Source organism: Pristiophorus japonicus, chromosome 23, assembly GCF_044704955.1.
Source record: "Pristiophorus japonicus isolate sPriJap1 chromosome 23, sPriJap1.hap1, whole genome shotgun sequence".
Lineage (NCBI taxonomy): Eukaryota > Metazoa > Chordata > Chondrichthyes > Pristiophoridae > Pristiophorus > Pristiophorus japonicus.
Window position 1 is genome coordinate 58,642,833 of NC_091999.1, and position 141,520 is coordinate 58,784,352.

General features: G+C 45.8%; 40 non-coding genes and 1 pseudogene across 40 annotated transcripts; 40 read left to right on the plus strand and 1 right to left on the minus strand.

Moving 5' to 3' along the window:
* Window positions 1–2,350: 2,350 nt before the first annotated feature.
* LOC139235565 (zinc finger protein 595-like) lies at window positions 2,351–118,330 on the minus strand (annotated as a pseudogene).
* Window positions 54,137–54,218, plus strand: trnas-aga (transfer RNA serine (anticodon AGA)). The gene has a single exon. It is a non-coding gene; the product is annotated as a tRNA-Ser (tRNA).
* Window positions 55,800–55,871, plus strand: trnad-guc (transfer RNA aspartic acid (anticodon GUC)). Its single transcript has one exon. It is a non-coding gene; the product is annotated as a tRNA-Asp (tRNA).
* trnas-aga (transfer RNA serine (anticodon AGA)) lies at window positions 56,088–56,169 on the plus strand. The gene has a single exon. It is a non-coding gene; the product is annotated as a tRNA-Ser (tRNA).
* On the plus strand, window positions 58,040–58,121 carry trnas-aga (transfer RNA serine (anticodon AGA)). Its single transcript has one exon. It is a non-coding gene; the product is annotated as a tRNA-Ser (tRNA).
* trnas-aga (transfer RNA serine (anticodon AGA)) lies at window positions 59,991–60,072 on the plus strand. Its single transcript has one exon. It is a non-coding gene; the product is annotated as a tRNA-Ser (tRNA).
* Window positions 61,653–61,724, plus strand: trnad-guc (transfer RNA aspartic acid (anticodon GUC)). The gene has a single exon. It is a non-coding gene; the product is annotated as a tRNA-Asp (tRNA).
* trnas-aga (transfer RNA serine (anticodon AGA)) lies at window positions 61,941–62,022 on the plus strand. The gene has a single exon. It is a non-coding gene; the product is annotated as a tRNA-Ser (tRNA).
* trnas-aga (transfer RNA serine (anticodon AGA)) lies at window positions 63,890–63,971 on the plus strand. The gene has a single exon. It is a non-coding gene; the product is annotated as a tRNA-Ser (tRNA).
* trnas-aga (transfer RNA serine (anticodon AGA)) lies at window positions 65,838–65,919 on the plus strand. The gene has a single exon. It is a non-coding gene; the product is annotated as a tRNA-Ser (tRNA).
* trnad-guc (transfer RNA aspartic acid (anticodon GUC)) lies at window positions 67,499–67,570 on the plus strand. Its single transcript has one exon. It is a non-coding gene; the product is annotated as a tRNA-Asp (tRNA).
* Window positions 67,787–67,868, plus strand: trnas-aga (transfer RNA serine (anticodon AGA)). The gene has a single exon. It is a non-coding gene; the product is annotated as a tRNA-Ser (tRNA).
* Window positions 69,449–69,520, plus strand: trnad-guc (transfer RNA aspartic acid (anticodon GUC)). Its single transcript has one exon. It is a non-coding gene; the product is annotated as a tRNA-Asp (tRNA).
* trnas-aga (transfer RNA serine (anticodon AGA)) lies at window positions 69,737–69,818 on the plus strand. The gene has a single exon. It is a non-coding gene; the product is annotated as a tRNA-Ser (tRNA).
* On the plus strand, window positions 71,399–71,470 carry trnad-guc (transfer RNA aspartic acid (anticodon GUC)). The gene has a single exon. It is a non-coding gene; the product is annotated as a tRNA-Asp (tRNA).
* trnas-aga (transfer RNA serine (anticodon AGA)) lies at window positions 71,687–71,768 on the plus strand. Its single transcript has one exon. It is a non-coding gene; the product is annotated as a tRNA-Ser (tRNA).
* On the plus strand, window positions 73,350–73,421 carry trnad-guc (transfer RNA aspartic acid (anticodon GUC)). The gene has a single exon. It is a non-coding gene; the product is annotated as a tRNA-Asp (tRNA).
* trnas-aga (transfer RNA serine (anticodon AGA)) lies at window positions 73,638–73,719 on the plus strand. Its single transcript has one exon. It is a non-coding gene; the product is annotated as a tRNA-Ser (tRNA).
* trnad-guc (transfer RNA aspartic acid (anticodon GUC)) lies at window positions 75,300–75,371 on the plus strand. Its single transcript has one exon. It is a non-coding gene; the product is annotated as a tRNA-Asp (tRNA).
* On the plus strand, window positions 75,588–75,669 carry trnas-aga (transfer RNA serine (anticodon AGA)). Its single transcript has one exon. It is a non-coding gene; the product is annotated as a tRNA-Ser (tRNA).
* trnad-guc (transfer RNA aspartic acid (anticodon GUC)) lies at window positions 77,249–77,320 on the plus strand. Its single transcript has one exon. It is a non-coding gene; the product is annotated as a tRNA-Asp (tRNA).
* trnas-aga (transfer RNA serine (anticodon AGA)) lies at window positions 77,536–77,617 on the plus strand. The gene has a single exon. It is a non-coding gene; the product is annotated as a tRNA-Ser (tRNA).
* Window positions 79,198–79,269, plus strand: trnad-guc (transfer RNA aspartic acid (anticodon GUC)). Its single transcript has one exon. It is a non-coding gene; the product is annotated as a tRNA-Asp (tRNA).
* trnas-aga (transfer RNA serine (anticodon AGA)) lies at window positions 79,486–79,567 on the plus strand. Its single transcript has one exon. It is a non-coding gene; the product is annotated as a tRNA-Ser (tRNA).
* On the plus strand, window positions 81,148–81,219 carry trnad-guc (transfer RNA aspartic acid (anticodon GUC)). Its single transcript has one exon. It is a non-coding gene; the product is annotated as a tRNA-Asp (tRNA).
* Window positions 81,436–81,517, plus strand: trnas-aga (transfer RNA serine (anticodon AGA)). The gene has a single exon. It is a non-coding gene; the product is annotated as a tRNA-Ser (tRNA).
* On the plus strand, window positions 83,098–83,169 carry trnad-guc (transfer RNA aspartic acid (anticodon GUC)). The gene has a single exon. It is a non-coding gene; the product is annotated as a tRNA-Asp (tRNA).
* On the plus strand, window positions 83,386–83,467 carry trnas-aga (transfer RNA serine (anticodon AGA)). Its single transcript has one exon. It is a non-coding gene; the product is annotated as a tRNA-Ser (tRNA).
* trnad-guc (transfer RNA aspartic acid (anticodon GUC)) lies at window positions 85,048–85,119 on the plus strand. The gene has a single exon. It is a non-coding gene; the product is annotated as a tRNA-Asp (tRNA).
* On the plus strand, window positions 85,336–85,417 carry trnas-aga (transfer RNA serine (anticodon AGA)). The gene has a single exon. It is a non-coding gene; the product is annotated as a tRNA-Ser (tRNA).
* On the plus strand, window positions 86,997–87,068 carry trnad-guc (transfer RNA aspartic acid (anticodon GUC)). The gene has a single exon. It is a non-coding gene; the product is annotated as a tRNA-Asp (tRNA).
* On the plus strand, window positions 87,285–87,366 carry trnas-aga (transfer RNA serine (anticodon AGA)). Its single transcript has one exon. It is a non-coding gene; the product is annotated as a tRNA-Ser (tRNA).
* trnad-guc (transfer RNA aspartic acid (anticodon GUC)) lies at window positions 88,947–89,018 on the plus strand. The gene has a single exon. It is a non-coding gene; the product is annotated as a tRNA-Asp (tRNA).
* trnas-aga (transfer RNA serine (anticodon AGA)) lies at window positions 89,235–89,316 on the plus strand. The gene has a single exon. It is a non-coding gene; the product is annotated as a tRNA-Ser (tRNA).
* trnad-guc (transfer RNA aspartic acid (anticodon GUC)) lies at window positions 90,896–90,967 on the plus strand. Its single transcript has one exon. It is a non-coding gene; the product is annotated as a tRNA-Asp (tRNA).
* trnas-aga (transfer RNA serine (anticodon AGA)) lies at window positions 91,184–91,265 on the plus strand. Its single transcript has one exon. It is a non-coding gene; the product is annotated as a tRNA-Ser (tRNA).
* Window positions 92,846–92,917, plus strand: trnad-guc (transfer RNA aspartic acid (anticodon GUC)). Its single transcript has one exon. It is a non-coding gene; the product is annotated as a tRNA-Asp (tRNA).
* trnas-aga (transfer RNA serine (anticodon AGA)) lies at window positions 93,134–93,215 on the plus strand. Its single transcript has one exon. It is a non-coding gene; the product is annotated as a tRNA-Ser (tRNA).
* trnad-guc (transfer RNA aspartic acid (anticodon GUC)) lies at window positions 96,763–96,834 on the plus strand. The gene has a single exon. It is a non-coding gene; the product is annotated as a tRNA-Asp (tRNA).
* On the plus strand, window positions 97,051–97,132 carry trnas-aga (transfer RNA serine (anticodon AGA)). The gene has a single exon. It is a non-coding gene; the product is annotated as a tRNA-Ser (tRNA).
* On the plus strand, window positions 102,943–103,023 carry trnas-cga (transfer RNA serine (anticodon CGA)). The gene has a single exon. It is a non-coding gene; the product is annotated as a tRNA-Ser (tRNA).
* Window positions 118,331–141,520: the final 23,190 nt, after the last annotated feature.

Below are 141,520 nucleotides of genomic sequence, written 5' to 3' on the forward strand. Positions count from 1 at the left end.
CGGGTTAGATACAGAGTGAACCCATCGGTCGCTCCCCCGCATAGATACTGAGGGACAGGGAGTGTCCGGGACACTGACATTTCTCACTCAATAAGGTATAAATTGATCCTGTACTTCTCCCCATTAATCCTGCGCTCCACACGGCTCGAATCCTGCTCCTGTTTCCTTCCTGTAACAGCACTGCGATCAACCCAGCCCATAATGAGCAGGGCTCAGGGAGGGTGGTTGCTCGGCGCTGCAGCGATGTCATAAAGCAGGGCCATTCAGGCCAGCTGGTCGTCTCCTTGCCCTTTAAAGGTGGAGAGCTGGGACATCCTGTCTCAACACACATCCCCCTGTTCATACTGAGAGTCCCCGGGGAAGGCCCAGGGCCCAGAGTATGGAACACAACCAAAGGGGAAAGAGGAGGAGAGAAGGGGAGGTAAATCAAGGAGTGAGGGCTGAGGGCCACCAAGCTTCAGTTTTAAAGCCTGGAGACTTGAGGAGGGATCAGTGAGTTCTGTAATTTCAGGATCCTATTTGTTTGCTGTGACCAGCTTTCCTTCTGTCACAAATAGCCTCCTGTAGCCCAGTGACACAAAGAGCCAATTAAACTCCAGCCAATGTCCTTTGGTCGGGTGAGGTCTCCCTTTGTGAAACACGGCTGTTGTTAAAGCTTCTCATTCTGACTCGCTCACAGTGAGACAGTATCCACTGTCCCTTTTATTCCATGGGCTTCATCTTTGCTGGTATTGGTAACACGCCCGGGATCACAAAACACAAAACCCAGTCTGTCAATCACTTTCAGCTACTGGACTTTGCGTGTGCCCCACAGCATCTCTCTCACCTTCGATGTGTGAATAGGGCATCACACCTGCAAAACTTGTTTAAGTTTGTATCCACGGAGCAAATTTATTTGAGAAAAGCCTGTTGGAAGATGAGACACATTTCAGGTGCCAATGTGCTGCTGGTTTGCCCGGCATTTTGCCTGCCATGAAAAATAACTGAACATTTCTCCCAGTGTAACCTTTGCTGTAATGAAATGTGTCTTTTAATAAGCCTCATGTCCTTGCTCATGTCTGCTGCTATTGTGTAGAAAGAGGATGTGTGAAGTGATGGTGTTTGTATGGAGATGTGAAACGAGGAAATGGTATCGGCGTTGACACAGCCTTGTGGTCACAGGCAGAACCATGCACCGATATTCTTGTCGTTATGGTTTGAGCAGGGTCAGTTCATGAATGCTCAAGCTAAGAGATGCCAGGGATCGGGAGCAGCGGCAGTAAATAAAATCTAAATGTAAATTCCATTGTAGTTTATCTTCATTTATTCCTTTATAATAGCTTTTGCTGAATGTGGCCCATGCCAAGTGCCAGGATATTGGATCAGGCCCACCATAGAAAATGAGTTTGACACCTTGAGGTAGACAATGTCAACCGGATTCCCCCATCCACCAACCGAACAACTTCTTCACAAACTCAAGCTAGTTTGTAAGATGTGACCATGTTTACCAAAATCCATGTTCAGTATCTGTAATGGCCCCTTCCCTTTCCCCATGATGGAAAACAACAGCTCTCAGGATCCCTTCTAGCACCTTCCTGGTGATCAAGGTCACGTTGATGGGCCTTCAGTTCCTGAGCTCTGACTTGTGGCCAATTTGGAAAATGGGAACTACATGTGCTACCTTCCAATCTCAGGGAACAACCCATGACTATACTGAGCTGTTGGAGATATGGGCAAGTGGCTGACTTGGCACCCGTCCCATCTCTTTAAACACCCTTGGGTGGATATCTTCCGCACCTTACACCGTCAAGATTAACCCGCACGGTGACTTTGCTGACAGTGAAGAGAGATGAGAAAGACGAAAGTGTATTTTGCCCCTCTCAGTGTGACCCTGAAGGACTGTGTCGAGGCTGAAGTTTTCCCCCATACGATCTTCCCCCAGATTGTCCTCTCTGAGCTCCAGCCAGGTGATGCTAAACACACGGGTGGGAAAGACAAAAATCTACAGCAATGTGTTGAAAGCAACACGAATTTATTTGTCTATATCCCAAATATTAAACTCCAGTCCAGTTACCAGAGTTATTAACATCAGCGGAAACAAACCCCAACTGTCAGAATGAACATGGTTCAGTCTGGATGTGATTAACAGCAGCAATAACAGCAGATACCAAATCCTGCAGTCACTTGTGAACTTGCTGGTGTATCAGTAGGCGCAATGACTGAATGAATCCCTTCCCACACTCAGAGCAGGTGAATGGCCTTTCCCCAATGTGTATTCGCTGGTGCCTCAACAGATGGGATAACCGAGTGAATCCCTTCCCACACTCAGAGCAGGTGAATGGCATCTCCCCAGTGTGTATTCGCCGGTGCCTCAACAGATAGGATGACCGAGTGAATCCCTTCCACACTCAGAGCAGCTGAACGACCTCTCCCCGGTGTGAACTCGCCGCGATGTTTCCAGCTGCGACGGGCAGTTGAAGCGTTTCCCACAGTCCACACATTTACACAATTTCTCCCCATTGTGTCTGCACTTGTGTCTCTCCAGGTTGGATGATAGGCTGAAGCATTGTCCACACACAGAGCACGTGTACAGTTTATCCCCGCTGTGAACAGTGCTTTTGGCTTCCATGGTCAAAGACCGATGATATTCTGTTCCCATGAATCGAGTGACTCCATCAGATCTGAATGTGCTGGTTGGTTTGAGCCTCCAGTCGACAAATCCTTCTCTTTTAATACCCTGCAAAGTGAATTTCAGACAGAAAAAATGGTGGGTGAGAGAGAATCCTGAAAAACACAAAGGCATGTTGAGAAATAGAGCTGAATGAACTTGTTCATTTGTGGGGCCAACACTAGAAATAGTAACCATGAAAGCTGCCAGTATGTGACAAAACCCAACTGGTTCATTAATGTCCTTCAGGGAAGGGAACCCACCTCCATTGACAGCCACACATGGGGAATTGTTGGTCCCACTGTGCCCAGAATTACTGGGGGTGAAACCCAGCAGCTTTTCCTCCATCTCCACTCCAGCTCAAACTGATGCAACAAACAGATCCACACAGGAGGCCAGGTATCCAAAGCATCTTTCTAACATTTGCAGCATGGTTGAGAGGCGATCTACTCTAAATTGCCACAGATTTGGAGATTTGAGAGTCTAGATTTTGCTTTGTACCGGAATCCAGGTCAGCGATTGGAGCATGGGCAGGACCATCGGAACGGCCCAGGTACAGCAGGCGATGCGGCAAGCAGCAGAGGAGTGGTGAGGTCCGGGTGGAGTAGCGGCGAGAGATCAGGGCTGAGAGATTGGGGCCCACAAGAGGCGTGAGTTTGGGGTGGAGAGATTGTGGCCTACGAGAGGCACGAATTCGGGGCCCGGAAGAGGCAAGGGCCCAGGGACAGCATGGGCCAGACCATACTGTGATCTATGGGCAGTAGGAGTATGTGCACCAGGTCTGTGCAGCAGAGCTTGGTCTCCAGTCGTCTTGTTTAACACTTGCCACTGGACCAAGACCTCGCTCTGTCCAGCCCGTGTGGTGGCTGGTGTACAACGGACACACACATTAAAAGAATGCATGCACAGGCATCTCCCACCCTTCAATATGTAGTTCGGGACCTGGAATATCAGATCTTACATTGAAACATCTGTGAACTCATCCCTTTTTGGTGTGGAAGTGGGTCATCTTCGATTCAAGGGACTGTCTAATACTATACTGCACAGGAGGCCAGGGATTGACTTCCGCATCCAGCACCCACCCTGATACAGAGCGGCTGGGAACTGCTGGGCCTGCTGTATAAATGCAACCAGTTGTTTTCATGGTTTGGGTGAGGTGCTGCCCCGGTATTTGCTGGGGCCGAGCCCTGTTCTCTGACTCCGGGCGGGGGAGGGGGCCACAGTCGGTGTTGCCCGGGGCCTGAGGGCCGCACTCGGTGCTGCCCGGGGCCTGAGAGCAGCACTCGGTGTTGCCTGCGGCCTGAGAGCCGCACTCGGTGTTGCCCGGGACCTGAGTGCCATACTCGGTGTTGCCCGGGGCCTGAGAGCCACACTCGCTGTTACCCGCGACCTGAGGGCCACACTCGGTGTTGCCCGGGGCCTGAGAGCCACTCTAACTGTTGCCCGCGACCTGCGGGCCACACTTGGTGTTGTCAGGGGCCTGAGAGCCGCACTCGGTGTTGCCCGGGGCCTGAGGGCCGCACTCGGTGTTGCCCTTTGCCGTGCTCGCTCCGCTCTGTCCCTGGGAGCCTCTCCGCACAGGGAGGTGCTCTCTGGGAACCAGTCCTTCACACGCGTTGCCTTCCTGCTGATGGAGATAGGGTGTATTCCCCCGGGCGGAGCACTCTGGGTACAATCATTCGATATTGTCAGGGAGTGGTACAGCACAGAAGGCCATGCGACCCATCGTGCCTGTGCCAGTTCTTCAGTGGAGCTGTTCAATGAGTCTCACTGCTCTCCTCTTTACCGATAGCTCGGTATATTCTTCCCGGCAAATATTTATCCAATTCCCTTTTAAAAGTTACGATTGAATCTGCTTCCACCACCCTTTCAGATAGTGCATTGTGGATCATAACAATTCGCTGGGTAACAAATGATCCCACATTTCACTTCTCGTTATTTTGCCAATCATCGGAAGTCTGACTCCTCTGGTTACCTTCCCTAATGCCGCTGGAAAGAATTTCCATATTTACTCTTTCTTCTAAATCATTCATAATTTTGTACATCTCTGTCAAATCTCCTTTTACCCTTTTTTGCTCTCTGGAGAAAACTTCACCAGGCTCTCCACATCACGGAATTCCCACATCCCTGGCACCGCTACTTCCGCACCTTCTCTAAAAGCTTGGCATCATTCCGAAAGTTTGGAGCCCAAACTTGAACACAATTCTCCAGCTGAAGCCGAACCAGTTTTTTTATAAAGGTTTGGCAAACTAAACATCAAATGCTGATATTTCTCTGATGGGGTTTAAAGGGCGAGGTCCATCCAGTCAGTTGGATGTGTCAATGAGACTGCGATCTGAAATAAGCGCATTTGGAGTGGAGAGCCAGGGACATGCTGTGTAACTGGGCGCAAACAGTCCTGCACTCCCCCAGCATCACTTGTTTCCCATTGGCATGAAAGGAACGTGATAGTTGCAACAATTCATTTGATTTGATTTCAAATAGTTTAGTATAGAAATTGAATTATGTTTCTATGATTTCTTTGCCCCAACTCAGGTTCAAGGCCTCAATTTTTCGCTTCGACTGTGTACTGTCACAGGATTCCAACTCTGCGACTGTACATTGCAATTCCAACCCTGGGACTGTATATTGGGATTCTAACCCTGGGAGTGTATGTGGGCATTCTAACCCTGGGGGAGAGTACATAGGGATTCTAACCCTGGCACTGTACATGGGGATTCTAAACCTGGGACTGCACATGGGGATTCTAACCCTGGGACTGTACATGGGGATTCTAACCCTGGGAGAGTACATGGGGATTCTAAAACTGGCACTGTACATGGGGATTCTACGTCTGGCCCTGTACATGGGGATTCTAAACCTGGCACTGTATATGCGGATTCAAAACCTGGCACTGTACACGGGGATTCTAACCATGGAACTGTATATTGTGTCCAGGCATTCGGGCCCCCTTTGGAGCCGACCAGGCCTCTACTTCCCCGCAGTGCTCCAGGTGTGGTCTAGCCAATGCTTTGTGCAGCTGCAGAAGGCTGGCAGTGCCCATGGAATAGTATCAAGGGAGATAGCTTAATCGTGACTTTCATTTTAAACTTTAAATCAACTTGGGAAACTTATAAATAACTTGGGAAAACTTTTTTAAACTCCAGAAGAAACATTTAAAACTTCTGAAAAAACTTTTAACCAACATTGAAGAACTTTCAGGAATTCTTTTCTTTAAACATGTTTTTTATTGAGGAATTGAATACAGTACCCCAATCTAACGACAAATAGTTTGGTGTGTTTTATTAGCATCATTTTCAGTCATTTGAAACCAGGTTACACACGAGGATGCCTGGCAAGCAGGTGTGCCTCCGACCAGGTGACCTGGACGTCAGCCTCCCGCCTCCCCCCAGAGGCGAGATTTCATCCCTCCATTTATGTATTTATTTGTCTATATCACAAATATTAAACTCCAGTCCAGTTGCAGGAGTTATCATCAGCAGAAACAAACTCCAATTGTCAGAATGAACATGGTTCAGTCAGGATGTGATTAATAGCAGATTCCAACCCCTGCAGTCAGTTGTGAACTCGCTGGTGTGCCAGCAGGGTGGATGAATGATTGAATCCCTTCCCACACTCAGAGCAGGTGAACGGCCTCTCTCCAGTGTGAACTCGCTGGTGTCACAGCAGGCTGGATGACCGAAAGAATCCTTTCCAACACTCAGAGCAGGTGAATGGCCTCTCCCTAGTGTGAATTCCCTGGTGTGCCAGTAGGTGCGATGGCTGAGTGAATCTCTTCCCACACACGGAGAAGGTGAACGGCCTCTCCCCAGTGTGAATTCGCTGGTGTGCCAGCAGGTCAGATGACTGAAAGAATCCCTTCCCACACGTAGAGCAGGTGAACGGTCTCTCCCGAGTATGAACTCGCTGGTGTGTCAGCAGGTAGGATGACTGAGTGAATCTCTTCTCACACACGGAGCAGGTGAATGGCCTCTCCCCAGTGTGAATGCGTCGATGAATTTCCAGTTCTGATGGCGACCTGAATCCCTTCCCACAGTCCCCACATTTCCACGGTTTCTCCATGGTGCGGGTATCCTTGTGACTCTCCATGGTTGGATGATCAGTTGAAGCCTCGCCCACACACACAACACGTTTACAGTTTCTCCGCGCTGTGAATGGTGCGATGTTTCTTCAAGCTGTGCAACTGGTTAAAGCTCTTTCCACAGGCAGTGCACTGGAACACTCACCTTGGTGTGTGTGTGTTTCGGTGCTTTTCCAGTCACACTGAAATTTACAATATTGTCCCACAGGCAGGACAGACAAATATTTCTCCTTCCGCTTTCAAAGGCCGATGATATTCAGGTCCTGATGAATCGATTGACTCCGTCAGATCTTGACGCGATGTTTGGTTTCTGTTTCCTGTCTGAAAATCTCCCCTTCTAATATGCTGTAAAAGGAGATAACAAAACTCATCACTGTCAGTGCAAGACACAAATTCAGGATAGACACATCTCGGGGCCAGGTTTCGACAGGAGTTGCTCCTATTGTTTTGGAGTAGCTAATAAATCACAATTCTCCACGTTTAGTTTGTTCCACTTTCAGTCAGTTAGTTCAGTTTCTTTTTCCAGCCACTTACGCCCGTTTTGGCCAGTTAAGCAAGTTTAGACAGCGAAAAGTTACTCAAAACTAACTTAGGCCTGAGTCAGTGCTCACTTTTGTACGCTCAGAAAAATCTTGTGGAGACTTTAGAAATCAGGCGCCGGTAGCCAGAGATGGCGGGTGGGGGAGGGGTTGTGGAGGGAAGGGAAGTCCGAGGATTTTCCAAAGCATTAAATACTTCACTTTTAAAAATAAAGAACCATCATCAATAATAAATGATCAATAACTCAATCAATAAATAACATTTAAAAATAAATTAAAAATCAATCAACAAATAAAAAATTAAAGGTTGCTACCTCACCGACTGCAGCACCTCTCCGTTCCGGAGCACTGCGAGCCCTCCAGCAGCACACACAGTCCTGCCTGCCACTTACATTTTCAAGGTTGAAGAGTTAAAGCGAGGCGCGCCACCGGGGAAGAGTTTGGGCAGGGCCCGCCGCCGGGGAAGAGTTTGGGTGCAGCCCGTCGGAGAGATGGTCAGACGGCCCCATCACGGAGCTGGTGTTTGAGCGGGCCGACAGGGAGGCCTTGAGGTAAGAGCAGTGGCAGTGATGCGAGGCCCGAGGACAGGCAGCGGCGAGGTGAGGGACGGTGAGGAAAGGCGAGGGGCGGCGAGGCGAGGCTCAGGCAGGCAGCCCACTCGGCCCGGGCTAGGGGCAGTGAACATCGCGTCGTTCGTTCGGCCAGGGATAGGGTCGCCCGGAGCCACGACACGCTGGGAGGGCCAGGAGCTACTGTGTACACACACTGACCCCACTGCACACACGCGCAGCTGCCGACACTCTGTTTGGTGCATGGCTGTAGCTCCGCCCCCCGCTGCTTCTCTTGTGCTCAGCCCAAAGCAGGCCAGATCACCGTGGAGAACCCCGAGGTAAGTATAAGGAACACTTTTCCTTCTGGAAAGTCGGCGGACCTCTCGGAGGTGCACCGTTCTATGGGTCAGTCGAAACTTGGTACCCTAGTTTCCATGGAACATTCTGTCCTCTCCTGTTCTTCCAAAGCTGTAAATCCCTGTCCCACACATTGTCCCTCCTGCTGTGCTGAAATCCAAATCAACACACAATACTAAACTGTTTCTCCTCCACTCCCAGTTTTCACCACCAATTCTGACTGGGTTCAGAAATACACTCACTGGTACACTTCCTTCTCCTATATGAGTGGCCTCTGGCTGGGTTCAATTGTACACTCACTGGTTCCCCTCCCATGTGTGTGTTGATTCCGGTTATTCTCAGTTTTACACTCACTGGTTCCCCTCCCTCTGCTCCCCTGAACGTGCTGACTCTGGCTTGGTTCAGTTCTACACTCACTGGTTCCCCTCCCTCTCCTCCCCTGAAGGTACTGACTCTGGCTGGGTTCAGATCCACACTCACTGACTCCCCTCCCTCTCCTCCCCTGAAGGTGCTGACTCTGGCAGGGTCCAGTTCTACACTCACTGATTCCCCTCCCTCTCCTCCCCTGAAGGTGCTGACTCTGGCTGGGTTCAGTTCTACACTCACTGGTTCCCCTCCCTCTCCTCCCCTGAAGGGACTGACTCTGGCTGGGTTCAGTTCTACACTCAAAGGTTTCTCTCCAATATGTGTCCCATGTGCCCGATCTCCATGTGTGAACCTTGACAGTGAGTTTCGACAGGCTATTCCACTGTCCTCACCTGAGGCCTCACACATGCATTATCCAGCAGGGTCACTGGACTCTCCTCACAATGGCTCAGTTTCTAAACAATAAGGTGATATGTCGTTATGGGGAGCGGGCAGGGAACAGAAGAACATAAGAAATAGGAGCAGGAGTAGGCTATAGGGCCCCTCGAGCCTGCTCCGCCATTCAATAAGATCATGACTGATCCGATCATGGACTCAGCTCCACTTACCGGCCTGCTCCCCATAACCTCTGATCGTTTAAGAAACTGTCGATTTCTGTCTTAAATTTATTCAATGTCCTAGCTTCCACAGCTCTCTGAGGCAGCAAATTCCACAGATTTACAACCGTCTGAGAGAAGAAATTTCTCCTCATCTCTGCTTTAAATGGCCGGCCCCATATTCTAAGATCATGCCCTCTAGTTCTAGTCTCACCTATCAGTAGAAACATCCTCTCTGCATCCACCTTGTCAAAACCCCTCATAATCTTATACGTTTCGATAAGATCACCTCTCATTCTTCTGAATTACAATGAGTAGACGCCCAACCCCCTCAACCTTTCTTCATAAGTCAACCCCCTCATCCCCGGAATCAATATAGCGAACATTCTCTGAACTGCCACCAAAGCAAGTATATCCTTTCGTAAATATGGAAACCAAAACTGCACGCAGTAGTCCAGCTGTGGCCTCACCAATACCTTATATATCTTCAGCAAGACTTCCCTGCTTTTATACTCCATCCACTTTGCAATAAAAGCCAAGATACCATTGGCGTTCCTGATCACTTGCTGTACCTGCATACTATCCCTTTGTGTTTCATGCACAAGTACCTCCAGGTCCCGCTGTACTGCAGCACTTCACAATCTTTCTCCATTTAAATAATAACTTGTTCTTTCATTTTTTTTTATGCCAAAGTACATGACCTCACACTTTCCAACATTATACTCCATCTGCCAAATTTTCCCCCACTCACTTAGCCTGTTTATGTCCTTTTGCAGATTTTTTGTGTGCTCACACATTGCTTTTCCTCCCATCTTTGTATCGTCAAAAACCTGGCTACGTTACATTCAGACCCTTCTTCCACGTCGTTAATATAGATTGTAAATAGTTGGGGTCCCAGCACTGATCCCTGCGGCACCCCACGAGTTAGTAGTTGCCAACCCGAGAATGAACCATTTATCCTGACTCTGTTTTCTGTCAGTTCGCCAATCCTCAATCCATGCTAATATATTGCCCCTAACCTCCTCAACATTTCCTCATTAGTCCACCCCCTCATCTCCAGAATCAACCTCGTAAACCTTCTCTGAACTGCCTCCCCTCTCTACCGCTGAAGATGCTGAATCTATCTGGTTTCAGTTCTGCACTCACTGGTTCCACTGCCCTGAATGTGCTAACTCTGGCTGGGATCCATTTTGCACTCACTGGTTCCCCTCCCTCCCATCTGCCACTCCCCTTAGGGTGCTGACTCTGGCTGGGTTCAGATATAGACTCTCTGGTTCCCCCCTCATTTCCTGAAGGTGTAGACTCTGGCTGCGATCAGTTCGACAATCACTCATTTCCCTCCCCCATCTCTCTCCTCCCCTGAAGGTACTGACTCTGGCTGGGTTCAATTCCACACTCACTGGTTCCTCTCCCCTGAAGGTACTGACTGTGGCTGGGTTAAGTTCTACACTCACTGGTTCCCCTCCCCTGAAGGTGCTGACTCGGGCTGGGTTCAGTTCTACACTCACCGGTTCCCCTCCCGTGAAGGTGCTGACTCTGGCTGGGATCAGTTCTACACTCGCCGGTTCCCCTCCCATGAAGATACTGACTGGCTGGGTTCAGTTCTACACTCATTGGTTCCCCTCCCCTGAAGGTCCTGACTCTGGCTGGGTTCAGTTCTACACTCACTGGTTCCCCTCCCTCCCGTGAAGGTACTGACTCTGGCTGGGTTCAGTTATATATTCACTGGTTCCCCTCCTCTGAAGGTGCTGACTCTGGCTGGGTTCAGTTCAACACTCACTGGTTCCCCTTCCCCGAAGGTGCTGACTCTGTCTGGGTTCAGTTCTACACTCACTGGTTCCCCTCCCTCCCCTGAAGGTGCTGACTCTGCCTGGGTTCAGTTGTATACTCAGTGGTTCCCCTCCCTCCCATCTGCCCCGTCCCTGAAGGCGCTAACTCTGGCTGTGTTCAATTCCACGCTCACTGTTTCCCCTCCCTCCCCTCTCCAGCAGGCAGAGTTTAGGGAATTAGGAGAGAGATTAAAAAGCAGGACCTAAAAGCTAGTAATCGCCAGATTCCTCCCGCTGTCACGAGCTAGTGACTACAGAAATAGGAGGATAAAGCAGATGAATACCTGTTTGGAGAGATGGTGCAGGCGGGAGGGCATTAGTTTCCTGAGGCACTGGGACCGCTACTGGGGGAGGTGGGACCTGCACAAACCAGACGGATTGCACCTCAACAGAGCCGGGACCAATATCCTCGCGGGGGGGCGGGGGTTGCTTGTGCTGTTGGGGATAGTTTAAACTAGCTTGGCAGGGGGATGGAAACCTGAAAATAGAGTCAGTAGGGAGGGGAGTAAAGCTGGAATTAGAAAGCAAAAAGAAATAAAGTGAGTTTGAAGCTGAGAGGAAACAAGCAGGAAAACAGTGTAAAAAAACAAACTTAAAGGCACTTTGTCTAAATGCACGTAGCATTTGAAACAAAATAGATGAGTTGACGGCACAAATAGATACAAATAGATATGATCTGATAGCCATTACAGAGACGTGGTTGCAAAGTGACCAGGTCTGGGAATTAAATATTCAGCGGTACTGGACAATTGGAAGGACAGACAGAAAGGAAAAGGAGGTGGAGTAGCTCTATTGATAAAGGATGGAATCACTGCAATAGTAAGAAACGATATTGGCTCAAATGATCAGGATGTTGAAATGGTTTGGGTGGAGATAAGGAACAATACGTCGAAAAAGTCACTGGTGGGTGTAGACTATAGGTCCCCTAACAAAAGCTACTCTGTTGTCAGCGCATAAACCAGGAAATAGTGGGGGCTTGTAAAAAGGGAACAGCAATAATCATGGGTGATTTTACCCTCCATTTTGATTGGACAAATCAAATTGGTCAGGGTCGCCTTGAGGAGGAGTTCATAGAGTGCATAAGGGATGGGTTCCTTCAGCAATATGTAACGGAACCAACGAGAGGACAGGCTATCTTAGATCTGGTCCTGTGTAAAGAGACAGGATTAATAAACAATCTCCAAGTAAAGGATCCCTTGGAATGAGTGATCATAGCATGATCTGAATGTGAAATTCAGATGGTCGGTGAGAAAGTTGGATCTCTAACCAGCGTACTAATCTTACATAATGGAGACTGTTGTAGGAATTAGGCATCTGCTGAATATATAAAACACTAGGCATTAGGCACCTGTTGAATATATCTAAACTCATATAAGTTTAAAGCGGCCACATATAAAATGGCTGCCCAAGCATGATGGGAACCGCGTTAGTCAAGTAATGAACTGGGACTGAGCGAGCAATGATCGAGCAATGACCCTGTGAGGCCCACTACCAGCAATGCCTGGGATATCAGATAAGCATAATGAACCAGTGATTTCCCGAGGAAGAGAGCGATAAGGAGAGAACTTGTCTCACATAACAAGGTCATTAATCAGCCCGAGCTGACAAAAACCGAACACTAATCAGCCCGAGCTGACAAAAAACGAACATGCAGTTCCTGAGGTATCAGGGGAATTCTATTGGGGTAAAAGAACCTATATGTAATCTATAATCGTTATGATTGGATTGTGTCCAGCCGTAGTGGGCTGAGTTACTGTAGTAAACTGTTGTGAAACATATAAAAATCCATGAAACCCTTTGTTCTGTGGAGAGAAGCCTGGATCCAGTCCTGAGACTTCCTCCCCGCTGAGCGTTAATAAAGGCCGCATTGGCGTTGGAACCGACTCTGAGTGTTGAGTGATTATTCTGAGAAAGCATTCACGCTAACAGTGACGTCACGAACAGGATTTCGGGGTCGCTGGATGCCCTTGGAAAAACCCGGATGAGTATAAAAAACGATTTTTAATTATAAAGTGTGTGGAAGGTGGATGCTGGTTGATCGACAAGAGGAGACAGTCTAATATCTCAAACGCCTAGCCTGAATTAAGAGGACTTTTGTCCCACGTGACGGCCAGCAACCAAATAGGCATAGGGAACACACTTCGACCGTGGGATCGTGATAACGAGAGACATCTTCCGGACCCAGTAGTGTAATTTGAGATATACCCCGGGGTAGAACCAAGCGGTGTACAGCGGCTAACGGAATCCAAACCGGTGAACAGGGACGGACCAACGGGCAGAGCGGTGGTAGGTGGTCGTTAAGGATACGTAGAGCACTGCGGGAATTGCTTAAACGCCTTTTAAGAATTGTATAAGTTTGTGCAACAGCAGAACTTGTGACCTGACAGTAGCCAGGAGATGGTCTACTCCAAGTTGCGCTAGGAAGAAAGCGGACCTCTGAGAGTAGATTCCTAACGGTACTAGTCCTACCCAGGAATGGCCATGAAAGCAAGTAACCTCGAGTGGGGATCAGAAGGGTCCATTAACCGCCATCTGGCGGAAAAGCAAAAGAAACCAACCGAAAAAATTATTAGAGCAGGATGGGATCCTCAGGAACTACTAGCAAAGCAAAAGGAATGGTGGGAGAAGGAAAAGAAAGACAAAGAGGAAAAGGCAGTAATTTTGATACTGCGAGCACATGTAAAGTTAACAGAGAAAGTTAACCAATATGTGCAAACAAAAAGAAAGCAAATAACTGTTGAAAACGGACACACAGTGTTGCCAGTCCTGACCATAAATAGCCCAAGTGCACTACCTAGTGAGGAAGATTGGGAATGCCTAGGGAATGAAACGGATAGTTGCGAATCGGTTAAAGGGGGAGTCTTACCACCCCCATATGCCACAATAAACCCGGCCCAGATCGCGCCGCTAAAGGTGGAATGCATACCCGAGATCCCAGCAGGAGCAAGATGTCATGGCAGTCCCGCCATACCCGCACAAACACGAATAACATACACATCGTTGTCCCCCAGGGACACGATGCAGTTGTTAGACAAACTGCCACCCCAATACCCCGCCATAGCAATGCAATCTTCTGGCAGAAGCTCAAGGAAATGACAATTTGCCACCAGCTCCATAATCAAGATATCGCTGGTATAGTTAGGATTAAAATGCCAGAAAACTACTGGGACAGACTACATAATGATAGAGCCGGCCAAAACAATAGGAAAGAAGAGAGACTTTTGTGAACGTCTGTTTTAAACGTTTTATGTTTTCATGTTCCAAAAGCCTGGTTGGAAGAGGAATGCAAGTGTCTGTTTATTTCAGAAACAGAGTGAAAGTCTTTTTTTTAACCCTTTGTAGTGTTGTCCTGTATGTGGGAAGTTTTAAGACATTTTAAGTTAGAAACGCAGGTGTGGATTTATTTGGATGATAAGTTACGGAGCTAGGAAATGTACAAAGGATAGGTTTGTTGAGTAAAACATAATAAATACATGGTCCTGGTGGTTAAAAAAAAGAATTTACTTGTCGAAAGAAAACGTGCAATGATTGATTACATTGGATTGAAAGACTTAAATTTAGTCTCGGAATGAGATAAAGAATGCCTTTTAAGAAAGCCTCTAGCTCAAAACAACAAAAAAAGGTTTTAAATAAAGATTGAAATTACAAAGTTTGAATTGGGATTTTGAGATATTCAGAGAAGGCACAGAAAATACTGAGGTGGATTCAAAAAAAAAAATTATTAAATTAAATCTGATCAGGTCAAAATCCTGGGCGAGTGGCGAGCTATCTTCGAAGGTGTAAAGGGACTTTTGAAAAATAACGAAAAGCAGCCCTCAAACCTGGACTCCATTCCAGTTATGGAGAAAAGAAAAAGATAAAGACGCCATTTTGAAAGTAAACAAATGATTTTAAATTAGCAACTTTATGAAGTTAAGGGCCCTCCGTGTAAAATACAAAACCTAATTTGAAGAAAGAAAAAAAAAAGATGTAACGGACTAAATAAGTGCTGAAAAAAAAATGTGTTTGTGATGGAAAAAATACATAACTTACTAAATGCTAGTTGATGTTTGCTGTGAAAAAAAAAAGATATTAGTTTAAGTAGAAAAAGAAAAAAAAAATTGGAAGAGGTAAAAAAACACTCAACATTGATAATGATTTTAAATTATGAGAAAGTATCAATGCAGTTTGAAAAGATTTCCAAAATGGACAGTGTTTATCAAGAAAAGTCGCGAACAGTATAAACAAGCAGGAGGGTTTTGAAGATAACGAGGAAAAAGAGAGAAATTAAAAAAAAAAAAAAATTGAATTTCAGTAAACAAAATTGCTATTGTATGTGTGGTCTCGTTTTAAATCAATTATTTTTTTTAATTCTTTGGCAAGTACTTGAATTAGAAGTTAATAAAACATTGGAGTTTACTCTAATGATTGATGCTGTTTAACAGATTCCTAATTTCTAAGCCAGTTTTGAAGGCACAAATACTTTTTATTTCAGATGATTACGTGAAGTCACGTAATGACATCAGGTCTTCTTACAAACCTGGAAAGGAGTTAATCCTTTCAATTGACAGCCATTTAAGGTACTGAACATTATTAGTTTGGATTTCTTACTAGAAAAAAAAAGACTCACCTAACAGAGGAAACAAAAATAAAAACAGATCTAGCTTATGTAATAATACTTGCCTGATACAATAAAGAAATAGATACTCAAACAAAACAAATTGAAGAGTTAAAAGCTAAGATAAACAGGCTGGAAGAGATAACGGGACTAGACGGATAGTGCAGTGCGGAGCCATAGCACCATCACCTATGGCAATGGAGCCAATGAACCCCACGGGGGGTAGGTGTAGTCCACAAACCCAACCTAACGGTAAAGCAGACAACGTTGTTCGGAGGAATAGCTTTGGCCTTGGTCATAATAGGAGTTTGGGTAATATTTAAGTGGGTAAAGAAACGGGGCGCACGCCCCACAGTTTCAACTCGAAATGGTTCGATTATAACCTTGTGCTTCTGATTTCGCAGGGTGACAGGGATACTCGTAGAGCAAAACCTAACCCATGGTGACGACCAGGCCGTCTGTGTAAAATTACAGATAATACCTACCAGAATGGGAATACGAACGGAACTCCTCGTAATATGGATAGCCCTGCGACAGGCACGTACCCTGGACGACACCGACGGATTGCAGCGCACTCAGGAAATAAACAACTACATGAACTATGCAGTCTTGTTTAATTTAACGGATGGAATGTGCATCCCAGCAGCCAAGGACTGGAGCAAGGACAGGACTTATTTTAATGCACGGTTACAAGTGAATCCTAATAAGAAACCTAATAAGAATAAGAGTATGTGTACAGTGCTCCACGGGTATAAGGAGCAGCTGCATTAAACGGAGGGATGTCAAAGGGCCTGATGAATGTACTTTCAGCATAATTTGCGTGCCTCCGGGACAATCCCAGCAATCGGTCATCCGCAAGAAGGGAATGGGGCTGTGTGGGTATTACGAGGAGGTGGGGGCAGCTGCAATATCATTGTATGTATGTTTCGCACCCCCTCCAACACCGCGCCCCATAAGAACCACTACATTGCCCGAGGAACTGCCTTGTCACATAACTACTAAGGGACCAGAGAATGGGATTGTAATGTACAACGAAGGGGAATTATTGTATGATAATGTTAAACATGAAATTGTGCCTGTCCTGATCAATATTTCAGGCATCCAGATGCCGGAATACTGTACAGAACAGTCAAGGAAGATGCACAATGTATTAAGTAAAGTTGTAATGCAGCAGGCTGCCGATGCAATGGGTGCCAGTAGATTCCGAGGACAGGGGTCAGCCCGAAGGATAAAGAGGGAAATAGTTAATGATATTGCCACCGTTTTCAATACAGGGACCTCCGTAGTAAACTCGTTAGATATACAAGGGTTAAATGAGAGGGTGGGACAGCTTAGAGGGGTGATGAAGGGGTTATTAGAGAGGCTGGAGCTAAACCAGGAAGACCAAGCCAACCTAGGAAAGGAGGGTGCCGAAATCCAGTTGGATGGCATCTCAGTCTTGGAGGCTCACGCCAAAACTATCAGCCACCTCATTGATAGAGAAAAAAAAGATCCGGGAAAGCAAAGACAGGGGCAACTCTGTCACGCTTATGGTCTGTGGATGGTGGGACAGATACACCACAATCTCGACCAGATCCAACGCGGGGAAGTACCCGATTGGATAGACAGTTCACATTTGGCTCAGTTGGCTAACCAGAGGGGGACACTGGATAATTGTACCCTGAAGGGACTGACTCGAGTATACCAAGCAATTCCAGATTGCCAGATGGGTAGGACTACTGGGATAGGGATAGTCCTGATGATCCCTATAGCAACGCCGGACTCAGGGCCGTTCCCCCTATACCAACTGGAGAATATCGGAGTAATACGGGAAAATGTCTCCATGCGTTACTACCTGACCACCAGCTCCGCCGTTTGTCGAGACAACATACTTACCGGGATTTCCCTAACAGATTGCAAGCAAAGGGGGGAGATCACAGTATGCCCTCACCCGGTAGGCCGAGGTGAGCTAGACGAGTGCGGGTTTAACCGAACCGACGGTTGTTTACTAGAAATAGTGCCCGCACACAGACACTTCGCGAGGGCAGGCTACGGAGGGAAGGGAAGATACTGCGTCTCTACCACAGAGCGTTCATTCCAGTATAATGTTCTGCAGTGCCCTATACCATGGCCAAACTTTTGCTTTACGCCACTACGACCTGTCACGATCGGGCAAGCGCATATCACCCAGGTTAGGCGCCGGAAGCCCGAAGTTATTGATGTAACCGATCAGCTCCATGATCATTTGTAAGATTATGACGAGCCAGATCAGGTCCCTATCCCACATCTAACCGAAGTATTACGAGAATTGAGGCTCAGGGTGGGTCAATCCGTAAAGCTCTGCAAACTAAAATCAAAGTACCAGAAGAAGATATCGATGTAGACTTACAAAGTCAGAATTGGTGGAGAAAGGTCTGGGACTGGGGACTGAATGTGAACATCCATCCTTGGATTCGAATAATTTCACACATACTGGTAGGGATACAATTGATCTTAGCGATAACATGGGGCATAATGGCCTGCCAGGCATGCAGGCACCACGCACAACGAAGAGGGACCAGTGACCGTTCCCCGGATACTAAACAAGTCTGTCTAATAAGGGGGCTGGAGGATTTGCCCTTTGTCAATTTGATTTAAGCAACCGGGACACCTGAAACCGCGTGATTGGCCAGCACGTTGAGGCAGGGAATACCGGGCCGTGCACAAAATCGAATAAAGGTAGGGCGGTCGGTTAAAAGGGGACTAGGACTAGTCCCTTTACCGAAAGGAGGGAATTGTTGTAGGAATTAGGCACCTGCTGAATATATAAAACACTAGGCATTAGGCACCTGTTGAATATATCTAAACTCATATAAGTTTAAAGCGGCCACATATAAACTGGCTGCCCAAGCATGATGGGAACCCCGTTAGTCAAGTAATGAACTGGGACTGACCGAGCAATGACCAAGCAATGACCCTGTGAGGCCCACTACCAGGAATGCCTTGGATACCAGATAAGCATAATGAACCAGTGATTTCTCAAGGAAGAGAGATAAGGAGAGAACCTGTCTCACATAACAAGGTCATTAATCAGCTCGAGCTGACAAAAAACGAACACTAATGAGCCTGAGCTGACAAAAACCGAACATGCAGTTCCTGAGGTATCAGGGTAATTCTATTGGGTTAAAAGATCCTATATGTAATCTATTATCGTTATGATTGTATTGTGTCCAGCCGTAATGGGCTGAGTAACTGTAGTAAACTGTTGTGAAACATATAAAAATCCATGAAACCCTTTGTTCTGTGGAGAGAAGCCTGGATCCAGTCCTGAGACTTCCTCCCCGCTGAGCCTTAATAAAGGCCGTATTGGCGTTGGAACCGACTCTGAGTGTTGAGTGATTCTTCTGAGAAAACATTCACACTAACAGAGACGATGTAGGTATGAGGGCAGAGTTGGGTAAAGTGGACAGGGAAAATAGATTAAAGTGAAGGACGGTTGATGAACAGTGATGTAAATTTAAGGAGATATTGCACAACTCTCAAGAAAAATATATTCCAGTGAGGAGGAAAGGGTGTAAAAGAAAAGATAGCCATCCGTGGCTAACTCAAGAAATAAAGGACGGTATCCAATTAAAAACAAGGGAATAGAAAGTGGCCGAAACTAGTGGGAGGACAGAAGACTGGGAAGCTTTTAAAAGCCAGCAAAGAATGACTAAAAACATGATTAAGAAAGGGAAGATAGACTATGAAAGTAAACTAGCACAAAATATAAATACAGATAGCAAGAGTTTCTATAGATATATAAAAAGGAAAAGAGTGGCTAAAGTAAATGTTGGTCCCTCAGAGGACGAGATCAGTGAATTAGTAATGGGGAACATGGAGATGGCAGAAACTCTGAACAAATATATTCTATCGGTCTTTACAGCCGAGGACACTAACAATATCCCAACAGTGGACAGTCAAGGGGCGACAGGGGGGAGGAACTTAACACAATCACGATGAAGGTGGTACTCAGTAAGATAATGGGACTAAAGGTGGATAAATCCCCTGGAGCTGATGGCTTGCTTCCTCGGGTCTTAAGAGAAGCAGCAGCAGGGACAGTGGATGCATTGGTTGTAATTTACCAAAATTCCCTGGATTCTGGGGAGGTCCCAGCGATTGGAAAACTGCAAATGTAACGTCCTTATTTAAAAAAGGAGGCAGAAAAAAAGCAGGAAACTATAGACCAGTTAGCCTAACTTCTGTGGTTGGGAAAATGTTGGAGTTCATTATTAAAGACGCAGTAGCAGGATATTTGGAAAAGCAAAATTCGGTCAGGCAGAGTCAGCATGGATTTATGAAGGGGAAGGCATGTTTGAAAAATTTGCTGGAATTCTTTGAGGATGTAACAAACAGGGTGGATAAAGGGGAACCAGTGATTGTGGTGTATTTGGATTTCCAGAATGCATTTGACAAGGTGCCACGTAAAAGGTTACTGCACAAGATAAAAGTTCACAGGGTTGGGGGTAATATAGCAGCAAGGATAGAGGATTGGCTAACTAACGAAAACAGAGAGTGGGATAAATGGTTCATTCTCTGGTTGGCAACCAGTATCTAGTGGGTTGCTGCAGGGATCAGTGCTGGGACCCCAACTATTTACATTCTATATTAAAGAACTTGGAAGAAGGAACTGAATGTAATGTTGCCAAGTTTGCTGGCGATACAAAGGATGGGAGGAAAAGCAATGTGTGAGTACGCATAAAATCTGCAAAAGGACATAGACTGGCTAAGTGAATGGGAAAAAATTTGGCAGATGGAGTATAATATTAAAAAGTGTGAGGTCATGCACTTTGGCAGAAAAAAAATCAAAGAGCAAGTTATTATTTAAATGGAGAAAGATTGCAAAGTGCTGCAGTACAGCGGGACCTGGGGGTACTTTTGCATGAAACACAAAAGAATAGTATGCAGGTACAGCAAGTGATCAGGAAAGCGAATAGAATCTTGGCCTTCCTGATCCATGTTTATGAAAGGATATACTTGCTTTGGAGGCAGTTCAGAGAAGGTTTCGGGGATGAGGGGGATGACTTATGAGGAAAGGTTGAGTAGTTTGGGCCTCTACCCATTGGGATTCAGAAGAATGAGAGGTGATCTTATCGAAACGTATAAGATTATGAGGGGGCGGGACAAGGTGGATGCAGAGAGGATGTTTCCACTGATGGGGGAGACTCGAACTAGAGGGCATAATCTTAGAATAACGGGCCACCCATTTAAAACTGAGATGAGGAGGAATGTCTTCTCTCAAAGGGTTATGAATCTGTGGAATTTGCTGCCTCAGAGAGCTGTGGAAGTTGGGTCATAGAAACATAGAAAATAGTTGCAGGAGTGGGCCATTCGGTGTTTTTGTGACTGGAAAGCTGTTTCCAGTGGGGTCCTGCAGGGCTCAGTGCTGGGCCCCTTGTTTTTTGTGGTATATATCAATGACTTGGACTTGAATGTTGGGGGTATGATTAAGAAGTTTGAAGGTGACACTAAAATAGGCTGCGTGGTTGAGAATTAAGAAGAAAACTGCGGACTGCAGGAAGATATCAACGTACTGGTCAGGGGGGCAGTAAAGTGGCAAATGGAATTTAATCCAGATAAGCGTGAGGTAATGCATTTGGGGAGGTCTAACAAGGCAAGGGATTACACATTATATGCTACAACACTGAAAATTGTAGAGGAACAAAGGGACCTTGGAGTGTAGGTCCACCGATCCCTGAAAGTGGCAGGCCAGGTAGATAAGGTGGTTAAGAAGGCATATGGAATACTTACCTTTATTAGTCGAGGCATGGAATACAAGAGCTAGGAGGTTATGCTTGAACTGGTTAGGCCGCAGTTGGAATACTGTGTGCAGTTCTGGTCACCACATTACAGGAAAGATGTGATTGTACTGGAAAGGGTACAGAGGAGATTTACAAGAATGTTGCCTGGACTGGAGAATTTTGGCTATGAGGAAAGATTGGAGATGCAGAGTCCATTTTCTTTGGATCAGAGGACACTGAGGGGAGACCTGATGAAAGTGTTTAAATTATGAGGGGCCTGGATAGAGTGGATAGGAAGGACCTGTTTCCCTTGGCAGAGTGGTTAATAACAAGGAGGCAGAGATTTAAAGTAATTGGTTCAGAGGAGATACGCAGGGAAATTTCTTCACCCAGAGGTTTGTGGGGGTCTGGAACTCACTGCCTGAAAGGATGGTAGAGGCAGAAAAACTCAGCACATTTGAAAAATACTTGGATGTGCACTTAAAGTGTCATCACCTGCAGGGCTACGGACCGAGAGCTGGAGAGTGGGATTAGGCTGGATTGCTGTTTGTCGGCCGGCACGGATACGGTGGGCTGAAATGGTCTCCTGCCATGCTGTAAATTTCGATGATTTTATGATCTGGATGAAGAGACTGAGTCTAATTTATCCAAATTTGCTGATGCTACAAAACTAGGTGGGACAGTAAGCTGTGAGAACACAAGAATCTGCAAGATATATATATATATATAGATAGACTATGTGAGTGGGCAGTAAGGTGGCAGATGGAGTATAATGTAGGGAAATGTGAGGTTATTCACTTTGGTAGGAACAACAGAAGAACAGAGTATCTTTTAAATGATGAGAAACTTTTAAACGTTGGTGTTTTGAGAGATTTGGGGTGTCCTTTTGCAAGACACACAGAAAGTGAGCATGCAGGTACGCAAGCAATAAGGAAGGTAAATGGTTTGTCCTTTATTGCAAGGGGTTACAGTATAAAAGTAAGGAGGTCTTGCTACAATTGTACAGGGCCTTGGTGAGACCACACCTAGAGTACTGGGCACACTTTGGTCTCCTTATCTAAGGACGGAAACACTTGCCTTGGAGACAGTGCAACAAAGGTTCACAAGATTGATTACTGGGCTGTCTTATGATGAGATAGTGTGTAGAATGGGCCTATACACTCTCGAGTTTAGAATAATGAGAGGTGATCTCATTGAAACATACAAGGTTCTGAAGGGGATTGACAGGTTAGATGCTAAGAGGTTGATTTGCCTGGCTGGACTGTCTAGAACTAGGGGGCACAGTCTTCGGATAAGTGGTAAGCCATTTAAGACAGAGATGAGGAGGAATTTCTTCATTCAGAGGGCTGTGAATCTTTGGCATTCTCTCCCCCAGAGGGCTGTGAATGCTCAGTCTATTCAAGGTTGAGATAGATAGATTTTTGTATATTAAGCGAATCAAGGGATATCGAGTTCAGGCGGGAAAGTGGAGTTGAGGGCGATGATCAGCCATGATCTCATTGAATGGCCGTGCAGGTTCGAGGGACCTTAAGGCCTCCTCCTGCCGCTATTTCTTATGTTGATATCCAGGGGGCTCTAGATTTATTAGTCCCACCCTTTTTCTTGAAGGTAATATACTTCCTCTGAACCCTCATTATCTCCTCATTGAATGCCTCCCACTGCTCTGAGACTGATTTAACTTCAACATAAGAACATAAGATTTCAGAGCAGGAGTATGCCATTCGGCCCCTCGACCTGCTCTGCCATTCAATGAGATCATGGTTGATCTTCCACCTCAACTCCACTTTCCTGCACTATTCCATATCCCTTGATTCCCTTAATTTACAAAAATCTATCGATCTCTGTCTTAAATATGCTCAAAGACAGAGCCTCCACAGCCCTCTGGGGTAGAGAATTACAAAGATTAAGAGTAAATAAATTTCTGCTCATCTCAGTCCTAAATGGCCAACCCCTTATTTTGAGACTGTGACCCCTGGTTCTAGACTCCTCAGGCAGAGGAAACATCCTCCCTGCATCTATCCTTTCACGCCTTGTAAGAATTTTGTATGTTTCAATGAGATCATCTCTCATTCTTCTAAACTCTAGAGAATACATGCCTAGTCTACTCAATCTCTCCTCATAGGAGAATCCTCCCATCCCAGGAATTCAGTTTGGTGAACCTTCGTTGCCATCCTCAACGGCAAGTACATCCTTCCTTTGGTAAGCAGCCAAAACTGTACACAATACTCCAGGTGTAGTCTCACCAGGGCCCTATATAATTGCAGTAAGACGTCTTTACTCCTGTACTCAAATACTCTTGTAATAAAGGCCAACATACCATTTGCTTTCTTCATTGCTTGCTGTACCTGCATATTAACTTTCAGTGATTCGTGTACAAGGACACCAAGGTCCCTCTGAACATCAAGGTTTCCCAATCTCTCACCATTTCAAATAGCTGTTTCGAGTTCACTTTGGCTAAACCACATCTCAGCTTCGTAAAATTGGCTTCTCCCCAATTGAGAACTTTTATTCATAGTCTATCTTTGTACTTTTCCATAACTACCCGAATTCTAACTGAATTATGATCACAAGCACCAATGCTCTCCCACTGATACCCCTTCCACCTGTCCAGCTTCAGTCCCTAATACTAAGTCCAGAATTTCCCCTTCTCTTGTTGGGCTTGCTACATACTGGCTAAAAAGTTCTGCTGGTTGCTGACCCCTCTGTTAAGGGAAATAGGTCCGTCCTATCCACTATATCTAGGCCCCTCATAATTTTATACACCTCATTAAATTCTCCCCTCAGCCTTCTTTGTTCCAAAGAAATCAAACTATTAAGAGGGTTGGTGGGCTGGAGGAGGTTACAGAGATAGCGAAGGGTGAGACCCTGGAGAGAGTTGAACAAGAGAATGCGTATTTTAAAGGCTGATGCCACCAGCCATCTCGCCCAGCACAGAATGTAACTCACCACTAACAGAAAGGATGTTACTTTAATACTACGAATGCATAATGCGGAGAAATCAATATCTGTCCCTTTAACTAACAGCGTCATGGAAAGAGGGAAATGAATGACCTTTAAACAACTGATTAACTTGGCATTGAAGTGTCAGAAACTCATAATTGGAACTCCAGGAAAACAAAATACTGAGCAATGTTACATTGCTTTTTCAACAAAAGAAATCTCGATTTAACTTTTAAAAGATAAATTGTTTAACAGGGGTTCACACAGACTCACCTGACAGGCCGACTCAGGATCCACCCCTCAAGCACCACGATTGGTTGCACAACTCGCTGCTCACTGGGCCCAACGTCCCCTGACCTCTTTCCTGTTGGTTCCCAGGGCAATCAATCATCACTCGCCAACATTATACTGCCAGATTAAGTTGAGGGGCTTGGAGAAAGAAATAAAACAAGACTGTGAACATGAGTGAAGAAATAAAATTAGAGAAGCATGATGAAATAAACGATGAGAGACAATATAAACTAAAGGGTACAATCCGAAAGGGGGTGCATGAACAGTGAGACCTGCGGTACATGTGCACAAATCACTGAAGGTGGCAGGACAGGTTGAGAAAGCAGTTAAAAAAGCTTACCGGTTTCTGGGCATCACAGAGTACAAAAGCAAGGAAGTTATGATGAACCTCTGTAAAACACTGGTTCGGTCTCAACTGGAGCATTGTGTCCAATTCTGGGCAGCGCACATTAGGATGTGAAGGCCTGAGAGGGTGCAGAAAAGATTGACAAGAATGATTCATGAGATGAGGGACTTCGGTTACGTGGATTGACTGGAGAAGCTGGGGTTGTTCCCCTTGGAGCAGAGAAGGTTGAGAGGAGAATTGATAGAAGTGTTCAAAATCATTAGGGGTCTGGAGAGAGTAGATAGAGAGATACTGTTCCCACTGGCAGAAGGGTAGAGAATCAGAGGAGATGGATTTGAGGTGAATGGCAAAAGAACCAAAGGTGACATCAGAAAATCTATTTTACGCAGCGAGTGATTAGGATCCGGAAAGCACGGCCTGAAAGGGTGGTGGAGACAGACTCAATCACAGCTATCTAAAAAAAAAGTTGGATAAGTATCTGAAAGAAAACATTTGCAGGACTGAGGGAAAGGGCAGGCAGTGGGACTAGCTGGGAGCAGGCAAGGGTTCGATGCGCCGAATGGCCTTCCGTGCTGTAACCATTCTCTGATTGTGTGAATAGAACCACTCTGTTCCCTGACTCAATCTAAAGCCTTCCTGATTGTGAGCACCTCTGTTAAACCTGCCCTGCACCTTCACTGCTCCAAGGAGAACCACCCCAGATGCTGCAGCCATCATCTTATTGAATGGCGGCAGGCTCGAAGGGCCAAAGGGCCGACTCATCTCCTATTTCTGATGTTCTTATGTGTTCATGTCACTGGTCCCCATCCTGCACCTGCACCCTGCAGTAAGATGGCCACCGCGCATGTTCCCTGCCCTGCAGCGGGACAATGGAAAGTATTGTGACATCGAGGAAGTCCCGCCCCCCGTGACGGGCGGACCTGTGCTGCCCAAAGATGGCGGCCAAACTCCCGGCAACTCCCGACAGTAACTAAGGCCTGTTCCCGGCCGAAGGTGCCCCACAAGCCGACTCAGCGGCAAATCTCACCGCCCGCACGTGTCCGTGAGTCTGTGAGTCCTCAGGGAGGCTGGGCGCACTGCCCGGGCTGCTCATCCATCCTCCGCGGGGGAGGCAATCCGCAGCTAATCTCCCACAATAGGCTGGCCCACGCCTGCGCACAACTCCGCCCCGCCTCACCTGGGCCCCGAGCTCAAAGGCTGCGAGCGGAGTCCACCAACAAACCCCCCAACCGCAACACTCAGCCCGCAGCCAATGGCGAGGCGGTGCGGGGCACCAGCTCAACCAGCGCGGTGCTCCGCACCAATCAGTGGCGGGGGGCGGGGCCGCGGCATCAATCAATCACTGGTCCATGAAGGTACTGACTCTGGCTGGGTTCAGATCTACACTCACTGGTTCCCATCCCCTGAAGGTACTGACTCTGGCTGGGTTCAGTTCTACACTCACTTGTTCCCCTCCCCTGAAGGTACTGACCCCTGCTGGGTTCAGTTCTACACTCACTGGTTCCCCTACCCTGAAGGTGCTGACTCTGGCTGGGTTCAGTTCTACACTCACTGGTTCCCCTCCCCTGAAGGTGCTGACTCTGGCTGGGTTCAGTTCTACACTCACTGGTTCCCCTCCCCTGAAGGTACTGACCCTGGCTGGGTTCAGTTCCACACTCACTGGTTCCCCTCCCCTGAAGGTACTGACTCTGGCTGGGTTCAGTTCCAGACACTGACATCATTCACTTTGTTCCTGCACAAATATGGCCGCGCATGCGCGCTGCTACTCTCTGAATCAAAATGGCGGAGCGCTGAACCTGCCTTCCTGCACGAAGATGGCCGCCGTCAGTCTGTGACCGGGAGAAAGCCCCGAAGCTGCAACCGCCGATATTTTGGTTATTATTACCGGCTTGCGGCGAGCACCGGTTGTTTATGAAGCCTCCACGACTACCTGCTGGTCCATTACTCCACTCCGCCCCGCCGAAATGGACACTTCTCAGGAACCTCTGAAAAACATGTCCCTCCGCCATTACATGCGCCGCGCATGCTCCAAACACTGTCTGGGCCCGCGCCTGCGCACTGAAATCCTGTAGTCTGGGTGCGGCAAATTCTCCCCCGCGGGGCATGCTGGGTACATAGCACCATGAGAAATCGGAGCAGGAGTGGGCAAGACACTGCACGGTAATATACAGAGTAAAGCTCCCTCGATGCTGTCCTAAAGAATCCTAGGGCAGGTACAGCACGAGTTCGTTACAATTTAAACCTTGCTGTACGCTGATTCATCAAACACTCCCAGGGCAGGTACAGCACATGTTAAATACTCAGCAAGGATCCATCTGCACTCTCCCACCAGGTATTCCCAGGGTATGCACAGCACAGGTTAGATACAGAATAAAACTCCCTCTGCACTGTCCCAAGAACCAATCCCAGGGCAGGTACATCACAACTATTTTGTTGTTGACCTGTAAATCAAATGCATCCTGATTAAAGGAGGGAGGGGAACTATAACCGACAAAATAAACCAAATAAACTTTGGACGGTAAACTTAAATCAAATTAAAATTTTGCTTGCTGGAGGTGATGATGCACTCCAGTCCCTCCGGTGCCGACCTCTTAAAGAAGGCGGCAAGCGTACTGGTGGCAGGTACAGCACATGTTAGATACAGAGTAAAGCTCCTTCTACAGTGACCTATCAAACACACCCAGGGCAGGTACAGCACGGGTTAGATAAAGAGTAAAGCTCCCTCTACACTGTCCCATCAAACACTGCCAGGGTAAGCTTGCAGGGAATGGAGTACGAGAAGAAGCTTGCAGGGAATGGACTGCGAGAAGAAGCTTGCAGGGAACATTAAGGCGGATTGCAAAAGTTTCTAAAGGTATGTAAAGAGAAAAAGGTTAGTAAAGACAAACGTAGGTCCCCTGCAGTCAGAATCAGGGGAAGTCATAACGGGGAACAAAGAAATGGCAGACCAATTGAACAAGTACTTTTGTTCGGTATTCACTAAGGAGGATACAAACAACCTTCCGGATATAAAAGGGGTCAGAGGGTCTAGTAAGGAGGGGGAACTGAGGGAAATCTTTATTAGTCGGGAAATTGTGTTGGGGAAATTGATGGGATTGAAGGCCGATAAATCCCCAGGGCCTGATGGATTGCATCCCAGAGCACTTAAGGATGTGGCCTTGGAAATAGCAGATGCATTGACAGTCATTTTCCAACATTCCATTGACTCTGGATCAGTTCCTATGGAGTGGAGGGTAGCCAATGTAACCCCACTTTTTAAAAAAGGAGGGAGAGAGAAAACAGGGAATTATAGACCGGTCAGCCTGACCTCAGTAGTGGGTAAAATGATGGAATCAATTATTAAGGATGTCATAGCAGTGCATCTGGAAAATGGTGACATGATAGGTCCAAGTCAGCATCGATTTGTGAAAGGGAAATCATGCTTGACAAATCTTCTGGAATTTTTGAGGATGTTTCCAGTAAAGTGGACAAAGGAGAACCAGTTGATGTGGTATATTTGGACTTTCAGAAGGCTTTCGACAAGGTCCCACACAAGAGATTAATGAGCAAAGTTAAAGCACATGGGATTGGGGGTAGTGTGCTGACGTGGATTGAGAACTGGTTGTCAGACAGGAAGCAAAGAGTAGGAGTAAACGGGTACTTTTCAGAATGGCAGGCAGTGACTAGTGGGGTGCCGCAAGGTTCTTTGCTGGGGCCCCAGCTGTTTACATTGTACATTAATGATTTAGACTAGGGGATTAAATGCAGTATCTCCAAATTTGCGGATGACACTAAGTTGGGCGGCAGTGTGAGCTGCGAGGAGGATGCTATTAGGCTGCAGAGTGACTTGGATAGGTTAGGTGAGTGGGCAAATGCATGGCAGATGAAGTATAATGTGGATAAATGTGAGGTTATCCACTTTGGTGGTAAAAACAGAGAGACAGACTATTATCTGAATGGTTTCAGATTAGGAAAAGGGAAGGTGCAACGAGACCTGGGTGTCATGGTACATCAGTCATTGAAGGTTAGCATGCAGGTACAGCAGGCGGTTAAGAAAGCAAATGGCATGTTGGCCTTCATAGCGAGGGGATTTGAATACAGGAGCAGGGAGATGTTGCTACAATTGTACAGGGCCTTGGTGAGGCCACACCTGGAGTATTGTGTACAGTTTTGGTCTCCTAACATGAGGAAGGACATTCTTGCTATTGAGGGAGTGCAGCGAAGATTCACCAGACTGATTCCCGGGATGGCGGGACTGACCTATCAAGAAAGACTGGATCAACTGGGCTTGTATTCACTGGAGTTCAGAAGAATGAGAGGGGACCTCATGGAAGCGTTTAAAATTCTGACGGGTTTAGACAGGTTAGATGCAGGAAGAATGTTCCCAATGTTGGGGAAGTCCAGAACCAGGGGTCACAGTCTGAGGATAAGGGGTAAGCCATTTAGGACCAAGATGAGGAGAAACTTCTTCACCCGGAGAGTGGTGAACCTGTGGAATTCTCTACCACAGAAAGTAGTTGTGGCCAATTCACTAAATATATTCAAAAGGGAGTTAGATGAAGTCCTTACTACTCGGGGGATCAAGGGTTATGGCGAGAAAGCAGGAAGGGGGTACTGACGTTTCATGTTCAGCCATGAACTCATTGAATGGCGGTGCAGGCTAGAAGGGCTGAATGGCCTGCTCCTGCACCTATTTTCTATGTTTCTATGTTTCTATGTACAGCACATGTTAGATACAGAGTAAAGCTCCATCTACAGTGACGAATCAAACACCCCCAGGTCAAGTACAGAACCGGTTAGATACGGAGTAAAGCTCCCTCAACACTGTCCCATTAAACACTCCCAGTGCAGGTACAGCATGGGTTAGATACAGAGTGAAGCTCCGTCTCCACTGTTCCATTAAACACTCCCAGGGCAAGTACAGCATAATTTAAATGCAGGGTAAACCTCTCTCTAAACAGCCAATCCAAAAATCCACAGGACAAGCACAACACAGGTTCGGTACACATCATCATCATCACAGGCAGTCCGTCAAAATCGAGGAAGTCTTGCTTACACTCTCAAGGTGAGTTCTTACGTGACTAAACAATCCAGTACGGGAATTACTATCGCTGTCACAGGTGGGACAGCCAGTCGTTGAACGACAGGGTGGGTGGGACTGGTTTGCCGCATGGTCCTACGCTTGGTTTCTGCATGTTCTCGGCGATGAGACTCGAGGTGCTCAGAGCCCTCCCGGATGCACTTCCTCAACTTAGGGCGGACGTTTGTCAGGGACTCCTAGGTATCGGGGGCTTGTTGAATTTTATCAAGGAGGCTTTGAGGGTGTCGTTGAAAGGTTTTCTCTGCCCACTGTAGGATCGCTTGCCATGTAGGAGTTCCGAGTAGAGCCTTGCTTTGGGAGTCTTGTGTCAGGCAGGTGAACAATGTGTCGAGCCAGGGTATCGCTGGAGATTGAGCATGCAGTGTCCACCGGTAGACTCGTGGCCTTCCATGAGAGGTGAGCACCAGAGAGACTGGAGTGCATCATTCCAGAGATAACAGAATTGTAATATTAATTCATTTGATTTGATTTGACAAAAGTTACCTTTATGTTGAATTGTTAATTTGTGTTTTTGATTCCCCCCAAAAAAACAAGGGGACACGTTAATGAAAGTTTCTGGAGTGTGACCCCCCTCCACCCTTTAATCAGGAGGAACCTGATGATTGCTCCACTTAAAATAGTTGTGAAAAATATGGCCCACCCAATGCAGCTGATCGAGTGTGGTCAGTGCTTCGATGCTGGGGATGTTAGCCTGATCGAGGAAACACCAGGACTGGTTTGATGAGAATGACCAGGAGATGCAAGAGCTAATTAATCACAAGCACAGGGTATTTCTGAACCTAAAACAACAACCCAACTCGGGAGCAGCAAAGCAGCATTATAGACGGCTTAAGGCTGAAGTCCAAGAAAAAACCTGTGACCGAAAGCATAGATGGTGGGTGGAGAAATCACAGGAGTTTCAGCAGCTGGCCGACAGCCATGATGTGCGAGGATTCTTCACCGCAGTCAAGGCCACCTATGGTCCAAGCACCCAAGGCACCGCCACACTGCTGGCCAAGAATGGGGAAACACTCATCAAGGACACTGAGGCAGTCAGGACCCGCTGGAAGGAGCAATTCGAAGATGTCCTTAACCCAGACTCTGCCTTTGACTCGAGTGTCCTCGACTCCATCCTGCAGCATGCTACCCGCCAACATCTCAGCAAAACCTCAGCCCTGCACGAGATAGAAAAGGCCACCCGCCAGCTCAAGAACAACAAGTCAATGAGAGCGGATGCAATCCCCGCTGAGGCACTAAAGTATGGTGGAGAGGCAATATTGGCATGAATGCATGACCTCATCTCTCTCATCTGGAAGGAGGAGAGCAGGCCTGGAGATCTCAGAGATGCAGTAATCGTGACCATCTTTAACAAAGGGGACAAGTCCGACTGTTGCAATTACAGATGAGTCTCCCTGTTACCAGCCACTGGGAAAGACATCGCTAGAACCCTCCTCAACCGTCTTCCCCTGTGGCTGAGGAGCTCCTCCTGGAGTCACAATGTGGATTTCGTCCTCTACGGAGTACAACGGACATGGAGTAGATACAGATTAAAGCTCCCTCTACACTGTCCCATCAGACATTCCCAGGGCAAGTACAACATGGGTTATGTTATGTATGCAACACTGTGTAACCAGCAATATACCGCCATCAGAGGGCATATATGTTGGAGTCCCAAGGGATCCCAGCATCCCTTGGGAGCACTGTATATAAGCAGGCCTCCCATGCTGTACGTACAATCTGGAGTTAGAAAAACGAGACCAAGATCACACTTACTCATGTCTACAGTAGTCAATCACGTTACTTTATTCTGGACATAACAATTGGCGACGAGATAATGAACCATCATGTGAAAATGCAGAGAACTGTTGGTATCCTGGAGACATTCGCAGAAGGGGACGATTGGGAGGTCTTCATGCAGCGACTCGACTAATACTTCATGGCCAACGAGCTGGCAGGGAATGTGAATGCTGCCAAACAAAGGGTGATCCTCCTCACTCTCTGCGGGGCAACAACCTATGGCCTCATGAAGAATTTTCTTGCTCCGGTGAAACCAACAACCAAATCGTATGAAGAACTGTGTACACTGGTCCAGGAGCACCTAAATCCGAAGGAGAGCATTCTGATGGCAAGGTATCGATTTTACACATGTCAACGGTCTGAAGGCCAGGAAGTGGCGAGCTACGTCGACGAAATAAGGCACCTTGCAGGATATTGCGAATTTGAAGGATGCCTGGAGTAAATGCTGAGAGATTTTTTGTGCTTGGCATTGGCCATGAGGATATCCTTCACAAACTATTGACTGTTGAAGCACTGCACCTGAGCAAAGCCATAACGATAGCCTCGGCATTTATTCCACCAGCGATAACACCAAACAGACTTCGCAGCGTACAGATGTTTCGGCAAGTACTGTACACAAAGTAACATCGTTTTCAGGCAGGAATGCATATGGCACAATGTGCACGCCTGCAGCTGCATGATCTCAGATGACTCAGAGTCTGCCATCAAGCGCTAATGCGAGGCAGTTAACAGTTCGTTGGCACTGCGGAGCTGATCATCGAGCCCATTAATGCAGCTTCAAACACTGTGCGTGCAAAGGCTGTGGAACACGGGGACACCTCCAGCAAATGTGCAGATGAGTTGCAGACACTGCAAAGCACCACATTGCAGTGGAAGACCGATCCATGGTGGATCAAACTGAATTAGAGACTCAAACCGAGGAGGCAGAAGTGTATGGGGTACACACCTTCATCAGGAAATGTCCACCGATCATGTTAAATGTTGAACTGAACGGAATTCCAGTATCCATGGAATTGGACATGGGTGCGAGTCAGTCCATCATGGGAAAAGGGCCTTCGACAGGCCCAAGCTGAGCCCCATTCACACCAAACTGAAAACTTACACTAAAGAGCTGATCCCTGTAATTGTCAGCACAGTATTAAAAGTCTCTTATGATGGAACCGTGCACGAACTACCACTAAGGATAGATTCAGTAGATGGCCCCACACTATTCGGCAGAAGCTGGCTGAGAAAAATACGCTGGAACTGGGAGGGCATCTGAGCGCTTTCATCCATCGATGATGCCTCATGTGCCCAACATCTGAGCAAGTTTCCTTCGTTGTTTGAGCCAGAGATCGGAAGTTTCTTGAGGGCGAAGGTGCAGATCCACTTGATTCCCGGTACATGACCCATCCATCACAAGGCAAGGACAGTGACATCTATGATGCGAGAGAAAGTGGAGATCGAGTTCGACAGGCTGCAAAGAGAGGGCATCATCGCACTGGTGGAGTTCAACAAGTGGGCCAGTCAGATTGTTCTGGTTCTCAAGGGCGATGTCATGGTCAGAATTTGCGGGGACTATAAAGTAATGATGAACCATTTTTCGCTGCAGGACCAGTACCCTCAACCAAAGGCAGACGAACTATTTGTGACACTGGCAGGAGAAAAGACATTCACCAAGTTGGACCTGACCTCGGCCCACATGATGCAGGAGCTGGCGGAATCTTAAAAAGGCCACACCTGCATCAACACGCAAAGGTCTGTTCATCGACATTAGATGCACGTTTGGAATTCGATCGACCGTGGCTATTTTTAAAAGGGACATGGAGAGTCTGCTAAAGTCGGTTCTGCACATCGTGGTTTTCCAAGATGATATACTGGTCACAGGTCGGGACACCATCGAGCACGTGCAGAACGTGGAAGAGGTTCTAAGTCGGCTAGATCATGTGAGACTCAGGTTGAAACGTTCGAAGTGTGTTTTCCTGTCGCCAAAGGTCGAGTTTTTAGGGAGAAGAATCGTGGCAAATACCATCAGACGCACTGACACCAAGATGGAGGCCATCAAGAACGCGCCGAGACCAAAGGACGTGACGGATCTGCGGTCGTTCCTGGGTCTCCTCAATTATTTTGGTAATCTCCTACCCGGGTTAAGCACCTTGCTAGAACCTCTACATATATGGCTGCGCAAGTGAGATTATTAGGCATGGGGGAGATCAAAAGGGACTGCTTTTGAGAAAGCCCAAAACCTGTTATGTTCCAACAAACTGCTTGTCCTTTATGATTCATGAAAATGTTCAGTGCTAGCTTGCGATGCATCTTTGTACGAGCTCGGGTGTGTGTTACAATATGCAAGCGAATTGGGAACATTGCAACCGGTCGCCTATGCATCCAGGAGATCGTCCAAGGCCGAAAGCACCTACAGCATGATTGAAAAAGAAGCTCTGGCATGCGTTACGGGGAGAAAAAATGCACCAGTATCATTTTGGGCTTTAGTTCGAGTTAGAAACTCATCATAAGCCGCTCATATCGCTATTCACAGAGAGCAAAGGTATTAATACAAATGCTTCTGCTCGCATCCAAAGATGGGTGCTCACGCTGTATGCATATAAATATGTAATTCACCACTGGCCAGGCACAGAGAACTGCGCTGATGCCCTCAGTCGTCTACTTTTCCCACCACCGGGGTGGAAATGGCACAGCCTGCAGACTTGCTCTAGGTGATGGATGCATTTGAAAATGAAAATTCACCCGTTACGGCCGCCATATGAGGACCTGGACCAGCCAGGATCCTTTACTGTCCTTTGTAAAAACGGTGTCCTCCATTGGAGTTGGTCCAGCGCCCCAGCGGAGATGCATGAAGAGATCAAGCTGTTCCAGCAGCGTAAAGACGAAATGTCCATACAGAGGGACTGTCTTTTCTGGGGTAATCATATAGTTTTGCCCACGAAAGGCAGGGAAATGTTCAAACGCGACCTACACTGTGCCCACCCAGGCATAGTAATGATGAAAGCTATAGCCAGATACATGTGCGGTGGCCCGATATCGACTCAGATTTGGAGTCTTGTGTGCGCCAATACACCACTTGCTTGTAACTGAGCAATGCACCCAGGGCACCCAAGTTTGTGGTCATGGCTCTCCAAACCGTGGTCTAGGATCCACGTTGACTTTGCTGGCCCATTTCTAGGCAAAATGTTCTTCGTTCTTGTGGATGTTTATGCTAACTGGATTGAGTGTGTAATAATGTCTGTAAGCACGTCCACTGCCACCCTCGAAAACCTACGAGCCACTCACGGCCTGCCTGATATCCTTGTCAGCGACAATGGGCCATGCTTCACCAGCGCTGAATTCAAGGAATTCATGACACGTAATGGGATCAAGCACATCACATCTGCACCGTTCAAGCCCGCATCCAATGGCCAGAGAGAACGTGCAGTCCAAACCATCAAGCAAAGCTTGAAACACATGTCAAAAGGCTCCCTGCAGACCCACCTGTCCCGAGTCCTGCTCAGCCACTGCACCAGACACCATTCTCTCACCGGGGTTCCCCAGCTGAGCTGCTCCAGAAAAGGGTGCTCAAAACAAGGCTTTCTCTCTTTCACCCTGATCTCCATGATCAAGTCGAGGGCAGGCGGCATCAACAAAGCATGTACCGTGATCTCACAAATTTGTCACACAATATTGAAGTCAATGACCCTGTATTTGTACTTAACTATGGACCTGGTCCCAAATAGCTTGCTGGCACTGTCGTAGCCAATGAAGGGAAGAGGATGTTTCAGGTCAAACTCGCAAATGGATTAACTTGCAGAAAGCATTTGGACCAAACCAAACTGCGATTCACAGACAGCCACAAGCAACCAACTTCGACCATCCGACACACACACAAGTCGCAACCAACATCATGGTTGACCACGAAGCTGAACTCATCATCCCCAGCAGCCCAGCAAGGTCAGCTGCGCAGCAGACCAGCGAAGAACCAACCAACTCACCTGCACCTGCATTTGTATCGAGACGTTCGACTCGGGAGCGAAAAGCCCCAGATCGCCTCAACTTGCAAATAAGTGTACTATTGACTTTGGGAGGGAGTGATGTTATCTATACAACCCTATGTAACCAGAATTCTATCATCACCACAGGGCGTATCTGTTGGAGTCCCAAGGGATCCCAGCGTCCCCTGGGAGCACTGTATATAAGCAGACATTCCATGTTGTAAGTGCACTCTGAAGTTAGAATAAAGAGACAGGTCACACTTACTCACGTCTACAGTACTCAATCACATTACGTTTTCTGGACTTAACAGGTTAAATATAGAATAAAGCTCCCTCTATACTGTTCCACCAAACGATTCCAGTGCAAGTACAGCATAGGTTAGACACAGACTTCATCTCCCTCTAACTTGTCCCAGCCATTCCAGGGCAGATACAGCATCTGTTAGATGTCGAGAAAATCTTCCTCTATACTGTTCCAGCGGATATTCGTGGGGCAGGTGTAGCACGGGTGAGATACAGAGTAAATCTCCCTCTACACTGTCCCATCAAACACTCCCAGGACCGACACAGCATGGGTTAGAGACAGAGTAAAGTTTCCTCTACACCGTCTCAGTAACCATTCCCTGGGCAGGTACTACCAAGCTCATGGTCAACAGGGCTGTAGTAATACCCGCCCTCCTGTATGGCTCAGAGGCATGGACACTGTGCAGTAGACAATTTTTCTCGCTGGAGAAATATCACCAATGATGTCTCCGCAAAATCCTACAAATCACCTGGCAGTACAGGCACACCAACATCAGCGTCCTCGTCCAGGCTAACGTCCCCAGCATTGAAGCACTGACCACACTCGATTAGCTCCGCTACGCAGACCACATAGTTCGCATGCCAGACACGAGACTCCCAAAGCAAGTGCTCTATCTGGAGCTTCTTCACGGAAAATGAGCCAAATGTGGGCAGCGGAAACGTTACAAGGACACCCTCAAAGCCTCCCTGATAAGGTGCGATATCCCCACTGACATCTGGGATTCCCTGGCTAAAGACCACCCTAAGTGGAGGAAATGCATCCGGGAGTCTCATCGCCAAGAGCATGCAGAAAACAAGTGCAGCAGTGGAAAGAGCGTGCTGCAAAGCAGTCCCAGCCACCCCTTCCTTCAACGACTATCTGTCCCACCTGTGACAGAGTCTGTGGCTTTCGTATTAGACTGTTCAGCCACCAAGTAATTCACTTCAGGTGTGGAAGCAAGTCTTCCTCGATTCCGAGGGGCTGCCTATGATGATAATGATGATGACAACACAGATTAGATGCAGAGTAAAGCTCCCTCTGCAATGTCTCACCAGACATTCCCAGGCAGAGACAGCTTTGGTTTTTGAAGGTTAAATCTCCCTCTATCCTGTCCCAAACACTCCCAGGGTTGGTACAGCATTGGTTAGATACAGAGTTAATCTCCCTCTACACTGTCCCATCAAACACTCGCACAATAGGCACAGCATGGGTTAGTCAGAGAGTAAAGCTCTCCATAGACTTATCCATCAAACACTCCCATCGCAGTTACGGCATGGGTTAGATATAGAGTACAACTCCTGCGACATTGTCCCATCAAACACTCCCAGCGCAGGTACAGCACAGGTTACATACACTGTAAAGCTCCCCCAACACTGTCCATCAAACACATCCAGGACATGTAAAGCACGGGTTAGATACAGAGTAAATCTCCCTCTACACCGTCCCATCAAACACACCCAGGGGAGGAACAACACGGGTTAGATACTGAATAAAGCTCACCCTACACTCTCCTATCAAACACTCCATGGAAAGATACAGCACGGATTAGATAAGAGAGAAAAGCTTGCTTTCCACTATCGCATCAAGAACTGCCAGAGCAGATACAGCATGGATGAGACAGAAAGGTTTAGGCTGGATTTTCCAGAACTTGGAGCCTGGGCAACCGAAGGCACAGCCACCAATTATAATCAGGGATGCTCAGGAAGACAGATATTTCATAGGCGGTGTGGTGGGTGGGGGGGGGGGAGGCAGGGCTGGTGGCGGTGTGGTGCTGGTTGGGGCTGGAGGAGTTTACACAGCCAGGGAGGGGAGAGGCCATAGAGAGTTTTGAAAATAAGTATTAGAATTTTGAAATCAAAGCGTTGCTGAACCAGAAGCCAATGTAGTTCAGCGAGCACAGGGCTGATGGGTGAGCTGGACTTGGTGAGAGTTAGGGCACGGGCAACCTAATTTTGGATCAACTCCAGTTTATGCAGGTGAGAATGTGTCAGGACTGCGTTGGAATAGTCAAGTCCATAAGTAACAAAGGCAGGGATGAGGGGTCAGCAGCGGATGAGCTGTGGCAAGGGCGATGTTACAGAGGTGCACATATGCATTCTTAATTATGGTGAGGATATGTGGTCAAAAACATACTTCAGGGTTAAGTATGGCACCATTGTTGCAAACAGTCCGGTTCAGGCACAGACATAAGTTGGGGAGAGGGATTGAGTCGGTGGCCAGGGAACTCAGTTTGTGGCAATGAAAATTACAAATTCAGAATATTTCACAGACTATCACGTGCAAAATGTGTGGATGCATTTTAAAATTCAATCGGTTCCAAAACCAGGTTACAGAAAGTAACGGATTTCAAATCTTATGCAAGGCAGTTCAATAAAGGGGCGGTCGAAAGGTTTTCAGCTGAGTTTAAAGTAAGACACTGCAGTTAAGTCTACTACAACTACAACTCGTGTACTCAAACGGAACAAGTTTGGGGTTTGATATAATAGAAGGTGAACTAGGTGAGAAGTGATGTAAGTGAGATTAAGAAAAAGCCCTAAAATGGAACAGTCGGTAACAGAACTTCAATTGGTCTCCTCTGATCATGGAGGAATCAAATATTCGACACACTGTGTTTGAAACGAAGACAATTTGTTCAACATTTATACAAGATATTAATCTCCAGCCCATATATAGGAGTTATTAAGATAATCAGAAATAAACAAGAGCTGCCACAATGAACATGGTTCAGTGCCCAAAGCAATCCCAGTAAATCCTGTTCTAGTTACAAATGCAGCTTTTCTCCTCACACCATTTAAAACTGAGATGAGGAGGAATTTCTTCTCTCAGAGGGTTGTAATCTGTGGAATTCTCTGCCCCAGAGAGCTGTGGAGGCTTGGTCATTGAATATATTTAAAGCTGAGGTAGACAGGTTTAACAGAGGTGCTCACACTTAGGAAGGCTTTAGATTGAGTCAGGGAACAGAGTGGTTCTGCTCACAAAATCAGAGGATGGTTACAGCACGGAAGTGCATTCGGCCCGTCGAGCCCTTGCCGGCTCCCAGCTAGTCCCATTGCCCCGCCCTTGCCCCCCGGTCCTGCAAATGTTTTCTTTCGGATACTTATCCAATTCCCTTTTGAAAGCTGTGATTGAGTCTGCCTCCACCAACCTTTCAGGCCGTGCATTCCAGATCCGAACGACTCACTGCATAAAATAGATTTTTCTTACACTGTCTTTGGTTCTTCTGCTCATCCACCTTAAATCCGTCTCCTCTGGTTCTCGACCCTCCACCAATGCGAATAGTATCTCTCTATCTACTCTGTCCGGACCCCTCATGATTTTGAACACCTCTATCAATTCTCCTCTCAACCTTCTCTGCTTCAAGGAGAACAACCCCAGCTTCTCCAGTCAATGCACGGAACTGAAGTCCCTCATCTCGTGAATCATTCTTGTCAATCTTTTCTGCACCCTTTCTCAGGCCATCACATCCTAATCTGCGGTGCCCAGAATTGGACACAACGCTCCAGTTGAGACCGAACCAGTGTTTTATAAAGGTTCATCATAACCTCCTTGCCTTTGTACTCTGTGATGCCCAGGATCCTGTAAGCTTTTTTAACTGCTTTCCCAACCTGTCCTGCCACCTTCAGCGATTTGTCCACATATACCCGCAGATCTCACTGTTCTTGCATCCCCTTTAGGATTGTACCCTTTAGTTTATATTGTCTCTCCTCGTTCATTTAATCATGCTTTTCTAATTGTATTTTTCAACTCAGATTCACGGCCTCATTTTATTTCTTCCTCTGATCCGCTCAACTTAATCTGGCAGTGTAATGTTGGCGAGTGGTGATTGATTGTCCTGGGAACCAACAGGAAGAGAGGTCAGAGGCCGGAGGGCCAAGGGAGCAACGTGTTCTGCAACCAATCGCGGTGCTTGAGGGGTGGATCCTGAGACGGCCGATCAGGTGAATCTGTGTGAATCGCTGTTAAACTATTCATCTTTTAAAGTTAAATCGAGATTTCTTTTGTCAACAAAACAGTTTAACATCTGTCAGTATTTTATTTCCATTTATGAGTTCCTATTATGAGTTTCAGACACTTCAGTGCCAAGTGGACCAGGTATTTAAAGGTCATTCATTTCCCTCTTTCCATGTCACTGTTAGTTAAAGGGACAGAGATTGATTTCCTTTCATTATGCATGCGTAGTAGTAAACATAACATCCTTCCGCTTGGTATTGAGTTACATTCTGTGCTGGGCGAGATGGCTGCTGGCATCAGCCTTTAAAATACACATTCTCTTGTTCAAATCTCTCCAGGGTCTCACCCTTCCCTATCTCTGTAACATCCTCCAGCTCACCAACCCTCTAAATAGTTTGTTTTCTTTGGAACAGAGGAGGCTGAGGGCAGACGTTAATGAGGTGTATAAAATTATAAGAGGCCTAGATAGAGTGGAGAGGAAGGACCTATTTCCCTTCGCAGAGGGGTCAGCAACCAGCTGAACCTTTTAGCCAGTACTTAGCAAGCCCAACAAGAGAGGGGGAAGTTCTGGACTTAGTATTAGAGACTGAAGCTGGGCAGGTGGAATGGGTATCATTGGGAGAGCATTGGTGCTAGTGATAGTAATTCAGTTAGATTTAGGGTAGTTATGGAAAAGGACAAAGATAGACCAGGAATAAAAGTTCTCAATTGGGGAAAAGCCAATTTAACTAAACTGAGATGTGGTTTAGCCAAAGTGGACTGGAAACAGCTACTTGAAATGGTGAGAGATTGGGAAATGTTGGTGTTCAGAGGGACCTTTGTGTCGTTGTACACAAATCACTGAAAGTTAATATGCAGGCACAGCAAACCATTAAGAAAACAAATAGTATGTCGGCCTTTATTACAAGAGGAGTTGAGGATAATAGTAAACATAAGAAAAGGAACATGAGAAATAGGAACTGGGGTCGGCCATACCCCTCGAGCCTGCTCCGCCATTCAATCAGATCATGGCTGATCTGATCATAGACTCAGCTCCACTTACCCGCCCGCTCTCCATAAACCCTCATCCCCTTATCATTTAAGAAACTATTTCTGTCTTAAATTTATTCAATGTACCAGCTTCCACAGCTCTCTGAGGCAGCGAGTTCGACAGATTTACAACCCTCTGAGAGAAGAAATTCCTCCTCAACTGTTTTAAATGGGCGGCCCCTACTTCGAAGATCATGCCCTCTAGTTCGAGTCTCCCCCCATCAGTGGAAACATCAGCTCTGCATCCACCTTGTTTCGATAAGATCACCTCTCATTCTTCTTAATTCCAATGAGTCGAGGCCCAAACTATTCAACCTTTCCTCATAAGTCAACCTGCTCATCCCTTATATCAACCTATTGAACCTTATCTGAACTGCCTTCAAAGCAATCGTAAATATGGAAAACAAAACTGCATGCAGTATTCCAGGTGTGGCCTCACCAAAACCTTATATAGCTGTAACAAGACTTCCCCACTTTTATACTCCATCCCCTTTGCAAAAAAGTTCAAGATACCATTGGCCTTCCTGATCAATTGCTGTACCTGCATACTATCCTTTTGTGTTTCATGCACAAGTAACCCCAGGGCCTGCTGTACTGCGGCACTTTGCAATCTTTCTCAATTTAAATAATTGCTTGCTCCTAGACATCTTACTGCAATTATATAGGACCCTGGTGAGAATACACCTGGAGTATTGTGTACAGTTTTGATTGCTTACCTAAGGAAGGATGTACTTAATATTGAGGATGGCAACGAAGGTTCACCAAACTGATTCCTGGGATGGGACATTATCCTTTGAGGAGAGATTGAGTAGACGAAGCCTATATTCTGTACAGGATAGAAGAATGAGAGGTGATCTCATTTTAAAATATACGAAATTCTTACGGGGCTTGACAGTGTAGATCAGAGGTGTCAAACATACGGCCCGCGGGCCGGACACGGTCCCGCAAGTCCCTTCCTCCGGCCGCCACGTGTTTAAATTTATGTGACCCCCGCCCCCAGCCCCGACATTTTGCTTGCTGACTGGAACACAACCTGAATTTGTCGGCCGTCACGGAGCAGGAGGAGGGTGGCGGAGGCACGGGGAAGGTCAGTCAGTGTCCACGGGGAGCAATTCTAGGACAACGAGGGCACTCACATGGATTGTCAATGGGAGATAAGCTTTGAGTGAGGCAGTGAGTAGATAAATACCGAGAGAGAGGGGGACGAGTGTCGCTGGAACTCCAGGTGATGTAACAGATGATGGGGGTTAGTGCAGGGTAGGTAGTGAGGGGGTTGTGTTCCTGCAATTCGCCGCCATCCTCGGCCCCAGTGAGGCGCTGATTTTGAAATTCTCAGCATCCTGTTCACACCCCTCGATGGCCCCGCCCCTCACTATCTCTGTAACCTCCTCCAGCCCCTACACCCCTTCCTCTCTCTGTAACCTTCTCCAGCCACTACACCCCTCCGTTTCTCTGTAACCTCCTCCAGTCCCTACACCCCTCCCTATCTCTGTAAACTCGTCCAGTCCCTACACCCCTCCCTATCTCCGTAACCTCCTCCAGCCCTACACTCCTCCCTATCTCTCTAACCTCTTCGAGCCCCGACAGCTCTCCCTGTCTCTCTAACCTTGTTAGGGTTAACTTCAAACCACCACTAGGATTCTGTTAGCCTTAAAGTAAATGCAGGTTTTATTAATACAAGCCGGCAGGGGAGATATCCTTGAAGGAATGCTCGAAGATACTGCCAGAGACATCTTACTTTATACAGTTTCTGATTATAGCATTAAGTAATTACGCAAGTTACAATTATTACATGCTGATTGATTAATACATGATTGATTGATACAGCGCTTCCTCCAATCTGGCATCTACATGCCTTAATTGGCAATTCCAAATACATGTTGTTATGATTATTTATATTTAACTCTTATTTTGTTATACAATTCCAATTCTATGTTATCTGTGTCCATGCCCAGCTCCCAAGGCCTTTAGTCTATGAATTGGAGCATCTGCTCCTCTGTGGAAGGCATCCCTCACATGCTTCCCACCAAAAACAGGCTGTGGGTTCCATTTTAAAAACCTGTTAACTCCATTTTAAAACATCACAATTATTATTATTCATTGAAATTACAATTTGTAATCTGCCCTTTCAGTCCCTCCTGTTGGTCCCTGATTATTTCTAAATAATCAGCTGACCACATATATGTTCTGAGCCATTTGCTGGAAATGGTGATATCAAGTCCATATCCCTGGGATCACTTGTAGTTCCATCTTTTGCGGAGTCTTTACATACTACCCCTGACCATTTCCCTGGGATATTGGCACATCACTTATATTTCTTTTTGTACATACAGTGCATAAGCTCGGGGTCTTGGTTGTTTCCCTAACGCGTTCCAAAGTCACTCGCCTCCCTATCATGCCTACATTACATAATTAAAAGGGCTGTTTGCTGTTCGGCTAGAACCACGTGGTTGTATATCTCTCTGATCTTACACATCAGATATAGTTGGATCACGATACATATCCCTTCCACTACCATTATTACCACAATTGAATGCCACATCAATTTGAGGACTGCGTAGGCTTTAGGTGATCAGCCCTTAAAAAACCCACCATGAACAACAATTTTCCATTCCCTGCCTTATCCTTACCTGATTCCTATTTCTCCCGCCTCCGTTTCGTTGGTCAGGCGACAGGATTGGGACACTCATGACTCAGATCAGGTATTCATGCCGTCTTTTTGTTTGATTAACCTTCTTTGGATCTAGCAAAAGCTTTCTTCGTTCTTGGTTACGGGTCTTGGCCAATCTCTTCTTTCTGCGCCTCTTAACATAGAAACATAGAAAATAGGTGCAGGAGCAGGCCATTCAGCCCTTCTAGCCTGCACCGCCATTCAATGAGTTCATGGCTGAACATGAAACTTCAGTACCCCCTTCCTGCTTTCTCGCCATAACCCTTGATCCCCCGAGTAGTAAGGACTTCATCTAACTCCCTTTTGAATATATTTAGTGAATTGGCCTCAACTACTTTCTGTGGTAGAGAATTCCACAGGTTCACCACTCTCTGGGTGAAGAAGTTTCTCCTCATCTCGGTCCTAAATGGCTTACCCCTTATCCTCAGACTGTGACCCCTGGTTCTGGACTTCCCCAACATTGGGAACATTCTTTCTGCATCTAACCTGTCTAAACCCGTCAGAATTTTAAACGTTTCTATGAGGTCCCCTCTCATTCTTCTGAACTCCAGTGAATACAAGCCCAATTGATCCAATCTTTCTTGATAGGTCAGTCCCGCCATCCCGGGAATCAGTCTGGTGAACCTTCGCTGCACTCCCTCAATAGCAAGAATGTCCTTCCTCAAGTTAGGAGACCAAAACTGTACACAATACTCCAGGTGTGGCCTCACCAAGGCCCTGTACAACTGTAGCAACACCTCCCTGCCCCTGTATTCAAATCCCCTCGCTATGAAGGCCAACATGCCATTTGCTTTCTTAACCGCCTGCTGTACCTGCATGCCAACCTTCAATGACTGATGTACCATGACACCCAGGTCTCGTTGCACCTTCCCTTTTCCTAATCTGTCACCATTCAGATAATAGTCTGTCTCTCTGTTTTTACCACCAAAGTGGATAACCTCACATTTATCCACATTATACTTCATCTGCCATGCATTTGCCCACTCACCTAACCTATCCAAGTCACTCTGCAGCCTAATAGCATCCTCCTCGCAGCTCACACTGCCACCCAACTTAGTATCATCCGCAAATTTGGAGATACTGCATTTAATCCCCTCGTCTAAATCATTAATGTACAATGTAAACAGCTGGGGCCCCAGCACAGAACCTTGCGGCACTCCACTAGTCACTGCCTGCCATTCTGAAAAGTACCCGTTTACTCCTACTCTTTGCTTCCTGTCTGACAACCAGTTCTCAATCCACGTCAGCACACTACCCCCAATCCCATGTGCTTTAACTTTGCACATTAATCTCTTGTGTGGGACCTTGTCGAAAGCCTTCTGAAAGTCCAAATATACCACATCAACTGGTTCTCCTTTGTCCACTTTACTGGAAACATCCTCAAAAAATTCCAGAAGATTTGTCAAGCATGATTTCCCTTTCACAAATCCATGCTGACTTGTATCTGCCTGTACAGTCTCCCAGGAGCATCAACACCACTATCAGCTGCACTAGGACTAACACATGGGATATAATTCTAATCCCTATCTTGTAACTTTGCTCGGGTAAGCCTCGCCTGTCTTTGCACTTGTTACATAACATCACCAACCAACTCAAGGCTATTACTATCTGTATTGCCACTAGGGTATGGGAAAGGATCCTTATCCAGGAATGTATAATCTCAAGTACCAAGGCGGGTTTTTCAGGTTATCCTTTATTTCACTGTCCAGTTCTTCAGCTTTCTCCTTCAGCTCTTAATATCTTTTAATGTTATTTCTTGAGCTAGTTAAATCTTCAAGTAACAGGGGAATTGATTGTGCTTGCTCTTCCATGTAAACATCAATATCTTGCTTAATCTCATCGCTTACATTGTCTTCCTGGCATGTCATGCGTGCTCTTCCCCCTGCCACCAACAGTCTTGGAGTAACGTAAGTTCCCAGACTAGTTACCACACAATATTGTCCTCGCCCTTGATACGTGTAATGTAGGTTCGGGCAGGTTTTATTCCAATGACGCACCCTTCCGTAGTATTGTCAAACCCGCATCTATCCTTGCTCCCGTCTCCCACTAGATGAGGACCTATAGTTAGGGTTCCTCCTCTCCGGAACATGGATAAAGATATTCCCCTTATATTTCCATTCTTTTTGATCTCATACTGATCCATCGCGGATGTACTCTTCCCCTCGTATTTTGTTTGTTTCCCCTCACATCCTCCTGTAACCGCATACACCCTTGTCATTCCTTTCAAAAAGGGCCACATTACAGCAAAGTCTAAAGGGACAAAGCGTGTTAAAAAGACAAGCCTGAAGGCTCTGTGCCTCAATGCGAGGACTATTCGTAATAAGGTGGATGAATTAACTGCACAGGTAGCAATTAATGAATATGATATAATTGGCACCACGGAGACATGGCTGTCCTGAGGCTGTGTCCCCTGGTTCTGGACTTCCCCAACATCGGGAACAAGCTACCTGCATTTAACCTGTCCCGTCCCGCCAGAATCTTTATGTTTCTACGAAATCCCCTCTCATCCGTCTAAACTCCAATGTATAAAAACCAAGTTGATCCAGTCTCTCCTCATATGACAGTCCAGCCATCCCGAGAATCAATCTGGTGAACTTTCGCTTCACTTGCTCAATAGCAAGAACGTCCTTCCTCAGATTAGGAGACCAAAACTAAACACAATATTCCAGGTGAGGCCTCACCAAGGCCCTGTACAACTGCAGTAAGAATCTGTTAAATCTGCATTTTACTGCAATTCTATGACATTCTGAACCGATAAAGAAATGGAATCGTGTCTCTCAGTCTCTGCCTCACTCTCTACCTCTGTCTCTTTAGAGATCTGTGCATGTGTTTGCGTGTTTAAGTCTTTGTCTCCCTCACTCTGCCTCTCTCTGACTCACTCTGTCTCTCCCTGTTTCTCTGTTTGTCTCGGTCTCTCAATCTGCCCGTGTCTTTCTCACAGTGTCCAGTTCTGTTGCAATGGGATTCTCTCAGTCTCTCTGTCTGACTGTCTCTCTCTTTCCCATCATTACTGTCTGTCTCTGTCTCTGCCTGCCTGTCTCCCTTTGCCTGTCTCTGTTCGATCCTGTCCGTAACCTGTTGAGTATTTCCATCATTTTTTGTTTTTATCTCTGTCTCTCTCTCTCTATCTTCTCTCTCACTATCTCTCTCTCTCTTTGTCGCTTTCTTTGTCCATGTCTTTTTCTTTGTCTCTGGTTTTCCATTACTATTTGCCTCTCTCTCTTTATGGAGCGCATACACACACACACACATCTCTTTGTATGTGTGTGTTTGAGTCTTTGTCTCACTCAGTCTCCCTATCCCTCTCAGTCTCACAATTGATCTCTCTCTATTTCTCTAGCTCGCTGTCTGTCTCTCCCTGTTTCTCTGTTTGTGTCTGTCTCTCAAAGTGTCTGTCTCTTTCTCATGATGTCCACTTCTTTTCACAGCTCGATTCCTGCTGTCTCAAAATCTACACCCGTCAGTCCATCATTGGTATAGTCGTGCGTATCCCTGCCTGTCACGCGGGAGGAATCATTTTCGAAATGTAGAATTGTACCTCTGTTATTCGGTATAGATTCATATTAACAGTTCCAGAGCAACATAGAAGAGTAAAAATACAGCAAGAGGAGATTGGCTCTTCCAGAATTTTAGGAAACGGAGACTTTTTCAGGACTCTGCGGCGTTCTGATGCAGAGAGATGGATGATTGAGTTTTATGTGAGTAACATTTAAAGAGGTAGAAACCCAGTCGTCGTGCCTGGGTGATTAAGGCGATGGACCAAAAAACCCACTGGGGTTTCACCGTGCAGGTTCTATACTGTCGACTACCGATTTCAGCGTTTTGCATTCCATTTCACAATTTAAACAGATCCCTGCAAAACGGATCCTGAGTTCGGTGGAATAACGTCCCACACCTTGCAACACTGACATTTTTTTCTCATGTTCATTAATTTGCAATATTCACGATACATACGGATAGAAAAACGCAAAAATCAGCCAAATTAGCGACGGTGATTCAGCCTGTCGATCCTTCTTTATACTAAGGCACTCTGTGTATGTCCATTGGTGCGTGTATATTTTTGGTTGTGTGTGTGTGTGTCTCTGTATCTGTCTATCTGTATGCATGTCACTGTGTATGTGCAACTGTCTGTGGATATCATCACCATGCATTTGGTATGTCCTGGAACTTTTTAAAAAGACTTGGGGAAAATAATATAGTTGTGACATTTGATATCGGCTTTGGTTCAGCGGCAGCATTTTCGACTTCAAGTCCCACTCCTGAGACTTGAGCATATAATCTTGGCTGACACTCAAGTGCAGTACTTGCGGAATTTTGCATTGTTGAAGCTGTTGACTTTTGGATGAAATGTCAAATTGAAGCTCCGTCTGCTCTCTCCGGTGAATGCGAAAGTTCCCACAGCATTATTAGATAAAGAATAGTGAGTTGTCCCCGTGTCACTTTTATATAAATATTCTGAAATGCTCACTGAAAACCTGTGTGTATGCGTGTGTCTGTGAGGGTGGAGCTCAAGCCCAGATTCTCATCGAGACAGAATGTGAAGGTTCGCAAGTCCAGAATGGCTGAGTGTATAAGTCGTTGCATTTAGGATCTAATGGGTTTATACCTGCGTGGGTTCGAACCCCACTCCTCGTAGCTCTTGAATTTTGCACCGATTTTCTCCCATCCTGCTCAGTGTTACCCGAATACCTTCTGTTGAATCTGTAACTCTGTCACACTCTCAACTGACAAAGAAATGGGATTGTGAAATGTATCTGTGCCTCTCACTCTCTGTCTTTAGAGAGCCCTGTATATCTTTATGTGTTTGAGTCTCTGTCACTCTCTGACTCACTCTGTCTGTGGACCTACAAGCTGAATTCAGGGAGCTCGGAGTTAAATTAAAAAGTAGGACCTCAAAGGTCGCAAACTCAGGATTGCTACCAGTGCCACCTGCTAGTCGGAGCAGGAATCGCAGGATAGCTCAGATGAATACGTGGCTTGAAATGTGGTGCAGATAGGAGGTATTCAAGTTCCTGGGACTTTGGAACCGGTTCTGGGGGAGGTGGGACCAGAACTAAACCGGAAGGTCTGCACCTGGGCAGGACCCAAAACAATGTCCAAGGGGGAGTGTTTGCTAGTGTTATTGGGGAGGGTTTAAAGTAATATGGCAGGGCGACGGGAGACAGAGGGAAGTCGAATGGGCACAGAACGAAAGATTAAAAGTAAAGGTGGAGGGCAGAGAATCCCACTGCAAAAATCAAATAGGGCCACTTTACAGCCAAATTCTAAAGGGTCAAAATGTGCTACAATAACAAGCCTGAAGGCTCTGTGCCTCATTGTGAGGTGTATTCGTAATAAGGCGGATGAATTAACTGCACAAGCAGCAATTACTGAATATGATAAAATTGGCATGACGGAGACATAGCTCCAGGGTGACCAAGGCTGGGAATTCAACATTCAGGAAGCATAGACAGAAATGAAAAGGTGTTGGGGTAGCGTTGCTGGTTAAAGAGGAAATTAAAGCAATAGTAAGGAACGACATTAGCTTGGAAGATGTGGAACATGTATGGGTGGTGCTGCGGAATACCAAAGGGAAGAAAACGCGAGAGGAGTTGTGCACAGATCAGCAAACAGTAGTAGTGAGGTTGGGGACAGCATCAAACAAGAAATTTAGGGATGCGTGCCATAAAGATACAGCAGTTATCAAGGACGACCTTGCTCTAAATGTAGATTGGGCTAATAAAACAGGAAGCAATACGGTGGAGGAGGATTTCCTCGAGCGTATTAGGGATGGTTTTCTCGACCAATATGTCGAGGGACCATCTAGAGGGCTGGCCATCCTAGACTGGGTGGTGTGTAATGAGAAAGGACAAATTAGCAATCTTGTTGTGCGAGGCCCCTTGGGATGAGTGGCCATAATAAGGTAGAATTCTTTATTAAGGTGGCGAGTGCCACAGTTAATTCAGAGACTTGGGTCCTGAACTTAAGGAAAGGTAACTTCGATGATATGAGACGTGAATTGGCTAGAATAGACTGGCGAATGATACTTAAAGGGTTGACGGTGGATAGGAAATGGCAAACATTTAAAGATCACATAGACGAACCTCAACAATTGTATTTCCCTGTCTGGAGTAAAAATAAAACTGGGAAGGTGGCTCAACAGTAGCTAACAAGGGAAATTAAGGATAGTGCAAGGAAGAGGCATATAAATTGGCCAGAAAAAGACGCAACCTGAGGACTGGGAGACATTTAGAATTCAGCAGAGGAGGACAAAGGGTTTAATTAGGAGGGGGAAATTGGATTATGAGAGGAAGCTTGTTGGAAACATAATAAAGTTCTATAGATATGTGAAGACAAAAAGATTAGAGAAGACAAACGTAGGTCACTTGCAGTCAGATTCAGGTGAATTTATAATGGGGAACAAAGAAATGGTAGACCAGTTGAACAATTACTTTGGTTCTGTCTTCACGAAGGAAGACACGCATAACCTTCCAAAAATACTAGGGCACCAAGGATCTAGCGAGAAGGAGGAACTGAAGCAAATCCTTATCAGTCAGGTAATTGTGTTAGGGAAATTGATGGGATTGAAGACCGATAAATCCCCGGGGCCTGATAGTCTGCATTGGAAAGTACTTGAGGAAGTGGCCCTAGAAATAGCGGATTCATTGGTGATCATTTTCCAACAGTCCGTGGACTCTAAATCAGTTCGTATGGACTGGAGATTAGCTAATGTAACACCACATTTTAAAAAAGGAGGGAGATAGAAAATGGATAATTATAGACCGGTTAGCCTGACATCAGTAGTGGGGAAAATGTAGGAATCAATTATTAAAGATGAAATAGCAGTGCATTTGGAAAGCAGTGACAGGATCGGTCCAAGCTGCATGAATTTATGAAAGGGAAATCAAGCTTGACAAATCTTCTGGAATTTATTGAGGATGTAACTAGAATAGTGGACAAGGGGAACCAGTGCATGTGGTGTAATTACTTTTAAAAGGCTTTCAACAAATTCCCACTCACGTATTGGTGTGCATAGTATTGGGAGTAATGTACTGACGTGGATAGAGAACTGGTTGGCAGACAGGAAGCAGAGAGTCGGGATAAACGGGTCCTTTTCAGAAAAGCAGGCAGTGACTAGTGGGGTGCCGCAGGGCTCAGTGCTCGTACCCCAGCTATTTACAATATACATGAATGATTTAGATGAAGGAATTGAGTGTAATATCTTCATGTTTGCAGATGATACTAACAGGGTGGCGGTGTGAGCTGTGAGGAGGACGCTAAGAGGCTGCAGGGTGACGTGGACAGGTTAGGTGAGTGGGCAAATGCATGGCAGATGCAGTATAATGTGGATAAATGAGAGGTTATCCACTTTGGTGGCAAAAACACGAAGGCAGAATATTATCTGTATGGCGGCAGATTAGGAAAAGGGGAGGTGCAATGGGAGCTGCGTGTCGTGTTACACCAGTCATTGAAAGTTGACATGCAGTTGCAGCAGGCGGTGAAGAAGGCAAATGGTATGTTGACCTTTATAGCTAGGGGTTCTGGGTATAGGAGTACTGAGGTCTTACTGCTGTTGTACAGGGCCTTTGTGAGACCTCACCTGGAATATTGTGTTCAGTTTTGGTCTCGTAATCTGAGGAAGGACTTTCTTGCTATTGAGGGAGTGCAGCGAAGTTTCACCATACTGATTCCCGGGATGACAGGACTGACATATGAGGAGAGACTGGATCGACTGGGCTTGTAGTCACTGGAGTTGAGAAGTAAGAGAGGGGATCTCATAGAAACATAAAAAATTCTGACGGGACTTTACAGGTTAGATGCAGCAAGAACGTTCCCGATGTTGGGGAAGTCCAGAATTAGGGGACACAGTCTAAGGATAAGGGGCAGGCCATTTAGGATCGAAGTGAGGAGAAACTTCTTCACTCAGAGAGTTGTTAACCTGTGGAATTCCCTATCGCAGAGAGATGTTGATGCCAGTTCATTGGCTATATTCAAGAGGGCGTTAGATATGGCCATGAAGGCTAAAGGCATCAAGAGGTATGGAGAGAAAGCAGGAAAGGGGTACTGAGCTGAATCATCAGCCATGATCTTATTGAATGGTGGTGCAGACTCGAAAGCCCGAATGGCCTACTCCTGCACATATTTTCTATGTTTCTCTGTTTGTCCCTATCTCTCAATCTGTCTCTTACTTTCTCACGGTGTAAAAGTTCTGCTCCAATGGGATTCTCTCAGTCTCCCTGTCTATTTGGCTCTCTCTTTCCCATCATCCCTCTCTGTCTGACTGTCTCTCTCGATCTGTCTATGTCTCTGCCTGCTGTCTTTCCTTGCTCTGTCTCTAACCTGCTGAGTATTTCCATCATTTTCTCTTTTAGTCTCTATCTCTCTTTCTCGATCAGTCTCTCTCCTTGTCACTGTCTTTATCATTGTCTTTCTCTCACTCTTTCCCTCTCTCTCTGAATAGATCACACACACACATCTCTGTATATGTATGTATTTGAGTCTTTTTCACACTCAGTCTGCCATTCCATCATTGTCTCACACTTTCTGTCTCTCGTTGTCTCTATCTCGCTCTCTGTCTCTCCCTGCTGTCGGACTAGAAATCCATTGGGATTTTCCCACGCAGATTCGAATCCTGCCAACTCCGATTCTCAGCATTATTCTTTCCATTTCACAATTTAAACAGTTCTCTGCCAAACTGATCATGAGATAAATGGAATAACGTCCCACACCTTTCAACACTGACATTTGTTTCTCATTTTTATTAATCTGCAATATTCACGATACATCCGTTTAAAACATCGCAAAAATCAGTCAAAGTTGCGACAGTGATTCAGCCTGTCTATCCCTCGAGATGTCTCAGGCATCTGTGCATGCCCGTTGGTGCGTGTAAATTTTTGGTTATGTGTGTGTGTGTCTCTGTGTCTGTCTATCTCTATTTTTGTCTCTCCATATGTGCAACTGTCTGTGGAAATCATCACCATGAATTTGGTATGTCCTGGAACTTATAAAAAAGACTTGGGGAAAATAATACGGTTGTGAACTTTTGTATCGGCTTTGGTTCAGTGGCAGCATTCTCGACTGAATCGGGAGTTTGTGTGTTCAAGTCGAACTCCTTGGACTTGAGCATATCATCTTGGCTAACACTCAAGTGCAGCACTTGGGGAATTTTGCAATGTTGAAGCTGTTGACTCTCGGATGAAATATTACATTGAAGCTCCGTCTGCACCCTCGGGTGGATATGAAAGGTCCCAGAGCATTATTCGAAACAGAATAGGAGAGTTTCCCCCGTGTAAATATTACTAAAAATGTTCGTAAATGCTCACTAAAAGACTATGTGCATGTGTTTGTATGTGGGGTTGGGGTTGAAGCCTAGTTTGTCACAGAGACAGAATCCAAGCTCTCACAGGACCAGGATAGCCGACTGGTAAGGGCGTTGGCCTTAAACTTCAAAGGGTTTTCCCAGCGTGGGTTCTTCCCCACTCCTGGTTTTTATTTAAATTAACACGGATTTCCTCCCATTCTGATCAGTGATGTCCGATTTTCATCGGTTGAATCAACAATTTTCTGTAACTGTGTGACACTCTGAACCGATAATGAAATAAAATTGTGAAAGGTATCAGTTTCGCTCGGTCCCTGCCTCTCTCTTTCTCTTCACAGAGTTGTGTATGTGTTTGGATGTTTGAGTCTTTGTCTCTCTCAGTCTGACTCAATCTGTCTGTCCCTGTTTCTCCGTTTGTCTCAGTCTCTCAATCTGTCTCTTTCTCACGGTGCCCACGTCTGTTCCAATGGGATTCTCTCAGATTCTTTGTCTGACTGGCTCTCTCTTTCCCATCATTTCGGTCTGTCCATGTCTTTGCCTGCCTCTGTTAGTCCCTGCCTCTAACCTGAGAAGTATTTCCATTATTTTCTGTTTTAGTCTCTATCTCTCTCTCTCTATCTGTCTCTCGCCTTGTCACTATCTTTATCATTGCCTTTCTCTCACTCTTTCCCTCTCTCTCTTAATAGATCACACACACACATCTCTGTATATTTATGTGTTTGAGTCTTTTTCTCACACATCCTGCCTCTCCTTCTCAGTCTCACACTTTCTGTCTCTCGTTGTCTCTATCTCGGTGTCTGTCTCTCCCTGTTTGTCGGTTTGTCTCTGTCTCTCAATGTGTCTGTTGACTTCTCATTGTGTCCAGTTCTGTTCACAGCTCGATTCCTTCTCCGACAGAGCAGTTACCCGTCAGTTCCTCGTTAGTATAGTCGTGAATATCATCGCCTGTCACGCGGGATCCCTGGGTTCAATTCACCGTGCGGGAAGGCAGTTGTTTCAAAATGTAGAATTTTACTTTTGTTTCTTGGTAGAGATACATATCAAAAAATCCAGAGTGAAATTGAACTGTGAAAATGCAGGTAGAGGAGATTGCCTCTTCCAGATTTTTAGCAAACGAAGACTTTTTCAGGATTCTTTGGCCGTCTGCTGCACAGAGATGGATGACTGAGTTTTTTCTGAGTAACGTTTAAAAAGCTATCGACTCAGTAGTCGTGGCCGAGTGATTAAGGCCATGGACTAGAAATCCATTGGGATTTTCCCGCGCAGGTTCGAATCCTGCCGACTACGATTCTCAGCATTTTTCATTCCATTTCACAATTTGACCAGTTCTCTGCCAAACTGATCATGTGATAAATGGAATAAAGTCCCACACCTTTCAACACTGACATTTGTTTCTCATTTTTATTAATCTGCAATATTCACGATACATCCGTTTAAAACATCGCAAAAATCAGTCAAAGTTGCGACAGTGATTCAGCCTGTCTATCCCTCGAGATGTCTAAGGCATCTGTGCATGCCCGTTGGTGCGTGTAAATTTTTGGTTATGTGTGTCTCTGTGTCTGTCTATCTCTATTTTTGTCTCTGTGTATGTGCAACTGTCTGTGGAAATCATCATATGAATTTGGTATGTCCTGGAACTTATAAAAAAAACTTGGGGAAAATAATACGGTTGTGAACTTTTGTATCGGCTTTGGTTCAGTGGCAGCATTCTCGACTGAATCAGGAGTTTGTGTGTTCAAGTCGCACTCCTTGGACTTGAGCATATCATCTTGGCTAACACTCAAGTGCAGCACTTGGGGAATTTTGCAATGTTGAAGCTGTTGACTTTCGGATGAAATGTTAAATTGAAGCTCCGTCTGCACCCTCGGGTGGATATGAAAGGTCCCAGAGCATTACTCGAAACAGAGTAGGAGAGTAGCCCCCGTGTCAATATTACTAAAAATGTTCGTAAATGCTCACTAAAAGACTATGTGCATGTGTTTGTATGTGGGGTTAGGGTTGAAGCCCAGTTTGTCACAGAGACAGAATCCAAGCTCTCACAGGGCCAGGATAACCGAGTGGTTATGTCGTTGGCCTTAAACTTCAAAGGGTTTTCCACCGTGGGTTCTTCCCCAGTCCTGGTTTCTATTTATTTTAAAACAGATTTCCTCCCATTCTGATCAGTGATGTCCGATTTTCATCGGTTGAATCAACAATTTTCTGTAACTATGTGTCACTCTGAACCGATAATGAAATGAAATTGTGAAATGTATCTGTGTCGCTCGGTCTCTGCCTCTCTCTCTCTCTCCACAGAGCTGTGTATGTGTTTGTATGTCTAAGTCTTTGTCTCTCTCAGTCTGACTCACTCTGTCTGTCCCTGTTTCTCCGTTTGTCTCAGTCTCTCAATCTGTCTCTTTCTCACGGTGCCCACGTCTGTTCCAATGGGATTCTCTCAGATTCTTTGTCTGACTGGCTCTCTCTTTCCCATCATTTCGGTCTGTCCATTTCTTTGCCTGTCTCTGTTAGTCCCTGCATCTAACCTGAGAAGTATTTCCATCATTTTCTGTTTTAGTCTCTATCTCTTTCTCTCTATCTGTCTCTCTCCTTTTCACTGTCTTTATCATTGTCTTTCTCTCACTCTTTCCCTTTCTCTCTTAATCGATCAAACACACAAATCTCTGTCTCTGTATGTGTTTGAGTCTTTTTCTCACCCAATCTGCCTCTCCTTCTCAGTCTCACACTTTCTGTCTCTCGTTGTCTCTATCTCGGTGTCTGTCTCTCCCTGTTTGTCGGTTTGTCTCTGTCTCTCAATGTGTCTGTCGACTTCTCATGGTGTCCAGTTCTGTTCACAGCTCGATTCCTGCTCCGACAGAGCAGCTATCCGTCAGTTCCTCGTTAGTATAGTGGTGAGTATCCCCGCCTGTCACGCGGGAGACCGGGGTTCAATTCCCCGACGGGGAGGCAGATGTTTCAAAATGTTGATTTTTACTTCTGTTTCTTGGTAGATGCATATTAAAAATTCCAGAGCGAAATCGAACTGTGAAAATACAGGTAGAGGAGTTTGCCCCTTCCACATTTTTAGCAAACGGAGACTTTTTCAGCATTCTTTGGCCGTCTGCTGCACAGAGATGGATGACTGAGTTTTTTCTGAGTAACGTTTAAAAAGCCAGCAACACAGTAGTCGTGGCCGAGTGGTTAAGGCGATGGACTAGAAATCCATTGGGATTTTCCCGCGCAGGTTCGAATCCTGCCGACTACGATTCTCAGCATTTTTCATTCCATTTCACAATTTAACCAGTTCTCGACCAAACTGATCATGTGATAATTGGAATAACGTCCCACACCTTTCAACACTGACATTTGTTCCCATTTTTATTAATCTGCAATATTCACGATACATCCGATTAAAAAATCGCAACAATCAGTCAAAGTTGCGACAGTGATTCAGCCTGTCTATCCCTCGAGATGTCTAAGGCATCTGTGCATGCCCGTTGGTGCGTGTAAATTTTTGGTTATGTGTGTCTCTGTGTCTGTCTATCTCTATTTTTGTCTCTGTGTATGTGCAACTGTCTGTGGAAATCATCATATGAATTTGGTATGTCCTGGAACTTATAAAAAAGACTTGGGGAAAATAATACGGTTGTGAACTTTTGTATCGGCTTTGGTTCAGTGGCAGCATTCTCGACTGAATCAGGAGTTTGTGTGTTCAAGTCGCACTCCTTGGACTTGAGCATATCTTCTTGGCTAACACTCAAGTGCAGCACTTGGGGAATTTTGCAATGTTGAAGCTGTTGACTTTCGGATGAAATGTTAAATTGAAGCTCCGTCTGCACCCTCGGGTGGATATGAAAGGTCCCAGAGCATTACTCGAAACAGAGTAGGAGAGTTGCCCCCGTGTCAATATTACTAAAAATGTTCGTAAATGCTCACTAAAAGACTATGTGCATGTGTTTGTATGTGGGGTTGGGGTTGAAGCCCAGTTTGTCACAGAGACAGAATCCAAGCTCTCACAGGGCCAGGATAACCGAGTGGTTATGTCGTTGGCCTTAAACTTCAAAGGGTTTTCCAACGTGGGTTCTTCCCCACTCCTGGTTTCTATTTATTTTAACACAGATTTCCTCCCATTCTGATCAGTGATGTCCGATTTTCATCGGTTGAATCAACAATTTTCTGTAACTATGTGTCACTCTGAACCGATAATGAAATGAAATTGTGAAATGTATCTGTGTCGCTCGGTCTCTGCCTCTCTCTCTCTCTCTCCACAGAGCTGTGTATGTGTTTGTATGTCTGAGTCTTTGTCTCTCTCAGTCTGACTCACTCTGTCTGTCCCTGTTTCTCCGTTTGTCTCAGTCTCTCAATCTGTCTCTTTCTCACGGTGCCCACGTCTGTTCCAATGGGATTCTCTCAGATTCTTTGTCTGACTGGCTCTCTCTTTCCCATCATTTCGGTCTGTCCATTTATTTGCCTGTCTCTGTTAGTCCCTGCATCTAACCTGAGAAGTATTTCCATCATTTTCTGTTTTAGTCTCTATCTCTTTCTCTCTATCTGTCTCTCTCCTTGTCACTGTCTTTATCATTGTCTTTCACTCACTCTTTCCCTTTCTCTCTTAATAGATCAAACACACAAATCTCTGTCTCTGTATGTGTTTGAGTCTTTTTCTCACCCAATCTGCCTCTCCTTCTCAGTCTCACACTTTCTGTCTCTCGTTGTCTCTGTCTCGGTGTCTGTCTCTCCCTGTTTGTCGGTTTGTCTCTGTCTCTCAATGTGTCTGTCGACTTCTCATGGTGTCCAGTTCTGTTCACAGCTCGATTCCTGCTCCGACAGAGCAGCTATCGGTCAGTTCCTCGTTAGTATAGTGGTGAGTATCCCCACCTGTCACGCGGGAGACCGGGGTTCAATTCCCGGATGGGGAGGCAGATGTTTCAAAATGTTGATTTTTACTTCTGTTTCTTGGTAGATACATATTAAAAATTCCAGAGCGAAATCGAACTGTGAAAATACAGGTAGAGGAGTTTGCCTCTTCCAGATTTTTAGCAAACGGAGACTTTTTCAGGATTCTTTGGCCGTCTGCTGCACAGAGATGGATGACTGAGTTTTTTCTGAGTAACGTTTAAAAAGCCAGCAACACAGTAGTCGTGGCCGAGTGGTTAAGGCGATGGACTAGAAATCCATTGGGATTTTCCCGCGCAGGTTCGAATCCTGCCGACTACGATTCTCAGCATTTTTCATTCCATTTCACAATTTAACCAGTTCTCGACCAAACTGATCATGTGATAATTGGAATAACGTCCCACACCTTTCAACACTGACATTTGTTCTCATTTTTATTAATCTGCAATATTCACGATACATCCGATTAAAAAATCGCAACAATCAGTCAAAGTTGCGACAGTGATTCAGCCTGTCTATCCCTCGAGATGTCTAAGGCATCTGTGCATGCCCGTTGGTGCGTGTAAATTTTTGGTTATATGTGTCTCTGTGTCTGTCTATCTCTATTTTTGTCTCTGTGTATGTGCAACTGTCTGTGGAAATCATCACCATGAATTTGGTATGTCCTGGAACTTATAAAAAAGACTTGTGGAAAATAATACGGTTGTGAACTTTTGTACCGGCTTTGGTTCAGTGGCAGCATTCTCGACTGAATCAGGAGTTTGTGTGTTCAAGTCGCACTCCTTGGACTTGAGCATATCATCTTGGCTAACACTCAAGTGCAGCACTTGGGGAATTTTGCAATGTTGAAGCTGTTGACTTTCGGATGAAATGTTAAATTGAAGCTCCGTCTGCACCCTCGTGTGGATATGAAAGGTCCCAGAGCATTACTCGAAACAGAGTAGGAGAGTTGCCCCCGTGTAAATATTACTAAAAATGTTCGTAAATGCTCACTAAAAGACTATGTGCATGTGTTTGTATGTGGGGTTGGGGTTGAAGCCCAGTTTGTCACAGAGACAGAATCCAAGCTCTCACAGGGCCAGGATAACCGAGTGGTTATGTCGTTGGCCTTAAACTTCAAAGGGTTTCCCACCGTGGGTTCTTCCCCACTCCTGGTTTCTATTTATTTTAAAACAGATTTCCTCCCATTCTGATCAGTGATGTCCGATTTTCATCGGTTGAATCAACAATTTTCTGTAACTATGTGTCACTCTGAACCGATAATGAAATGAAATTGTGAAATGTATCTGTGTCGCTCGGTCTCTGCCTCTCTCTCTCTCTCCACAGAGCTGTGTATGTGTTTGTATGTCTGAGTCTTTGTCTCTCTCAGTCTGACTCACTCTGTCTGTCCCTGTTTCTCCGTTTGTCTCAGTCTCTCAATCTGTCTCTTTCTCACGGTGCCCACGTCTGTTCCAATGGGATTCTCTCAGATTCTTTGTCTGACTGGCGCTCTCTTTCCCATCATTTCGGTCTGTCCATTTCTTTGCCTGTCTCTGTTAGTCCCTGCCTCCAACCTGAGAAGTATTTCCATCATTTTCTGTTTTAGTTTCTATCTCTTTCTCTCTATCTGTCTCTCTCCTTGTCACTGTCTTTATCATTGTCTTTCTCTCACTCTTTCCCTTTCTCTCTTAATAGATCAAACACACAAATCTCTGTCTCTGTATGTGTTTGAGTCTTTTTCTCACCCAATCTGCCTCTCCTTCTCAGTCTCACACTTTCTGTCTCTCGTTGTCTCTATCTCGGTGTCTGTCTCTCCCTGTTTGTCGGTTTGTCTCTGTCTCTCAATGTGTCTGTCGACTTCTCATGGTGTCCAGTTCTGTTCACAGCTCGATTCCTGCTCCGACAGAGCAGCTATCCGTCAGTTCCTCGTTAGTATAGTGGTGAGTATCCCCGCCTGTCACGCGGGAGACTGGGGTTCAATTCCCCGACGTGGAGGCAGATGTTCCAAAATGTTGATTTTTACTTCTGTTTCTTGGTAGATACATGTTAAAAATTCCAGAGCGAAATCGAACTGTGAAAATACAGGTCGAGGAGTTTGCCTCTTCCAGATTTTTAGCAAACGGAGACTTTTTCAGGATTCTTTGGCCGTCTGCTGCACAGAGATGGATGACTGAGTTTTTTCTGAGTAACGTTTAAAAAGCCAGCGACACAGTAGTCGTGGCCGAGTGGTTAAGGCGATGGACTAGAAATCCATTGGGATTTTCCCGCGCAGGTTCGAATCCTGCCGACTACGATTCTCAGCATTTTTCATTCCATTTCACAATTTAACCAGTTCTCTACCAAACTGATAATGTGATAATTGGAATAACGTCCACACCTTTCAACACTGACATTTGTTCTCATTTTTATTAATCTGCAATATTCACGATACATCCGTTTAAAAAATCGCAACAATCAGTCAAATTTGCGACAGTGATTCAGCCTGTCTATCCCTCGAGATGGCTAAGGCATCTGTGCATGCCCGTTGGTGCGTGTAAATATTTGGTTATATGTGTCTCTGTGTCTGTCTATCTCTATTTTTGTCTCTGTGTATGTGCAACTGTCTGTGGAAATCATCACCATGAATTTGGTATGTCCTGGAACTTATAAAAAAGACTTGTGGAAAATAATACGGTTGTGAACTTTTGTACCGGCTTTGGTTCAGTGGCAGCATTCTCGACTGAATCAGGAGTTTGTGTGTTCAAGTCGCACTCCTTGGACTTGAGCATATCAACTTGGCTAACACTCAAGTGCAGCACTTGGGGAATTTTGCAATGTTGAAGCTGTTGACTTTCGGATGAAATGTTAAATTGAAGCTCCGTCTGCACCCTCGGGTGGATATGAAAGGTCCCAGAGCATTACTCGAAACAGAGTAGGAGAGTTGCCCCCGTGTAAATATTACTAAAAATGTTCGTAAATGCTCACTAAAAGACTATGTGCATGTGTTTGTATGTGGGGTTGGGGTTGAAGCCCAGTTTGTCACAGAGACAGAATCCAAGCTCTCACAGGGCCAGGATAACCGAGTGGTTATGTCGTTGGCCTTAAACTTCAAAGGGTTTCCCACCGTGGGTTCTTCCCCACTCCTGGTTTCTATTTATTTTAAAACAGATTTCCTCCCATTCTGATCAGTGATGTCCGATTTTCATCGGTTGAATCAACAATTTTCTGTAACTATGTGTCACTCTGAACCGATAATGAAATGAAATTGTGAAATGTATCTGTGTCGCTCGGTCTCTGCCTCTCTCTCTCTCTCCACAGAGCTGTGTATGTGTTTGTATGTCTGAGTCTTTGTCTCTCTCAGTCTGACTCACTCTGTCTGTCCCTGTTTCTCCGTTTGTCTCAGTCTCTCAATCTGTCTCTTTCTCACGGTGCCCACGTCTGTTCCAATGGGATTCTCTCAGATTCTTTGTCTGACTGGCTCTCTCTTTCCCATCATTTCGGTCTGTCCATTTCTTTGCCTGTCTCTGTTAGTCCCTGCATCTAACCTGAGAAGTATTTCCATCATTTTCTGTTTTAGTCTCTATCTCTTTCTCTCTATCTGTCTCTCTCCTTTTCACTGTCTTTATCATTGTCTTTCTCTCACTCTTTCCCTTTCTCTCTTAATAGATCAAACACACAAATCTCTGTCTCTGTATGTGTTTGAGTCTTTTTCTCACCCAATCTGCCTCTCCTTCTCAGTCTCACACTTTCTGTCTCTCGTTGTCTCTATCTCGGTGTCTGTCTCTCCCTGTTTGTCGGTTTGTCTCTGTCTCTCAATGTGTCTGTCGACTTCTCATGGTGTCCAGTTCTGTTCACAGCTCGATTCCTGCTCCGACAGAGCAGCTATCCGTCAGTTCCTCGTTAGTATAGTGGTGAGTATCCCCGCCTGTCACGCGGGAGACCGGGGTTCAATTCCCCGACGGGGAGGCAGATGTTTCAAAATGTTGATTTTTACTTCTGTTTCTTGGTAGATGCATATTAAAAATTCCAGAGCGAAATCGAACTGTGAAAATACAGGTAGAGGAGTTTGCCCCTTCCACATTTTTAGCAAACGGAGACTTTTTCAGCATTCTTTGGCCGTCTGCTGCACAGAGATGGATGACTGAGTTTTTTCTGAGTAACGTTTAAAAAGCCAGCAACACAGTAGTCGTGGCCGAGTGGTTAAGGCGATGGACTAGAAATCCATTGGGATTTTACCGCGCAGGTTCGAATCCTGCCGACTACGATTCTCAGCATTTTTCATTCCATTTCACAATTTAACCAGTTCTCTACCAAACTGATCATGTGATAATTGTAATAACGTCCCACACCTTTCAACACTGACATTTGTTCTCATTTTTATTAATCTGCAATATTCACGATGCATCCGTTTAAAAAATCGCAACAATCAGTCAAAGTTGCGACAGTGATTCAGCCTGTCTATCCCTCGAGATGGCTAAGGCATCTGTGCATGCCCGTTGGTGCGTGTAAATTTTTGGTTATGTGTGTCTCTGTGTCTGTCTATCTCTATTTTTGTCTCTGTGTATGTGCAACTGTGTGTGGAAATCATCATACGAATTTGGTATGTCCTGGAACTTATAAAAAAGACTTGGGGAAAATAATACGGTTGTGAACTTTTGTATCGGCTTTGGTTCAGTGGCAGCATTCTCGACTGAATCAGGAGTTTGTGTGTTCAAGTCGCACTCCTTGGACTTGAGCATATCATCTTGGCTAACACTCAAGTGCAGCACTTGGGGAATTTTGCAATGTTGAAACTGTTGACTTTCGGATGAAATGTTAAATTGAAGCTCCGTCTGCACCCTCGGGTGGATATGAAAGGTCCCAGAGCATTACTCGAAACAGAGTAGGAGAGTTGCCCCCGTGTCAATATTCCTCAAAATGTTCGTAAATGCTCACTAAAAGACTATGTGCATGTGTTTGTATGTGGGGTTGGGGTTGAAGCCCAATTTGTCACAGAGACAGAATCCAAGCTCTCACAGGGCCAGGATAACCGAGTGGTATGTCGTTGGCCTTAAACTTCAAAGGGTTTTCCACCGTGGGTTCTTCCCCACTCCTGGTTTCGATTTATTTTAACACAGATTTCCTCCCATTCTGATCAGTGATGTCCGATTTTCATCGGTTGAATCAACAATTTTCTGTAACTATGTGTCACTCTGAACCGATAATGAAATTAAATTGTGAAATGTATCTGTGTCGCTCGGTCTCTGCCTCTCTCTCTCTCTCCACAGAGCTGTGACTGTGTTTGTATGTCTGAGTCTTTGTCTCTCTCAGTCTGACTCACTCTGTCTGTCCCTGTTTCTCCGTTTGTCTCAGTCTCTCAATCTGTCTCTTTCTCACGGTGCCCACGTCTGTTCCAATGGGATTCTCTCAGATTCTTTGTCTGACTGGCTCTCTCTTTCCCATCATTTCGGTCTGTCCATTTCTTTGCCTGCCTCTGTTAGTCCCTGCCTCTAACATGAGAAGTATTTCCATCATTTTCTGTTTCAGTCTCTATCTCTTTCTCTCTATCTGTCTCTCTCCTTGCCACTGTCTTTATCATTGTCTTTCTCTCACTCTTTCCCTTTCTCTCTTAATAGATCAAACACACAAATGTCTGTCTCTGTATGTGTTTGAGTCTTTTTCTCACCCAATCTGCCTCTCCTTCTGAGTCTCACACTTTCTGTCTCTCGTTGTCTCTATCTCGGTGTCTGTCTCTCCCTGTTTGTCGGTTTGTCTCTGTCTCTCAATGTGTCTGTCGACTTCTCATGCTGTCCAGTTCTGTTCACAGCTCGATTCCTGCTCCGACAGAGCAGCTATCCGTCAGTTCCTCGTTAGTATAGTGGTGTGTATCCCCGCCTGTCACGCGGGAGACTGGGGTTCAATTCCCCGACGGGGAGGCAGATGTTCCAAAATGTTGATTTTTACTTCTGTTTCTTGGTAGATACATGTTAAAAATTCCAGAGCGAAATCGAACTGTGAAAATACAGGTCGAGGAGTTTGCCTCTTCCAGATTTTTAGCAAACGGAGACTTTTTCAGGATTCTTTGGCCGTCTGCTGCACAGAGATGGATGACTGAGTTTTTTCTGAGTAACGTTTAAAAAGCCAGCGACACAGTAGTCGTGGCCGAGTGGTTAAGGCGATGGACTAGAAATCCATTGGGATTTTCCCGCGCAGGTTCGAATCCTGCCGACTACGATTCTCAGCATTTTTCATTCCATTTCACAATTTAACCAGTTCTCTACCAAACTGATCATGTGATAATTGGAATAACGTCCACACCTTTCAACACTGACGTTTGTTCTCATTTTTATTAATCTGCAATATTCACGATACATCCGTTTAAAAAATCGCAACAATCAGTCAAAGTTGCGACAGTGATTCAGCCTGTCTATCCCTCGAGATGGCTAAGGCATCTGTGCATGCCCGTTGGTGCATGTAAATTTTTGGTTATGTGTGTCTCTGTGTCTGTCTATCTCTACTTTTGTCTCTGTGTATGTGCAACTGTGTGTGGAAATCATCATACGAATTTGGTATGTCCTGGAACTTATAAAAAAGACTTGGGGAAAATAATACGGTTGTGAACTTTTGTATCGGCTTTGGTTCAGTGGCAGCCTTCTCGACTGAATCAGGAGTTTGTGTGTTCAAGTCGCACTCCTTGGACTTGAGCATTTCATCTTGGCTAACACTCAAGTGCAGCACTTGGGGAATTTTGCAATGTTGAAGCTGTTGACTTTCGGATGAAATGTTAAATTGAAGCTCCGTCTGCACCCTCGGGTGGATATGAAAGGTCCCAGAGCATTACTCGAAACAGAGTAGGAGAGTTGCCCTCGTGTCAATATTCCTCAAAATGTTCGTAAATGCTCACTAAAAGACTATGTGCATGTGTTTGTATGTGGGGTTGGGGTTGAAGCCCAATTTGTCACAGAGACAGAATCCAAGCTCTCACAGGGCCAGGATAACCGAGTGGTATGTCGTTGGCCTTAAACTTCAAAGGGTTTTCCACCGTGGGTTCTTCCCCACTCCTGGTTTCGATTTATTTTAACACAGATTTCCTCCCATTCTGATCAGTGATGTCCGATTTTCATCGGTTGAATCAACAATTTTCTGTAACTATGTGTCACTCTGAACCGATAATGAAATTAAATTGTGAAATGTATCTGTGTCGCTCGGTCTCTGCCTCTCTCTCTCTCTCCACAGAGCTGTGACTGTGTTTGTATGTCTGAGTCTTTGTCTCTCTCAGTCTGACTCACTCTGTCTGTCCCTGTTTCTCCGTTTGTCTCAGTCTCTCAATCTGTCTCTTTCTCACGGTGCCCACGTCTGTTCCAATGGGATTCTCTCAGATTCTTTGTCTGACTGGCTCTCTCTTTCCCATCATTTCGGTCTGTCCATTTCTTTGCCTGCCTCTGTTAGTCCCTGCCTCTAACATGAGAAGTATTTCCATCATTTTCTGTTTCAGTCTCTATCTCTTTCTCTCTATCTGTCTCTCTCCTTGTCACTGTCTTTATCATTGTCTTTCTCTCACTCTTTCCCTTTCTCTCTTAATAGATCAAACACACAAATGTCTGTCTCTGTATGTGTTTGAGTCTTTTTCTCACCCAATCTGCCTCTCCTTCTGAGTCTCACACTTTCTGTCTCTCGTTGTCTCTATCTCGGTGTCTGTCTCTCCCTGTTTGTCGGTTTGTCTCTGTCTCTCAATGTGTCTGTCGACTTCTCATGGTGTCCAGTTCTGTTCACAGCTCGATTCCTGCTCCGACAGAGCAGCTATCCGTCAGTTCCTCGTTAGTATAGTGGTGTGTATCCCCGCCTGTCACGCGGGAGACTGGGGTTCAATTCCCCGACGGGGAGGCAGATGTTCCAAAATGTTGATTTTTACTTCTGTTTCTTGGTAGATACATGTTAAAAATTCCAGAGCGAAATCGAACTGTGAAAATACAGGTCGAGGAGTTTGCCTCTTCCAGATTTTTAGCAAACGGAGACTTTTTCAGGATTCTTTGGCCGTCTGCTGCACAGAGATGGATGACTGAGTTTTTTCTGAGTAACGTTTAAAAAGCCAGCGACACAGTAGTCGTGGCCGAGTGGTTAAGGCGATGGACTAGAAATCCATTGGGATTTTCCCGCGCAGGTTCGAATCCTGCCGACTACGATTCTCAGCATTTTTCATTCCATTTCACAATTTAACCAGTTCTCTACCAAACTGATCATGTGATAATTGGAATAACGTCCACACCTTTCAACACTGACGTTTGTTCTCATTTTTATTAATCTGCAATATTCACGATACATCCGTTTAAAAAATCGCAACAATCAGTCAAAGTTGCGACAGTGATTCAGCCTGTCTATCCCTCGAGATGGCTAAGGCATCTGTGCATGCCCGTTGGTGCATGTAAATTTTTGGTTATGTGTGTCTCTGTGTCTGTCTATCTCTACTTTTGTCTCTGTGTATGTGCAACTGTGTGTGGAAATCATCATACGAATTTGGTATGTCCTGGAACTTATAAAAAAGACTTGGGGAAAATAATACGGTTGTGAACTTTTGTATCGGCTTTGGTTCAGTGGCAGCCTTCTCGACTGAATCAGGAGTTTGTGTGTTCAAGTCGCACTCCTTGGACTTGAGCATTTCATCTTGGCTAACACTCAAGTGCAGCACTTGGGGAATTTTGCAATGTTGAAGCTGTTGACTTTCGGATGAAATGTTAAATTGAAGCTCCGTCTGCACCCTCGGGTGGATATGAAAGGTCCCAGAGCATTACTCGAAACAGAGTAGGAGAGTTGCCCTCGTGTCAATATTCCTCAAAATGTTCGTAAATGCTCACTAAAAGACTATGTGCATGTGTTTGTATGTGGGGTTGGGGTTGAAGCCCAGTTTGTCACAGAGACAGAATCCAAGCTCTCACAGGGCCAGGATAACCGAGTGGTTATGTCGTTGGCCTTAAACTTCAAAGGGTTTTCCACCGTGGGTTCTTCCCCACTCCTGGTTTCTATTTATTTTAACACAGATTTCCTCCCATTCTGATCAGTGATGTCCGATTTTCATCGGTTGAATCAACAATTTTCTGTAACTATGTGTCACTCTGAACCGATAATGAAATGAAATTGTGAAATGTATCTGTGTCGCTCGGTCTCTGCCTCTCTCTCTCTCTCCACAGAGCTGTGTATGTGTTTGTATGTCAGAGTCTTTGTCTCTCTCAGTCTGACTCACTCTGTCTGTCCCTGTTTCTCCGTTTGTCTCAGTCTCTCAATCTGTCTCTTTCTCACGGTGCCCACATCTGTTCCAATGGGATTCTCTCAGATTCTTTGTCTGACTGGCGCTCTCTTTCCCATCATTTCGGTCTGTCCCTTTCTTTGCCTGTCTCTGTTAGTCCCTGCCTCTAACCTGAGAAGTATTTCCATCATTTTCTGTTTTAGTTTCTATCTCTTTCTCTCTATCTGTCTCTCTCCTTGTCACTGTCTTGATCATTGTCTTTCTCTCACTCTTTCCATTTCTCTCTTAATAGATCAAACACACAAATCTCTGTCTCTGTATGTGTTTGAGTCTTTTTCTCACCCAATCTGCCTCTCCTTCTCAGTCTCACACTTTCTGTCTCTCGTTGTCTCTATCTCGGTGTCTGTCTCTCCCTGTTTGTCGGTTTGTCTCTGTCTCTCAATGTGTCTGTCGACTTCTCATGGTGTCCAGTTCTGTTCACAGCTCGATTCCTGCTCCGACAGAGCAGCTATCCGTCAGTTCCTCGTTAGTATAGTGGTGAGTATCCCTGCCTGTCACGCGGGAGACCGGGGTTCAATTCCCCGATGGGGAGGCAGATGTTTCAAAATGTTGATTTTTACTTCTGTTTCTTGGTAGATACATGTTAAAAATTCCAGAGCGAAATCGAACTGTGAAAATACAGGTAGAGGAGTTTGCCTCTTCCAGATTTTTAGCAAACGGAGACTTTTTCAGGATTCTTTGGCCGTCTGCTGCACAGAGATGGATGACTGAGTTTTTTCCGAGTAACGTTTAAAAAGCCAGCGACACAGTAGTCGTGGCCGAGTGGTTAAGGCGATGGACTAGAAATCCATTGGGATTTTCCCGCGCAGGTTCGAATCCTGCCGACTACGATTCTCAGCATTTTTCATTCCATTTCACAATTTAACCAGTTCTCTACCAAACTGATCATGTGATAATTGTAATAACGTCCCACACCTTTCAACACTGACATTTGTTCTCATTTTTATTAATCTGCAATATTCACGATGCATCCGTTTAAAAAATCGCAACAATCAGTCAAAGTTGCGACAGTGATTCAGCCTGTCTATCCCTCGAGATGGCTAAGGCATCTGTGCATGCCCGTTGGTGCGTGTAAATTTTTGGTTATGTGTGTCTCTGTGTCTGTCTATCTCTATTTTTGTCTCTGTATATGTGCAACTGTGTGTGGAAATCATCATACGAATTTGGTATGTCCTGGAACTTATAAAAAAGACTTGGGGAAAATAATACGGTTGTGAACTTTTGTATCGGATTTGGTTCAGTGGCAGCATTCTCGACTGAATCAGGAGTTTGTGTGTTCAAGTCGCACTCCTTGGACTTGAGCATATCATCTTGGCTAACACTCAAGTGCAGCACTTGGGGAATTTTGCAATGTTGAAGCTGTTGACTTTCGGATGAAATGTTAAATTGAAGCTCCGTCTGCACCCTCGGGTGGATATGAAAGGTCCCAGAGCATTACTCGAAACAGAGTAGGAGAGTTGCCCCCGTGTCAATATTCCTCAAAATGTTCGTAAATGCTCACTAAAAGACTATGTGCATGTGTTTGTATGTGGGGTTGGGGTTGAAGCCCAGTTTGTCACAGAGACAGAATCCAAGCTCTCACAGGGCCAGGATAACCGAGTGGTTATGTCGTTGGCCTTAAACTTCAAAGGGTTTTCCAACGTGGGTTCTTCCCCACTCCTGGTTTCTATTTATTTTAACACAGATTTCCTCCCATTCTGATCAGTGATGTCCGATTTTCATCGGTTGAATCAACAATTTTCTGTAACTATGTGTCACTCTGAACCGATAATGAAATGAAATTGTGAAATGTATCTGTGTCGCTCGGTCTCTGCCTCTCTCTCTCTCTCCACAGAGCTGTGTATGTGTTTGTATGTCTGAGTCTTTGTCTCTCTCAGTCTGACTCACTCTGTCTGTCCCTGTTTCTCCGTTTGTCTCAGTCTCTCAATCTGTCTCTTTCTCACGGTGCCCACGTCTGTTCCAATGGGATTCTCTCAGATTCTTTGTCTGACTGGCGCTCTCTTTCCCATCATTTCGGTCTGTCCATTTCTTTGCCTGTCTCTGTTAGTCCCTGCCTCTAACCTGAGAAGTATTTCCATCATTTTCTGTTTTAGTTTCTATCTCTTTCTCTCTATCTGTCTCTCTCCTTGTCACTGTCTTTATCATTGTCTTTCTCTCACTCTTTCCCTTTCTCTCTTAATAGATCAAACACACAAATCTCTGTCTCTGTATGTGTTTGAGACTTTGTCTCACCCAATCTGCCTCTCCTTCTCAGTCTCACACTTTCTGTCTCTCGTTGTCTCTATCTCGGTGTCTGTCTCTCCCTGTTTGTCGGTTTGTCTCTGTCTCTCAATGTGTCTGTCGACTTCTCATGGTGTCCAGTTCTGTTCACAGCTCGATTCCTGCTCCGACAGAGCAGCTATCCGTCAGTTCCTCGTTAGTATAGTGGTGAGTATACCCGCCTGTCACGCGGGAGCCCGGGGTTCAATTCCCCGACGGGGAGGCAGATGTTCCAAAATGTTGATTTTTACTTCTGTTTCTTGGTAGATACATGTTAAAAATTCCAGAGCGAAATCGAACTGTGAAAATACAGGTCGAGGAGTTTGCCTCTTCCAGATTTTTAGCAAACGGAGACTTTTTCAGGATTCTTTGGCCGTCTGCTGCACAGAGATGGATGACTGAGTTTTTTCTGAGTAACGTTTAAAAAGCCAGCGACACAGTAGTCGTGGCCGAGTGGTTAAGGCGATGGACTAGAAATCCATTGGGATTTTCCCGCGCAGGTTCGAATCCTGCCGACTACGATTCTCAGCATTTTTCATTCCATTTCACAATTTAACCAGTTCTCTACCAAACTGATCATGTGATAATTGGAATAACGTCCCACACCTTTCAACACTGACATTTGTTCTCATTTTTATTAATCTGCAATATTCACGATACATCCGTTTAAAAAATCGCAACAATCAGTCAATGTTGCGACAGTGATTCAGCCTGTCTATCCCTCGAGATGGCTAAGGCATCTGTGCATGCCCGTTGGTGCGTGTAAATTTTTGGTTATGTGTGTCTCTGTGTCTGTCTATCTGTACTTTTGTCTCTGTGTATGTGCAACTGTGTGTGGAAATCATCATACGAATTTGGTATGTCCTGGAACTTATAAAAAAGACTTGGGGAAAATAATACGGTTGTGAACTTTTGTATCGGCTTTGGTTCAGTGGCAGCATTCTCGACTGAATCAGGAGTTTGTGTGTTCAAGTCGCACTCCTTGGACTTGAGCATTTCATCTTGGCTAACACTCAAGTGCAGCACTTGGGGAATTTTGCAATGTTGAAGCTGTTGACTTTCGGATGAAATGTTAAATTGAAGCTCCGTCTGCACCCTCGGGTGGATATGAAAGGTCCCAGAGCATTACTCGAAACAGGGTAGGAGAGTTGCCCTCGTGTCAATATTCCTCAAAATGTTCGTAAATGCTCACTAAAAGACTATGTGCATGTGTTTGTATGTGGGGTTGGGGTTGAAGCCCAGTTTGTCACAGAGACAGAATCCAAGCTCTCACAGGGCCAGGATAACCGAGTGGTTATGTCGTTGGCCTTAAACTTCAAAGGGTTTTCCACCGTGGGTTCTTCCCCACTCCTGGTTTCTATTTATTTTAACACAGATTTCCTCCCATTCTGATCAGTGATGTCCGATTTTCATCGGTTGAATCAACAATTTTCTGTAACTATGTGTCACTCTGAACCGATAATGAAATGAAATTGTGAAATGTATCTGTGTCGCTCGGTCTCTGCCTCTCTCTCTCTCTCCACAGAGCTGTGTATGTGTTTGTATGTCTGAGTCTTTGTCTCTCTCAGTCTGACTCACTCTGTCTGTCCCTGTTTCTCCGTTTGTCTCAGTCTCTCAATCTGTCTCTTTCTCACGGTGCCCACGTCTGTTCCAATGGGATTCTCTCAGATTCTTTGTCTGACTGGCGCTCTCTTTCCCATCATTTCGGTCTGTCCCTTTCTTTGCCTGTCTCTGTTAGTCCCTGCCTCTAACCTGAGAAGTATTTCCATCATTTTCTGTTTTAGTTTCTATCTCTTTCTCTCTATCTGTCTCTCTCCTTGTCACTGTCTTTATCATTGTCTTTCTCTCACTCTTTCCCTTTCTCTCTTAATAGATCAAACACACAAATCTCTGTCTCTGTATGTGTTTGAGTCTTTTTCTCAACCAATCTGCCTCTCCTTCTCAGTCTCACACTTTCTGTCTCTCGTTGTCTCTATCTCGGTGTCTGTCTCTCCCTGTTTGTCGGTTTGTCTCTGTCTCTCAATGTGTCTGTCGACTTCTCATGGTGTCCAGTTCTGTTCACAGCTCGATTCCTGCTCCGACAGAGCAGCTATCCGTCCGTTCCTCGTTAGTATAGTGGTGAGTATCCCCGCCTGTCACGCGGGAGACCGGGGTTCAATTCCCCGACGGGGAGGCAGATGTTTCAAAATGTTGATTTTTACTTCTGTTTCTTGGTAGATACATGTTAAAAATTCCAGAGCGAAATCGAACTGTGAAAATACAGGTAGAGGAGTTTGCCTCTTCCAGATTTTTAGCAAACGGAGACTTTTTCAGGATTCTTTGGCCGTCTGCTGCACAGAGATGGAGGACTGAGTTTTTTCCGAGTAACGTTTAAAAAGCCAGCGACACAGTAGTCGTGGCCGAGTGGTTAAGGCGATGGACTAGAAATCCATTGGGATTTTCCCGCGCAGGTTCGAATCCTGCCGACTACGATTCTCAGCATTTTTCATTCCATTTCACAATTTAACCAGTTCTCTACCAAACTGATCATGTGATAATTGGAATAACGTCCCACACCTTTCAACACTGACATTTGTTCTCATTTTTATTAATCTGCAATATTCACGATACATCCGTTTAAAAAATCGCAACAATCAGTCAAAGTTGCGACAGTGATTCAGCCTGTCTATCCCTCGAGATGGCTAAGGCATCTGTGCATGCCCGTTGGTGCGTGTAAATTTTTGGTTATGTGTGTCTCTGTGTCTGTCTATCTCTATTTTTGTCTCTGTGTATGTGCAACTGTGTGTGGAAATCATCATACGAATTTGGTATGTCCTGGAACTTATAAAAAAAGACTTGGGGAAAATAATACGGTTGTGAACTTTTGTATCGGATTTGGTTCAGTGGCAGCATTCTCGACTGAATCAGGAGTTTGTGTGTTCAAGTCGCACTCCTTGGACTTGAGCATATCATCTTGGCTAACACTCAAGTGCAGCACTTGGAGAATTTTGCAATGTTGAAGCTGTTGACTTTCGGATGAAATGTTGAATTGAAGCTCCGTCTGCACCCTCGGGTGGATATGAAAGGTCCCAGAGCATTACTCGAAACAGAGTAGGAGAGTTGCCCCCGTGTCAATATTCCTCAAAATGTTCGTAAATGCTCACTAAAAGACTATGTGCATGTGTTTGTATGTGGGGTTGGGGTTGAAGCCCAGTTTGTCACAGAGACAGAATCCAAGCTCTCACAGGGCCAGGATAACCGAGTGGTTATGTCGTTGGCCTTAAACTTCAAAGGGTTTTCCAACGTGGGTTCTTCCCCACTCCTGGTTTCTATTTATTTTAACACAGATTTCCTCCCATTCTGATCAGTGATGTCCGATTTTCATCGGTTGAATCAACAATTTTCTGTAACTATGTGTCACTCTGAACCGATAATGAAATGAAATTGTGAAATGTATCTGTGTCGCTCGGTCTCTGCCTCTCTCTCTCTCTCCACAGAGCTGTGTATGTGTTTGTATGTCTGAGTCTTTGTCTCTCTCAGTCTGACTCACTCTGTCTGTCCCTGTTTCTCCGTTTGTCTCAGTCTCTCAATCTGTCTCTTTCTCACGGTGCCCACGTCTGTTCCAATGGGATTCTCTCAGATTCTTTGTCTGACTGGCGCTCTCTTTCCCATCATTTCGGTCTGTCCATTTCTTTGCCTGTCTCTGTTAGTCCCTGCCTCTAACCTGAGAAGTATTTCCATCATTTTCTGTTTTAGTTTCTATCTCTTTCTCTCTATCTGTCTCTCTCCTTGTCACTGTCTTTATCATTGTCTTTCTCTCACACTTTCCCTTTCTCTCTTAATAGATCAAACACACAAATCTCTGTCTCTGTATGTGTTTGAGACTTTGTCTCACCCAATCTGCCTCTCCTTCTCAGTCTCACACTTTCTGTCTCTCGTTGTCTCTATCTCGGTGTCTGTCTCTCCCTGTTTGTCGGTTTGTCTCTGTCTCTCAATGTGTCTGTCGACTTCTCATGGTGTCCAGTTCTGTTCACAGCTCGATTCCTGCTCCGACAGAGCAGCTATCCGTCAGTTCCTCGTTAGTATAGTGGTGAGTATACCCGCCTGTCAAGCGGGAGCCCGGGGTTCAATTCCCCGCCGGGGAGGCAGATGTTCCAAAAAGTTGATTTTTACTTCTGTTTCTTGGTAGATACATGTTAAAAATTCCAGAGCGAAATCGAACTGTGAAAATACAGGTCGAGGAGTTTGCCTCTTCCAGATTTTTAGCAAACGGAGACTTTTTCAGGATTCTTTGGCCGTCTGCTGCACAGAGATGGATGACTGAGTTTTTTCTGAGTAACGTTTAAAAAGCCAGCGACACAGTAGTCGTGGCCGAGTGGTTAAGGCGATGGACTAGAAATCCATTGGGATTTTCCCGCGCAGGTTCGAATCCTGCCGACTACGATTCTCAGCATTTTTCATTCCATTTCACAATTTAACCAGTTCTCTACCAAACTGATCATGTGATAATTGGAATAACGTCCCACACCTTTCAACACTGACATTTGTTCTCATTTTTATTAATCTGCAATATTCACGATACATCCGTTTAAAAAATCGCAACAATCAGTCAAAGTTGCGACAGTGATTCAGCCTGTCTATCCCTCGAGATGGCTAAGGCATCTGTGCATGCCCGTTGGTGCGTGTAAATTTTTGGTTATGTGTGTCTCTGTGTCTGTCTATCTGTACTTTTGTCTCTGTGTATGTGCAACTGTGTGTGGAATTCATCATACGAATTTGGTATGTCCTGGAACTTATAAAAAAGACTTGGGGAAAATAATACGGTTGTGAACTTTTGTATCGGCTTTGGTTCAGTGGCAGCATTCTCGACTGAATCAGGAGTTTGTGTGTTCAAGTCGCACTCCTTGGACTTGAGCATTTCATCTTGGCTAACACTCAAGTGCAGCACTTGGGGAATTTTGCAATGTTGAAGCTGTTGACTTTCGGATGAAATGTTAAATTGAAGCTCCGTCTGCACCCTCGGGTGGATATGAAAGGTCCCAGAGCATTACTCGAAACAGGGTAGGAGAGTTGCCCTCGTGTCAATATTCCTCAAAATGTTCGTAAATGCTCACTAAAAGACTATGTGCATGTGTTTGTATGTGGGGTTGGGGTTGAAGCCCAGTTTGTCACAGAGACAGAATCCAAGCTCTCACAGGGCCAGGATAACCGAGTGGTTATGTCGTTGGCCTTAAACTTCAAAGGGTTTTCCACCGTGGGTTCTTCCCCACTCCTGGTTTCTATTTATTTTAACACAGATTTCCTCCCATTCTGATCAGTGATGTCCGATTTTCATCGGTTGAATCAACAATTTTCTGTAACTATGTGTCACTCTGAACCGATAATGAAATGAAATTGTGAAATGTATCTGTGTCGCTCGGTCTCTGCCTCTCTCTCTCTCTCCACAGAGCTGTGTATGTGTTTGTATGTCTGAGTCTTTGTCTCTCTCAGTCTGACTCACTCTGTCTGTCCCTGTTTCTCCGTTTGTCTCAGTCTCTCAATCTGTCTCTTTCTCACGGTGCCCACGTCTGTTCCAATGGGATTCTCTCAGATTCTTTGTCTGACTGGCGCTCTCTTTCCCATCATTTCGGTCTGTCCCTTTCTTTGCCTGTCTCTGTTAGTCCCTGCCTCTAACCTGAGAAGTATTTCCATCATTTTCTGTTTTAGTTTCTATCTCTTTCTCTCTATCTGTCTCTCTCCTTGTCACTGTCTTTATCATTGTCTTTCTCTCACTCTTTCCCTTTCTCTCTTAATAGATCAAACACACAAATCTCTGTCTCTGTATGTGTTTGAGTCTTTTTCTCACCCAATCTGCCTCTCCTTCTCAGTCTCACACTTTCTGTCTCTCGTTGTCTCTATCTCGGTGTCTGTCTCTCCCTGTTTGTCGGTTTGTCTCTGTCTCTCAATGTGTCTGTCGACTTCTCATGGTGTCCAGTTCTGTTCACAGCTCGATTCCTGCTCCGACAGAGCAGCTATCCGTCCGTTCCTCGTTAGTATAGTGGTGAGTATCCCCGCCTGTCAAGCGGGAGACCGGGGTTCAATTCCCCGACGGGGAGGCAGATGTTTCAAAATGTTGATTTTTACTTCTGTTTCTTGGTAGATACATATTAAAAATTCCAGAGCGAAATCGAACTGTGAAAATACAGGTAGAGGAGTTTGCCTCTTCCAGATTTTTAGCAAACGGAGACTTTTTCAGGATTCTTTGGCCGTCTGCTGCACAGAGATGGAGGACTGAGTTTTTTCCGAGTAACGTTTAAAAAGCCAGCGACACAGTAGTCGTGGCCGAGTGGTTAAGGCGATGGACTAGAAATCCATTGGGATTTTCCCGCGCAGGTTCGAATCCTGCCGACTACGATTCTCAGCATTTTTCATTCCATTTCACAATTTAACCAGTTCTCTACCAAACTGATCATGTGATAATTGGAATAACGTCCCACACCTTTCAACACTTTCATTTGTTCTCATTTTTATTAATCTGCAATATTCACGATACATCCGTTTAAAAAATCGCAACAATCAGTCAAAGTTGCGACAGTGATTCAGCCTGTCTATCCCTCGAGATGGCTAAGGCATCTGTGCATGCCCGTTGGTGCGTGTAAATTTTTGGTTATGTGTGTCTCTGTGTCTGTCTATCTCTATTTTTGTCTCTGTGTATGTGCAACTGTGTGTGGAAATCATCATACGAATTTGGTTGTCCTGGAACTTATAAAAAAGACTTGGGGAAAATAATACGGTTGTGAACTTTTGTATCGGATTTGGTTCAGTGGCAGCATTCTCGACTGAATCAGGAGTTTGTGTGTTCAAGTCGCACTCCTTGGACTTGAGCATATCATCTTGGCTAACACTCAAGTGCAGCACTTGGGGAATTTTGCAATGTTGAAGCTGTTGACTTTCGGATGAAATGTTAAATTGAAGCTCCGTCTGCACCCTCGGGTGGATATGAAAGGTCCCAGAGCATTACTCGAAACAGAGTAGGAGAGTTGCCCCCGTGTCAATATTCCTCAAAATGTTCGTAAATGCTCACTAAAAGACTATGTGAATGTGTTTGTATGTGGGGTTGGGGTTGAAGCCCAGTTTGTCACAGAGACAGAATCCAAGCTCTCACAGGGCCAGGATAACCGAGTGGTTATGTCGTTGGCCTTAAACTTCAAAGGGTTTTCCAACGTGGGTTCTTCCCCACTCCTGGTTTCTATTTATTTTAACACAGATTTCCTCCCATTCTGATCAGTGATGTCCGATTTTCATCGGTTGAATCAACAATTTTCTGTAACTATGTGTCACTCTGAACCGATAATGAAATGAAATTGTGAAATGTATCTGTGTCGCTCGGTCTCTGCCTCTCTCTCTCTCTCCACAGAGCTGTGTATGTGTTTGTATGTCTGAGTCTTTGTCTCTCTCAGTCTGACTCACTCTGTCTGTCCCTGTTTCTCCGTTTGTCTCAGTCTCTCAATCTGTCTCTTTCTCACGGTGCCCACGTCTGTTCCAATGGGATTCTCTCAGATTCTTTGTCTGACTGGCTCTCTCTTTCCCATCATTTCGGTCTGTCCATTTCTTTGCCTGTCTCTGTTAGCCCCTGCCTCTAACCTGAGAATCATTTCCATCATTTTCTGTTTTAGTCTCTATCTCTTTCTCTCTATCTGTCTCTCTCCTTGTCACTGTCTTTATCATTGTCTTTCTCTCACTCTTTCCCTTTCTCTCTTAATAGATCAAACACACAAATCTCTGTCTCTGTATGTGTTTGTGTCTTTTTCTCACCCAATCTGCCTCTCCTTCTCAGTCTCGCACTTTCTGTCTCTCGTTGTCTCTATCTCGGTGTCTGTCTCTCCCTGTTTGTCGATTTGTCTCTGTCTCTCAATGTGTCTGTCGACTTCTCATGGTGTCCAGTTCTGTTCACAGCTCGATTCCTGCTCCGACAGAGCAGCTATCCGTCAGTTCCTCGTTAGTATAGTGGTGAGTGTCCCCGCCTGTCACGCGGGAGACCGGGGTTCAATTCCCCGACGGGGAGGCAGATGTTTCAAATGTTGATTTTTACTTCTGTTTCTTGGTAGATACATGTTAAAAATTCCAGAGCGAAATCGAACTGTGAAAATACAGGTAGAGGAGTTTGCCTCTTCCAGATTTTTAGCAAACGGAGACTTTTTCAGGATTCTTTGGCCGTCTGCTGCACAGAGATGGAGGACTGAGTTTTTTCCGAGTAACGTTTAAAAAGCCAGCGACACAGTAGTCGTGGCCGAGTGGTTAAGGCGATGGACTAGAAATCCATTGGGATTTTCCCGCGCAGGTTCGAATCCTGCCGACTACGATTCTCAGCATTTTTCATTCCATTTCACAATTTAACCAGTTCTCTACCAAACTGATCATGTGATAATTGGAATAACGTCCCACACCTTTCAACACTGACATTTGTTCTCATTTTTATTAATCTGCAATATTCACGATACATCCGTTTAAAAAATCGCAACAATCAGTCAAAGTTGCGACAGTGATTCAGCCTGTCTATCCCTCGAGATGGCTAAGGCATCTGTGCATGCCCGTTGGTGCGTGTAAATTTTTGGTTATGTGTGTCTCTGTGTCTGTCTATCTCTATTTTTGTCTCTGTGTATGTGCAACTGTCAGTGGAAATCATCATACGAATTTAGTATGTCCTGGAACTTATAAAAAAGACTTGGGGAAAATAATACGGTTGTGAACTTTTGTATCGGCTTAGGTTCAGTGGCAGCATTCTCGACTGAATCAGAAGTTTGTGTGTTCAAGTCGCACTCCTTGGACTTGAGCATATCATCTTGGCTAACACTCAAGTGCAGCACTTGGGGAATTTTGCAATGTTGAAGCTGTTGACTTTCGGATGAAATGTTAAATTGAAGCTCCGTCTGCACCCTCGGGTGGATATGAAAGGTCCCAGAGCATTACTCGAAACAGAGTAGGAGAGTTGCCCTCGTGTCAATATTCCTCAAAATGTTCGTAAATGCTCACTAAAAGACTATGTGCATGTGTTTGTATGTGGGGTTGGGGTTGAAGCCCAGTTTGTCACAGAGACAGAATCCAAGCTCTCACAGGGCCAGGATAACCGAGTGGTTATGTCGTTGGCCTTAATCTTCAAAGGGTTTTCCACCGTGGGTTCTTCCCCACTCCTGGTTTCTATTTATTTTAACACAGATTTCCTCCCATTCTGATCAGTGATGTCCGATTTTCATCGGTTGAATCAACAATTTTCTGTAACTATGTGTCACTCTGAACCGATAATGAAATGAAATTGTGAAATGTATCTGTGTCGCTCGGTCTCTGCCTCTCTCTCTCTCTCCACAGAGCTGTGTATGTGTTTGTATGTCTGAGTCTTTGTCTCTCTCAGTCTGACTCACTCTGTCTGTCCCTGTTTCTCCGTTTGTCTCAGTCTCTCAATCTGTCTCTTTCTCACGGTGCCCACGTCTGTTCCAATGGGATTCTCTCAGATTCTTTGTCTGACTGGCTCTCTCTTTCCCATCATTTCGGTCTGTCCATTTCTTTGCCTGTCTCTGTTAGCCCCTGCCTCTAACCTGAGAATCATTTCCATCATTTTCTGTTTTAGTCTCTATCTCTTTCTCTCTATCTGTCTCTCTCCTTGTCACTGTCTTTATCATTGTCTTTCTCTCACTCTTTCCCTTTCTCTCTTAATAGATCAAACACACAAATCTCTGTCTCTGTATGTGTTTGTGTCTTTTTCTCACCCAATCTGCCTCTCCTTCTCAGTCTCACACTTTCTGTCTCTCGTTGTCTCTATCTCGGTGTCTGTCTCTCCCTGTTTGTCGGTTTGTCTCTGTCTCTCAATGTGTCTGTCGACTTCTCATGGTGTCCAGTTCTGTTCACAGCTCGATTCCTGCTCCGACAGAGCAGCTATCCGTCAGTTCCTCGTTAGTATAGTGGTGAGTATCCCCGCCTGTCACGCGGGAGACCGGGGTTCAATTCCCCGACGGGGAGGCAGATGTTTCAAAATGTTGATTTTTACTTCTGTTTCTTGGTAGATACATGTTAAAAATTCCAGAGCGAAATCGAACTGTGAAAATACAGGTAGAGGAGTTTGCCTCTTCCAGATTTTTAGCAAACGGAGACTTTTTCAGGATTCTTTGGCCGTCTGCTGCACAGAGATGGAGGACTGAGTTTTTTCGGAGTAACGTTTAAAAAGCCAGCGACACAGTAGTCGTGGCCGAGTGGTTAAGGCGATGGACTAGAAATCCATTGGGATTTTCCCGCGCAGGTTCGAATCCTGCCGACTACGATTCTCAGCATTTTTCATTCCATTTCACAATTTAACCAGTTCTCTACCAAACTGATCATGTGATAATTGGAATAACGTCCCACACCTTTCAACACTGACATTTGTTCTCATTTTTATTAATCTGCAATATTCACGATACATCCGTTTAAAAAATCGCAACAATCAGTCAAAGTTGCGACAGTGATTCAGCCTGTCTATCCCTCGAGATGGCTAAGGCATCTGTGCATGCCCGTTGGTGCGTGTAAATTTTTGGTTATGTGTGTCTCTGTGTCTGTCTATCTCTATTTTTGTCTCTGTGTATGTGCAACTGTCAGTGGAAATCATCATACGAATTTAGTATGTCCTGGAACTTATAAAAAAGACTTGGGGAAAATAATACGGTTGTGAACTTTTGTATCGGCTTAGGTTCAGTGGCAGCATTCTCGACAGAATCAGAAGTTTGTGTGTTCAAGTCGGACTCCTTGGACTTGAGCATATCATCTTGGCTAACACTCAAGTGCAGCACTTGGGGAATTTTGCAATGTTGAAGCTGTTGACTTTCGGATGAAATGTTAAATTGAAGCTCCGTCTGCACCCTCGGGTGGATATGAAAGGTCCCAGAGCATTACTCGAAACAGAGTAGGAGAGTTGCCCTCGTGTCAATATTCCTCAAAATGTTCGTAAATGCTCACTAAAAGACTATGTGCATGTGTTTGTATGTGGGGTTGGGGTTGAAGCCCAGTTTGTCACAGAGACAAAATCCAAGCTCTCACAGGGCCAGGATAACCGAGTGGTTATGTCGTTGGCCTTAAACTTCAAAGGGTTTTCCACCGTGGGTTCTTCCCCACTCCTGGTTTCTATTTATTTTAACACAGATTTCCTCCCATTCTGATCAGTGATGTCCGATTTTCATCGGTTGAATCAACAATTTTCTGTAACTATGTGTCACTCTGAACCGATAATGAAATGAAATTGTGAAATGTATCTGTGTCGCTCGGTCTCTGCCTCTCTCTCTCTCTCCACAGAGCTGTGTATGTGTTTGTATGTCTGAGTCTTTGTCTCTCTCAGTCTGACTCACTCTGTCTGTCCCTGTTTCTCCGTTTGTCTCAGTCTCTCAATCTGTCTCTTTCTCACGGTGCCCACGTCTGTTCCAATGGGATTCTCTCAGATTCTTTGTCTGAATGGCTCTCTCTTTCCCATCATTTCGGTCTGTCCATTTCTTTGCCTGTCTCTGTTAGCCCCTGCCTCTAACCTGAGAATCATTTCCATCATTTTCTGTTTTAGTCTCTATCTCTTTCTCTCTATCTGTCTCTCTCCTTGTCACTGTCTTTATCATTGTCTTTCTCTCACTCTTTCCCTTTCTCTCTTAATAGATCAAACACACAAATCTCTGTCTCTGTATGTGTTTGTGTCTTTTTCTCACCCAATCTGCCTCTCCTTCTCAGTCTCGCACTTTCTGTCTCTCGTTGTCTCTATCTCGGTGTCTGTCTCTCCCTGTTTGTCGGTTTGTCTCTGTCTCTCAATGTGTCTGTCGACTTCTCATGGTGTCCAGTTCTGTTCACAGCTCGATTCCTGCTCCGACAGAGCAGCTATCCGTCAGTTCCTCGTTAGTATAGTGGTGAGTATCCCCGCCTGTCACGCGGGAGACCGGGGTTCAATTCCCCGACGGGGAGGCAGATGTTTCAAAATGTTGATTTTTACTTCTGTTTCTTGGTAGATACATGTTAAAAATTCCAGAGCGAAATCGAACTGTGAAAATACAGGTAGAGGAGTTTGCCTCTTCCAGATTTTTAGCAAACGGAGACTTTTTCAGGATTCTTTGGCCGTCTGCTGCACAGAGATGGAGGACTGAGTTTTTTCGGAGTAACGTTTAAAAAGCCAGCGACACAGTAGTCGTGGCCGAGTGGTTAAGGCGATGGACTAGAAATCCATTGGGATTTTCCCGCGCAGGTTCGAATCCTGCCGACTACGATTCTCAGCATTTTTCATTCCATTTCACAATTTAACCAGTTCTCTACCAAACTGATCATGTGATAATTGGAATAACGTCCCACACCTTTCAACACTGACATTTGTTCTCATTTTTATTAATCTGCAATATTCACGATACATCCGTTTAAAAAATCGCAACAATCAGTCAAAGTTGCGACAGTGATTCAGCCTGTCTATCCCTCGAGATGGCTAAGGCATCTGTGCATGCCCGTTGGTGCGTGTAAATTTTTGGTTATGTGTGTCTCTGTGTCTGTCTATCTCTATTTTTGTCTCTGTGTATGTGCAACTGTCAGTGGAAATCATCATACGAATTTAGTATGTCCTGGAACTTATAAAAAAGACTTGGGGAAAATAATACGGTTGTGAACTTTTGTATCGGCTTAGGTTCAGTGGCAGCATTCTCGACAGAATCAGAAGTTTGTGTGTTCAAGTCGGACTCCTTGGACTTGAGCATATCATCTTGGCTAACACTCAAGTGCAGCACTTGGGGAATTTTGCAATGTTGAAGCTGTTGACTTTCGGATGAAATGTTAAATTGAAGCTCCGTCTGCACCCTCGGGTGGATATGAAAGGTCCCAGAGCATTACTCGAAACAGAGTAGGAGAGTTGCCCTCGTGTCAATATTCCTCAAAATGTTCGTAAATGCTCACTAAAAGACTATGTGCATGTGTTTGTATGTGGGGTTGGGGTTGAAGCCCAGTTTGTCACAGAGACAAAATCCAAGCTCTCACAGGGCCAGGATAACCGAGTGGTTATGTCGTTGGCCTTAAACTTCAAAGGGTTTTCCACCGTGGGTTCTTCCCCACTCCTGGTTTCTATTTATTTTAACACAGATTTCCTCCCATTCTGATCAGTGATGTCCGATTTTCATCGGTTGAATCAACAATTTTCTGTAACTATGTGTCACTCTGAACCGATAATGAAATGAAATTGTGAAATGTATCTGTGTCGCTCGGTCTCTGCCTCTCTCTCTCTCTCCACAGAGCTGTGTATGTGTTTGTATGTCTGAGTCTTTGTCTCTCTCAGTCTGACTCACTCTGTCTGTCCCTGTTTCTCCGTTTGTCTCAGTCTCTCAATCTGTCTCTTTCTCACGGTGCCCACGTCTGTTCCAATGGGATTCTCTCAGATTCTTTGTCTGACTGGCTCTCTCTTTCCCATCATTTCGGTCTGTCCATTTCTTTGCCTGTCTGTGTTAGCCCCTGCCTCTAACCTGAGAATCATTTGCATCATTTTCTGTTTTAGTCTCTATCTCTTTCTCTCTATCTGTCTCTCTCCTTGTCACTGTCTTTATCATTGTCTTTCTCTCCCACTTTCCCTTTCTCTCTTAATAGATCAAACACACAAATCTCAGTCTCTGTATGTGTTTGTGTCTTTTTCTCACCCAATCTGCCTCTCCTTCTCAGTCTCGCACTTTCTGTCTCTCGTTGTCTCTATCTCGGTGTCTGTCTCTCCCTGTTTGTCGGTTTGTCTCTGTCTCTCAATGTGTCTGTCGACTTCTCATGGTGTCCAGTTCTGTTCACAGCTCGATTCCTGCTCCGACAGAGCAGCTATCCGCCAGTTCCTCGTTAGTATAGTGGTGAGTATCCCCGCCTGTCACGCGGGAGACCGGGGTTCAATTCCCCGACGGGGAGGCAGATATTTCAAAATGTTGATTTTTACTTCTGTTTCTTGGTAGATACATGTTAAAAATTCCGGAGCGAAATCGAACTGTGAAAATACAGGTAGAGGAGTTTGCCTCTTCCAGATTTTTAGCAAACGGAGACTTTTTCAGGATTCTTTGGCCGTCTGCTGCACAGAGATGGATGACTGAGTTTTTTCTGAGTAACGTTTAAAAAGCCAGCGACACAGTAGTCGTGGCCGAGTGGTTAAGGCGATGGACTAGAAATCCATTGGGATTTTCCCGCGTAGGTTCGAATCCTGCCGACTACGATTCTCAGCACTTTTTATTCCATTTCACAATTTAACCAGTTCTCTACCAAACTGATCATGTGATAATTGGAATAACGTCCCACACCTTTCAACACTGACATTTGTTCTCATTTTTATTAATCTGCAATATTCACGATACATCCGTTTCAAAAATCGCAACAATCAGTCAAAGTTGCGACAGTGATTCAGCCTGTCTATCCCTCGAGATGGCTAAGGCATCTGTGCATGCCCGTTGGTGCGTGTAAATTTTTGGTTATGTGTGTCTCTGTGTCTGTCTATCTGTACTTTTGTCTCTGTGTATGTGCAACTGTGTGTGGAAATCATCATACGAATTTGGTATGTCCTGGAACTTATAAAAAAGACTTGGGGAAAATAATACGGTTGTGAACTTTTGTATCGGCTTTGGTTCAGTGGCAGCATTCTCGACTGAATCAGGAGTTTGTGTGTTCAAGTCGCACTCCTTGGACTTGAGCATTTCATCTTGGCTAACACTCAAGTGCAGCACTTGGGGAATTTTGCAATGTTGAAGCTGTTGACTTTCGGATGAAATGTTAAATTGAAGCTCCGTCTGCACCCTCGGGTGGATATGAAAGGTCCCAGAGCATTACTCGAAACAGGGTAGGAGAGTTGCCCTCGTGTCAATATTCCTCAAAATGTTCGTAAATGCTCACTAAAAGACTATGTGCATGTGTTTGTATGTGGGGTTGGGGTTGAAGCACAGTTTGTCACAGAGACAGAATCCAAGCTCTCACAGGGCCAGGATAACCGAGTGGTTATGTCGTTGGCCTTAAACTTCAAAGGGTTTTCCACCGTGGGTTCTTCCCCACTCCTGGTTTCTATTTATTTTAACACAGATTTCCTCCCATTCTGATCAGTGATGTCCGATTTTCATCGGTTGAATCAACAATTTTCTGTAACTATGTGTCACTCTGAACCGATAATGAAATGAAATTGTGAAATGTATCTGTGTCGCTCGGTCTCTGCCTCTCTCTCTCTCTCCACAGAGCTGTGTATGTGTTTGTATGTCTGAGTCTTTGTCTCTCTCAGTCTGACTCACTCTGTCTGTCCCTGTTTCTCCGTTTGTCTCAGTCTCTCAATCTGTCTCTTTCTCACGGTGCCCACGTCTGTTCCAATGGGATTCTCTCAGATTCTTTGTCTGACTGGCGCTCTCTTTCCCATCATTTCGGTCTGTCCATTTCTTTGCCTGTCTCTGTTAGTCCCTGCCTCTAACCTGAGAAGTATTTCCATCATTTTCTGTTTTTGTTTCTATCTCTTTCTCTCTATCTGTCTCTCTCCTTGTCACTGTCTTTATCATTGTCTTTCTCTCACTCTTTCCCTTTCTCTCTTAATAGATCAAACACACAAATCTCTGTCTCTGTATGTGTTTGAGTCTTTTTCTCACCCAATCTGCCTCTCCTTCTCAGTCTCACACTTTCTGTCTCTCGTTGTCTCTATCTCGGTGTCTGTCTCTCCCTGTTTGTCGGTTTGTCTCTGTCTCTCAATGTGTCTGTCGACTTCTCATGGTGTCCAGTTCTGTTCACAGCTCGATTCCTGCTCCGACAGAGCAGCTATCCGTCAGTTCCTCGTTAGTATAGTGGTGAGTATCTCCGCCTGTCACGCGGGAGACCGGGGTTCAATTCCCCGACGGGGAGGCAGATGTTTCAAAATGTTGATTTTTACTTCTGTTTCTTGGTAGATAAATGTTAAAAATTCCAGAGCGAAATCGAACTGTGAAAATTCAGGTAGAGGAGATTGCCTCTTCCAGATTTTTAGCAAATGGAGACTTTTTCAGGATTCTTTGGCCGTCTGCTGCACAGAGATGGATGACTGAGTTTTTTCTGAGTAACGTTTAAAAAGCCAGCGACACAGTAGTCGTGGCCGAGTGGTTAAGGCGATGGACTAGAAACCCATTGGGATTTTCCCGCGCAGGTTCGAATCCTGCCGACTACGATTCTCAGCATTTTTCGTTCCATTTCACAATTTAACCAGTTCTCTACCAAACTGATCATGTGATAATTGGAATAACGTCCCACACCTTTCAACACTGACATTTGTTCCATTTTTATTAATCTGCAATATTCACGATACATCCGTTTAAAAAATCGCAACAATCAGTCAAAGTTGCGACAGTGATTCAGCCTGTCTATCCCTCGAGATGGCGAAGGCATCTGTGCATGCCCGTTGGTGCGTGTAAATTTTTGGTTATGTGTGTCTCTGTGTCTGTCTATCTCTATTTTTGTCTCTGTGTATGTGCAACTGTCTGTGGAAATCATCATACGAATTTGTTTTGTCCTGGAACTTATAAAAAAGACTTGGGGAAAATAATACGGTTGTGAACTTTTGTATCGGCTTTGGTTCAGTGGCAGCATTCTCGACTGAATCAGGAGTTTGTGTGTTCAAGTCGCACTCCTTGGACTTGAGCATATCATCTTGGCTAACACTCAAGTGCAGCACTTGGGGAATTTTGCAATGTTGAAGCTGTTGACTTTCGGATGAAATGTTAAATTGAAGCTCCGTCTGCACCCTCGGGTGGATATGAAAGGTCCCAGAGCATTACTCGAAACAGAGTAGGAGAGTTGCCCCCGTGTCAATATTCCTCAAAATGTTCGTAAATGCTCACTAAAAGACTATGTGCATGTGTTTGTATGTGGGGTTGGGGTTGAAGCCCAGTTTGTCACAGAGACAGAATCCAAACTCTCACAGGGCCAGGGTAACCGAGTGGTTATGTCGTTGGCCTTAAACTTCAAAGGGTTTTCCACCGTGGGTTCTTCCCCACTCCTGGTTTCTATTTATTTTAACACAGATTTCCTCCCATTCTGATCAGTGATGTCCGATTTTCATCGGTTGAATCAACAATTTTCTGTAACTATGTGTCACTCTGAACCGATAATGAAATGAAATTGTGAAATGTATCTGTGTCGCTCGGTCTCTGCCTCTCTCTCTCTCTCCACAGAGCTGTGTATGTGTTTGTATGTCTGAGTCTTTGTCTCTCTCAGTCTGACTCACTCTGTCTGTCCCTGTTTCTCCGTTTGTCTCAGTCTCTCAATCTGTCTCTTTCTCACGGTGCCCACGTCTGTTCCAATGGGATTCTCTCAGATTCTTTGTCTGACTGGCTCTCTCTTTCCCATCATTTCGGTCTGTCCATTTCTTTGCCTGTCTCTGTTAGCCCCTGCCTCTAACCTGAGAATCATTTCCATCATTTTCTGTTTTAGTCTCTATCTCTTTCTCTCTATCTGTCTCTCTCCTTGTCACTGTCTTTATCATTGTCTTTCTCTCACTCTTTCCCTTTCTCTCTTAATAGATCAAACACACAAATCTCTGTCTCTGTATGTGTTTGTGTCTTTTTCTCACCCAATCTGCCTCTCCTTCTCAGTCTCGCACTTTCTGTCTCTCGTTGTCTCTATCTCGGTGTCTGTCTCTCCCTGTTTGTCGGTTTGTCTCAGTCTCTCAATGTGTTTGTCGACTTCTCATGGTGTCCAGTTCTGTTCACAGCTCGATTCCTGCTCCGACAGAGCAGCTATCCGTCAGTTCCTCGTTAGTATAGTGGTGAGTATCCCCGCCTGTCACGCGGGAGACCGGGGTTCAATTCCCCGACGGGGAGGCAGATGTTTCAAAATGTTGATTTTTACTTCTGTTTCTTGGTAGATACATGTTAAAAATTCCAGAGCGAAATCGAACTGTGAAAATACAGGTAGAGGAGTTTGCCTCTTCCAGATTTTTAGCAAACGGAGACTTTTTCAGGATTCTTTGGCCGTCTGCTGCACAGAGATGGAGGACTGAGTTTTTTCGGAGTTACGTTTAAAAAGCCAGCGACATAATAGTCATGGCCGAGTGGTTAAGGCGATGGACTAGAAATCCATTGGGATTTTCCCGCGCAGGTTCGAATCCTGCCGACTACGATTCTCAGCATTTTTCATTCCATTTCACAATTTAACCAGTTCTCTACCAAACTGATCATGTGATAATTGGAATAACGTCCCACACCTTTCAACACTGACATTTGTTCTCATTTTTATTAATCTGCAATATTCACGATACATCCGTTTAAAAAATCGCAACAATCAGTCAAAGTTGCGACAGTGATTCAGCCTGTCTATCCCTCGAGATGGCTAAGGCATCTGTGCATGCCCGTTGGTGCGTGTAAATTTTTGGTTATGTGTGTCTCTGTGTCTGTCTATCTCTATTTTTGTCTCTGTGTATGTGCAACTGTCAGTGGAAATCATCATACGAATTTAGTATGTCCTGGAACTTATAAAAAAGACTTGGGGAAAATAATACGGTTGTGAACTTTTGTATCGGCTTAGGTTCAGTGGCAGCATTCTCGACTGAATCAGAAGTTTGTGTGTTCAAGTCGCATTCCTTGGACTTGAGCATTTCATCTTGGCTAACACTCAAGTGCAGCACTTGGGGAATTTTGCAATGTTGAAGCTGTTGACTTTCGGATGAAATGTTAAATTGAAGCTCCGTCTGCACCCTCGGCTGGATATGAAAGGTCCCAGAGCATTACTCGAAACAGAGTAGGAGAGTTGCCCTCGTGTCAATATTCCTCAAAATGTTCGTAAATGCTCACTAAAAGACTATGTGCATGTGTTTGTATGTGGGGTTGGGGTTGAAGCCCAGTTTGTCACAGAGACAGAATCCAAGCTCTCACAGGGCCAGGATAACCGAGTGGTTATGTCGTTGGCCTTAAACTTCAAAGGGTTTTCCACCGTGGGTTCTTCCCCACTCCTGGTTTCTATTTATTTTAACACAGATTTCCTCCCATTCTGATAAGTGATGTCCGATTTTCATCGGTTGAATCAACAATTTTCTGTAACTATGTGTCACTCTGAACCGATAATGAAATGAAATTGTGAAATGTATCTGTGTCGCTCGGTCTCTGCCTCTCTCTCTCTCTCCACAGAGCTGTGTATGTGTTTGTATGTCTGAGTCTTTGTCTCACTCAGTCTGACTCACTCTGTCTGTCCCTGTTTCTCCGTTTGTCTCAGTCTCTCAATCTGTCTCTTTCTCACGGTGCCCACGTCTGTTCCAATGGGATTCTCTCAGATTCTTTGTCTGACTGGCGCTCTCTTTCCCATCATTTCGGTCTGTCCATTTCTTTGCCTGTCTCTGTTAGTCCCTGCCTCTAACCTGAGAAGTATTTCCATCATTTTCTGTTTTTGTTTCTATCTCTTTCTCTCTATCTGTCTCTCTCCTTGTCACTGTCTTTATCATTGTCTTTTTCTCACTCTTTCCCTTTCTCTCTTAATAGATCAAACACACAAATCTCTGTCTCTGTATGTGTTTGAGTCTTTTTCTCACCCAATCTGCCTCTCCTTCTCAGTCTCACACTTTCTGTCTCTCGTTGTCTCTATCTCGGTGTCTGTCTCTCCCTGTTTGTCGGTTTGTCTCTGTCTCTCAATGTGTCTGTCGACTTCTCATGGTGTCCAGTTCTGTTCACAGCTCGATTCCTGCTCCGACAGAGCAGCTATCCGTCAGTTCCTCGTTAGTATAGTGGTGAGTATCTCCGCCTGTCACGCGGGAGACCGGGGTTCAATTCCCCGACGGGGAGGCAGATGTTTCAAAATGTTGATTTTTACTTCTGTTTCTTGGTAGATAAATGTTAAAAATTCCAGAGCGAAATCGAACTGTGAAAATTCAGGTAGAGGAGTTTGCCTCTTCCAGATTTTTAGCAAATGGAGACTTTTTCAGGATTCTTTGGCCGTCTGCTGCACAGAGATGGATGACTGAGTTTTTTCTGAGTAACGTTTAAAAAGCCAGCGAAACAGTAGTCGTGGCCGAGTGGTTAAGGCGATGGACTAGAAACCCATTGGGATTTTCCCGCGCAGGTTCGAATCCTGCCGACTACGATTCTCAGCATTTTTCATTCCATTTCACAATTTAACCAGTTCTCTACCAAACTGATCATGTGATAATTGGAATAACGTCCCACACCTTTCAACACTGACATTTGTTCCATTTTTATTAATCTGCAATATTCACGATACATCCGTTTAAAAAATCGCAACAATCAGTCATAGTTGCGACAGTGATTCAGCCTGTCTATCCCTCGAGATGGCGAAGGCATCTGTGCATGCCCGTTGGTGCGTGTAAAGTTTTGGTTATGTGTGTCTCTGTGTCTGTCTATCTCTATTTTTGTCTCTGTGTATGTGCAACTGTCTGTGGAAATCATCATACGAATTTGTTTTGTCCTGGAACTTATAAAAAAGACTTGGGGAAAATAATACGGTTGTGAACTTTTGTATCGGCTTTGGTTCAGTGGCAGCATTCTCGACTGAATCAGGAGTTTGTGTGTTCAAGTCGCACTCCTTGGACTTGAGCATTTCATCTTGGCTAACACTCAAGTGCAGCACTTGGGGAATTTTGCAATGTTGAAGCTGTTGACTTTCAGATGAAATGTTAAATTGAAGCTCCGTCTGCACCCTCGGGTGGATATGAAAGGTCCCAGAGCATTACTCGAAACAGAGTAGGAGAGTTGCCCTCGTGTCAATATTCCTCAAAATGTTCGTAAATGCTCACTAAAAGACTATGTGCATGTGTTTGTATGTGGGGTTGGGGTTGAAGCCCAGTTTGTCACAGAGACAGAATCCAAGCTCTCACAGGGCCAGGATAACCGAGTGGTTATGTCGTTGGCCTTAAACTTCAAAGGGTTTTCCACCGTGGGTTCTTCCCCACTCCTGGTTTCTATTTATTTTAACACAGATTTCCTCCCATTCTGATAAGTGATGTCCGATTTTCATCGGTTGAATCAACAATTTTCTGTAACTATGTGTCACTCTGAACCGATAATGAAATGAAATTGTGAAATGTATCTGTGTCGCTCTGTCTCTGCCTCTCTCTCTCTCTCCACAGAGCTGTGTATGTGTTTGTATGTCTGAGTCTTTGTCTCTCTCAGTCTGACTCACTCTGTCTGTCCCTGTTTCTCCGTTTGTCTCAGTCTCTCAATCTGTCTCTTTCTCACGGTGCCCACGTCTGTTCCAATGGGATTCTCTCAGATTCTTTGTCTGACTGGCTCTCTCTTTCCCATCATTTCGGTCTGTCCATTTCTTTGCCTGTCTCTGTTAGCCCCTGCCTCTAACCTGAGAATCATTTCCATCATTTTCTGTTTTAGTCTCTATCTCTTTCTCTCTATCTGTCTCTCTCCTTGTCACTGTCTTTATCATTGTCTTTCTCTCACTCTTTCCCTTTCTCTCTTAATAGATCAAACACACAAATCTCTGTCTCTGTATGTGTTTGTGTCTTTTTCTCACCCAATCTGCCTCTCCTTCTCAGTCTCACACTTTCTGTCTCTCGTTGTCTCTATCTCGGTGTCTGTCTCTCCCTGTTTGTCGGTTTGTCTCTGTCTCTCAATGTGTCTGTCGACTTCTCATGGTGTCCAGTTCTGTTCACAGCTCGATTCCTGCTCCGACAGAGCAGCTATCCGTCAGTTCCTCGTTAGTATAGTGGTGAGTATCCCCGCCTGTCACGCGGGAGACCGGGGTTCAATTCCCCGACGGGGAGGCAGATGTTTCAAAATGTTGATTTTTACTTCTGTTTCTTGGTAGATACATGTTAAAAATTCCAGAGCGAAATCGAACTGTGAAAATACAGGTAGAGGAGTTTGCCTCTTCCAGATTTTTAGCAAACGGAGAATTTTTCAGGATTCTTTGGCCGTCTGCTGCACAGAGATGGAGGACTGAGTTTTTTCGGAGTAACGTTTAAAAAGCCAGCGACACAGTAGTCGTGGCCGAGTGGTTAAGGCGATGGACTAGAAATCCATTGGGATTTTCCCGCGCAGGTTCGAATCCTGCCGACTACGATTCTCAGCATTTTTCATTCCATTTCACAATTTAACCAGTTCTCTACCAAACTGATCATGTGATAATTGGAATAACGTCCCACACTTTTCAACACTGACATTTGTTCTCATTTTTATTAATCTGCAATATTCACGATACATCCGTTTAAAAAATCGCAACAATCAGTCAAAGTTGCGACAGTGATTCAGCCTGTCTATCCCTCGAGATGGCTAAGGCATCTGTGCATGCCCGTTGGTGCGTGTAAATTTTTGGTTATGTGTGTCTCTGTGTCTGTCTATCTCTATTTTTGTCTCTGTGTATGTGCAACTGTCAGTGGAAATCATCATACGAATTTAGTATGTCCTGGCACTTATAAAAAAGACTTAGGGAAAATAATACGGTTGTGAACTTTTGTATCGGCTTAGGTTCAGTGGCAGCATTCTCGACTGAATCAGAAGTTTGTGTGTTCAAGTCGCACTCCTTGGACTTGAGCATTTCATCTTGGCTAACACTCAAGTGCAGCACTTGGGGAATTTTGCAATGTTGAAGCTGTTGACTTTCGGATGAAATGTTAAATTGAAGCTCCGTCTGCACCCTCGGGTGGATATGAAAGGTCCCAGAGCATTACTCGAAACAGAGTAGGAGAGTTGCCCTCGTGTCAATATTCCTCAAAATGTTCGTAAATGCTCACTAAAAGACTATGTGCATGTGTTTGTATGTGGGGTTGGGGTTGAAGCCCAGTTTGTCACAGAGACAGAATCCAAGCTCTCACAGGGCCAGGATAACCGAGTGGTTATGTCGTTGGCCTTAAACTTCAAAGGGTTTTCCACCGTGGGTTCTTCCCCACTCCTGGTTTCTATTTATTTTAACACAGATTTCCTCCCATTCTGATCAGTGATGTCCGATTTTCATCGGTTGAATCAACAATTTTCTGTAACTATGTGTCACTCTGAACCGATAATGAAATGAAATTGTGAAATGTATCTGTGTCGCTCGGTCTCTGCCTCTCTCTCTCTCTCCACAGAGCTGTGTATGTGTTTGTATGTCTGAGTCTTTGTCTCTCTCAGTCTGACTCACTCTGTCTGTCCCTGTTTCTCCGTTTGTCTCAGTCTCTCAATCTGTCTCTTTCTCACGGTGCCCACGTCTGTTCCAATGGGATTCTCTCAGATTCTTTGTCTGACTGGCTCTCTCTTTCCCATCATTTCGGTCTGTCCATTTCTTTGCCTGTCTCTGTTAGCCCCTGCCTCTAACCTGAGAATCATTTCCATCATTTTCTGTTTTAGTCTCTATCTCTTTCTCTCTATCTGTCTCTCTCCTTGTCACTGTCTTTATCATTGTCTTTCTCTCAATCTTTCCCTTTCTCTCTTAATAGATCAAACACACAAATCTCTGTCTCTGTATGTGTTTGTGTCTTTTTCTCACCCAATCTGCCTCTCCTTCTCAGTCTCACACTTTCTGTCTCTCGTTGTCTCTATCTCGGTGTCTGTCTCTCCCTGTTTGTCGGTTTGTCTCTGTCTCTCAATGTGTCTGTCGACTTCTCATGGTGTCCAGTTCTGTTCACAGCTCGATTCCTGCTCCGACAGAGCAGCTATCCGTCAGTTCCTCGTTAGTATAGTGGTGAGTATCCCCGCCTGTCACGCGGGAGACCGGGGTTCAATTCCCCGACGGGGAGGCAGATGTTTCAAAATGTTGATTTTTACTTCTGTTTCTTGGTAGATACATGTTAAAAATTCCAGAGCGAAATCGAACTGTGAAAATACAGGTAGAGGAGTTTGCCTCTTCCAGATTTTTAGCAAACGGAGACTTTTTCAGGATTCTTTGGCCGTCTGCTGCACAGAGATGGAGGACTGAGTTTTTTCGGAGTAACGTTTAAAAAGCCAGCGACACAGTAGTCGTGGCCGAGTGGTTAAGGCGATGGACTAGAAATCCATTGGGATTTTCCCGCGCAGGTTCGAATCCTGCCGACTACGATTCTCAGCATTTTTCATTCCATTTCACAATTTAACCAGTTCTCTACCAAACTGATCATGTGATAATTGGAATAACGTCCCACACCTTTCAACACTGACATTTGTTCTCATTTTTATTAATCTGCAATATTCACGATACATCCGTTTAAAAAATCGCAACAATCAGTCAAAGTTGCGACAGTGATTCAGCCTGTCTATCCCTCGAGATGGCTAAGGCATCTGTGCATGCCCGTTGGTGCGTGTAAATTTTTGGTTATGTGTGTCTCTGTGTCTGTCTATCTCTATTTTTGTCTCTGTGTATGTGCAACTGTCAGTGGAAATCATCATACGAATTTAGTATGTCCTGGAACTTATAAAAAAGACTTGGGGAAAATAATACGGTTGTGAACTTTTGTATCGGCTTAGGTTCAGTGGCAGCATTCTCGACAGAATCAGAAGTTTGTGTGTTCAAGTCGCACTCCTTGGACTTGAGCATATCATCTTGGCTAACACTCAAGTGCAGCACTTGGGGAATTTTGCAATGTTGAAGCTGTTGACTTTCGGATGAAATGTTAAATTGAAGCTCCGTCTGCACCCTCGGGTGGATATGAAAGGTCCCAGAGCATTACTCGAAACAGAGTAGGAGAGTTGCCCTCGTGTCAATATTCCTCAAAATGTTCGTAAATGCTCACTAAAAGACTATGTGCATGTGTTTGTATGTGGGGTTGGGGTTGAAGCCCAGTTTGTCACAGAGACAAAATCCAAGCTCTCACAGGGCCAGGATAACCGAGTGGTTATGTCGTTGGCCTTAAACTTCAAAGGGTTTTCCACCGTGGGTTCTTCCCCACTCCTGGTTTCTATTTATTTTAACACAGATTTCCTCCCATTCTGATCAGTGATGTCCGATTTTCATCGGTTGAATCAACAATTTTCTGTAACTATGTGTCACTCTGAACCGATAATGAAATGAAATTGTGAAATGTATCTGTGTCGCTCGGTCTCTGCCTCTCTCTCTCTCTCCACAGAGCTGTGTATGTGTTTGTATGTCTGAGTCTTTGTCTCTCTCAGTCTGACTCACTCTGTCTGTCCCTGTTTCTCCGTTTGTCTCAGTCTCTCAATCTGTCTCTTTCTCACGGTGCCCACGTCTGTTCCAATGGGATTCTCTCAGATTCTTTGTCTGACTGGCGCTCTCTTTCCCATCATTTCGGTCTGTCCATTTCTTTGCCTGTCTCTGTTAGTCCCTGCCTCTAACCTGAGAAGTATTTCCATCATTTTCTGTTTTAGTTTCTATCTCTTTCTCTCTATCTGTCTCTCTCCTTGTCACTGTCTTTATCATTGTCTTTCTCTCACTCTTTCCCTTTCTCTCTTAATAGATCAAACACACAAATCTCTGTCTCTGTATGTGTTTGTGTCTTTTTCTCACCCAATCTGCCTCTCCTTCTGAGTCTCACACTTTCTGTCTCTCGTTGTCTCTATCTCGGTGTCTGTCTCTCCCTGTTTGTCGTTTTGTCTCTGTCTCTCAATGTGTCTGTCGACTTCTCATGGTGTCCAGTTCTGTTCACAGTAGCTCGATTCCTGCTCTGACAGAACTGCCACACGTCAGTTCCTCTTTAGTATAATGGTGAGTATCCCCGCCTGTCACACGGGAGACCGAGGTGCAATTCCCCGACGGGGAGGCAGTTGTTTCAAAATGTAGAATTTTACTTCTGTTTCTTGGAAGAGATTCATATTAAAAAGTTCCAGAGCAATATCGAACTGTAAAAATACAGGTAGAGGAGATTGCCTCGTCCAGATTTTTAGCAAATGCAGAATTTTTCAGGAGTCTTTGGCCGTCTGCTGCACAGAGATGGATGACTGAATTTTTCCTAAGTAACGTTTAAAAATGCAGCGAAGCACTAGTCGTGGCCGAGTGGTTAAGGCGATGGGCTAGGAATCAATTAAATTACCCCGCTCAGGTTCGAATCCTGCCGACTACGATTTTCAGCATTTTTCATTCCATTTCATAATTTAACCGGTTCTCTGCCAAACTGATCCTGAGATAGATGGAATAACGTCCCACACCTTTCAACACTGACATTTTTTTCTCATTTTTATTAATCTGCAATATTCACGATGCATCCGTTTCAAAAATCGCAAACATCAGTGAAAGTTGCGACAGTGATTCAGCCTGTCTATCCCTCGAGATGACGAAGGCTGCCCGTCTGTGCATGTCCGTTGGTGCGTGCACATTTTTGGATATGTGTGTGCGTGTCTCTGTGTCTGGCTATCTCTATATATGTCTCTGTGTATGTGCAACTGTCTGTGCAAATCATCATACGAATTTAGTATGTCCTGGAACTTATAAAAAAGACTTGGGGAAAATAATACGGTTGTGAACTTTTGTATCGGCTTAGGTTCAGTGGCAGCATTCTCGACTGAATCAGAAGTTTGTGTGTTCAAGTCGCACTCCTTGGACTTGAGCATTTCATCTTGGCTAACACTCAAGTGCAGCACTTGGGGAATTTTGCAATGTTGAAGCTGTTGACTTTCGGATGAAATGTTAAATTGAAGCTCCGTCTGCACCCTCGGGTGGATATGAAAGGTCCCAGAGCATTACTCGAAACAGAGTAGGAGAGTTGCCCTCGTGTCAATATTCCTCAAAATGTTCGTAAATGCTCACTAAAAGACTATGTGCATGTGTTTGTATGTGGGGTTGGGGTTGAAGCCCAGTTTGTCACAGAGACAGAATCCAAGCTCTCACAGGGCCAGGATAACCGAGTGGTTATGTCGTTGGCCTTAAACTTCAAAGGGTTTTCCACCGTGGGTTCTTCCCCACTCCTGGTTTCTATTTATTTTAACACAGATTTCCTCCCATTCTGATCAGTGATGTCCGATTTTCATCGGTTGAATCAACAATTTTCTGTAACTATGTGTCACTCTGAACCGATAATGAAATGTAATTGTGAAATGTATCTGTGTCGCTCGGTCTCTGCCTCTCTCTCTCTCTCCACAGAGCTGTGTATGTGTTTGTATGTCTGAGTCTTTGTCTCTCTCAGTCTGACTCACTCTGTCTGTCCCTGTTTCTCCGTTTGTCTCAGTCTCTCAATCTGTCTCTTTCTCACGGTGCCCACGTCTGTTCCAATGGGATTCTCTCAGATTCTTTGTCTGACTGGCTCTCTCTTTCCCATCATTTCGGTCTGTCCATTTCTTTGCCTGTCTCTGTTAGCCCCTGCCTCTAACCTGAGAATCATTTCCATCATTTTCTGTTTTAGTCTCTATCTCTTTCTCTCTATCTGTCTCTCTCCTTGTCACTGTCTTTATCATTGTCTTTCTCTCACTCTTTCCCTTTCTCTCTTAATAGATCAAACACACAAATCTCTGTCTCTGTATGTGTTTGTGTCTTTTTCTCACCCAATCTGCCTCTCCTTCTCAGTCTCACACTTTCTGTCTCTCGTTGTCTCTATCTCGGTGTCTGTCTCTCCCTGTTTGTCGGTTTGTCTCTGTCTCTCAATGTGTCTGTCGACTTCTCATGGTGTCCAGTTCTGTTCACAGCTCGATTCCTGCTCCGACAGAGCAGCTATCCGTCAGTTCCTCGTTAGTATAGTGGTGAGTATCCCCGCCTGTCACGCGGGAGACCGGGGTTCAATTCCCCGACGGGGAGGCAGATGTTTCAAAATGTTGATTTTTACTTCTGTTTCTTGGTAGATACATGTTAAAAATTCCAGAGCGAAATCGAACTGTGAAAATACAGGTAGAGGAGTTTGCCTCTTCCAGATTTTTAGCAAACGGAGACTTTTTCAGGATTCTTTGGCCGTCTGCTGCACAGAGATGGAGGACTGAGTTTTTTCGGAGTAACGTTTAAAAAGCCAGCGACACAGTAGTCGTGGCCGAGTGGTTAAGGCGATGGACTAGAAATCCATTGGGATTTTCCCGCGCAGGTTCGAATCCTGCCGACTACGATTCTCAGCATTTTTCATTCCATTTCACAATTTAACCAGTTCTCTACCAAACTGATCATGTGATAATTGGAATAACGTCCCACACCTTTCAACACTGACATTTGTTCTCATTTTTATTAATCTGCAATATTCACGATACATCCGTTTAAAAAATCGCAACAATCAGTCAAAGTTGCGACAGTGATTCAGCCTGTCTATCCCTCGAGATGGCTAAGGCATCTGTGCATGCCCGTTGGTGCGTGTAAATTTTTGGTTATGTGTGTCTCTGTGTCTGTCTATCTCTATTTTTGTCTCTGTGTATGTGCAACTGTCAGTGGAAATCATCATACGAATTTAGTATGTCCTGGAACTTATAAAAAAGACTTGGGGAAAATAATACGGTTGTGAACTTTTGTATCGGCTTAGGTTCAGTGGCAGCATTCTCGACAGAATCAGAAGTTTGTGTGTTCAAGTCGCACTCCTTGGACTTGAGCATATCATCTTGGCTAACACTCAAGTGCAGCACTTGGGGAATTTTGCAATGTTGAAGCTGTTGACTTTCGGATGAAATGTTAAATTGAAGCTCCGTCTGCACCCTCGGGTGGATATGAAAGGTCCCAGAGCATTACTCGAAACAGAGTAGGAGAGTTGCCCTCGTGTCAATATTCCTCAAAATGTTCGTAAATGCTCACTAAAAGACTATGTGCATGTGTTTGTATGTGGGGTTGGGGTTGAAGCCCAGTTTGTCACAGAGACAAAATCCAAGCTCTCACAGGGCCAGGATAACCGAGTGGTTATGTCGTTGGCCTTAAACTTCAAAGGGTTTTCCACCGTGGGTTCTTCCCCACTCCTGGTTTCTATTTATTTTAACACAGATTTCCTCCCATTCTGATCAGTGATGTCCGATTTTCATCGGTTGAATCAACAATTTTCTGTAACTATGTGTCACTCTGAACCGATAATGAAATGAAATTGTGAAATGTATCTGTGTCGCTCGGTCTCTGCCTCTCTCTCTCTCTCCACAGAGCTGTGTATGTGTTTGTATGTCTGAGTCTTTGTCTCTCTCAGTCTGACTCACTCTGTCTGTCCCTGTTTCTCCGTTTGTCTCAGTCTCTCAATCTGTCTCTTTCTCACGGTGCCCACGTCTGTTCCAATGGGATTCTCTCAGATTCTTTGTCTGACTGGCGCTCTCTTTCCCATCATTTCGGTCTGTCCATTTCTTTGCCTGTCTCTGTTAGTCCCTGCCTCTAACCTGAGAAGTATTTCCATCATTTTCTGTTTTAGTTTCTATCTCTTTCTCTCTATCTGTCTCTCTCCTTGTCACTGTCTTTATCATTGTCTTTCTCTCACTCTTTCCCTTTCTCTCTTAATAGATCAAACACACAAATCTCTGTCTCTGTATGTGTTTGTGTCTTTTTCTCACCCAATCTGCCTCTCCTTCTGAGTCTCACACTTTCTGTCTCTCGTTGTCTCTATCTCGGTGTCTGTCTCTCCCTGTTTGTCGTTTTGTCTCTGTCTCTCAATGTGTCTGTCGACTTCTCATGGTGTCCAGTTCTGTTCACAGTAGCTCGATTCCTGCTCTGACAGAACTGCCACACGTCAGTTCCTCTTTAGTATAATGGTGAGTATCCCCGCCTGTCACACGGGAGACCGAGGTGCAATTCCCCGACGGGGAGGCAGTTGTTTCAAAATGTAGAATTTTACTTCTGTTTCTTGGAAGAGATTCATATTAAAAAGTTCCAGAGCAATATCGAACTGTAAAAATACAGGTAGAGGAGATTGCCTCGTCCAGATTTTTAGCAAATGCAGAATTTTTCAGGAGTCTTTGGCCGTCTGCTGCACAGAGATGGATGACTGAATTTTTCCTAAGTAACGTTTAAAAATGCAGCGAAGCACTAGTCGTGGCCGAGTGGTTAAGGCGATGGGCTAGGAATCAATTAAATTACCCCGCTCAGGTTCGAATCCTGCCGACTACGATTTTCAGCATTTTTCATTCCATTTCATAATTTAACCGGTTCTCTGCCAAACTGATCCTGAGATAGATGGAATAACGTCCCACACCTTTCAACACTGACATTTTTTTCTCATTTTTATTAATCTGCAATATTCACGATGCATCCGTTTCAAAAATCGCAAACATCAGTGAAAGTTGCGACAGTGATTCAGCCTGTCTATCCCTCGAGATGACGAAGGCTGCCCGTCTGTGCATGTCCGTTGGTGCGTGCACATTTTTGGATATGTGTGTGCGTGTCTCTGTGTCTGGCTATCTCTATATATGTCTCTGTGTATGTGCAACTGTCTGTGCAAATCATCATACGAATTTAGTATGTCCTGGAACTTATAAAAAAGACTTGGGGAAAATAATACGGTTGTGAACTTTTGTATCGGCTTAGGTTCAGTGGCAGCATTCTCGACAGAATCAGAAGTTTGTGTGTTCAAGTCGCACTCCTTGGACTTGAGCATATCATCTTGGCTAACACTCAAGTGCAGCACTTGGGGAATTTTGCAATGTTGAAGCTGTTGACTTTCGGATGAAATGTTAAATTGAAGCTCCGTCTGCACCCTCGGGTGGATATGAAAGGTCCCAGAGCATTACTCGAAACAGAGTAGGAGAGTTGCCCTCGTGTCAATATTCCTCAAAATGTTCGTAAATGCTCACTAAAAGACTGTGTGCATGTGTTTGTATGTGGGGTTGGGGTTGAAGCCCAGTTTGTCACAGAGACAAAATCCAAGCTCTCACAGGGCCAGGATAACCGAGTGGTTATGTCGTTGGCCTTAAACTTCAAAGGGTTTTCCACCGTGGGTTCTTCCCCACTCCTGGTTTCTATTTATTTTAACACAGATTTCCTCCCATTCTGATCAGTGATGTCCGATTTTCATCGGTTGAATCAACAATTTTCTGTAACTATGTGTCACTCTGAACCGATAATGAAATGAAATTGTGAAATGTATCTGTGTCGCTCGGTCTCTGCCTCTCTCTCTCTCTCCACAGAGCTGTGTATGTGTTTGTATGTCTGAGTCTTTGTCTCTCTCAGTCTGACTCACTCTGTCTGTCCCTGTTTCTCCGTTTGTCTCAGTCTCTCAATCTGTCTCTTTCTCACGGTGCCCACGTCTGTTCCAATGGGATTCTCTCAGATTCTTTGTCTGACTGGCGCTCTCTTTCCCATCATTTCGGTCTGTCCATTTCTTTGCCTGTCTCTGTTAGTCCCTGCCTCTAACCTGAGAAGTATTTCCATCATTTTCTGTTTTAGTTTCTATCTCTTTCTCTCTATCTGTCTCTCTCCTTGTCACTGTCTTTATCATTGTCTTTCTCTCACTCTTTCCCTTTCTCTCTTAATAGATCAAACACACAAATCTCTGTCTCTGTATGTGTTTGTGTCTTTTTCTCACCCAATCTGCCTCTCCTTCTGAGTCTCACACTTTCTGTCTCTCGTTGTCTCTATCTCGGTGTCTGTCTCTCCCTGTTTGTCGTTTTGTCTCTGTCTCTCAATGTGTCTGTCGACTTCTCATGGTGTCCAGTTCTGTTCACAGTAGCTCGATTCCTGCTCTGACAGAACTGCCACACGTCAGTTCCTCTTTAGTATAATGGTGAGTATCCCCGCCTGTCACACGGGAGACCGAGGTGCAATTCCCCGACGGGGAGGCAGTTGTTTCAAAATGTAGAATTTTACTTCTGTTTCTTGGAAGAGATTCATATTAAAAAGTTCCAGAGCAATATCGAACTGTAAAAATACAGGTGGATGAGATTGCCTCGTCCAGATTTTTAGCAAATGCAGAATTTTTCAGGAGTCTTTGGCCGTCTGCTGCACAGAGATGGATGACTGAATTTTTCCTAAGTAACGTTTAAAAATGCAGCGAAGCACTAGTCGTGGCCGAGTGGTTAAGGCGATGGGCTAGGAATCAATTAAATTACCCCGCTCAGGTTCGAATCCTGCCGACTACGATTTTCAGCATTTTTCATTCCATTTCATAATTTAACCGGTTCTCTGCCAAACTGATCCTGAGATAGATGGAATAACGTCCCACACCTTTCAACACTGACATTTTTTTCTCATTTTTATTAATCTGCAATATTCACGATGCATCCGTTTCAAAAATCGCAAACATCAGTGAAAGTTGCGACAGTGATTCAGCCTGTCTATCCCTCGAGATGACGAAGGCTGCCCGTCTGTGCATGCCCGTTGGTGCGTGCACATTTTTGGATATGTGTGTGCGTGTCTCTGTGTCTGGCTATCTCTATATATGTCTCTGTGTATGTGCAACTGTCTGTGCAAATCATCACCATGAATTTGGTATGTCCTGGAACTTATAAAAAAGACTTGGGGGAAATAATAAGGTTGTGAACTTTTGTATCGGCTTTGGTTCAGTGGCAGCATTCTCGACTGAATCGGGAGTTTGTGTGTTCAAGTCGCACTTCTGAGACTTGAGCATTATCATCTTGGCTAACACTCAAGTGCAGCACTTGGGGAATTTTGCAATGTTGAAGCTGTTGACTTTCGGAAGAAATGTTAAATTGAAGCTCCGTCTGCACCCTCGGGTGGATATGAAAGTTCCCAGTGCATTACTCGAAAAAGATTAGGAGAGTTGCCCCCGTCTCAATATTGCTAAAAATGTTCGTAAATGCTCACTGAAAGCCGATGTGCATGTGTTTGTATGTGGGGTTGGGGTTGAAGTCCAGATTCTCAGAGAGACAGAATGCAGGTTCTCACAGGACCAGGATACCCGAGTGGTTGAGGCGTTGGCCTTAAAATTCAATGAGTTTTTCTCGAGTGGGTTCGTACCTCACTCCTGGTATCTGTTTAATTTAACACGGATTTCCTCCCATTCTGATCAGTGAGACCGGATTTTCATCGGTGAATCAGCAATTTTCTGTAACAATGTGACACTCTGAACCGATAATGAAATGAAATTGTGAAATATATCTGTGTCGCTCGGTCTCTGCCTCTCTCTCTCTCTTCAGAGAGTTGTGTATGTGTTTGTATGTTTGAGTCTTTGTCTCTCTCAGTCTGACTCACTCTGTCTGTCCCTGTTTCTCTGTTTGTCTCTGTCTCTCAATCTGTCTCTTTCTCACGGTGCCACGTCTGTTCCAATGGGATTCTCTCAGACTCTTTGTCTGACTGGCTCTCTCTTTCCCATCATTTCGGTCTGTCCATGTCTTTGCCTGTCTCTGTTAGTCCCTGCCTGTAAGCTGAGAAGTATTTCCATCATTTTCTGTTTTAGTCTCTATCGCTCTCTCTCCATCTGTCTCTCTCCTTGTAACTGTCTTTATCATTATCTTTCTATCACTCTTTCCCTCTCTCTCTTAATAGATCACACACACACATCTCTGTATATGTATATGTTTGAGTCTTTTTCTCACTCAGTCTGCCTCTCCTTCTCAGTCTCACACTTTCTGTCTCTCGTTGTCTCTATCTCGCTGTCTGTCTCTCCCTGTTTGTCGGTTTGTCTCTGTCTCTCAATGTGTCTGTCGACTTCTCATGGTGTCCAGTTCTGTTCACAGTGAATCGATTCCTGCTCTGACAGAACTGGCACATGTTAGTTCCTCGTTAGTAAAGTGGTGAGTATCCCTGCCTGTCACGCGGGAGTCCGGGGTTCAATTTCCCGACGGGGAGGCAGTTGTTTCAAAATGTAGAATTTTACTTCTGTTTCTTGGAAGAGATTCATATTTAAAAGTTCCAGAGCAATATCGAACTGTAAAAATACAGGTGGAGGCGATTGCCTCGTCAAGATTTTTAGCAAACGGAGAATTTTTCAGGAGTCTTTGTCCGTCTGCTGCACAGAGATGGATGACTGAGTTTTTTCTGAGTAACGTTTAAAAAGGCAGCGACGCAGTAGTCGTGGCCGAGTGGTTAAGGCGATGGACTCGAAATCCATTGGGTTATCCCGCGCAGGTTCGAATCCTGCCGACTACGATTATCAGCATTTTTCATTCCATTTCACAATTTAACCGGTTCTCTGCCAAACTGATCCTGAGACAGATGGAATAACGTTTAACACTGACATTTTTTTCTCATTTTTATTAATCTGCAATATTCACGATACATCCGTTTCAAAAATCGCAATCATCAATCAAAGTTGCGACAGTGATTCAGCCTGTCTATCCCTCGAGATGTCTGAGGCATCTGTGCATGCCCGTTGGTGCGTGCACATTTTTGGTTATGTGTGTGTGTGTCTCTGTGTCTGTCTATCTCTATATATGTCTCTGTGTGTGTGCAACTGTCTGTGGAAATCATCATCATGAATTTGGTATGTCCTGGAACTTATAAAAAAGACTTGGGGGAAATAAAAAGGTTGTGAACTTTTGTATCGGCTTTGATTCAGTGGCAGCATTTTCGACTGAATCGGGAGTTTGTGTGTTCAAGTCGCACTTCTGAGACTTGAGCATTATCATCTTGGCTAACACTCAAGTGCAGCACATGGGGAATTTTGCAATGTTGAAGCTGTTGACTTTCGGATGAAATGTTAAATTGAAGCTCCGTCTGCACCCTCGGGTGGATATGAAACTTCCCAGTGCATTGCTCGAAAAAGAATAGGAGAGTTGCCCCCGTCTCAATATTACTAAAAATGTTCGTAAATGCTCACTGAAAGCCGATGTGCATGTGTTTGTATGTGAGGTTGGGGTTGAAGCCAAGATTCTCACAGAGACAGAATACAGGTTCTCACAGGACCAGGATAGCCGAGTGGTTGAGGCGTTGGCCTTAAAATTCAATGAGTTTTTCTCGAGTGGGTTCGTACCTCACTCCTGGTATCTGTTTAATTTAACACGGATTTCCTCCCATTCTGATCAGTGAGACCGGATTTTCATCGATAAATCAGCAATTTTCTGTAACAATGTGACACTCTGGACGGATAATGAAATGAAATTGTGAAATGTATCTGTGTTGCTCTGTCTCTGCCTCTCTCTCTCTCTTCAGAGAGTTGTGTATGTGTTTGTATGTTTGAGTCTTTGTCTCTCTCAGTCTGACTCACTCTGTCTGTCCCTGTTTCTCTGTTTGTCTCTGCCTCTCAAGCTGTCTCTTTCTCACGGTGCCACGTCTGTTCCAATGGGATTCTCTCAGACTCTTTGTCTGACTGGCTCTCTCTTTCCCATCATTTCGGTCTGTCCATGTCTTTGCCTGCCTCTGTTAGTCCCTGCCTGAAAGCTGAGAAGTATTTCCATCATTTTCTGTTTTAGTCTCTATCGCTCTCTCTCCATCTGTCTCTCTCCTTGTCACAGTCTTTATCATTGTCGTTCTATCACTCTTTCCCTCTCTCTAATAGATCACACACACACATCTCTGTATATGTATTTGTTTGACTCTTTTTCTCACTCAGTCTGCCTTTCCTTCTCAGTCTCACACTTTCTGTCTCTCGTTGTCTCTATCTCGCTGTCTGTCTCTCCCTGTTTGTCGGTTTGTCTCTGTCTCTCAATGTGTCTGTCGACTTCGCATGGTGTCCAGTTCTGTTCACAGTGGCTCGATTCCTGCTTTGACAAATCTGGTACACGTCAGTTCCTCGTTAGTATCGTGGTGAATATCCCCGCCTGTCACGTGGGAGACCGGGGTTCAATTACCTGACGGGGAGGCAGTTGTTTCAAAATGTAGAATTTTACTTCTGTTTCTTGGAAGAGATTCATATTAAAAAGTTCCAGAGCAATATCGAACTGTAAAAATACAGGTAGAGGAGATTGCCTCGTCCAGATTTTTAGCAAACGGAGAATTTTTCAGGAGTCTTTGGCCGCCTGCTGCACAGAGATGGATGATTGAGTTTTATCTGAGTAACATTGAATGATGCAGCGAGCTAGTAGTCGTGGCTGAGTGGGTAAGACAATAGACAAAAAATCCATCGGGGTTTCTCTGCGCAGTTTTGAATCATGCCGACTATGTTTCTCAACATATTTCATTCTGTTTCACAATTTAACCACGTTACTGCAAAACTGATTCTGAGATAGATAGAGCAACGTCCCACATCTTTCGATGCAGCCGCTGTTTTCTTTCTTACATTAATCTGCAGTATTCACGATATATTCGGATAGAAAAACGCAAAAACGAGCCAAAGTAGCCTCAGTGACCCTGCCTGTCTATCCATCTATTTGTCTAAGGCAACCTGTGTATATCTTGATCTGAGTGTCATGGTACATCAGTCATTGAAAGTTGGCATGTCGGTGCAGCAGGCGGTGAAGAAAACACATGGCATGTTCGCCTTCATAGCTCGGGGGTTTGAGTATGGGAGCAGGAAGATATTACTGCAGTTGTACAGGGCCTTGGTGAGGTCACACCTGGAATATTGTGTTCAGGTTTGGTCCCCGAATCTGAGGAAGGACGTCCTTGCTATTGAGGGAGTACAGCGAAGGTTCACCAGCATGATTCCCGGGATGGCAGGATTGACATATGAGGAGAGACTGGCTCAACTGGGCTGGTATCCACTGGAGTTTAGAAGAATGAAAGGGGATCTCACAGAAACATATAAAATTCTGACGAGATTGGAGGCTGTAAGAATGTTCTCATTGCTGGGGAGTTTGAGACCAAGGATTACAGTCTAAAAATAAGGGGTAAGCCATTTATGACCGAGATGAGGAGAAACTTCTTCACTCAGAGAGTGGTTAACCTGTGAAATTTTCTACCGCAGAAAGTCGTTGAGGCCAGTTCATTAGATATATTCAAAAGGGAGTTAGATATGGCCCTTATGGCTAAAGAGATCAAGTGGTGTGGAGAGAAAGCAGGAAAGGGGTACTGAGGTTGAATGATGAGCCATGATCTTATTGAATGGTGGTGCAGGCTCGAAGGGCCGAATGGCATATTCCTGCAACTAATTTCTATGTTGATGCATGTATATATGTTTTTTATTGTGCGTGCGCGTGTCTGTGTATGTCTATCTGTATGTATGTCTCTGTGTATGTGCAACTGTCTGTGTAAATCATCACCATGAATTTGGCACGTCCCGGAATTTTTAAAACACTTGGGGAAAGTAATACGGTTGTGATCTTTGGTATCGGTTTTGGTTCAGTGGCTCCATTCTCGACTGAATCAGGAGGTTGTGGGTGTAAGTCTCACTCCTGAGACTAGAACACATCATCTTGGATGACACTCAAATGCAGTATTTGGGGCATTTTGCATTGTTGAAGCTGTTGACCATCGGCTGAAATTTTAAATTGAAGCTCCATTTGCACCCTCGGGTGGATGTAAAAGTTCCCAGAGCCTTAGTCGGAAAAGAATAGGAGAGTTGCGCCCGTGTCAATATTACGAAAAAAGTTCGTAAATGCTCCCTGAAATCCTCTGTGTCTGTGTGTCGCTGTGGGGGTGGAGCTGAAGCCCAGATTCTCACAGAGGCAGAGTCCAACCATTGACAGGATCAGGACCAGGATGGCCGAGTTCCAAAGGCGTTGGATTTAAGATCTAATGGAGTATATACTCGCGTGGGTTCAAACCCCAATCCTGGTAATTCCTTAATTAAACAGAGATTTTTCCCATCCTGCCGAGTGATACCCGATTTTCATCTGCTGAATCTCCAATTTTCTGCAACGATGTGACATTCTGAGCCGACAATGAAATGACATTGTGAAATGTATCTGTGTTGCTCGGTCTCTGCCACTCTCTCTCTTTAGAGAGCTGTGAATGTATTTGAGTCTTTGTCTCTCTCAGTCTGCCTCTCTCTGACACACTCTTTCTGTCCCTGTTTCTCTGTTTGTCCCTGTCTCTCAATCTGTCTCTTTCTCACGGTGTCTCGTTCTGTTGCAATGGGATTCTCTCAGACTCTCAGTCTGACTGCCTATCTCTGTCCCATTATCTCTGTCTGTCCATGTCTTTGCCTGTTTCAGTTAATCCCTGTCTCTAACCTGATAAATATTTCCATTATGTTCTGTTTTTGTCTCTATGTCTCTCTCTCTATCTGTCTTTCTCTCTATCTGTCGCCCTCTTTGTCTCTCTCCTTGTCCCTGTCCTTTTCTCTGTCATTCCATCACTATTTTCCTCCCTCTCTTAATGGAGCACGCAAATACATCTCTGTGTATATATGTGTTTGAGTCTTTTTCTCATTCAGTCTGATCCTCCCTTTCAGTCTCAAACTTTCTGTCTCTCTTTGTCTCTATCTCGCTGTCTGTCTGTCCCCGTTTCCCTGTTTGTCTCTGGTTCTCAATGTGTCTGTCACTTTCTCATGGTGTCCAGTTCCGTTCGAATGGGATTCTCTCAGTCTCTCTGTCTGACTGTCTCACTCTTTCCCATCATCTCTGTCTGTCTATGTTTCTGCCTATCTGCCTCTCTTTGCCTGTCGCTGGTAGTTCCTGTCTCTAACCTGCTGAGTATTTCCATCATTTTCTGTTTATATCTTTGTCTCTCTCTCGACCTGTCGTTCTCTCTCTATCTGTCTCTCTCCTTGTCACTGTCTTTATCATTGTCTTTCTTTCACTCTTTCCCTCTCTCTCTTTATTGATCACACACACACATCTCTGTATATGTAGGCGTTTGAGTCTTTTTCTCAGAGTCTGCCTGACTTTTCAGTCTCACACTTTCTGCCTCTCGTTGTCCCTCTATCGCTGTCTATCTCTCCCTGTTTGTCGGTTTGTCTCTGTCTCTCAATGTGTCTGTCGACTTCTGTTCACAGCTCGATGACTGCTCTGACATCGCCCGTACCTTCGTCCGTGTAGTCGTGATTTTTCTCCCCTGTTAAGCAATAGAACCGGGTTCAATTCCCCGACGGAAAAGCAGTTTTTTCAAAATGTCAAATTTTACTTCTGTTTCTTGGTATATATTCATATTAAAAAGTTCCAGAACAATATAGAACAGTAAAAATACAGCAAGAGGCGATTGCCTCTTCCAGATTTTTTGCAAACAGAGACTTTTTCAGGATTCTGTGGCCGTCTGCTGCACAGAGATGGATGACTGAGTTTTTTCTGAGTAACATTTAAAGTGCTAGAGCCGTAGTTGTGGTCGAGTGGTTAATGCGATTGGCTTGAAATCCTTTGGGTTTTCGGCGCTCAGGTTCGAATCCTGCCGGCTATGATTCTCTACAATTTAACCAGGTTTTTGCAAAACTAATCCTGAGATCGGTGGAATAACGTCCCAAACCTTTCAACACTGACATCTATTTCTCATTGTTATTAATCTGCAATATTCACGATACATACGGATAGAAAAACGCAAACATCAGCCAAAGTAGCGACAGGGACTCAGCCTGTATATCCCTCGAGATGTCGCAGGCATCTGTGCATGTCCGTTGGTGCATGTATATTTTTGGTTATGTATGTATGTGTGTGTCTCTGTGTCTGTCTATCTGTATATATGTCTCTGTGTATGTGCAACTGTCTGTAGAAATCATCACCATGAATTTGGTATGTCCTGGAACTTTTCAAAAAGACTTGGGGACAATAATACGGTTGTGAACTTTGGTATCGGCTTTGGTTCAGTGGCAGCATTCTCGACTGAAAAACGCAAAAGCCAGACAAAGTAGCGACAGTGACCCTGCCTGTCTATCCATCTATTTGTCTAAGGCAACCTGTGTATATCTTGATCTGGGTGTCATGGTACATCAGTCATTGATTATTGGTATGCAAGTGCAGCAGGCAGTGAAGAATGCAAATGGCATGTTCGCCTTCATAGCGAGAAGATTTGAGTATAGGAGCAGGGAGGTTTCACTGCAGTTGTACAGTGCCTTGGTGAGGCCACTCCTGGAATATTGTGTTCAGTTTTGGTTTCCGAATCAGAGGAAGGAAGTCCTTGCTATTGAGGGAGTACAGCGAAGGTTCACCAGCATTATTCCCGGGATGGCAGGACTGACATATGAGCAGAGACTGGATCAACTGGGCTGGTATCCACTGGAGTTTAGAAGAATGAGAGGGGATCTCATAGAAACAAATACAATTCTTATGAAATTTGACAAGTGAGAGGCAGGAAGAATGTTTCCGATACTGGGGAGTTCGAGAACCAGGGGGCACAGTCTAAGAATAAGGGGTAAGCCATTTAGGACCGAGATGAGGAGAAACGTCTTCACTCAGAGAGTGGTTAACCTATGGAATTCTCTACCATAGAAAGTTGTTCAGGCCAGTTAGTTAGATATATTCAAGACTGAGTTAGATATGGCCCTTACGGCTCAAGGGTTCAAGGGATATGGAGAGAAAACAGGAAATGGGTACTGAGGTTGAAAGATCAGCCATGATCTTAAAGAATGGTGGTGCAGGCTCCTGCAACTAATTTCTATGTTTCTATGTTTCTACGTTGATGCGTGTATATTTTTGGTTATTGTGTTTGTGTGTGTCTGTGTATGTCTATCTGTATGTATGTATCTGTGTATGTGCAACTGTCGATGCAAATCATCACCATGAATGTGGTATGTACTGGAAATGTTTTAAAAACTTGGGGAAAATAATACGGTTGTGATCTTTGGTATCGGCCTTGGTTCATTGGCTCTATTCTCGACTGAATCGGGAGGTTGTGTGTGTAAGTCCCACTCCTGAGACTTGAGCAGATAATCTTTGCTGACACTCAAGTGCAGTACTTGGGGAATTTTGCATTGTTGACGCTGTTGACCCTCAGCTGAAATGTTAAATTGAAGCTCCGTCTGCAACCTCGGCTAGATGTGAAAGTTCCCAGAGCATTACACGAAAAAGAATAGGAGAGTTGCGCCCTTGTCAATATTACTAAACATTTTCGTAAATGCTCACTGAAACCCGATGTGTATGTGTGTGTGTTGCTGTGGGGGTGGAGCTGAAGCCCACATTCTCACAGAGACAGAATCCAAACGCTACAAAGACCAGGATGGGCGAGTGGTTAAGGCGTTGGCCATAAAATTCAATGGGTTTTTCCCGCGTGGATTCGAACCCCAATCCTAGAATCTCTTTAATTTAACCGAGATTTTTCCCATCCTGCCCAGTGATACATGATTTTCATCTGTTGAATCTGCAATTTTCTGTAACTCTGTGACGCTCTAAGTCGATCATGAAATGAAATTGTGAAATGTAGCTGTGTATCTCAGTCTCTGCCTTTCTCTCTTTAGAGAGCTGTGTATGTGTTTGTGTGCTTGAGCCTTTGTCTCCCTCAGTCTGCCTCTCTCTGACTCACTCTGTCTGTGCCTGGTTCTCTGTTTGTCTCTGTCTCTCAATCTGTCTCTTTCTCACGGTGTCCAGTTCTGTTCCAATGCGATTCTCTCAGACTCTCTGTCTGACTGTCTCTCTCTTTCCCATCCTCCCTGTCCGTGTCTTTGCCTGTCTCATTTTGTCCCTGACTCTAATCTGATGAGTATTTCCATCATTTTCTGTTTTTGAAATTTAGAAACATGGAAAATAACTGCAGGAGTAGGCCATTAGGCCCTTCGATCCTGCACCGCCATTCAATATTATCATGGCTGATCATTCTTTCAGTTACCCTTTCCTGTTTTCCTCTCCATCCCACTTCATCCACTTAACCGTAAGGACCATATATAACTCCCTCTTGAATATATCCAATGAACTGGCTTCAACAACTCTCTGCGGCAGGGAATTCCACAGGTCAACAACTCTCTGAGTGAAAAAGTTTCTACTCATCTCACTGCTAAATTGCCTACCCCTTATCCTAAGACTATGTCCCCTGGTTCTGACTTCCCCAACATCGAGAACATTCTTCCCGAATCTAACCTGTGCAGTCCCGTCAGAATCGTATATGATTCTATGAGATCCCCTCTCATCATTCTAAACGCCAGTGATTAAAGGCCTTGTTGATCCAATCTCTCCTCATATGTCAGTCCTGCCATCCCTGGAATCAGTCTGGTGAACCTTCGCTGCACTCCCTCAACAGCAAGAACGTCCTTCCTCAGACTAGGAGACCAAAACTAAGGCCTTGTACAACTGCAGTAAGATCTCCTGGCTCCTATATTCAAATCATCTAGCTGCGAAGGCCAACATATCATTTGCCTTCTTTACCGCCTGCTGTACCTGCATGCCCACTTTCAGTGACTGATGCACCATAACACCAATGTCTCACTGCACCTCCCCTTTTTCTAGTTTTCCGCCATTCAGATAATATTCTACCTTCGTGTTGTTGCCCCCAAAATGGATAACCTCACATTTATCCACATTATACTGCATCTGCCATGTATTTGCCCACTCACCTAATCTGTCCAATTCACCCTGCAGCCTCTTAGCGTCCTCCTCACAGCTCGGACCGCCACCCAGTTTAGTGTCATCCGCAAACTTGGAGATATTACACTCTATTCCTTCAACCAAATCGTTCATGTATATTGTAAAGAGCTGGAGTCCCAGCACTGAGCCCTGCGGCACACCACTAGTCACTTCCTGCCAGTTTGAAAAGGACCCGTTTATCCCGATTCTCTGCATCCTGTCTGCCAACCAGCTTTTTATCCATGTCAGTACATTAATCCCAAAACCATGCGCTTTGATTTTGTGCACCAATCTCTAGTGCGGAACCTTGTCAAAAGCCTATTGAAAGTCCAAATACACCACATCCATTGGTTCTCCCTTGTCCACTCTACTCATTACATCCTCAAAAAATTCCAGAAGATTCGTCAAGCGTGATTTAACATTCATAAATCCATGCTGACTCGGTCCGATCCTGTCACTGCTTTCCAAATGGGCTGCTATTTCATCCTTAATGATTGGTTCCAATATTTTCCCCACGACTGATGTCAGGCTAACCGGTCTATAATTAGCTGCTTTCTCTCTCCCTCCTTTTTTAAAAAGTGCCATCACATTAGCTACCCTCTAGTCCATAGGAACTGATCCAGGGTCGAATGATTGTTGGAAAATGATCACCAATGCATCCACTATTTCTAGGGCCACTTCCTTAAGTACTCTGGGATGCAGACTATCAGGAGCCGGGGATTTATCGGCTTTCAATCCCAACAATTTCCCCAACACAAGTTCCCGCCAATGAGCCTATATTTCAGTTCCTCATTCTCACGAGATGCACAGTCCCCATGTACATTAGGAAGGTTTTTTGTATCTTCCTTTGTAAAGACAGAACCGAATTATTGTCTCTATCTTTCTTTCTCTCTATCTGTCTCCCTCTTTGTCTCTTTCTTTGTCCCTGTCTTTGTATCGGTCATTGCATCATATTTGCCTCCTTCTCTTTATGGAGCACACAAACACATCTCTGTGCATGTATGTGTTTGAGTCGTTTTCTCATTCAGACTGACCCTTCCTCTCAATCTCAAACTTTCTGTCTCTCTTTGCCTCTACCTCGCTGTCTGTCTCTCCCTGTTTCCCGGTTTGTCTGTCTCTCAACGTGTCTGTCTCTTTCTCACGATGTCCAGTTCTGTTCCAGTGGGATTCTCTCTTTCTCTCTGTCTGACTGTCTCTCTCATTCCCATCATCTCTGTCTGTCTATGTCTCGACCTGTCTGTCTCTATTTGCCTGTCTCTGTTAGTTCCTGTCTCTAACCTGCTGAGTATTTCCATCATTTTCTGTTTATATCTCTGTATATCTCTCTATCTGTCGCTCACTCTTCATCTGTCTCTCTCCTTGTTACTGTCTTTATCACTGTCTTTCTCTAACTGTTTCCCTCTCTCTCTTTATATCTGTATGTGTGTGTGTTTGTGTCTTTTTCTCACTCAGTCTGCCTCTCCTTCTCAGTCTCACACTTTCTGTCTCACGTTGTCTCTAACTTGCTGTCTGTCTCTCTCGGTTTGTCTCTGTCTCTCAATGTGCCTGTCTACTTCTCATGGTGTCCATTTCTGTTCTCAGCTCGATTCCTGCACTGACAGAATCCACACCCGTCAGCTCCTCCTTCGTGTCTTAGTTAATATCCCTCTCTGTCACGCGCGAGGTAGGCCTTCAATTCCCCGACGAGGATGAAGCTTTTTTAAAATGTTGAATATTACTTCTGTATGTCCTGAAACTTTATAAAAAGACTTGGGGAATATAATACGGATGTTAACTTTGGTATCGGCTTTGGGTCAGTGGCATCATTCTCGACTGAATAAGGAGGTAGTGTGTGTAAGTCCCACTCCTCAGACTTGAGCATATAATCTTGGCTGACACTCAAATGCGGTACTTGGGGGATTTTGCATTGTTGAAGCTGTTGACTTTCGGATAAAATGTTAAATTGAAGCTCCGTCTGCACCCTCGGGTGGATGTGAAAGTTCCCAGAGCATTACTCGAAAAAGAACAGGAGAGTTGCCCCTGTGTCAATATTACTATAAATATTCGAAAATGCTCATTGAAAACCTGTGTCTGTGAGGGTGGAGCTGCAGCCCAGATTCTCACAGAGACAAAATGCGAATACTGACAAAACCACGAAGGCCGAGTTGTTAAGGCGTTGGACCGAAAATCCAATGTGTTTATACCTGCATAGGTTCGAACCCCACTCCTGGTAAATCTTTAAATTCAAACCGATTTCCTGCCATCCTGCTCAGTTATACCCGAATCTATTCTGTTGAATCTGCATTTGTCAATAACTTTGTAACATTCAAACAAATGGGATTGTGCAATGTATCTGTGCCTCTCACTCTCTGTCTTTAGAGTGCTCTTTATGTGTTTGAGTCTGACTCTCTGTGTCTGAGGAATAAGAAGCTGAATTTAGGGAGCTGGGAGCTAAATTAACAAATCGGACCTCAAAGGTAGCAATCTCAGGGATAGCTACCACTTTTCAGAGTAGGAATCGCAGCATAGTTCAGATGAATGTGTGTTGCAGAAGGGAGGGATTCAATTTCTTGGGACATTGGAACCGTTCTGTGGGAGCTGGGAACTGTGCAAAGCGGACGGTCTGCACCTCAGCAGAACCAATGTCCACGAGGGAGAGTTTGCTCGTGTTGTTGGGGAGGGGTTAAACTGATATGGCAGCGGGATGGGAACCTTTGGGGGTAGGAATGTAAGGGTGGAGGGCAGAGAAACCCAAAGGAAAAAATCAAAAAGGGCCACATTGCAGCAAACTTCTAAAGGGACAAGGTGTGTTAAGATAACAAGCCTGAAGGCACTGTGCCTCAATGCGAGGAGTATTCGTAATAAGGTGGACAAATTAACTGCACAGGCAGCAATTAATGAATATGATGCAATTGGCATCACGGAGAAATGGCTCCAGGGTGACGAAGGCCGGGAACGCAACATCAAGGGGTATTCACCAGTCAGGAAGGATAGACACAAAGGAAAAGGAGGTGGGGTGGCATTGCTAGTTGAAGAGCAAATTAATGCAATAGTCAGGAAGGACATTTACGTGGGTGGATCTGTGGAATATCAAAGGGAAAAAAACGCTAGTGGGAGTTGTGTACCACCAAACAATCGTAGTGAGTTTGCTGACAGCATCAAACAAGAAAGTAGGGATGTGTGCAATAAAGGTACATCAGTTATCATGGGCGACTTTAATCAACACATAGATTGGGCTAACCAAACTGGTAGTAATACGGTGGAGAAGGATTTGCTGGAGTGTATTAGGGATGGTTTTCTCGACCAATATGTCGAGGGACCATCTAGAGGGCTGGCCATCCTCGACTGTTTGATGTGTAATGAGAAAGGACGAATTAGCAATCTTGTTGTGCGAGGCCCCTTGGGGAAGAGTAACCACAGTAAGGTAGAATTCTTTGTTAAGGTGGAGAGTGAAACAATTAATTCTGAGACTGGGGTCCTGAACTTAAGGAAAGGTAACGTCGATGGTATGAGACATGAATTGGCTAGAATAGACTGGGAAATGATACATAAAGGGTTGACGGCAGATAGGCAATGGAAAACATATAAAGATCACATGGATGAACTTCAACAATTGGACATCCCTGTCTGGAGTAAAAATAAAATGGGGAAGGTGGCTCAACCGTGGCTAACAAGGGAAATTAAGGACAGCGTTAAATCCAAGGAAGAGGCATATAAATTGGTCAGATAAAGCATCAACCCGAGGACGGGGAGAAAGTTAGAATTCAGCAGAGGAGGACAAAGGGTTTAATTAGGAGGGGGGAAATAGAGTATGAGAGGAAGCTTGCTGGGAACATAAACACTTCCATAAATATGTGAAGAGAAAAAGAGTAGTGAAGGCAAACGTAGGTCCCTTGCAGTCAGATTCAGGTGAATTTATAATAGGGAACAAATACTTTGGTTCTGCCTTCACGAAGGAACTCGCGCATAATCTTCTGGAAATGGTACGTGACCGAGGGGCTAGTGAGAAGGAGGAACTGAAGAAAATCCTTATTTGTGGGAAATTGTGTTAGCGAAATTGATGGGACTAAAGGCCGATAAATCCCCGGGGCCTGATGGTCTGCATCCCAGAGTACTTAAGGAAGTGGCCCTAGAAATAGTGGATGCATTGGTGATTATTTTCCAACAGTCCATCGATTCTCGATCAGTTTGTATGGACTGAAGGGTAGCTAATGTAACACCACATTTTGAAAAAGGAGGGAGAGAGAAAACGGGTAATTATAGACCAGTTAGCCTGACATCAGTGGTGGGGAAAATGTTGTAATTAATTTTTAAAGATGAAATAGCAGCCCATTTGGAAAGCAGTGACAGGATTGGTCCAAGTCAGCATGGATTTATGAAAGGAAAATCATGCTTGACAAATCTTCTAGAATTGTGTGAGGATGTAACTAGTAGAGTCGACAAGGGAGAACCAGTGGATATGGTGTAGTGGGACTTTCAAAATACTTTTGACAAGGTCCCACACAAGAGGTTGGTGTGCAAAATTAAAGCACATGGTATTGGGGGTAATGTATTGACGTGGATAGAGAATTCGTTGGCAGACAGGAAGCAGAGAGTCGGGATAAACGGGTTCTTTTCATAATGGCAGGCAGTTACTAGTTGGGTGCCACAGGGCTCAGTGCTGGGACGCCAGCAATTTACAATATACATCAATGATTTAGATGAAGGAATTTTGTATAATATCTCCAAGTTTGCAGATGACATTATGCTAGATGGCGGTGTGAAATATGAGGAGGATGCTAAGAGGCTGCAGGGTGATTTGGACAGGTTAGGTGAGTGGGCAATTGCATGGCAGATGTAGAGTAATATGGATAAATGTGAGGTTATGCACTTTGGTGGCAGAAACACGAAGGCAGAATATTATTTGAATGGCGGCAGATGAGGAAAAGGGGAGGTGCAACGAGATCCGGGTGTCATGCTACATCAGTCATTGAAGGTTGGCATGCAGGTGCAGCAGACAGAAAGAAGGCAAATAGCATGTTGGCCCCATATCTTGGGGATTTGAATATCGCAGCAGGGCGGTCTTGCTGCAGCTGTACAGGGCCTTGGTGAGGCCTCACCTGGAATACTGTGTTCAGTTTTGTTCTAATCTGAAGAAGGACGTTCATGCTATTAAGGGAGTGCAGCAAAGGTTCACCAGACTGATTTCCGGGATGGGAGGACTGACATATGAGGAGAGATAGGATCGCCTGGGCCTGTATTCACTGGTGTTTAGAAGAATGAGAGGGGACCTCAGAAACATTCTGACGGGACAGGGCAGGTTAGATGCACGAAGAATGTTCCCGATGTTGGGGAAGTCCAGAACCAGTGGTCACAGTCTGAGGACAAGGGATAAGCCATTTAGGACCGAGATGAGGAGAAACGTCTTCACTCAGAGAGTTGTTAACCTGTGGAATTCTCTTCGGCAGAACGTTGTTGATGCCAGTTCATCAGATATATTCAAGAGGGAGTTGGATATGGCCCTTATGTTAATGGTATCAAGGGGTGTGGAGCGAAAGCTGGAAAGGGGTCCTGAGGTGAATGATCAGCCATGATCTTATTGAATGTTGGTGCAGGCTCGAAGGGGCGAATGGTCTATTCCTGCAACCTTTTTCTATGTTTCTATGTTTCTATGTTTCAGGGTGCATGCATCTAATGGCCCAGTGTGCTGTGCCATTTCTTTTAACTGGGTGCTATTTATTGAATCTGTAACTCGCCCGGTTTGTATCTGATCCATATTGTGTCTCACCTGACCAATCATCCACCTCCCATAGGCATGACATGTGTCTCTTTTCCTGTCCTCGGCATCGTCCTCTCAATTCCTGCTTATTTAGCTCGTTAATTGTTCGTGCATGGCCTTCCAATACGGATACACCCTGTAGCATTTTTTGGATGTTTTGGATCCTAACTGTGAAGATTCTATCCCAATCCTGGTCTGTTTCCTGATTAGTAACTCCGTTGTTCCCCTCAAACTATCTGCACTTGCCTGGATCGCCTGTATATCTGGTGCACCTACTAGAGATGTCCCTGTACAGTTAATACGTCATTTGCTATAGATCTCCTCTTTCTTCCTTCTTTGTGTCTCAGCTGCTTGTGTTACTCCCTTGCTACTGATATGTCACTAGCTATTCTCAGGATTGTGTCTAGCAATCATGTTTACAATGCTTTAGTCTTGTGGCTAATTTTTTCTGGCTGTTCAATTTATGCTCACAGGTCACATTTCATGCTGGACATTGTCAAATAACAACATTACTTCTGTTCCAGGTTCAACTACCACGCATAACTACCATGCAATTTCCCAAGGTTAATTCCCCTGGTTTACAATATTCAGGTAACATTTTTTACACAATTTATTTAAAAATCGTTTTACTGAGCTAGAAGCTTTTGCATCAAGTGCTTACACAAAGGAATATGGGGCGTACTTCCCCAGTAATTCTTTTTTAAACCAACATGCATTTTTTATCTTTTGCTTAACAAATCTATCCTTTGTGCATTTCCTAGCTCCAGAACATAACTTGCGAATAACTCTACAACTGGGTTTCTAAATTAAAACGTAATTCAATTCTAGGTTCATACTTTCTTAAAACTTCCCTCATACAGGACAACACTGCAAAGGGTTAAAAAAAACTTTCACTCTGTCTGAAAAAGTGGGTGGAGCCAAATCAACAGACAGCTCCACCACTTTCTGAAGCAGGCTTTCAGACACATGAAAAATTCATTAATTCCCACCTCAAATATTCCGCAGTCAAAAATCACACAATCACTTTCATTCAAAGACAGACATTCACAAAATTCTCTCTTCATTCAACAAAGCTTATTGTTTGGCCGGCTCTAATTTCGGATCCATACTTCACTTAAGGTAGTCAGTAACAATTTTTATTATGGTCTTCGGAAAAATATCTACTAAGCTAGTCTTCTGGCCCCCAATGAATCCTTTATTTTCCTCTGCTCCTAATCATAACCCTGTTAGTGTGGGGATACAAATTTGGGGCAAATTCCTCTGTCCATTCCCTTCTGTCATCTATATCAATTTTTATACTTACATCCTCTTGTCTTTTGTCACATTTTCTGTCCATCTCACCTTCGGGTATCTTTCTATTCATCATTCCTGCTGTTAAACTGCTCTTTTTCGCTTCATCATATCGTGCCTTAACCATCTTCTTAACCTTTTCAGATTTATCTCTCAGAAACTCTTCTGGTGGTTTATACCTCACCCCTCCAAATGCCTTGGCAGATTCCTTTGCCATTTCTTACACAGGGGCTTTTTCCCCAGTTCCCATTTTACCATCTTTACTTAAGCGGAACTATTTACACCGAGGCTTTTACCCGGATATCCCGTATACGTACTTATTCTCCCGACACATATATTTACTTATTTTGTCCTGACGCACCCCTCAACTGGATTTACTGGCTGCATGGACTCTGCTTCAGATTCGTTGGATCTGGTTACTTTGCGAGGAGAATTTCTCAAGGTAATTCTCTACTCACTCGTTGTTTGGTTGGTGGACTTTTTGAGTCTAATCTGCCCGTCCAGTAGATCCTGCTGACTGCGCCAAGTTGTTAGGGTTAACTTCAAACCACCACTCGGAGTCCCTTAGCCTTAAAGTAAATGCAGTTTTTATTAATAAAAGATACAAGCCAGCAGGTGAGCTATCCTTGAAGGAATGCTCAGAGAAACTGCCAGAGACATCTTATTTTATACAGTTTCAGATTATAGCATTACGTAATTACGCAAGTTACAATTAATACGTTCTGATTAATTAATACATGATTATCTGATAGGTTGCTTCCTCCAATCTGGCCTCTATATGTTTAATTGGTAATTCAGGATACATGTTGTTATGATTCTTTTTATTTAACTTGTATTTTGTTATAGAATTCAAATCCTATGTTATCTGTGTCTGTGCCCAGCTCCCAAGGCCTTTGGTCTATGAATTGGAACATCTGACCCTCTGCGGAAGACATCCCACACATGCTTCTCACAGTCTGAAGAACAGGCTGTGGGATCCATTTAAAAATCTGTTAACTCCATTTCAAAACATCCCAATTATTATTATTAATTGTAATTACGATTTGTGATCTGCCCTTTCAGTCGATTATGGGGTATCTTATCGAAGGCCTTTGGAAAATCTAGATAAATTACATCTACTACATTCCGTTAGTTTACGATATCTGTTACTTCTTCGAAAAATTCAAAGAATTTGGTCAATTCAAGACTTTCCCTTTTATAATCCATGCTGACTATTCATTTTTGGTTTCTAGTTGTTCTTCCACTTTCGCCTTTCGTAGGGATTCCATTATTTTTCCTACCAACGATGTTAAGTTGACTGGGCTATAGTTCCTCAGACACGTTCCATCTCCCTTCTTAAATATAGGTATTACATTAGGTATCTGCCAATCCTCCGGCACTGCACCTTATTCTAACGAAATATTAAATATGTTTATTAATGCCTCTGCTATCTCTTCCCAAGATGTAATTCGTCCGAAGCAAGCATTTTATCCTTTTTCGGTTTGATTAGTTTAAATAATATTTTATTTTTGTTCTTATTAAATGCAGTTATTTCATTTCTAATATCATCCAATGTCATGTCCACCTTTTTGTCTCCCTGATAAATACTGATGCAAATAATTGTTTAATATTTATACCTATCTCTGCCTGTGGACAGCCTTCTGAGCCACGTACCTTGGTATGTATTGTGGATGTCCTCCACGCAATCTGTATCCTTATCGTTAAAGGTAACGAGTATATCGTACCTTTTGGACAAGAACAGTGTCTCATTCTCAGCCTCTCCTCAGTTCTCGCTACACGGCACCCAACCAGCCACGGACTTTCCTGAACCTGGGGTTTTTTGTGGGATGTGACTGTTTTCTGGATTAAACTTTCCAGAAATCACTTATCCTGTGTGTTTCAGAATGTGTCGAGCTCGCACTCCAGCCCAATTACCCTGAGCCAGAGAGAATAAAGCAGAGACATTTCCTGCAGATGTGGAAATGCGGGACAGATTTGCTGTCCACAAACTCTCACACACTGCAGTCTTGACTCATTGCCTACCCTGCCATCTTTAGTTATTTTTTTAAAATGTATTTGCTTATTTACACACTGAATTAATTTAAATAGTTAGTTTTTATTCAAACGGTTATTTATAATTCTATTAATTAATTAGGTTATATAGTTAAATTATTAGTTTCATTAAGTGTTGTTATTGCTCCCAGGTCTTAGTTTAGACCAAGCTTCGAGAAAAAGGCAATACTCACCAAACATTCATCTACCTGCTGTATTTTGGAGACCAAAGCAGCACCTCCTTCCACCACTGTTCCCATTCCAATTCTCTACAAATTCCGTTTAATATCACTGTGCTGAACACACTGTGCATCAGCAGTTCGTGTTTATTCTTACCTTTGGAGCCACACACAAGTTGTCTCAGCTCCATGCCCATTGCTCGCAGTAATTAGCACATATTGAAGACTAACACTTACAGCTGACTGATATTTAACTACCACTAACAGGCAGTTTCTGCTAACTACATTTGTTAAAGTTCTAAGTTCAATTCAAATCGTTAAATTAAATTTCCCTTCTTACAGCTAATACTCAGCCAGACTCACCCAGGACTTACCATTGAATCCCACTCGCTCCCCATTCCCAAGTTTAACACTCTCTTTGTGCCCTCCGTTTAAGATCAGGATGTGGTGATAGAGTAAACTCTGGCATGGTGTGCTGGGCCGAAAGGGGACGGGTTGGCGAAGGTCGCTCTGTAAATTTGCAGTCTACAGGCAGTCGGGCTGCTGACTCCACGAGCCCCCAGGGAAACCACAAGAAACAGGCTGAGACCAACGTGCAGCCGTGGCCACCAAATGACCTCTTTCTATGTTGCAGACATTAAGTAACTCTATATAAGGTGATGGGTGAAGGAGAAGGGATGTCTGAAATGCGATTGTGGGTCAACAACAGACCAGGGCTTGGTCAGAAGGGCAGGTCTGTGATGTCACAATGCGCAGGCACAGTGTCATGGGGGTTTCACCGCTGTATTACTTCACAGGTACAGCAATACCTAGCAACAAACTCGTTACCACCCTCTTTGAACACTGTATATTATGGGCTATGTTTAGCAAGGAGAATTTACAGAGAGTGAGGAGGAGCTGAGTTCAATGTGCGGGGATCACTTCATCCTGCAGATTACTGCATTGTTCAGGCAGATTTACAAAGGAACGTTACAGTGGTGAATGTCACTGGGACATACTCCGTCTGCAGGAGACCCTTTAATCCCAAAGGTAGATTATCTGAAAGAAGGATTCGTCGCTATCAGCAGGAGCTGGGGATGATCAGGTTAAACCCCACTGGGAGAAAAACACAAGGAGCCTGTAAAATGCTGAAAGCACTGAGCTTTGAGCCTTTGAAAGCCTCCCTCCCTGGCTGTTGTTTGGTCCCAGGCCATTTCCCCCGTGGTTTCCCTGGAAGTGCTGGGACTGAGCGGCCCTTCCGCCCGTGGACGGTACAGTAACAGAGACACATTCCCCACACCTTTGGGTAACCACATCAGACCCGAGCCTGGCGGTTGGGAGCTTTATAAACCTGTCCCAGGCCGCACCAGAGGTCATAGCTGCGTTAAAACCTGCAGGGGCCCAGCTGTACTGATCCCCGTGGACTTCCCCACCTCTATCATTTTTGTTAGTCGCTGAATCCGCGCGGGGAAATATGAAAACAGGCCTCACTGTGCATGTATCACAGAGATGAGCGGATTGGGCAGAACACCCGCCCAACACATTGTGTGATTCTTATTATTTAATACATTTAAAAATTACAGTAAAGTGATATTTCACCACATTCTTCAACTCCTCTCTGAATTTCACAGCAAAAATACATGTGTTGATGCATCAACTCAGGAGCTGAAGCATAAATCCCAATTACTGTATATAATCAGGTTGATATGCAGAAAGAAATTTTAACGAATACAATCGATGAACCACAGAAGAGCACAGAAACACTGCCCACAAGAGGATAAAATTGCCGGATATAACAAAGAGTAAAATGATGGATTTCCTTCGCATCTCCATCTCTGGGTCACTGGGACCCTCCCCACTAATGTGGGCACGGAGTCGCCTGCGAGCTCTGCTCGATACTAAAAGTGTTTGACAGTTAAAGCATTGAGCAGAAGAATCAGAACAAATGGAAAAACGGTGTAATAATATAATGAAGGAATTCAATTACTGCCCATGATAGTGACGCATAGACATCCCATGTAACAAAACAAAACCAGGGATTATTGGAAATCTGATACATACCTCCAAACATAAACTAGCAGAAAGTGTTCTTTGCACAGAACAGCGCACTCACTGTTCCCACAACCCCAGTCACCGTTTTCTCGGTGCAATATTTGGGTTTGAGCTTCTGACAACAAATGGCTATACATCGATCAAAGGTAAAAACAACTGTGAACCAGACGGAACAGTCTGTGACTGTGTAAAGCAGGATGGCATGGATATTACACACTTTAATGGCCCACATGAACTCAAAAGCGGTTGAATAACGAATAGGAATCTGCTTGGATATCAGGTCGATTATAACGACCAGTAGATCCACCGCTGTCATTGCCACAAGATAACGGCTGACACACTTGGAGAGACCGCACCTTCGTCGAGACAGGATCATTATTGTCACTAAGTTCACTGCAGGGAAGAGAAAAACAGGGAATTTATATTTCAGATTGAGAGCAATAACAATTACGTGTGAAATGTGTCGGGATTAAATGAACCAGCCAATGGGACTTGTGGTGTGTGGGTCAGGACTGATGAAATCATCGGATGGGACGTGTGCTGTTTGGCACAGGTACAGAAAGAATCAATGTATGGGACGTGTGGATGGTGGGATAAGAACTGAATGTACCAGTGGAAGGGATGTTTGGGTGTTGTGACAGGGAGTGAGTGAAGCGGTGGATCTTATGTGAGGGTGCTGGGTCATGACCGAAATAATTAATGGATTGGACTTTTGCCGGGGGGGTAAAGCGCTGAATGAGACTCTAATATAACGCCATATCCAAGTCAGAGGAAGCAATACTTCAGCACAAGAAGACGTGGACGTGAGTCTTGCCCACGTCCCACCATAGCCTCAAGAAGTCCCTCAACTTCTCCATCACTGTCATGCTCTGCGGGGCACCGGAGCGGTCCCTCACCTCGAGGGTGCAGTTAAAATCTCCCCGAGGACAATGCAGTCGCCGACGTCGACGGAGCCAAGAAGAGCGGACACCTCTTCAAAGAAGCGCGTTTGCTGCAGTCCGTGCTGAGGGGCGTACACGTTCACGAGATGGAGCGGCACGTCCCCCAGGCGAACCATGACGTGCAGCAAGCGGCTGGCACGGGCTCCTCGACCCCCAAGATCTCAGGCTGAAAATGCGGGGCCAACAAGATGGCCACCCCACTAGAAGTGGCGGTGAGGTGGCTCATGCGGACCTCTCCTTGCCATTCCAGGAGCCACGTGGCTTCGTCACCCGGAACGGTGTGGGTTTCTTGCAGGAAGCACACCGCATATTTCCCCTCCCGCAGGAGCGAAAAATTGTTAAATCTACGGTGTGCCTCTCTGCCGCCGTTGATGTTGAGGCTGGCTATGGTTATCTTCATGACAAAAGCATAGTGCAACCTCTACCTAACCTATTGTGGTGGGAGGGAGCGGAGTCTTTTGTTGCCCTCCACTCCTTCAGCAGCCCAGCGAGGAACCCTTTGAGCCGGCGCAGCTCAAGGCCTTGCGCTTTTGATAAGGGCCCGCCTGCGGCCATGGTTTTAGCGGCGGCGCGGACGGACGTGACGAGCAGCCCCTGCTCGGATCATCTTTCCAGGGCCAGATGGGTTCGGTTGCGGTGACCCTGGCTCTGGACCAAAAAGTCCCGGAGTTCCTTTGCAGGAATGAGGGGTACTCAGCGGCGGGCACGAGGAGATCCATCGCCTCACTGGCGATGGACTCGAGATCTTCTCCAGAGTCCCCCATCGAGACCCCGTCCTCCTCCGGGAGGTCGCCACCAGCAGCCGGCCCGTCGACCGCACGAGGTACAGCAAACGGCCCGGCCGCTCCATCCGACCCTGGCTCTGCCCCGATTCCACCCCCAGGATCGTCGGCAGAGCAGTCCGCACTGGGCTCTTTTAAAAGTGGTGCTGGGTCAGGAAGCGACAGCGGAAGGGGTTCCTCCTCCGCCTCAGGAACCGGGCAACACGGAGAGACCTGGTCAAAGAAATGTTCCACGTTCTCCAAGTATCCCAGCTCCAAAGTAGGGGGCGAGGGTTTTTGTTCTTCCCCCTCCCCGCCGCCACCCTCCGGCCCAGCGTGTACAGATTCATTAAAATTGTTAATACTGTGTATTTCTGCCGAGTCGAGCAAATCCCGGGGGAAGTTGGATAATAGCTGGGCGGGCTCAGGTTCGGCCCTGGGACGTTCGACCCGGCGGCATCGTATTCCTCCGCTGGCCCCACGCCCCCCACGACAGGCAGATCATCCACGGGAGGCAGAGGCTGTGCATCCTCGACTACCCCTCCCTCCCCGGGGACAGATTCCTCCCGTCTACGGCGCAGTTTGGGGACGCTGGTGGGGGATGCGGGACACGCAGCGGGCACCGACTCCTCCAGGGAGCGATGTTGTTCCCCCTCCGCGTCATTGGAGCGGCGCCTCCTTTTGTTCCTGGGGGTGCGTGGAGGCAGGGAGACCTCCATGTCTGCCGAGGCCTCCCGCTCCGCCCCCCCCCTTTTTCTTATCTTGCCCGAGCCCCTCTGTGGTATTGGTCAAGGGCTCGGGCAAGGGCTCAGTGCACCCCGCGCTCGCCGGTGACGGGGTTGGGCTGAGCGCGGTGGTCAGACTTTCTGGCGCACCGAGGGGACCCACCTCGAGATGTTTCGCCTTCCTCCGCGCCTTCTTTCCGGTCGGATGCTCTCCCTCCCCCCCGCCAGAGGCCGTGAAAACAAAGGGCTCCGACGATGCCCGCGCACCTATGGCTCCCGGCACGCGGACGCTACTAGGGGGAAGGGTGGCGGCGGCGCCAGCCTTGGCTGCCTTCGGTGGTTTGGTAGCCTTGGAGGCGGGGCAGTTCTTGCGAACGTGCCCCATCTCCCTGCAGGCATGGCACCGCACGCCATCCGACGTCCAGAAGACGCGGTAGGCAGTCCCCTCGTGCACCACATTAAAATTGCCCTCTGTTGTCTCCTCCTGCGCCAGCCGGACAAAGAGCTGATGGCGGAAGGAGAACACATGGCGCAGACTGTTCTCCCTGAGGCCGAGCGGTATGGGGTTGAGCCCTGACCTTACCTCCCCCAGTTGGTGTAGGTGAGGGAGGAGGAGCTCAGCGGGAACAAAGGGCGGGACGTTTGAAATGATGACCCTCTGCGCGGTGGCCTCGAAAGGGTCCACCGGCAGGAATGTCCCGCCCATAGTGAGCCCCTTTTCAAGGGCCAGGGACACCGCCCGCTCCGACCCCAGGAAGAATACAGCCTTCCCAGACATCTTGGAGGCTGCGACAATGGCTGAGGTGCCGACTACCCCAGCCATCACCCGCACGCACTCCTCGATGCTCATTGTGGGGTGAGTGTAGCTCTTGACCCCGTTTTTCTTCGTAATTAGTCTGAATGGTGGCAGGGCAGCAGGTGGCGCAGGAGGCGCCGTGGATGTGGACGCCACCTGCGCATACATCTTAGCTGGCCCTGCCACCGGCGTGGATGGAGTCGACATCACGGGGTCCCTTTAAGGGCTACACGCACCCCAGAGTCACAGGCCTTAATGGTCTTAAATTGGCCTCGTTTGAGAGCTCCTCTGCTCATAAATTCAAACGAGGCACACCTCTCCACTAGTTGACAATTGGGGAGGGGCCTTGCTCCCTCTGCTCAGTTGTCTTAATTGTTTTTCCAATTAAGGAGGAAAGGAGCTCTGAGAGAGAGGGGAGAGACAGAGAGCGCGTGGGGGTGGGAAAGAGGGAAGCTGTGAGGGCAGGTCTCCCCTCACAGTGATGGGTGTGTGTTTTTCTGGGGCGCACTCCCTAGATGATGGAAAACAAAGCAAGGCACAGTCTTATGGGATGGTCTTCGAGTGGGAGGAGAAGATGTCTTCATCTTGGACAGCTGGAGCCACCCAGGCACACACGCCCAACGATGTTTAATAGGGTGATTAGTAAATCTTCAGCCAGGTAGCTCCAGCTATCCCAGGCTAGGCAATGGGGGAGGGGTGCTTCAGTGGTGTGTTGGGCCTAGCTGTGAGCAAGACCCCCACACACTTCCACACACACACCCCCCGCGATGTTCTGGGCCTCGAAGAAAATCTTCTTTTCTCCCCCCACCAAGAAAACAATGTATTTCGGGGAATGCACCAACACCCACCTCTAGAATGTTGTAGAATCTCCCTCCTTCCACACAGGTTGTTGCTCTTTTCCCACTCTCTCCAACTCTTTGTAGAAGTAAATAAAGTTGTTGACATTTTCAGCTCTCCTCCTCTCCCTCCGGACGTTGTATTGTAGCAAGCCAGCCCTTTCCTCCTACTCCTGGGCTGGTCTCAGGGCTCACTCTCGGCCTTCCAGACAGCAGCTTCAGCAGGGAGTTCCTTCTCTCTCAGCAGCACAGCTCCAACTGAATAGGCCACGCCTCCAAAGCTCCACCATTGGTCCACAGATCCCTGAAGGTAGCAGGTCAGGTGGATTAGGTGGTTAAGAAGGCAGACTGAATGCTTGCCTTTATTGGCCGAAACACAGAATACAAGAGCACGGACGTTATGCTTCAATTGTATAATACTCTGGTTAGGCCACAGCTGGAGTTCTGGTTGCTGTATTATAGGAAGAATGTGATTGCACGAGAGAGGGTGCAGAGATTTGCTAGGATGCTGCCTGGAATGCAGCATCTTAGCTGTGAGAACAGATTGGATAGGCTGGGTTTGCTCTCATTGGAACAGTGGAGGCTGAGAGGAGACCTCATTGAGGTGACAACATTTTGAGATGCATGGATATAGTGGATAGCAAGGGTCTATTTCCCTTGGTGGATGGGGTCAATTACGAGGGGGCATGGTTTTAAGGTGGTTGGTGGAAGGCTCAGAGGGGATTTGAGGGGAGGCTTCTTCACGCAGAGGGTTGTGGGGATCTGGAACTCACTGCCTGGAAGGATGGTGGATGCAGAAGCGCTCACCACATTTAAAAGGTGCTTGGATGGGCACTTGAAGTGCCGTAATCTGCAGGGTGACGGACCTAGAGCTGGTAATTAGGATTAGACTGGATAACCTCCTGTTGGCTGGCGCAGATACGATGGTAAGTACTGCAGCAAATTGAATATAGCCAGGGTGATCTCCTGGGCTCGTTTCGATCGCCTGGATGGGTCAGAGAGGAATTTTCCAAGATTTAGTTTTTCCCCAAATTGGCCTGGGTTTTAATCTGGTTTTTGCCTCTCCCAGGAGATCACATGGCTCCGGTTGGGGTGGAGTGTAGAATGTTTCAGTGTAAGGGGTGTCGCAGTTATTTGAGGCGGACTGGTTGGCCCGGGTGCTCTTTACCTTACCGCCATTGTTCATTGTTCACGGGTTTATATGTAACCTTCAGGGCAACTGACCGAGGGCTGTGCGGCTCTTTAAGGGTCGGCGTGGACACGATGGGCCGAAATGGCCTCCTGCACTGTAAATTTCTACGTTTCTACCAATTACTTTAAATCTATGCCCCTAGTTGTTGACCCCTCTGCTAAGAGGAATAGGTCCCTCCTAACCACTCCATCTCGGCCCCTCATAATTTTAGAAACCTCAATAAGGTCTCCCCTCAGCCTCCTCTGTTCCAAAGAAAATAACCCCAGCCGATCCAATCTTTCCTCATACCTAAAATTCTCCAGTCCCGGCATCACCCTGGTAAACTCTTCTATACCTTCTCTTTTCTGTAATGTGATGACCAGAATTGCACGCAGTATTCTAGCTGTAGCCTAACTAGTGTTTTATACAGTTCAAGCTCTTGTATTCTATGCCTCGGCTAATAAAGTCTAGTATCCCGTATGCCTTCTTAACCACCTTATCGACCTGTCCTGCTACCTTCAGGGATCAGTGGACAAACACTCCAAGATCCCCCTGTTCCTCTACACTTCTCAGTGTCCGACTATTTATTGTGTATTCCTTTTCCTTGTTCGCCCTCACCAAATGCATTACCTCACACTTCTGCGGATTGAATTCCATTTGCCCCTGCTCTGCCCACCTGACAGGTCCATTGATACCTTTCTGCAGTCTACAGCTTTCTTCTTCATTATCAACCACACGGCCAATTTTTGTATCATCTGCAAACTTCGTAGTCATAACCCTGACATTCAAGTCTAAATCATTGATGTATCCCAGAAACATCCCTCCAGTCACATAAACACCCATTGACCATTAACCTTTGCTTCCTACCTCAGCCAATTTTGGATGCAAGTTGCCACTTTGCCTTCTATCCCATGGGTTATTACTTTCGTGACCAGTCTGCCATGTGGGATCTTATCAAAAGCCTTGTTAAAATTCATATACACAACGTCAAACACAACACCGTCATCGACCCTCCGTGTGACCTCCTCAAAAAATGCAATCAGGTTAATCAGACACGACCTTCCATTAACAAATCCGTACTGTATATCCCTGATTAACCCCGGTCTTTCTGATTGAAGATTTATCCTGTCCCTCAGAATTTTTTCCAATAATTGAAAGTCCAAACTGGGGGAACTGAATTTTATTTTGTCATGCTATCGAGATTGGGGCCAGAGGGACAATAAATAATAATAAATACATTATTTTAAAAATCGGTGATCAGACCTGCAGTATGATCAAAATCTCCAGCTGACGCCAAAAATGGGGAGCGTGGGGCTCTGTGAAGAGAACTGTAAGTGAGCTGAGTCTGAATGCACAGGTTTGTAAATGGGCTGGATGAATGGCAGATGAAATTTAGTGCAGAGAAATCTGATGCAAAACATTTTGGAAGAAAAATGGAGGAAATGTACATTAAATGGTAACATTTTAAAAGGAGTGGAGGGGTAGAGATATTTGGGGATGTAAAAGACCCTTTTCTTATTAATTAGCAAGTTCCAGAGTCCAGTGTCAGCAATTTTAATACCTTAACAAGAAATAAGGAAGGATAGAATAAAAGGAAAAGGAGGTGGGGTAGCATTGCTGGTTAAAGAGGAGATTAATGCAATAGTTAGGAAAGACATTAGCTTGGATGATGTGGAATCTATATGGGTAGAGCTGCAGAACATCAAAGGGCAAAAAACGTTAGTGGGAGTTGTGTACAGACCTCCAAACAGTAGTCGTGATGTTGGGGAGGGCATCAAACAGGAAATTAGGGGTGTATGCAATAAAGGTGCAGCAGTTATAATGGGTGACTTTAATATGCACATAGATTGGGCTAGCCAAACTGGAAGCAATACGGTGGAGGAGGATTTCCTGGAGTGCATAAGGGATGGTTTTCTAGACCAATATGTCGAGGAACCAACTAGGGGGGAGGCCATCTTAGACTGGGTGTTGTGTAATGAGAGAGGATTAATTAGCAATCTCGTTGTGCGAGGCCCCTTGGGAAAGAGTGACCATAATATGGTGGAATTCTGCATTAGGATGGAGAATGAAACAGTTAATTCCGAGACCATGGTCCAGAACTTAAAGAAGGGTAACTTTGAAGGTATGAGGCGTGAATTGGCTAGGATAGATTGGCGAATGATACTTAAGGGGTTGACTGTTGATGGGCAATGGCAGACATTTAGAGACCGCATGGATGAACATTCCTGTCTGGCGTAAAAATAAAAAAAGGGAAGGTGGCTCAACCGTGGCTATCTAGGGAAATCAGGGATAGTTTTAAAGCCAAGGAAGTGGCATACAAATTGGCCAGAAATAGCAGCGAACCCGGGGACTGGGAGAAATTTAGAACGCAGCAGAGGAGAACAAAGGGTTTGATTAGGGCACGGAAAATGGAGTAGGAGAAGAAGCTTGCAAGGAACATTAAGGCGGATTGCAAAAGTTTCTATAGGTATGTAAAGAGAAAAAGGTTAGTAAAGACAAACGTAGGTCTCCTGCAGTCAGAATCAGGGGAAGTCATAACGGGGAACAAAGAAATGGCAGACCAATTGAACAAGTACTTTGGTTCGGTATTCACTAAGGAGGACACAAACAACCTTCCGGATATAAAAGGGGTCAGATGGTCTAGTAAGCAGGAGGAACTGAGGGAAATCTTTATTAGTCGGGAAATTGTGTTGGGGAAATTGATGGGATTGAAGGCCGTTAAATCCCCAGGGCCTGATGGACTGCATCCCAGAGTACTTAAGGAGGTGGCCTTGGAAATAGCGGATGCATTGACAGTCATTTTCCAACATTCCATTGACTCTGGATCAGTTCCTATCGAGTGGAGGGTAGCCAATGTAACCCCACTTTTTAAAAAAGGAGGGAGAGAGAAAACAGGGAATTATAGACCGGTCAGCCTGACCTCAGTAGTGGGTAAAATGATGGAATCAATTATTAAGGAAGTCATAGCAGCGCATTTGGAAAATGGTGACATGATAGGTCCAAGTCAGCATGGATTAGTGAAAGGGAAATCATGCTTGACAAATCTTCTGGAATTTTTTGAGGATGTTTCTAGTAAAGTGGACAAAGGAGAACCAGTTGATGTGGTATATTTGGACTTTCAGAAGGCTTTCGACAAGGTCCCACACAAGAGATTAATGTGCAAAGTTAAAGCACATGGGTTTCGGGGTAGTGTGCTGACGTGGATTGAGAACTGGTTGTCGGACAGGAAGCAAAGAGTAGGAGTAAATGGGTGCTTTTCAGAATGGCAGGCAGTGACTAGTGGGGTACCGCAAGGTTCTGTGCTGGGGCCCCAGCTGTTTACACTGTACATTAATGATTTAGACGAGGTGATTAAATGTAGTATCTCCAAAATTGCGGATGACACTAAGTTAGGTGGCAGTGTGAGCTGCGAGGAGGATGTTATGAGGCTGCAGAGTGACTTGGATAGGTTAGGTGAGTGGGCAAATGCATGGCAGATGAAGTATAATGTGGATAAATGTGAGGTTATCCACTTTGGTGGTAAAAATGGAGAGACAGACTATTATCTGAATGGTGACAGATTAGGAAAAGGGGAGGTGCAACGAGACCAGGGTGTCATGGTACATCAGTCATTGAAGGTTGGCATGCAGGTACAGCAGGCGGTTAAGAAAGCAAATGGCATGTTGGCCTTCATAGCGAGGGGATTCGAGTACAGGGGCAGGGACGTGTTGCTACAGTTGTACAGGGCCTTGGTGAGGCCACACCTGGAGTATTGTGTACAGTTTTGATCTCCTAACTTGAGCAAGGACATTCTTGCTATTGAGGGAGTGCAGCGAAGATTCACCAGACTGATTCCCGGGATGGTGGGACTGACCTATCAAGAAAGACTGGATCAACTGTGCTCGTATTCACTGGAGTTCAGAAGAATGAGAGGGGACCTCATAGAAACGTTCAAATTTCTGACGGGTTTAGACAGGTTAGATGGAGGTAGAATGTTCCCAATGTTGGGGAAGTCCAGAACCAGGGGTCACAGTCTAAGGAAAAGGGGTAAGCCATTTCGGACCGAGATGAGGAGAAGCTTCTTCACCCAGAGAGTGGTGAACCTGTGGAATTCTCTACCACAGAAAGTAGTTGAGGCCAATTCACTAAATATATTCAAAATGGAGTTAGATGAAGTCCTTACTACTCGGGGGATCAAGGGGTATGGCGAGAAAGCAGGAAGGGGGTACTGAAGTTTCATGTTCAGCCATGAACTCATTGAATTGCGGTGCAGGCTAGAAGGGCTGAATGGTCTGCTCCTGCACCTATTTTCTATGTTTCTATGTTTCTATAAGATGAGCAGTTTCTCCGTCATCCACCGTATCTTATACTGATCCACCAATCAGAGTAAAGATGCAAGTCCCGCGTGTCCACAGTAACTGACACCAGGTCAGCCCGCTGGATGGAACCTCGGGCGCCCTGAGCTTGATCTCCGGTGTCTCCAGTCCCCACTGCCCCCTTACATCAGTCTCCCCTCACTTTTATACCCGGCACTGATCCACCTCTGGCACCGGACTCTTCTTTGTCTTCTCTGCTGGGTTTGGGCAGGAAGTGAGGAAAAGACAGCTGGAACTTCTCTAATCTGTGATTTACAAGGACACTTTCCATGCTTCCCAGCACTTACTTTTCTTCAGTAATTTTTTCATTATCTCTAAACTACCCTACCTGCTGTTAGTTCTTATAGTTTCACAATTATAGGTATAAACATCTCACATTATAATCGAATCTATTCAATTACTCACACTGGTTTAAGCTTGGAAGAAGCACTGAGGGTAGCAAGGGCACAGAATGTACTCTGGGTGGGGAACTTCAATGTTCATCACCAAGAGTGACTCGGGAGTACGACTACTGACTGAGCTGGTCGAGTCCTGAAGGACATATCTGCCAGACTGGGCCTGCAGCAGATGGTGAGAGAACCAACACGAGGAAAAAACCTACTTGACCTGATCCTCACCAATCTACCTGTCACAGATACGAACAATGACGGACAGGTAAAGACCATCGGGTACATCCAGCCTGTCCCACATGGAGCTGCCTTTGTCTATGACAGCATTGGTAGCAGTGACCACCGCACACAGTCATTGTGGAGACAAAGTCACACCGAACACACTCTCAAATGTGTTGTGTGGCACCATCACCGTGCTAAACGGGATAGATGCAGAACAGATCTAGCAGCTGAAAACGGGGCATCCTTCGGGTGCTGTGGGCCATCAGCAGCAGCAGCATTGTATTCCACCACAATCTGTAACCTCATGGTCTGGCATATCCCTCACTCTAACATTACCATCAAGCCTGGTTCAATTAGGAGTGCAGAAGAGCATGCCAGGAGCAGCACCAGGCGTACCGAGAAATGAGGTGCCAGCCTGGGGAAGCTGCAACACAGGACTACATGTATACTAAGCAGCGAGAGCAGCATGGTATAAACAGGGCTAAGCAATCCCACAATCAATGAATCAGATCAAAGCTCTGCAGTCCTACCACATCCAGTCGTGAATGAATACAAGAACATACATAACAAGTAGGAGAAGGAGTAGGTCATAGGGCCCCTCGAGCCCGTTCAATATGATCACGGCTGAGTTTCTACCACAACTCCACTTTCCAGCACTATCCCCATATCCCTTGATTCCCTTAATATCCTATACTGGGTTTAGCTGCACACTCACTGGTTCCCCTCCCTCTCCTCTCCTGAAGGTGCTGACTCTGGCTGAGTGCAGTTCTACACTCACTGGCTCCCTTCCATCTCCTCCCCTGAAGGTACTGACTCTGGCTGGGTTCAGTTCTACACTCACTGGTTCCCCTCCCCTGAAGGTGCTGACTCTGGCTGGGTTCAGTTCTACACTCACCAGTTTCTCTCCAATATGTGACCCATGTGCCCAAACTCCATGTGTGAACCTCGACAGTGAGTGTCGACTGGCTATTCCACTGTCCTCACCTGAGGCCTCACACGTGCATTTTCAATAGGGCCACCGGACCCTCCCCCCAATGGCTCAGTGGATAAAGGCTTGTCGGATCTGTTCCCCACCCCACCTCACCCCAACTGTAAAATGGATTGTCGAATGTAATATAAAACCCACGGGCGGTGGGACGGGTTAATAAAAAATAAACCTCAGTACAAACACCCAAAGGGCGGGCTATACAGTAAGGGGTTCATTCAAACATAGCAGCGAAACGATGATTCATTGAGAGACTGGAAGGACATCCTCAGAGGCAATGATACAGGACACCTGCCATCAATCTAATCAACACAGACAATAGCACCAGACGCCGGCCATGCACACCTTCAATGGTCCCTGGTCCCTGTCAAGAAGGAAGAGGGACATTCACACATTCCTCAACTGTGGAGCCAGACCTGTTCCCAAGGAAGGTTTGCATTGTACTACACAGCAGGAGAGCTGATCGTGCCCCTGTCTGGGCCAGGGAGTGGAATACACTGATGATCAAGAGGTTAATAACCATCGGAAGAGTCGACACGGGAACAGCAGGAAATATGTTTGATGCTGTGATTATGAAGCCCCATAAAAAGAGGACCACTTCGGAGCGAGGACAGTGCAGTGAAGGAGGATGCAGGATGGTCACCTGGTCCCGGCCTACAATCCACACCACAACCACCAGCTGTGTGGGTGATTAGAAGTTTCAGTCAAACCGTCGGGGAATTTGTCTGAGTCGTTTTATAATCGCAGTCGAATCGCGGAAGGATGTTAAACTGTGATATATCCTGTTCGGTTTCAGGTAACCTTGTGGAGGGGGTTTTATTATGGGTTCGGTGTTATTCCAGTCGGAATCTCAGGGAGGTTGTGTGCTGGGGAATAACGCAAGTTCAATAAACATGCAAGTTTAAGGTTGAGCCAAAACCCTGTGCCGAGTGTATTTTGTTCTTATAAATCCTGAAGTCAAGAACTGTTGTTGAGTGTTTAGCGAATCTCTCACAGGCACCACCCAGTGTGACTGAGTCATAGTTCCACCATTCAATTAGATCGTGACTGATCAGTATCTTAACTCCGTCTACCTGCCTTGGTTGCATCACTCTTAATACCCTTGCCCAAGAAGAATCTATTAATCACAGTTTTGGAATTTTCAATTGGGCCCCAGCCTGAGTTTTATGGGGAACAGAGTTCCAGATTTCCACTACCTTTAAGAACATAAGAAACAGGAGTAGGAGTAGGCCATACGGCCCCTCGAGCCTGCTGCACCATTCAATAAGATCCAGGATGATCTTGTACTTCAGCTCCACTTTCCCGCACTATCCCCATATCCCTCGATTCCTTTAGTGTCCAGCAGCTTTCTATCTCAGCTCTGAATATACTCAATGACTCAGCATTCACTGTCCTCTGGGGGAGATAATTCTAAAGATTCACGACCCTCTGAGTGCAGAAATTGCTCCTCAGCTCAGTCCTAAATGGCCGAGCCCGTATCCTGAGACAATAACTCTTAGTTCTCGACTCTCGAGCCAAGAGAAACAGATTCTCACCATTTGTGTGAGGAAGTGCTTCCTGACATCACCTCGGAACCTCAGTGGTGGGAAAATTATTGGAAACAAATCGTGAGGGACAGGATAAATCTTCATTTGGAAAGACATGGATTAATTAAGGACAGTCAGCATGGATTAGTTAAGGGAAGGTCATGTCTGACTAAATTGATTGAATTTTGAGAGGAGGTAACCGTGAGGGTCGATGAGGGTAGTGTGTATGATGTAGTGTATATGGATTTTAGCAATGCTTTGGATAAAGTCCCACATGGCAGACTGGTCACAAAAGTAAAAGCCCATGGGATCCAGGGCTAAGTGGTAAGTTGGATCCAAAATTGGCTCAGGCTGGAAGCAAAAGGTAATGGTACATGAGTGTTTTTGTGACTGGAAGGCTGTTTCATAACATTTGAATTAGGAACAGGAGTTGGCCATCTAGCCCCTCCAGCCTGATCTTCTATTCAAAAAGATCACGGCTGATCTGGCCGTGGACTCAGCTCCACTTACCCGCCCGCTCCCCATAACCCTTAATTCCCTTATTGGTTAAAAATCTAACTGTGATTTGAATACATTAAATGAGCTAGCCTCAACTGCTTCCCTGGGCAGAGAATTCCACAGATTCACCAATGTCTTGGAGAAGAAATTCCTTCTCAACTCGGTTTTAAATTGGCTCCCCCGTATTTTGAAGCTGTGCCCCCTAGTTCTAGTCTCCCCGACCAGTGGAAACAACCTCTCTGCCTCTATCTTGTCTATTCCTTTCATTATTTTAAATGTTTCTATAAGATCACCCCTCATCCTTCTGAACTCCAACGAGTAAAGACCCAGTCTACTCAATCTATCATCATAAGGTTACCCCCTCATCTCCGGAATCAGCCTCGTGAATCGACTCTGTACCCCCTCCAAAGCCAATATATCCTTCCATAAGTAAGATGATCAAAACTGCACACAGTACACCAGGTGCGGCCTCACCAATACCCTGTACAGTTGCAGCAGGACCTCCCTTATTTTGTACTCCATCCCTCTCGCAATGAAGGCCAACATTCCATTTGCCTTCCTGATTACCTGCTGCACCTGCAAACTAACTTTTTGGGTCCGGTCAGTTCCTCGATTATATAGTGGTGAGTATCCCCGCCTGTCACGCGGGAGACCGGGGTTCAATTCCCTGACGGGGAGGCAGTTTTTTCAAAATTTAGTCCGAAAAGAGTTTCATGCACAAGGATCAATGGTGGAGCTTTAGAGGCGTGGCCTATGGACTTGGAGCCTGGAGCAGTGAGAGATGGAAGGCCTGTCTGGAAAGCCTGGAGTGAGCACTGAGACCAGCCCAGGAAGAGGAGGAAAGGGCTGGCTTGCTACAATACAACATCCGGAGGGAGAGCAGGAGAGCTGAAACATTTTACTACAACTACAGAGAGTTGGAGAGAGGGGGAAAAGAACAACCTGAGGAAACATCATCCAGTGTGGAAGGAGGGAGAGTCATTTCCACATCTTTGACTGGTGGGTGTGTTTTGGTGCATTCCCCAAAAGACTTTGTTGTATCGGTGTGGGGAGGAAAGAAGACAACTTGAGGGCCGGAACATCGCGGGGTGTGTGTGGAAGTGTGTGTGGGGGTCTTGCTTACAGCTGGGCCCCACACACCACTGAAGCACCCCTCCCCCATTGCCTAGCCTGGGATAGCTGGAGCTACCTGGCTGAAGCATCTTTATTCACCCTATTAAACATCGTTGGGAGTGTGTGCCTGGGTGGCTCCAGCTACCCCAGGTGAAGACATCTTCTCCCGCCACCCGAAGACCACTCTACAAAGACTGTTTTTTGCCATCTGGGGAGTGCACCCCAAAAAACACCCACCCACCGCTGTGAGGGGAGACCTGCCCTCGCAGCTTCCCTTCTTCCCAACCCCTCCCTCTATCTCTCTCTCTCTGTCTCTCCCCTCTCTCTCTGAGAACCCTTTCTTCCTAATTTCTTTAAAAAAAAAACACAATCAAGACAACTGAGCAGAGGGAGCAAGGCCCCTCCCCAATTGCCAACTAGGGGAGAGGTGTGCCTCTTTCAGAGCTCCTCTGCTCATACATTCAAACGAGGCCAATTTAAGACCATTAAGGCCTGTGACTTTGGGGTGGGTGTAGTCCTTAAAGGGACCCCGTGATGGCGACCCCATCCACGCCGGTGGCAGGGCCAGCTAAGACATATGCGCAGGCGGCGTCCACATCCACTGCGCCTCCTGCTGCCCTGCCCCCATTCAGACTAATTACCAAGAAACACGGGGTCAAGAGCTACACTCACCCCACAATGAGCATTGAGGAGTGCGTGCGGGCGATGGCTGGGGCAGTCGGCCCCTCAGCCATTGTCACAGCCTCCAAGATGTCTGGGAAGGCCGTGTTCTTCCTGGGGTCGAAGCGAGCGGTGTCCCTGGCCATTGAAAAGGGGCTCACGATGGGCGCGGCGTTCCTGCCGGTGGACCCTCTCGAGACCACCGCGCAGAGGGTCATTCTATCGAATGTCCCACCCTTTGTTCCGGCTGAGCTCCTCCTCCCTCACCTACACCAACTGGGGAAGGTAAGGTCGGGGATCAACCCCATGCCGCTCGGCCTCAGGGAGAACAGCCTGCGCCATGTGTTCTCCTTCCGCCGCCAGCTCTTTATCGGGCTGGCGTGGGAGGAGACAACAGAGGGCAATTTTAACGTGGTGCACGAGGGGACTGCCTACCGCGTCTTCTGGACGTCGGACGGCGTGCGTTGCCATGCCTGTAGGGAGGTGGGGCACGTTCGCAAGAATTGCCCCGCCTCCAAAGCCGCCAAACCACCGAAGGCGGCAAAGGCTGGCGCCGCCGCCACCCCTCCCCGTAGTAGCGTCCACATGCCTGGAGCCATAGGTGCGCGGGCATCGTCGGAGGCCTTTATTTTCACGGCCTCCGGCGGGGGGGGATAGAGAGCGTCCGACCGGAAGAAGACGAGACATCTAGAGGCGGGTCCCCTCGGTGCGCCAGACAATCTGTTTACCGCGCTCGGCCCAACCCCGTCACCGGCGAGCGCGGGGTGCCCTGAGCCCGTGCCCGAGCCCTTGACCAGTAGCACAGAGAGGCTCGGGCGCGGGCAGGAAAAAAGGAGGGGGTGGAGCGGGAGTCCTCGGCAGACATTGAGGTCTCCCTGCCTCCGCACCCCCCCAGGAAAAAAAGGAGGCGCCGCTCCAATGAGGCGGAGGGGGAACAACATCCCTCCGTGGAGGAGTCGGTGCCCGCCGCGTGTCCCGCGTCCCCCACCAGTGCCCCCAAACTGCGCCGTAGACGGGAGGAATCTGTCCCCGGGGATGGAGGGGCAGTCGAGGCTGTCCAGTCTCTGTCTCCCGGGGATGGCGTGGAAGATCTGCCTGTGGTGGGGGGCGTGTGGCCAGCAGAGGAATGCATTGCCGCCGGGCCGAGCGTCCCGGGGACTGAGGCGGGCGGGGCCGAAAAGGCCGAACCTGAGCCCGCCCAGCTATTAACCAACTTTCCCCGAGAGTCGCTCGACCTGGCAGACACCGAAATTATGAATAATTTTAAAGATTCTGTACACGCTGGGCTAGGGCGTGGCGGCGGGGAGGGGGAAGAACAACAAAGCTCGCCCCCTACTTTGGAGCTGGGATACTTGGTGGACCTGGAACATTACTTTGACCAGGTCTCTCCGTGTTCCCCGGTTCCTGGGGCGGAGGAGGAACCCCTTCCGCTGTCGCTTCCCGACCCAGCACCAATTTTAAAAGAGCCCAGTGGGGACTCCTGTGCCGATGATCCTGGGGGTGGGATTGGGGCGGAGCCAGTGCCAGATGGAGCGGCCGGGCCGTTTGCCATACCTCGTGCGGTCGACGGGCCGGCTGCTGACGGCGACCTCCCGGAGGAGGACGGGGACTCGGTGGAGGACGCGGGTGAAGATCTCGAGTCCATCGCCAGTGAGGCGGTGGATCTCCACGTGCCCGCCGCTGATTCCCCCGTCATTCCCGTAGAGGAACTCTGGGAACATTTTGGTCGAGAGCCAGGGTCGCTGCAACCGAACCCATCTGGCCCGGGAAAGATGGTCCAAGCAGGGGCTGCTCATCGCTTCCGTCCGCGCCGTCACTAAAACCATGGCCGTGGGCGGGCCCTTATCAAAGGCTCAAGGCCTTGAGCTGCACCGGCTCAAAAATTCCTCGCTGGGCTGCTGAAGGAGTGGAGGTCAACAAACGAATCCACTCCCCCCCCCCCCACGATAGGTTAGGTAGAGGTTGCACTATGCCTTTGTCATGAAGATAACCATAGCCAGCCTCAACATCAACGGCGGCAGAGAGGCACGCCGCAGATTTAACAATTTTTCGCTCCTGCGGGAGGGGAAATATGCGGTGTGCTTCCTGCAAGAAACCCACACCGTTCCAGGAGACGAAACCACGTGGCTCCTGGAATGGCAAGGAGAGGTCCGCATGAGCCACCTCACTGCCACTTCTAGTGGGGTGGCCATCTTGCTGGCACCGCATTTTCAGCCGGAGATCTTGGGGGTCGAGGAGCCCGTGCCAGGCCGCTTGCTGCACGTAACGGTTCGCCTGGGGGACGTGCCGCTCCATCTCGTGAACGTGTACGCCCCTCAGCCCGGCCCGCAGCAAACGCGATTCTTTGAAGAGGTGTCCGCTCTTCTTGGCTCCGTCGACGTCGGCGACTGCATTGTCCTCCGGGGGGATTTTAACTGCACCCTCGAGGCGAGGGACCGCTCCGGTGCCCCGCAGAGCATGACGGCGATGGAGAAGTTGAGGCACCTGGTCGGGTCCTTCGACTTGGTGGACGTCTGGTGAAATCTCCACCCTGACTCCAGCGCCTTTACTTGGGTGAGGCCTGGAATAGGATGGTCCAGAGTCGACCGCATTTACGTGTCTCGGGCATATGTTTCCTGCGTCCTGGCGGCCTCCATGTGGCCGGTGCCGTGTTCGGACCACCACCTGGTGTGGGCGGAGCTCGCTTCGCTCCGCACGAGGATGGGGTCCGCGTCCTGGCACTTTAACAACCGGCTGCTGGAGGACGAGCGGTTCCAGGACTCGTTCCGTCGTTTCTGGGCCGATTGGAGAAGGAAGCAGGGGAGCTTCCCCTCCTTGAGGCTATGGTGGGACGTGGGCAAGGCTCACGTCCGCGTCTTCTGTCAAGAGTACGCGAGGGGGTCGACCAAGAGGCGGGCGGCCAATTTCGGGCGCCTAGAAAAAGAGGTGCTCGACGTGGAGTCCCGTCTCGGTGAAGTCATCGGGGACCCGGCCCTGCGGACAGTGTACGAAGTGAAGAAAGCCGCGCTGAAGGACCTGCAGCTCGTCGGGTCGCAACGCGCGTTCGTGAAGTCGCGGATCCGGTTCCTGCGGGATCTGGATCGCGGCTCCCCCTTCTTCTACTCGCTGGAAAAAAGACAGAATGTCCGTAAGCAGCTCTTGACGCTGCTGGCCGACGACGGCTCTCTCGTCTCAGATCCGGAGGGCGTCACCAACACGGCCCGTGAATATTACGGGTCTCTGTTCTCTCCAGAGCCATCCAGCGACGAAGCGCATAGAGTTTTGTGGGAGGACCTGCCGAAGGTCAGCCCGGAGGGCGCCGAAAATCTGGAAGCTCCACTAAGTCTGGCGGAGCTGACCGGCGCCCTCGACCGGCTCTCGAGGGGAAAAGCCCCGGGGCTGGACGGGCTGACCATGGAGTTCCACAGGGCGTTCTGGGACGTCCTGGGGGGCGACTACTCACGGGTCCTGGGAGAAAGTCTGGCGACCGGGTAGATGCCCCTCTCTTGGCGCAGGGCAGTCATCGTCCTGCTGCCTAAGAAGGGCGATCTCCGCCTCCTTAAGAACTGGTGCCCGGTCTCCCTCCTCAGCACGGACTACAAAATCTTCGCCAGGGCGATGTCTGTTTGCCTTGGTGCCGTGCTGGACCACATGATCCACCCCGACCAGTCCTACACGGTCCCGGGCCGGACAATCCACGATAACATCCATCTGGTCCGGCACCTCATCTATTATTCCCAGGAGGCTGGTCTGTCGGTCGCCTTCCTATCCCTCGACCAAGAGAAAGCGTTCGACAGGGTGGATCACGACTATCTGCTCGGAACTCTGCGCGCTTTTGGGTTCGGGACGCATTTCGTCGACCGGATCCGACTTTTGTACACCGCCGCGGAGTGTCTGATTAACGTTAACAGGTCCTTGATTGCGCCCCTTCGCTTTGGGAGAGGGGTGCGCCAGGGATGCCCCATGTCCGGCCAGTAATATGCCGTCTGCGTGGAGCCTTTCCTGCGCCTCCTGCGGACGAGGTTGACGGGACTGGCTCTGCAAGAGCCGGGCGTGGAGGTCGTCCTCTCGGCTTATGCCGATGATGTACTCCTCGCAGTGGAGGATCCCGCTGACCTG